Source organism: Phyllopteryx taeniolatus, chromosome 11, assembly GCF_024500385.1.
Source record: "Phyllopteryx taeniolatus isolate TA_2022b chromosome 11, UOR_Ptae_1.2, whole genome shotgun sequence".
Classification (NCBI taxonomy): domain Eukaryota; kingdom Metazoa; phylum Chordata; class Actinopteri; order Syngnathiformes; family Syngnathidae; genus Phyllopteryx; species Phyllopteryx taeniolatus.
Window position 1 is genome coordinate 17,498,475 of NC_084512.1, and position 144,179 is coordinate 17,642,653.

Consider the following 144,179-nt stretch of genomic DNA (forward strand, 5'->3'; position numbering starts at 1 on the left):
GCAGTGGTTAGCATTTTTTATGTTGCTTTAAATTGTCTGTAAAGTCAAGATTAATTGTCTGTAAAGTCAAGATTAAGAATGTTGAAAAAAAGGACAAAGTGCACAAAGTGCATCGCCAAAGTGAATTTCCTTGGCATTATGTTGTTGTTTTTTTGTTTAGTTTTTTTATACTTGTATGCCCGTTAATAAAGTTTAAATGTTTCTTCAAAAATGCCTGCACATTTGACGCAGTTCTTATGATGGCAAGTTTGAAATATTTTTTTAAATTTTAATGTTCATTCTTTTCCATGATTGTTTTAAAAAAATCTGAAGAAATCAGAGACCAATGTCCTGGAATGAGCTGTGTTCAACTTTGGAATGTAGAAAGTCTTCTTCCTACCTGTTATTTTTGGTTTTCCTAGTACAACCCCCCACACACAGACAAAATTGCATGTTACTTCTACGGAGAATGTTATGCTTCAAATCACTCGAGTGCTTTAATAAACAGCTGGATAAATTTATTATAGTGTACATCAAAGGTTATGAAATACAAACGAAGGAGCACAGGCTGCAAAGGAATGACACATTCCTCTCTTTGTCGTTTGTACAAACGGCGCATGTCACAAAAATATAAACAGAAACGTGAAGGAGGATGACACTGAATCATTTACAGTCACAACCTGTACAACAATTGGCAGAAGAGACAGAAAAAGCGCGAGAGAGGTGCGGGGCAATTAAAGCGCAAGAGTGGACCCTTTGGTTTATGTACTGTTGTGTTCAAGTGTAAAAATGATAATATAGTTTCTCTGTGTTAATTACTGAAGGATATACTGTACTTTTATTGATAAACATTCATTGAAGGTCGAAACTGAAAGTGCAAAAAGCAGAGTGAGGAGGGGGTTCGAAAGAAATACTCGAGACAGGATGCGATGAGAGCAACACATGCAGGTGGGTTTTTTCAGTCGGCTTTCCTCAGCAAGCTCTTCAAGCTTCTCTCCACGGCCTCGTCCAGCTCCTCCTCCAGCTCCTCCTTCTTGGACATGGCCAGCTTAGACTGGTAGTCACGTACTTTCTGGTCTATGTAAGGGGCACTTTGTGTTCCGTGCAGCATGAGCGTCCACTCCTTCAGGACGCCACGTTGAAGCTCCTCGCCCCGGAAGCCCACCTCCAGGACCCAGGTCCCGCGCGGGTCCTCGCCCCAGGTGTGCGTGGTCATGAAGGGCCACTTGTCGAAGCCCACCTTGGAGTCGTTGTCGCGGGGCCGTCGGCTCAGCAGGATGGACTTGGTGCCCATGGGCGAGGTCATGTTGACATTGAGGTCGCCGCGGCGGCTGGCGTTGACAGTGATCACCGCCTGTACGTGCTCCAGGTAGCGGACGAAGTTGTCCTTGCCCTGGCAGGCTTCGGTGGAAATGCCGAGCACCAATTTGTTGCCGGATTGGATTTTACTGGAGGAAAATGACAAATTGGACACATCAACACTGTGTCAAAAATGTATGATTTGTGATGGTTCAAAGCAAGTAAGGACAGAGGAGGCAGAGGAAAGGGTCACAGTCAAATGGTTCTGAATTGGAACCGTAATTTTCCCACTAAATGAAGTACGAGCCCTATAGTTCCTTCAGAATCATGTGTAGTTTAGCTGATGTCTACATGGCCAAATTACAACCCAATTCAAATGTATTGTTCAAATGTGACTACAGTGGTAACTTCATTTACGAAATTAATTCATATTGTGACCAAGCTGGTAACACAATTTAGTCGCATATCAAATAAATTTTCCCCGTTGAAATGAATTGAAATGCCAGTAATCTGTTCAGCCCCCCAAAAAACAGCAGCGTTCTCATTTTTATGACAGTTGGTTTAATACATTTGGTAAGCACTGTATCTTTTCAAAAGTTCATTTAATGAAAATATTATACTCATTTCATCCTTGAAAGAAAATTCTGAAATACAAATACAATATTTACCCACAGTACTTTCACCTGTGAATTTCATATGCTAGGCTGAATCATGACTTCACTGTGAACAAGGAGATTAGTGCCCCCCAATAATGGGTTTAATCAGAAAAGAGGGGAAAATCCAGGTTGTTTTTGTTGTTGTTGTTTTTGAAGACGTCGCTGCTGACGTCCATCTCCTGAGGAGCGAGAACACAGAAGGATTGCAGTGGAGGTTTATTAACATTGGAGGCTTAGGCCCGCAATGCAGACAGCTTCAAACAGGAGCGGTTCAAAGATGGCTGAGCTCACGAACCGACTGCATTAGCATACAGTCCTGGGACACTTCATTAGGGACCACTGTCTGCACATAGATGTACTATGAATTCTATTGGAAATGTACCAGCACAGGCTGCTGTATATGGTGCAATGTCTTGGTGAAGCAGCATGTGGTTCATTCAAGCTATGTTGCATGTTTGTGATCATGGGGTGTTTAAATACATCAGCTGCCATGTTAGACAGAAGACCTTGTACACTGTATTCTGTTTTTCTGCTTTATACCAATTCTCCTCTTAGAAAATTGGTGGCACTGCATGTCCATCCATCCACCCATTTTCTGAGCCGCTAATCCTCACAAGGGTCACGGGAGTGCTAGAGCCTATCCCAGCTATCATCGGGCAGGAGGCGAGGTACACCCTGAACTGGTTGCCAGCCAATCCTAGGGCACACATAAACAAACAAACATTCACACTCACATTCATACCTACGGCAATTTAAAGTCTTCAATTAACCTACTATGCATGTTTTTGGGATGTGGGAGGAAACCGGAGTGCCCGGAGAAAACCCACGCAGGCACGGGGAGAACATGCAAACTCCACACAGGCTGGGGATTGAACCCCGGTCCTCAGAACTGTGTGGCAGATGCTCTAACCAGTCACTACCGTGCCGCCCGGTTAGAAGATGGTGTTAGTAATTTTGTAGACCAGTGCGGAACTGAGAGTAGGTGGGCTGTGCCACTGTGGGAGTCTTTACAGTCCATTTCATTTACCACCAATCAAATTGGCTCCTCTCATTCCCTTTAAATGTGGCCCAATTGATATCTCTGTGCGGAAGAGGACGATGCAAAATCACAGCGAATTATGCGTGAGTGGATTATTGTCACTGCTCTGGCCATTGTGTGGCAACAAACAATGGGTGCATTCAAGAATTTAATCTGATGCCTTAACTCTACTTTTAGAGTGGGACTGAGTGAGAGTGGGAATCTGCCTGTGCCCCGACCAAATTCACCAAAATCACATTAGACCAACGGTCTACCTTGCACCAAGATTTAGACATGGTCAGACCAGGCATAAGTGTAGATGTACTTTCTGTCACCAAATTGTCATTCCACCAGGCACATCTCCAAGGAAACTCCTTCTGCAGCACGAAACACCCAGCTTAGCATGGACCGGTCTGACAAAATGGAAAACATGCGGAGTGAGCCTTGTGCTTGCATGAAAATTAGAATCCACCATCATTTGGGCACCGCTGCAGATGCGCTGTCTACGAAAATAAAGCCCTATATCTCAAGTAATGATAAACAATTGTATATTTATGATCATATGACGTAGTTCAATAGCATAGTAAAATAGTATATAGTAGAAAGTAAGTGGGAGAGCAGCTGCTGTGTTAGTCAGAAGACCTTATACACAGTACTACATTTCGTGTGCCTACTATAGGCAATTTCTTCTCTTCGAATGAGAACACCTCACCATTGGAGATTGAAAACAACAAAGTCGCGCAATGTGGCCCAGCATGCCAGCTCCTCTGATAATGAGAACTTCTCCTCCAGCTAAGTAAGTCACAGTCAGCCAGCGGCACTATCAGATCAGCGTTCAGAGCCATGGCATAGTGCACAGGGGCCCATGCTTTGTTGATGTTTATTGCTTTTCCCCACAGAGACGGTCTCATCAGAGGTGGCCTTATTGTAATTATTTCTCCAGCACAATAGCGGCGACAAAGTGGTGGTGGTGCTGTGTAGAACGGCGAGCTGACGAAGAATGTAACACGTGATGTAGCCACCATTTGCGAGGCGTAAAATTAGCTTGCAAAAGACTTAACATTATCATTAGCGTCTGTGCCTTATAAACACTGTTTCATTGGTTTTATGGCTTAACTTTATTTCCCTTTGCCACTTTTCTCTGATCATTATTCTGGAGCAATTTCATTAGTACATGGTTTAGAAATAAGCAGAGCACAGGCCAGATCCAGAGACCAAAAAGCCTTATGATATGGATAATTACTTGAAAAAACTAACAAAAGACAGAAAATACTTCGTATTTTGATCATATGGGTAGAAGCAAAATCATGCACTGTAAAAATGCATTATACATAGAAAGAAGGATTTTCCAGAATTTTGAGGTCAACTTTGGGGGTGCGTATTATACATGGGTGCACATTATACATGACAAATTACGGTAACCTACCATACATGTTTTTGGGATGTGGGAGGAAAGCCAATCACAGGGCACATATAAACAAACAACCATTCGCACTCACATTCACACCTACGAGCAATTCAGAGTCTTCAATTAACCTACCATGCATGTTTTTGGGATCTGTGAGAAAACCGGAGTACCCGGAGAAAACCCACTCAGGCACGGGGAGAACCTGCAAACTCCACACAGGCGAGGCCGGATTTGAACCCCGGTTCTCAGAACTGTGAGGCAGATGGCCTAACCAATCCGTCACCGTGCCACCTATTTTGATGAATATCTGACATATTTTTATAAATGTAGTTCAATGCAAATTCCACACAGGAAGGCCTGAGCTGACATCTGTATCCAGACTTCTTGACGTGAGGTAGATGTGCTATGCACTATTGGGGCCCACTACAGATGAGTACAATATGTTTTTTGTTGTTGTTGTTGTTTTTAATTAATAATTTTGGTGAAAAGATGTAGATATAACTTCTACAAAATAAATAATGGGCTATTATTTCTGTGACTACTCTGTCATTTCAACCTAGCGCAGTAATTCCCAAACAGTGTGCAGTGGGACATTATTGTGCCGTGAGACCTCTTCTGGTGTGCCGCGAGAAAATTATAAAATTTCCCTTAATTGGTCAAAATATTATTCATTGAAAACAAATAATGTATCTTTGTTCATCTATCTATGCCAGCGGCATGTAAAGACAGACAGAACAAATAAATGCTCTTCTATTAGATGGCAGAAAGTGTGTCATTGACTTGTGAATCCACATTTTGTGACATTTTTGTTTGTTGGTGTGCCGTGAGGTTTTCCAAATGTAAGATATGTCCCTTGGCTCAATAAGGTTGGGAATCACTGACCTAGAGGACAGGAGGAGCAGGTGCTTTTTTTCATTGGCTGATAGGACAGTTAGCCTTATGAACTCTGCCTGTAGAAACACACAGCCCAGATTTCTGTTGCTGTACACATTCACATCTAGTCTTCAATAACGCTAAAATTTGTGATTTTGAAATGTGGGCGAAAGCAAGAGTACTTGCAGAAAACGCACAAAAGCAGGGGGAGAACATGCAAACAAACAGCAAAGCCTGAACTGAGATTCAAAACCAGGTCTCGACTGTGAGACAGGTGTGTTGCAGTCTTAAAATTCATTCATTCATTCATCTTCCGTATCGCTTATCCTCACTAGGGTCAGCTGAGAGTGGCAATATACAACTCAAAATCCTCTTTTGGAAGATTATTTACTAATGCTATCTTCTAAATTGCTGCTTTTGTGAAGTGAGTTGAGTCACATGCCACCATACAGTGCTCGTATCTTAAGTAAAAAAAATCATCCGATCGACCGCTCGTATCTCGAACTTGTAGGTCAGGTCACTCCAAATCAAAGCACTCCTGTATTATTAAGTGTATTTTACCGTTTAACAATGGAAGGGGAATACTGATTTATTTCTCATTTAAGCATCTGTCATGAAATGATGAAAATAAATATATAGGCATGAAAATAAACTAACAAGAAAAATTCACATATGAGCATTTCTCAGGATAATATAATGAAGTCATGATACATCATGCCATAATATCCATAAATCCATTATAATTAAAAACCAAAATTAATAGAAAATAAATTAATTAAAGATTTAACAATAAATATATGTATTTATTATTTTATTTGTAATTATTTTCCATCCATCCATTTTCTGAGCCACTTCTCCTCACTAGGGTCACGGGCGTGCTGGAGCCTCTACCAGCTATCATCGGGCAGGAGGCGGGGTACACCCTGAACTGGTTGCCGGCCAATCGCAGAGCACATACAAACAAACAACCATTCACACTCACATTCACACCTACGGGAAATTTAGAGTTGTCAATTAACCTACTATGCATGTTTTTGGGATGTGGGAGGAAACCGGAGTGCCCGGAGAAAACCCACGCAGGCACGGGGAGAACATGCAAACTCCACACAGGCGGGGCCAGGGATTGAACCCCGCTCCTCAGAACTGTGAGGCTGATGCGCTAACCAGTCGGCCTTGTAATTATTTTATTAATTGTATTTTAAAGTTATGTTTAAAGATGGTATAGGTGTAGATTTTTTCACTTTGTCTGGGTGTAGTCATGACAGAAATACTGTAATTATTATGATAAAAAATATCATCATAAAAAAAAAAAAACTGTTTAAAGAGTATATGCATTTTAATATTATGATTATTCATAACGGTGGAACGGTGGACGGTAAATGTAATTTTTTATACATTGTTAGTGTGTAATTATGATGTGTAATAGGAATTTACCAGAGCAGGATGCACCGTGGCGGCACGGTGACCGACTGGTTAGAGCGTCAGGCTCACAGTTCTGAGGAACCGGGTTCAATCCCCGGCCCCGCCTGTGTGGAGTTTGCATGTTCTCCCCGTGCCTGCGTGGGTTTTCTCCGGGCACTCCGGTTTCCTCCCACATCCCAAAAACATGCATTAATTGGAGACTCTAAATTGGCCGTAAGTGTGAATGTGAGTGCGAATGCTTGTTTGTTTGTATGTGCCCTGCGATTGGCTGGCAACCAGTTCAGGGTGTACCCCGCCTCCTGCCCGATGACAGCTGGGATAGGCTCCAGCACGCCCGCGACCCTAGTGAGGAGAAGCGGCTCAGAAAATGGATGGATGGATGGATGGATTATTCATAACTCAGTCATGATGCACACAGAAAATGGCAAGTGGCAAGCTATATGTTTGGAGTTATGAAGTGGATATTCATGTTTTTATTTTAAATTAGGCCATTGTAATTACCCTTTAGTTAATTAGGCAAACATGTCTATTGTGCTTGTCATCACATTCATGTTGTCTTGCAACTCTGTAGTAGTTTTCTTTAATTAACTGCAGATCGTTCATTTGAGAGGAGGGCTCCATATATTGACATCTTTTAAGAAAGGGGACTCACTGGTTGTCCTGGAGAGATCCGGCCACGCAGTGGAAGCGTTCGGGTACTGTCTTCCACTCTTTGGCCATTTTCACCATGCCCCCGGCATCCAGCACGCCATAGCCAAACAGGTGGTTGAACTCCAGGCCCACGCCGTTCCTCCTCCACTGGTGGACCTCGTCGTGGAGCTGGTTCCGCTTAGAGGTCAGCACTGAAAGGTGCTGCATGTCTCTCCAGGTCAGGTCGGGGCTGGGGTTGGGGAGGGAACCAAAGAGGTAGAGGAAATGAATGAATGAATGAGTACTGCACACAACCACAATGTGTCCCACCAGGCATGTTGTTGGCAACCAATATTATAGGATTAAAGAAGGGTGCGTGGCCCTCCGCTAAAACTGTGTCGTGCATTCCAACATCAACTTCCGTTTCGCTTATCCTCACTAGGATCGCGGGTGTGCTGGAGCTTATCCCAGCTATCTTCGGGCGAAAGGCGGGGTACACCCTGAACTGGTCACCAGCCAATCGCAGGCATTCCAACATGTACTGGGAATTCGATGAAACCACAATCAGAATGTATAGCGGTAGTGGCTCTAATTTCTTTTATTTTTAAAGACTATTTTTACATTTACCTAATATACTGAAAATAAATACAAATATTTAACAATATTACTTTTATAATTCGCAGCACGGTGACCGTCTGTCTGGTTAGAGCGTCAGCCTAACAGCCTAACAGTTCTGAGGACCGAGGTTCAATGCCCGGCCCCGCCTGTGTGGAGTTTGCATGTTCTCCCCGTGCCTGCATGGGTTTTCTCCGGGCACTCTGCTTTCCTCCCACATCCCAAAAACATGCATGGTAGGTTAATTGAAGACTCTAAATTGCCCCTCGGTGTGAGTGTGTGTTTGAGTGTCAGTGTGAGTGTGAGTGTGAGTGTGAATGGTTGTTTGTTTATATGTGTCCTGTCATTGGCTGGCAACCAGTTCAGGGTCTACCCCGCCTCCTGCCCGATAATAGCTGGGATTGGCTCCAGCGCTCCCGTGACCCTTGTGAGGATAAGCGGCTCAGATAATGGATAGATGGACTTTTATAACACAATTTATTTTAAGTTAAATTGGAGTTTAAAACAAATTTTTTAAAATAACCCTCTTGGAGACACATCAGACTTGTGCATGATGTGAGACCATCTTAGTAAGACTCCATACTTTAATTCATCATTGTGCTTTGTTAGGTGCTGGTGTTTTGGTTAGCAATTGACTTAATAACATAGCTCAAATGTGCTCAGCAGTTTTGTGTGAATAGTAGCCTTTATAAACTGAGATAATTAGTTATTACCCATTTTTTTTTAATTTGTTTTATTCAAGGTAGGCATTGCTTTGGTTTAAGTAGATGACGCACCCAGCAACTAATTGCTTTGCTTTCCTACCGTCACATTATTCAAGTGTTCGGCCCGTAAAAACACTTTGACAGGGCGAGAGCAGCCACTCACCCCCGACAGCGACATCATCATCGTGTGTGCAGAGCAAACAGTGGTTTCTTTGCACAACTACGCTAAGCTGGTGTCTGTTAATGGCGGGCTAGATTCTTGTCAGCGCTTTCACGTGACAAAGTAAGCATCGGAGAGGAAGGAAAGGCTCTCCTCCGGAGGTTAAATTTGCAGCAAATCACCTTTTGCAGTTTGTACTTTTTAATTAGTTATGCTTCGTAACAACAGCACATACTGTAAGTCCCAGTTACTTTCATTTGTGCATGTGCAGAAATACATACTTTAAAATACACAAGCACTGCCGATCTTAACAGTATTTATGTGTATTTTTCAACATTTTATTGGTATCTATGAGTCCAAATCAATTATTTCTGACCTTAGCACTAGCACACACAGAAACACTCTCTGGCAGTGGTACAAGTGGTGTAAATAAATGGGAAATAAATACAGCAAAAGTCTCTTTGGAAAGTAAAGAACTGACTCATGTTTTTAAGGAGGTCACATCGAGGGAAATCTCGAATAAAGGACGCAGAGATTGGACGACTTTGCATCATGAAAGACTCAGGTTAGCTTTTAAATTAGATAAAGCAAGCAGATAAATTCAGTGACTGAAAAGATTATTGTGTGCAATAAATGTTTGTCCCTGATCCGCTTTAGTCAACTGGGAAGGACGTAAATAACGTGAACTAGTTCCATGGAAACTTATCTGAACCCAGTGGTCACAGTAAAAGGACAAAACTACATGACCACAGTTGACTAATAAGGAAATAAGATTATATGAGGACAGTTGACTAGACAAGGACAGAAGATTACTGTACATGGGTTCAACACCCACACTTTTCCTGTTTATTGGACAAAGGCCCTACTACAATTAGAAATAAACAGAACAACGAGGAATAAACCTTTCAAAAATAAAAAAGCTAAGGTATGCTTGGTCATACAAAAATACATTTGTGCTCAATGCACAGTATGTGCCTGTCCAACAATTATTTTGATGGCTCCTCTTGCCATTTATTGATGATTACTGCCACCAATAGAAATAAACAGAACTGCCAGACAAACTACCAGAACGTAGAAAAAAAAAACATAACAACGAAGAATAAACTTTAGAGTCGAAAAAAATCTTAGGGCTGCTCAGTCATACACAGGCACTAGAAATAATACACAAAAATAAAAAATAATCTGTGATGCACTCAGTTACCCAAAAGCACATGTGAATGCTCTATAATTACAGTATATGTACTGTCAGGTTATTACTGCCGTAGAAATAAACAGAATGATTTGAATTCATCCATAAAGTTGAAAAAAATAAACAGGCACAAGTACACACAATGTTTGGGTCATGATCACTCCTGTTGCCACTGATTCATGATTAGTGCCAACATGCACAATAGAAATTAACAGAATGAGTAGGAATAAACCATTGGGTCAGGGAGGGAAGGGCACGAGATATTCATGAATGTGCGTCATTTATACTGTCATATACTGTACTTCATGTATCACTCCTCTCGCCAGTTATTCAAGATAACAATAGAAAGAAACAGAACTAGTAGAAAAAATACACCACGTCTAATACTGTAAGACTTGCTCATGAGCAATGGTGTACTGTCATATAATCAGTGTGACCTCTCCTCTCGCCACCATGCACAATAGAAATAAACAGAAAGACTAGAAATAACCCACAGTCAGGAAATGGCAAAGTGGCTGTATGCCCTTTGACCTCAAGAACTGTAAGACGTAAGATACACAAGGGCATGTTGACTACATGAGGACAGTGAACAACATAAAGACAGAACATGAGAGGGGTTAAAAGATAGTCCATACTTTGCCTCGAGAGCCAGAGCGAACACTCCAGCGGCCTCTGGAGCTGCTGCTGATGTTCCTGAGTGGCGTAGTGTGCAGTTCCCATAGAGGTCGGTGGTGGCCTAAATTGGGAGCAAAAGAAACACTCATGCTTCATTTGTTACCTGCCTTTGTAGAAAAACTGAAGAAAATTATTTGGGGTTCTTTTGTGAGATATAAAAGGATCAACATGTAAGTTGTTTGCTGTTCCATTAACCTGCCAGTACACAAGTTACGTTAATATTCATTGACTCAACCTTTATTTGCGGCATTCGGTGCTTAATTAGACGCAATAACAGCCTGACTGCAATTAGAGCGAAAACCCGGGGGAAGACCTTGTCTCTGTCAACAGCCCGCGGTCATTTGCATAATCACAAATACAAACACTGCTGCCTTAGTACACGGGGAAAATAATTTGACATATGAGAAAAATGGAATATCAGTCAATACTCCTAACGCCATATATATATCCATCCATCCATCCATTTTCTGAGCCGCTTCTCCTCACTAGGGTCGCGGGCGTGCTGGAGCCTATCCCAGCTATCATCGGGCAGGAGGCGTGGTACACCCTGAACTGGTTGCCAGCCAATCGCAGGGCACATACAAACAAAGAACCATTCGCACTCACATTCACACCTACGGGCAATTTAGAGTTGTCAATTAACCTACCATGCATGCATTTTTGGGACGTGGGAGGAAACCGGAGTGCTCGGAGAAAGCCCACGCAGGCACGGGGACAACCTGTAAACTCCACACAGGCGGGGCAGGGGATTGAACCTCGATCCTCAGAACTGTGAGGTAGACGCTCCAACCAGTCGGACACGCCGCCCCATATATATATAATATACATTTTTGTACAGTAATACACTTAGGTTATTCAATGTTCAGACAAGCTGTCTACAAAAAATATATACATTTTTGTACAGTAATACAATTAGGTTATTCAATGTTCAGGCTAGCCTGCTTGCTTTTTAATGTAATATTAATCTACTCTGTGCCAAATAACCATTAAGACAGGTTCTGCTTGAATATTAATACTCATAAATATAGTACGAGCAGTTATTTAAATGGATTGTTGCTCACAATGATAGCATAAACAAAAACGAGTAGTCGCTAGTAGCTTACAGTGATGCAACAAATGACTCAAAACTTATGTTTTTTATATATTAAGAACAAGTACAAGCAATATTTGAAATATTTTTTTATGGAATTATCACTTTTGATTAATGTTGAGAAGTAGTCTTTCCCAAATTGTATTGAGAGGTGAGTGTAGCCAGCTAGCATGCTAACATTAGCAAATTAAAATTAAAACACTCACATGTATATAATTAAGCCTAGCGGTAAATAGGTAGCTTTTTATAAGCATAACTTTTTCATTTATGAGTAAAACATTTATTTTTATAATGCGTCATTATTTTAGATTCCATTTTAAAATCTATATCAAAATGGTAGCACAAAGGTTACCAACCCCAAAAAATTAACATGGTCACTGGCATCTTTTTGGCGTACTAGTTGGTACATACTTTAACGAGAAAATTATTCTTTGTATTGTTGTTTCTAAATCTTATAGGGTGAATCCCCAGCGATTCGCAATTCAACATTAGTATACTCACTGACACTACTCACAAATAAATATTCACTGTCGCATGTGGGCACAATATGTGTTCATGTTTGCGGTCACTGTATGTGTATACTTCATCATAAACACTCACAACGCCAGCCTCTGGGTTCCTCTTGCGTCCGTTGCTGAAGGTGGACGCCAGCGTGGAGGAGCAGCTCTCGTCGTAGAGGGCTGTGCGTCCGTCGTTGATGGCCGAGTTGATGGAAATGGTCCACATACTTGAGGCGTAACCATCGCAATTGCAGTCGTCATAGCTACCGCCGTCTCCCGATGCCCACACGTAGATGCTGCCTTTGCCTCCTCGCCCCTGGATCGACACCAGTGAATTGAGGAGTTCTGAGTTTGATTAGCGGGGCGTCTTGTGTGGAATGTAGAATGGGAATTATGTAGTGCCACTAATTACATATGCAAGAAGCTCATGCTGATTTATATGATAAATCTATGACACATTCTGCCTCATGGGTGACAACTATTTAAAATACTCTATGCATGTTTACATAATCTTAACATTGATTGTAATTTTGAACACCAATCCAATATCTCCACCCTCATCACAATACTCAACAAACCACTGGGAAATTTCTTTTTTTTTTATTTTTTTTTTTACACATTGTGTTCTTGCAGTGATTCTTTGAATTGAGGTGGCAGAGTGGCTGCTTGATTAGTCGCGTATAAACAATCAGAGTATGCATCAAGCTTGGTCCATACTGAGCTCCAGAGAGGCTGGGTCGTTTTAGAGCGGCCTACACCTGCCTGCGAATGGTCCGGGATGATTAATGAGTCTAGTAATAGGCAGTGGCACTGTTAGCATGGCAACAGTCTGTGCGCGTGTGTATCATGTTTTTCTCAGAGGGGGGTGGAGGTCTTTGCCTGGCTACAGTCACGTGGATGAGATCTGCCTCCTATTTACAGGGGGGAAAAAAGAACACCCTATCCCTTTTTAGGTAAGGAAGATTAAGCATAGGTTCAAATTAATTTATATGAATGTAATGTGTGATGGAAACAGGCCGACATAGACAAGCCCTTAGAGTTTTAACCTTTATGAAATATGCTTGAGCTAATCAACTCCAGACACTTTGGGAGGTTAAAACAAGTGGCACACTAGCCTCTTTCGCACAGTTTTTGAAAAACTGGCCCATCAAAGCCATACAAGGAGAGCCGGCATTTAACAGCCTCTGCCTTTCACACAGAATCCAATGCAACGGTATATATTATTGTTACCGCGCTTTCACACACGGAAATGTGTCAATCAATTCAAGAATCAAGGAGTCCTTTCCAACTGTCTCCAATTAGGAAATATTTGGTTGAGGGTACCTAAAGCATGTAAGTGAAACGTATGGAACGGGGGGAAAAAAAGTTTGGTAATCCACAGTATGTATTATATACGAGCGCAGCAATGGCTCAGTCTGTAAGCACTTTCTCACAGAAACTAGAAGAATGCACTACAGACCACGGAAGACCCAGAAAAACATCCAGTGCATATTAAAACAATATTCCTGGGAGTATTCCAGATGGAAGCATCAAAAAAGAGAGGAACTCAATTCACTCCTGTAATACAATTAAAAGATCCTTCCTCTGTGTAGGGAAGTAATATACGTATAAAACACTCTTACAGTTCAACAGAAGGGATGCCAGCTTACTTTGTTGACACCGTCAGCCATAGCCTGAAGGGTTAACTCTCTGGGTCCATCCACAGTCTTGCCGTCATCAGTGGGCCCCCAGCTGGCACTGTAGATGTCAATGACTTGAGGCATGTGGCTGATGGATGAGGCCTCAATTATGTCCGTCATGAATGGCTGGTCCAACATCCTGATACCTGGCAGGTGAACAAGAAATGAAACGTAGGCTGCAGGAGATCTGTGGTGCCAATGCACTTAATACTGCTTGGATGCTTGGCTAGATTTGTCTTTAGTATTGTTTAAATATGTCAAATAAGTAGAGGAGCCAATACCCATTTCCTACACTGATCATTCTGTTCAGGATCACAGCTGACTGAAGACTAACACACGTCTACAGGACTATACCCTGGACTGGCCACCAGTCAATCAAAGGGTGATCGTGAATAGGGCATTGAGTGAGAAATGATTCTCACACCAGCTGAATGAAAATCAGCTTCGTGGAAGATCACAATATCAATGGCGCCCAAATCCAAATGCCTAATCATTGGACTTTTCCCAAGCTAAAGGATTCAGGAACGTTCCCAAGCGGTGAAAGTTATGTTTCAAGAGTATACAAGCAGTATTTTTTAGGAGTAGCACACCAGTAACAAACCATTGCACCCCAACGCGTACAATGTATTTTTCTGTCTGAGATGGTACCGTGTCACCTAAAGACCATGTTTCACATATTTCATGACAAATAACTCATGAATATCCAAATCGCTTGTGTATCCCCTCACTTATGTCCTGTAGACTTTTATAATTTAGATAATTAATCCCACCACACTTCAGTTGTACAGTCGGTTTCACGACCCTTGTCCTGCATGCTTCTTTTCCTGTCCTTGTCCTGTTCTATCTTGTCCTGTCCTTCCCTCACAGGGTGTAGAACTGTAGCCCCATGTAACACTCATATTTAATGTTTCATTGTTGGAGATAATGTAATGACTTACTTCTCTCATTCTGTTTAAAATTAGTGCTTTGTTTTTTGTCTTTGTTTCTGTTCGACTGATCGACTCTGATTCTCAATAAAGTGCAATTATATTTCTAAGAAACCACAGCGGAAGCTTAAAAACTCCACTGTGACACAATAAAACTCTTGCGGCATAAAAGGGATACAGATCTTCCATTCTGCTTGACCTAACAGCCGAACAGGACAAAAGGAAAAAAAAAAAAGAAAAAAAAAGACCATGTTTCAAGAAAACCTGATTAGCAATTAAAACATGGAGCTTAGCTAACTGGATTCTTCATCCATCTGTTCCAAAAGTTCAGTATATCCTTGAATTTCTTTCATATTTTTCATGAGAAATAGATCGTTTTTCAGCATCAGTTACCCTTTCGTGCTATTGAACTGTCGCACTATCATACCATTATTGCAATTGCTGTTTGCTCACATCGCAGCCTGTTCGTTGTTATTCCTCTCACCGTCCACATCATGAATGACACATACCTGCCACCTTGGAGTTGTAAGCGACTCCCACGCCGCAGATGTTGTTATTGGCTGCTGCCGACACTTCACCGGCACACCGTGTGCCGTGACTGGTGACAGGAAGGACAAACACATTGAGTTAGGATAGAAGAAGACAGGTTTGCTAGTTTATAATCTATTTTAAATAAAGTGCATTCAACTGGATGTACATTGCAGTTCTAAGCATCCAATTACAATTTAGTGCCTATAATCGATATTTTGACTATTTACATGACCCATATCTGATATCCCTGTTTTGATATATACCTTCAACATAGACAACTGTAAATTAGCCTTTTTATTTGGCCTGGAATATCCCTCCTGGCACCGGTTTAAAGGGACACATTACAGAAAATATACTATTTAATCCATGTTTTCAAATTGTTAATCATTTGTCTACCTCGATGTGTCCACTGCAAGCATCAAATACACAGATTCAACTCTACAGTAATTGACAAGTGTAACTCTGCGACTTGGTGATGAAGTGCTGCTTCCATGAGTGAAAATACAATTGGTGCTTGACCTGCCTTTCTAGGGTCTCGCATGTGCATCGCAGTTCACACTCACTTGTTTCATGGTAACGTTATGATTACAAAAATCAGATGCTAGAAAAAGACTGTAAGCTGTAATTCTGAAACCTTGTGGTATTTATGACAAAAGCATGTCTCGCGATGATATTAAGGCTGAAGAACGGTTTTACACGGTGAAAAAAAATGTAGAACATGTAACCTGGGCATTACTTTGCTGGCCGTCATCTTCAATTATTTTCCTTATTTAATGGTCCATCCATCTCGAATGTAGCATATCTTCACCATATTTAATGGTCCTTGCGTTGGGTGTAATTTTGATTTAGCACAGGTGTGTATACTGTATATCTTTGATAAGCGTATTATTTTATAGTACTATCAGAATCAGAATCATCTTTATTTGCCAAGTATGTCCAAAAAACACACAAAGAATTTGTCTCCGGTAGTTGGAGCCGCTCTAGTACGACAACAGACAGTTAATTGACAGAGAACACTTTTGAGACATAAAGACATTGACAAAAAACAGTCACTGATCAATAAAGGGTTCCTAGTTATCTGGTAATGCCGGTACATTTATTTATTTTATTTTTTTTTGACAATTGTGCAAAAAGATGCAGAGTCCTCTAGCACTTAGAGCAGTTCGAATGACTTATATTGCAATAGTCCGGTGCAATGACCATTGTGCAAGGGGCACCGAGACTTCAAGCGAGTAGTGCGATAATCTGGGACAATGTTGATTGTGCAAATGTTGCAGATACTCCTCAACCAGTGTGCAAATGGAGCAGATGCTACTCTGGCATGAGTGGCCAGTATTGGTCAACAACAGATATGTAATAAACAATTTTCACACTCACAGTGTATATCTGATCAGTTGTTTTGGAAGATATCCGAGTTATATTGGATTGGTATCGACATGAAAAGATGCTTGATTCCTATATGAGGTTATCCAATTCCATGAGTTCGCTTTACGCTGGCATGATGAAAATGCAAATTCTGCCACATGGGTACAAAAACAATCGAATTGTCAATTTAACCTTGTAGGCATAATTGTTTTAAAATTGTGTTGCTACTCTTTGCTGTTGCAAAACTGTAATTTCCCCAATGTGGGACTAAAGTAGCACCTTTCCTGAAAGGCACTGCAGATGTGCAATTAAATATTTAAATCTGAGAACATGCGACTGGTTTCGTTCAATGTCTTTTTTTTTCCGCTTAAGCAGCCTGACATCCATTACTCTTGTCTCGCTCCATATCGGTGTGCACTGTCTGATGCGTCTCTCTCGCCTGCGTCCCTCAAGTTCCCACAGGGACCTTGCAAGAGATGACCCCGTTTCTCCCAGCATGCTTTGCCACCGACAGGAAGCTATTTATAACAGCTGCCTGATTAGCCTCCCAGTCTCAGAGCTGCTGCACTGACAAAACCGGCACACACGTTTCTACATCCCTGAATATATTTCTTTGTATTCTTGCTGTTGTCACGCGTCATAGTGGATCACTGGGACACGGCAAGCAGGATAAAGCACTACAAGGTCGCCTGTGAGCGAACATGCCTCCTTTATCAGCCTTAACTCGGGACCAAAAACAAGTATTGTGCTTTCTAGTGTGTTGTGTTCAGACAATAGCTCTGTTTATACTGCACTATTATGTCCTAATGGAACAAGGTGGAGAGAAAATCAATAGAGAGCTGGTGGACTCTAGGGAAAGCATACAAAAACATATAGTGTGTGTGTGTGTGTGTGTGTGCGTGCACATGCATGCGTGCTTGCTTGTGTGTGTGCGTGTGTGTGTGTGTGTGTGTATAAACAGAGGGCGGTTGAGTGAGCTACCTGTTGAACCAGTCATCAGTGTAGCGTGGAAATGGATACGGGTCATTGCTGCTGAAGTCATAACTGGCATCTGCATTCTGAAAGGATGTGTTTACAAAGAGAACAATATGGTGAAAGAAAGCAAGGAGCATTTTTCTATATCTAATTGCAGCCTATGTGGCCACGATGGCTGTTATTTTGCTGGTTTGAAATATTTCAGCATCGTGGCAATCATTCATGAAAAACCATGATTCAACCACCATCATCCCAATCGTGACATTAAAGTCTTACAAACCACACATATAGACCAGGGATACATTTTTACTAGTTCGCTTTTGAAAATGAAGATATTTTTCATTGGCTTCATACTATCAAAACCAACACATTTCTGATACTGTAAATAGGTATCCTCTGGAAAAGAGGCGCCCCCCCCCCAAAAAAAAAACAAAAAAAACAAAACAATGATAACAACATAATAATGTGATAATAATTTATTCGGTGGAGTGGGGGGGCTTAACAAAAAATACTGCATGTACAATGAAAATGACACAAAAAAAGTTACCAAAGTAAAATACGTCTTGTAATGTACTACAGTACAATGATTTATTTATTTTTTGACAGCCCTATAGAGCAGGTGTGTCAAATTCATTTTTGTCATTGGCCACATCGTAGTTATGACTTCCCTCGGAGGGCCGCTACAACTGTGAACCCAGAGAAATGAAAGATTACCTCCTATACTGTAATTACATACAGTATACACAACACATTGATGAATAGCCAGTTTTGAAATTAGAAGCCTTTTAAAAACAACTTTTTCAACTATTACATTTCTTTTCAAAGGGTAATAAAAAAAAAGATTCTTGCAAATATCTCAATGGTATAACACCAGAACACAATGAGCAATTTTGAATTGCTTTCGCGGGCCACATAAAATGATGTGGCAGGCCGGATCTGGCCCCCGGGCCACCGGTTTGACACCTGTGCTATAGAGCCTTACATTTTCTTCAGTAAAAGCCATAGTACAGATTCTCATTTACTGTTGAGTGTCATGGAGGTACTGCATTACCAGTTATTTCAAAACCCCACTTTATAACTCCAAAACCAGCCCCCAATGTCTACACATATTCAAAATCAATAAGCCTTGAAGACTTATTGACGCCAGTGACGCCAATGCTCTAATCATAACAAACAAACAGGAAGTATGGGGGTTACACACATTCCGATCAATCGCAGATGCAGCCGAACCGTATGAGCCCAAACGTGACAGGAATAGAAAAGACCAAAGAGGAAGAAAATAGGACAAATGCTTTGGAACATTTCATGCTGTCATTCAGGGCTGTGCTGCCTGCTGAGAACTCCCGTTTAACATGTACATCATGTGTTCTCCAGTTCGGAGAAGCATTCATTATCCCCATAGTGGGAAAAGCATCAGATCAATTAACGACCATGTTGACGGGATTGTACCTCTGTCTTTATCTCAATGTAAGCTGTTATTATCTACCCCCATGCAACCTTTGTTATCTCAGCATGATATATGTACTGTTAGTGTCAGATCTGCCATCACTGAGAAACAACTCTGATTAATGAAAAAGGTGAAAGCGAGAACATGGAGGTCCCAAACACATTTTGTGCTCTTGTTAAACCTTGTTGACTTTATTCCACTGGAAATTCCTGCATCCCATCAGTAAGTGTCACTCACAAAGTCGTTTATTTTTAAACTCTACAGAACCTTTTATACAGTCCAGCTACATTGCTCCTTAGAGGCACCTCACAGATATATAAAGTGTATATTATGCCGTTGTTACTAACGATTTTCACATGACCTGTTTTTCCAGCCAGTTATAATATTTAGCCTCAGTGGGACATAATCGGTTCCAAAGTAGATGACGAATGAAGTAAAAATGTTTTCAATTTAGAGGGAAATGACGAGCAACAGGAGACGTATTGACGGAAGTTGTATTAATCACATCCGTCCACTGCACTAAAGCAAACTGAAATTGATTGAATTCTGGTGCTATTGCTCATAAATCAACATCTAATACAGAGAGAACATACGTACAGGTACATTTACCAGAACTGATAACAGATGATAATATTATTATAATGATATAATATAAGAAACTGATACTTATTAAAGCCGTTCACAACATGCTTTTAAATTCTGACTTACTGCTCTATGAAGAAGGAGAATTATTCAAAAGAAAAAAGTAAGTGATAGAACAGTAAAAAAAAAAAAAAAAAATGTGATTGGCCATATGTATTAATTTTATGAGAATAAAATTGTAAAGTAAAAAAAAAGTGAGAAGAATAGAATAAATAGAATAGAATAGAATAGAATAGAATAAAGTTGTAATGTTACCAGAATGGTCTATAAATCACTGAATGGTTTAGGTCCTGAATACATGAAAGAAATGCTAATGGATTATAAACCCAGTTGGGTTCTGAGATCGACAGACTCAGGTCAAATCATGGAGCACAGAGTCCAAAGCAAACATGTTGAAGCAGCATTTAGCTATTATGCTGCACACAAATGGAATAAGTTGACAACAGAAGTGACGTCAGCCCAAAGTGTGAATGTTTTTAAGTCCAGGTTAAAAACTCTTATTTTTTTCTCATGCTTTTAAATGATATTTAATTTTTTTTAAATAACATTTCTTGACCTGTATGTTGTTTAAATGGTTTTCTCTTTGTTTTAAATGTTTATAAGCTGTTTTCTTTATTATTATTTTAATCATGTAAAGCACATTGAGTTACCTTGTGTATGAAATGCGCTATATAAATAAATGCGCTTTGGACTCAAGGTGTAATGCTACAAGAATAAAGTTGCAACATTGTGAGAATAAAATACTAATGGTTATGAGAATAAAGTCTTGATGTAACATAGTCAAGAATAAAGTCATACTATTACGATGATAAAGTTATACAGTAATTATACAAAAATAAAGTTGTATTGTAGCAAGAATAACATTACATCATAAGAGGACAAAGAAGTTCAAGAAAAAAAATTGCAACAAGAATACATTTTGCTATTAAGTTATGATGATTATTATTATTATTATTATTATTATTACTATTAATTAATAATTTTTTAGCCGTTGTCGTGAAGCAATGATACTGAATAACTTGAAAATCTCAACATTTAGCTCGTCTATGCTTGTGACTATTGCTCATAAAATTATTACTATTTTGTAAGAATATGACTTTTTGTAACATTACCACTTTAATCTTGCAATATTATGATTATAACTCTTTTAAATTTCATTTATATGAACATATTTCTGTAACTTTATGCCTTTATTCTTGCAGTAGAATTAATTTTTATTTGGTTCTAATTCCTCTTCGTGTGTTTGTAAACCATGCACATACAGTACTATTTTGACAGCGTGTTTATGTTAGTTCGGCAGAGCTAAAGCAGCTGCAATGAGATATTGAACTTTACTGTCCCTCTTGTGTATCTTCTGAGTCAAGGCACCCTGAATGAAGCTGAAGCTGCTTCATTCAGGCTTCTTTAATCTTTTCAACCAGCAAAACAATCCGGAACATCGCAGGAATGTGATAGCACAGGGTGTCGCCATGGCAACATCAGCATCACCGGCAACAATGTATCCCGAATAAGAGACTTTGAATTTGTAATCACGCACCCCTGTGTCCTGTGCACTATCTCTGAAAACAAAGGGGGAAGATCTATACATCAGCACTGCGCGATGTATAACCCAATGGTTAAAAGTCATCGTAAATTATCTCAATGTCTCCATCCTACTAAAAGGAAAAATCTCATTTACTCCTCTAATACGAGAGCTTGTTTGTTTATGGTTCTTTTAAGCCCAATGAGTGAGATACCCTTTTTAAATGAATGTGCCATGAAATTGCACCATCTGAGTGTGCAGTGTGCTCACAATCAAAACATTACAGTAATTCACCGTATTAATGTCGCTCTGGAGACCTGATGCTAATACTGTATTTGGTTTTATACAATCACATAAGATAATCAAATGATGATATCTTGGGCTGTTAAATCCATCAGATATCACAGTAGCTAATGATATTGCGTCTGAGGCAGCATTGAAGAAACTAAAGCAGGATTACTCACAGAATACAATGACACACACTTACTTGAACGCACTCTGGCTCGAACAAATACGGTTGAAGGCGAAGCGCGCACCATCAAGGCTGCGGAGCGTGCTCCTGCATCACCCCTGCTAAGGCCCACTATTATTTTTGGGTCATGGCTGGTCTGTTCACAGACAAGAAACGAGAAGCGGTACAAAGGCAAATGCCGGACTAAGGCTCACGGGAGGAAGTAATACGAGCTGGATGAAGCGATCTGACTTTTATGGTCCGATGGGGACTCGTTGGTTGGCTTTTTATTACTGGGAGCAGGTTGGCATCTGTGCATTCGGCGGATTCCAGATAGCAGATGGCACATTCACGCTGATCAGTGTCGCTTTTATCAATTAAAAAAAAATGGTATTGCACCAATCATTTCGGTAGGAAAACTACAGTACTTCTCTTACCCTCTGAGGTACTTTTAAATTCCAATTTATCGAACAGCAAAAATTATTCTATGCAAGCTAGTGAGTACAACATTGCATTGCGGAATTGTTGTGCCGGTTACTTGGGCACAAAAAAAGCGGCTTGTAGTACCGTTTTTTCTATTCCAACTTAGGGCAGAAGTCTCCGTTGCCCCAAACAGCAGAGAAAGGACAGGGAGAAATGGAAGGAAGATAAAATAAGATATTCGGGCCAGGAGATGAAAAAAACAACAACAATGGTAGAACGAAATCAGAGTTATGAGACTATGGTTGAAAAATGACAAGCAAGAACTCATACATACAGTATATGACAAAATCATGATTTATGATGAAAAGGTAGTAATTTTACAGTAAAAATATTTTTGTAACTTTTGTTGTTTTGTTGTTGTAAGTTTACTGCTGTATTTACAGTATTTTCTTTTCAGTGTGGCCCTAATGTTTACACCCATTTTGGAAATGTTTCCATAAATATATTTACAGTAAATTACTGCTACCAAAAAAAAAAAAAAAGAAAAACTAGCAACCTTTTTTCTCCACAGCACCATCTGCTGGATCAGGTGGGCACTTGGCCCGAACACAAAATTGATGATGTAGTTTTAAGCTACAAATATCATGGTCAAATAATTCCGTATTTCCTTGTTATGTCATCTTCCCGCTTGTCCTTTAAGCTTTTATCAGTATGCTGGAGGTACAGCATCACATTATGCAGCTCCAACTACCCTGGCATTATCTGCGCTGGTCACAGATCGGCCTGCCACAGTGCGGCGTGCATTAACATTCAACAGCTCGGCCGTTCCCGTTACCACCTCCCACCCCGCTTCTGCGTCCTCCACCAAGCATGACAAGGAGACTCAGCAGCCATGACGGTGCCTTGGAAAGCACCTGGCATCGGCCAACTGACGCCACGCGCCCGCTTTGCTCAATAACAGGATGAGAAAGGGAACTTTTGCAATTCAATCATGAGGTACTCACATAATTAGATGCCAGGTCTGGATGCAGATAGTCGATGCCTGAAATGCAATTTTGACATTCATATTACGGACAGCTAATCATGTGACACGGTGCTTTAAGAGAATAATGTCATCTGTATTTTTCACCACAATTTGTATTTGAAATTATAGAAAGCTGTCTTAATTTTCACACACAGTCTATTGAGATCCAACACAAGGGGAGTAAAAATCCTGCCCTTACAAAGATAATATTGCTCTGTTTTGATTGACACTGGTAATCACAGATATATTCATCTAACAATGATACTCTTATTATGGCTTTTTATCTTGCATTGCAACATTGTTTATTAATTAGTTTATTTTTTCAGACTTAATAAACAGCTCAAATTAATTCAATAAAGACAGTGAGAGTTTACCTCGCCAAATTGTGAGACCACTTGTAGTGTGAATGCATTCGCAGACTGTCGTGGTTCGTCAAATATTGAGATAAAAATAGAGCGCCAACACTGTTAAGCCATTAATTACTGATTTAGAAAGAGCTTTCAATTTATAAACCATTTACAAGAATACCCTTGTTGTAATGTGGTGCCAATTTGATGTTTATGATATGGTTTTCAGTGGTGTAAAACTGTCCTCTAACATACCGGGAGGCATTATTTATAATATTATGTGTATTTTATTTGCTTGTCCTTATTAGGATCGCAGATGACTTTGGGCAAGAGGCGCCACAGTCACAGGGCACATAAAGGCAAACAACCATTCACTCTCACATTCACATCTATGGACAATTGAAGTCTTCAATTACCATAAAATGCATTTATGGGGGGTTTGGCAGGAAGCAGAGTACCCGAAGAATACCCAGGAATAGCACGAGTAGAACATGTAAACTCCACACAGGAAGGCTGGAGCCAAGACTGAAACCCCAAAACTCAGAACTGTGAGGCAGACCTAATAACCACTACCTCACCATGCTGCCTAAGTGTTGTTTTATTCAATTTCCATTTTACGGTGGCCGAAATGCACTGCAAACGGCCATATTTTCCATAGCGGGAATGACGCAAGACAAAAACCACACAAGCAAATAAAACAACTGCAAAAGAAAAATCCTGCAAGATAAAAATGCTGCAATCACAGAAAACAACTGCAAAAGAAAAATGCTTACAAACACAACAACAACAACTGCAAGCGAGAGGTTGCACCCCCCACTGGCCTGGCAGACTTCTATTGTTTAACATGAATGTGCAGCATTTCTCTCTCGCAGTTGTTTTGGGATTTGTGTTTGTGTGTTTGTGTGTGTGTTTGTGTGTGTGTGTGTGTGTGTGTGAGTGTGTCTGCAGCATTTTGCAGTTGTTTTCTGTCATTTCAGGGTTTTTATCTTGCAGCATTTTTCTTTTGCAGTTGTTTTCTGTGATTGCAGCATGTTTTTCTTGCTGCATTTTTCATTTGCAGCTGTTTTCTATAATTGCAGCATTGTTAAATTGCAGCATAAGCCCGTTTGCAACACATTTCCTCCTGTCAACCACCGTACATTTTAAAATTGTGTTAACATATATATAAATTACATTTTAACTTTATATTTGTGAATTTTGAGTTTTTTGGTTCAAAATTATTCAGAGAACTTTGGACACACGTTCTCATTTAATGATACTGTATATACAACAAATCGACTTTGTGTGTTAATGAAAATGTGGAAAGTAACACGGGCAGGCCCTCAAGTGTTGTGAAATAAAAATTGTTAATACCGTCATCCATGATCGCAATGGTGACTCCTTGGCCCGTGTAGCCCAGTTGCCAGGCTTCAGCCACATTAAGATCCAGCCCGGGGGTCCCGTCTGCCTGCCCTGTGTTGATCTAATCACGCAAAATATTAAACCATGACTCACAGCATGCAGGTGGGGGAGAGAAAAAAAAAACAGTAACACAGAGGATGTTTGTGTGTGGGTGTGTGTGGAAGGCTTTGGTGAAGGCATCGTCAGAGATAACAGTGTATCTCGCTAAAGACGGCCTGGGCTGTGTTCTTCCGATGAAGAGCGGCGGGCTTGCAGCAGCCGTAAATGTCACGCTTGCCACTCAGGCTTAAACGAGAGGGGCGCTGCGCATGCGGCGGTGTATTGGCATGGCTAATTAAAGCGTGACTGCACTGATTGTGGAAGACGTGGGGAATATGTATGCTTATGAAGGTTGGGTCAGGACGGTGACTCACCAGGTACCACTGTTTGGTGAACAGTGGATCGCTTATATTCACTTCCATGTCGTCTAAACTTCGGTAGCCACGTTTCTGACGATTAAACCCATCTTGGTCCAGAATGTTCTTCACCTAGGAAAGAATTCATAGCTTTGTTTCTACAACCCAATTCCAAAGAAGTTGGGACGTTGTGTTAAACATCAATAAAAACAGAATACAATGATTTGCAAATCATGTTCAACCTATATTTACTTGGATACACTACAAAGATAAGATATGTAATCTTCAAACTGACAAATTGATTGTTTTATAGCAAATAATCATGAACTTAGAATTTTATGGCTGCAACGCGTTCCAAAAAACCTGGGACAGGTGGCAAAAAAGACTGCGAAAGTTGCTTTTGTTTGCATCAGTGGGTATCCGGCAAAATTACGAGTTGCTTACGAGCCAATATTTGTACCACTCGCTAGCACCCTTAAAATGCCACAATTTTCAAATCAGCTCGGTGTCGTTACTTAAATTCCCAAGCGTTATGTATGTTGTGTTATTCAGGCTACAATAATACATTGAAACACAAAGCATTGTGGATATATTATGAGCAGGAAGTATGGCTCAAATGCCTCTCAGGCTAAATAATGTGTGCCACCGTGTTTAATAAACAGTTGACTTCCTGTGATTTTTCATGATTTTGAAGCCTCATTTTATATACTTGGCCATTTTTTGAATAATTCAAATTTGTCAGGGTTTTTAAGAACACTCCTCGCTTTGGTGTGTCAAATTTACAATACATGTTTATTTTAATTTTACTTTAAGTTCATAACTAGGATGGACGCTTGATTGGATGCACCTCCATTTTTTAACGCCCCTGAGATTAGCTCGGACGACTTGATTATATTCGGACAACATTTGATGGGAGGGTTTGGGACAATGCCTTGTAATCCAATTACATTTTAAAAGAAACAGATCTGTAACATGGAAAATTAAATACAATGAATACAATAAAAAAATAGCACAATATAACTGATACTTTACCTTTCAAGTGTATTTTGCCTTTTCTTTTGCTTTTTGTGTTGGGGATTGATCCTGCTGTAGCAGGTTAATAGAGGTGGTGAAAAAAAATGTAAAAGTGTGCTGATGATGTGTAGCACATCTGCCTCACAGTTCTGAGGACCGGGGTTCAAATCCCGGCCTCGCCTGTGTGGAGTTTGCATGTTCTCCCCGTGCCTGCGTGAGTTTTCTCCGCGTACTCTGGTTTTCTCCCACATCCCAAAAACATGCATGGTAGGTTAAGTGAAGACTCTAAATTGCCCGTAGGTGTGAATATGAGTGTGAATGGTTGTTTGTTTACATGTGCCCTGCGACTGGCTGGCAAGCAGTTCAGGGTGTACCGCGCCTCCTGCCCGCAGTTAGCTGGGATAGGCTCCAGCATACCCACGACCCTAGTGAGGATAAGCAGTATGGAAAATGGATGGAGGGATGGACGTGATGATGATCAGCTTGTTGACCGTGACTTGAACCAGAGAACAATGAGCCACATGCTGCATTACCAAATTTAAAGACCTAGACATTATCAGATCATGGAGCACCATGCGCTGGTCATTTTAACTAACATTATCAAAGTTAAGGAAAATATTATATATATATATATATATATATATATTTATTTATTTATATTATTATACAGTGTTAGAGTTCTTTTTAAACTTACATGATGTTAAAGAGGTCAGTGTTGGACAATTCAAAAATAATAGCTTTTTTTGAAATGGTTAAATTCTTTTTAGACTTCTATGATCATTAACAGTGTTAAAATGTTCCTTAAAGCTTTGCCTGTGCAGCTGAAGGTTTTACGATGGTTGACTCTAAAACAGATTATTTACATTTGAAAAAGACAAAAGATGCTTTTTTTGTGTGTGACTGTCTGTTCCTCAAGTCCACAAAACCCAAACACACATAATTCTTGTCAGCGGTTCAAAATGTCCGCCAGCACATACATTCGGGTGACTAAGTCCCCTCCGGTGTGACCGAGGTACAAAAACAAGCATTGTGGGTGTTTTTAACTGCCGCTGATAGATAAGGCAGTATAGAGCATCACTCAAGATGGCCTTTTAAAACCTATTCATCTTTTTACGGAATACTCTGGGCACTCGGGAAGGGCACAGCACGCACGGTCAATCAACGGAATCAGACGATCCGTCAAATGACAGCCCTCAAATTCCACATATTTGAAAGTATACACCGTCGATACATTTTTTTTAAATAGTATTTCATTTCACAATACCCGTTTAACAACAATTGCACATGTTGCTCAGACATAAAGGGAAGTTGGAAAAAAAATGCAATACAAGACTGAAAAAAAAACAACGCTGCATTTCATACTAAAACAATGAGAAATGGTCAAATTCAAACAGTTGGTATGCTCATATATTGTGAGCTTGGAACGCGTGTACAAAAGGTGCGAAGGCGGATTGTTCAGATTTTCCCATGTTGCCCTGTATTAAGGTACTAATGATTAATAATTCCAATGAGAATTGGTGCAATGCTAACATGCTAGCAGCTTGTATGCTAACAGAGGGTAAAGTAACGCCAGGGTTCCTGAATGAGCTGAACAGTTTGTCGCTGGAATGGTTTGTCCAGTGTAGAGGAGTTAGGAAAATGGTTACAAGGTTATAATTCATTTCAGAATTTTGTCATTTAAAATGTGGACTTTTGGAAAAGAAAAAAAGCGGAACTTGTTCCAAAGATGTCTTGAATGAGGTTAACATTTTACAGTTGGGATGGTTTCAATCTGTTGAATGAGTTGAGATATCATCTATGGAACGTTATTTGTAAGTTATTGTAGAAAGTCTGAATTCATTTCAATGTTTTTTTGTTTTTTTGTTCTTTTTGTGGAAATGTTGAGTTGTGGGAAACGTGGAAATTTTCTCTGTATAAAAAAAAATTGTCCCCAAGATGCCCTGCATAAACTGAACATTTAGAGGCACCAATGGTTTGAATCTGTGATAAATGTGGACAGTAGTCGGGAGAATAATAATACAGTACATGTAAAAAATTTGGTCTTTAACATTCACACAGTAACTATTATCTTCAACAGAAATAGCCTTCTGATTGCTTTTGTAGTTGTTCCAAGAGGGCAAGTACTGGACATTTTAGGAATCATACAGACTGGAAAGGAAAAGGAGTCATGAAAGAAGTGGGTCATTGTGCTCCACTAACAGATTCCTACCAAGACTCCTGGGAAAATAGAAAAATCAATGTAACCCTCCCCTTCAGTACATTTTGTGCTTCCAGGAATGCACACGATTGTATAAGCCGTTCTGACATTTTACAGATAATTAATATCTCCTCCGCTAATGGTTTGGTTACTGGTTTTGTTGTGCGTCGTCCCATTAATGCACTCTAACGGCGATTTAACATTAGTGCTATTCTAAAGGCCTAGTTTACTATTTCTTGCAGCAAGCTTATTTTAAAACAGATGCTACATGGTCGACGGCAGGAAGACACTCGACAGCATGATAAACAGGCGATATTAAATCAGTCATGCACGGGAGCCAATACCTGAGGCGGTGCATAGGATGGATATAAAATGTAATAACACAACCCTGTTAAAACGGCAGGATCATCTCATGCGTAAAAATTAGAACACTGTAAATGTTTATATTTTGAGATATCGATTTTTTTTTTTTTTTGCTAACCAGAGCTCACAACAGCCAACTACCCACTCTCATTCACTGACTACTATGTCACGCAACAAGCCTGACACCACCTATTAAAACCACACACCCTCAAAGTCACGGATATTATAGAGTAGAATGTGATGATGGCGACCACCAAGTGGACAGCAATAATACCTACACCTCACATGGACATTTTGTTGTTATCCCATTACTGAATTAATCGATGGGCTAATCGGTAGAATATTCTATTCTAAAAATATTCGATAACTGTAGCCCTAATGTAAATTATAATGCATTTACAAAACTCTAACATTGGCAACAAAAGTTTAAAAAATAAATACAAATATTTGACTCTTTGCCTTCCATTTTCTTTTTGTGTTTTTTGTAATGCTGTCAAAAAAAAGGATACCAGGAAAAGGTCAGAAGAAGCTAGACTGTGTCTTTGTGGATCAAGAGAAAACCTATGTCAGAGTACCCAGAGAGGAACTGTGGTACTGCATGCGGAAGTCTGGAGTGGCACAGAAGTATGTTAGAATAATACAGGACATGTACGAGGGCAGCAGAACAGTGGTGAGGTGTGCTGTAGGTGTGACAGATGAATTTAAGGTGGAGGTGGGACTGCATCAGGGATCAGCTCTGAGCCCCTTCCTGTTTGCAGTGGTGATGGATAGGCTGACAGATGAGGACGTGGACCATGATGTTTGCAGATGACACTGTGATCTGCAGTGAAAGCAGGGAGCAGGTGGAGGAACAGTTAGAAAGATGGAGGCATGCACTGGAAAGCAGAGGAATGAAGATGTGCCGAAGTAAGACAGGATATAGGTGCATGAAAGAGAGGGGTGGTAGGGGAAGAGGCTACAGGGAGAAAAGATAGCAAGGGTGGAGGACATTAAGTATTTGGGGTCAACCGCCCAGAGCAATGGTGAGTGTGGTCAGGAAGTGAAGAACTGAATCCAAGCAGGTTGGAATGGGTGGAGGAAGGTGTCAGGTGTGTTATGCGACAGAAGAGTCTCTGCTAGGATGAAGGGCAAAGTTTATAAAAGAGTGGTGAGAACAGCCATGATGTACGGATTAGAGACAGTGGCACTGAAGAGACAACAGGAAGCAGACCTGGAGGTGGCGGAAATGAAGATGTTGAGGTTCACTCTCGGAGTGACCAGGTTGGATAAAATTAGAAATGAGATCATCAGAGGGACAGCCAAGGTTCAATGTTTTGGAGACAAAGTTAGAGAGAGCAGACTTCGATGGTTTAGACACATCCAGAGGAGAGAGAGTCAGTATATTGGTAGAAGGGTCATGAGGATGGAGTTGCCAGGCAAGAGAGCTAGAGGAAGACCAAAGAGAAGCTTGATGGATGTCGTGAGGGAAGACATGAGGGCAGTTGGTGTTAGAGAGGAGGATGCAGGAGATAGGCTTACATGGAAAAGGATGACGCGCTGTGGCGACTCCTAACGGGACAAGCCGAAAGGAAAAGCTCACCTCCCTGGCACATGCAGTAATCCTTCCTCTGCACGTCATAATTTATCATTTTAAGAGGTTTGTTTGTAGTTTAAAATTAAGGCTGTATGTTGTGCATACTGTACATGCTGTACATTGTTTTTTTTTGTTCAACGAGAGCATGTGAGACAACTGTCATTTACTCCACATACCCAGTGTCACCGCTGCACCCACTGTTAACTAAGTACCACTTATCTCCTCATAAAGTTCCACAGGAAGACGTTTGAAAACATGAATTTAAAGGGGGGAAAAAAATACATAAATACGTTTCTAGAACTCTCTTCTTAAAAGGCACCTCATAAAAAGACAGTGGATGATTCAGCGTTTTTGAGTGACTAAGTGGCGTTTAACAGAGAAAAACAGTTCATATGAGTCAGACAGTAACTGATGTTTTGAGAATAAAAGGATCATAACATCAATAAACCAATCTCACTGACAACAAATATACGCATTTCCTACATAAAGCAGTGAAAACCAAATATTTTATTCCAATGTTTGTTTTTACAGTAGCAATTAGAGCAGTTATATCCTGCGAATCCATGCTCATGTGATTGATATCAGTTAATGTTACATTACTAATGAAATCCACTTGTGACATCATTGCTGTGCACTGGAAAATGCTCGCCTCGTTTCCTCCCTTCAACGTATTTTACATTATAACGCAGAGCTGGTTTTCCACGAAATAAATAAATAATAAAGAATTTAGGATTGCTTCAACAAGATTAATGTTTTTTTTCCATTTATGTTAAAAGTCCCATGTTTCGGCTATTTAGACCTCCATAGAGTGAGTCTCTAGCATGGAGTTAATATAAAAGTGTAAATTTCATTTAAAAAAAAAAAAAAAAAAACTCCTTGGTTTTGTCTTACAGGTGTCCAGAAAAGCCCACTCTGACAGCGACTTCTGTTTGACCCAGTTTGGTATCCACTTTGTCCATATTTGGCTAAGTTCCGCCCCCTTTCCTCTGATTGGGTGCCCCTGTGTAGAAAACCCACTTGCGAGACCACACGTGTTTGTTATGTTGGCAGCACTGGCTCGGAGCGGAGAGATAGGCAGAGATCTTCGCTAGTGACGTAGATAAGCTCGAGAAATTCGAATGACCTGATTTCAGACCTCTCGGCAGAAAAAAGTCTGGAGTTTAGGAATGAGTGGACAATTTTAATCCTCATAACTGTGAGGCTGACGCTCTAACCAGTCGTTCACCGTGCCGCCCTACTGTATATTCCAAATGACTAAATTCTGTAAAAAGAAAACACTTTAAATTGTGTAATCCTTACAGTTAGGATAAATCAATAAGTAACAATAAGTCCTCAAATTTTTAGCACGTACATAACTACAACTGTAATCTGTCACTGTACTGTCACTGTTGAATTGGGAAAACCGATTTCCTATTGGTGGGTTTTCCATTGGCAACACCAATTATTCGGTAGTAAAAATAGTTCCTGATCAGCCAAGCGAATTCAAGTGTGCCCAGCTGAAACAGAATGGCTAGAAATTACAAAAATAAATAAATGAGAAATAAACACACAAGCTAACATTGCATTATAACACTCCATAGTCTCCAACTTGGCTGCAGCAGCCCTCAGTTTCCTGTTGGATAAAATACATCTCCCTGACAACAGCTAGATGCAAAGAAGTAATGACAGGAGAGCCACTGTATGACAGTGTTGTGTCAATGTGGTCTCGTTGATCGATGTTATCATATTTCCATGTATTTTGTGCATTTTAGTTTAATGTTACGGTCGTAAAACATGTCTTATAGTTACCCTGTTGTCTTTCTGGAGCCGCTGTCTCCCATGAGCGCTGCGTTTGCTCCTCCTCTTGGAAGTATCCTGAGGATAGAAGTGGTAAAGCCCCTTTCCAAAGGCCACCTAAAAATAAAAATAACAAGGTGCACAAAGGAGACGTATAAGAATAGGTAGAAAACTAGCCCCAATCGGCATGCAATTGCCAGACGACAATTCACGGACAATGGAGGAAGGTTGAAGAAAGGGGACTGATTTCCAGGCTTCCGTGAAAGGGGCACGGGGGTCTATTTTAAGGCACGAGTGCTAGAATCAAACCTAATGCATGGTGAGAGGCAGTAAAATGAGATGCATGGCTTTTTTTCCTTGGGCACCGTGCCCGGATTAAAGACCCCCTTATGCTTGAAAACCGCCTGGGTTGGGGCAGGTCAATCCACAGTATAAACGCTCTCACATGAGCCTGCTTGATGGGATGTGAAAATAACATGGATGACTATTGTTGTCTTTCACTGCTCTCAACAATAAAAACAAGGATTCAATAGAAGCTGCACACAAGTCCATTTCCGGTGCCCTCATCTTGTTAATTAAGCAACATTTGAAGATAGTTCAAACAACGCAGCCTTTGTTTAATGATGCATATCCCATCAAGACAAATATAGCTGCCGATTACATAACCTGGGAGGGGAGGAGGGAGGTAGGATGGGAGGGGGGTTTTCTACTGTACAAGAACGGGAATTACCGATCACACAAATGCCGCACAGCAAATATTACAATAACGAAGTACAGTTTGACACATTCATTACTAAACAGAAGATCCTTCTTCAGAGTCAGAGCCGTGCTATACGGCTCATTGCCTCCAACAATCCCCCCACGTCCATTTTGACAGGCCCTCACACTGTCAAAGGCACAGATAGGGGGGGGGGTGATCATTTCTACTTCTCCATCATAGAGGCCTTGTTAGTGTTTCGTTCATGTACAGTACATGTTATCCAGTCATTTCACGCCATGTCTTCAGAGTGAGCAAAATGTCATACATAGTGATGGACGTGTGTGTGTGTGTGTGAGAGTGTGTGTGTGTGTGTGTGTGTGTGTGCGTGTTTGTGTGTGTGTGTGTGTGTCACGACTCCTAAAAATGTGTGTACGGAGAGGCGGGAGAATATTTTTAAGGTTGGGCAATACAAAAAAAAATGTTAATATTTTATGTTTTATCCATGTTGTTGTTGTTGTTATATGTTTAAAATATATTAAAATCCATAAAATGGTATTTTTAGCAATTTATCACAAAAAATAAATGAATTCTTCCATGTAATTTCAGTGTTTCTTTAAAATAAATTATTGTTTTGATTAGGCAGGTGCTAAATATAAAATTGAATACATTTTTGGTTTTAATCTGATATATATATATATATATACTGTAGTGAAATTCAAGTTTTTTTTATGAAAACTAGTATTTAATTATCAATTTATTAAATTTTTTTAATCGATTTACAGTCATTTTATGTGACTTACGATATTTTATTATCGATTAATTTAGATGCATTTTCATGTATCTATTTAAATTTATTTTTATGCATTGTATTATCTATTCATTTATTTAATTTGTTAGAATTATATTCATGTACTTTCATGTGTTTTATTTATTTATTTATTTTCAATATATGAGTGTATTTAGGTGTATTTTAATACATTATCTATTTATTAATTAGATTATTGTCTATTTATCTATAATCCGTGTATTATATGTTCAATATCTATTTACTTATTTGACTCATTGTATGTCTAAAAATGAAATGAAATATTTTGGGTCACATTGAGGTCATGCCCCTCCAGTCTGCCTTGTAGTGGGATGTGATGTCAGCGATTAAACAGAAGTCCGATTAAAACAAAAGAAAACAAACACTTGCGAAAATCTTGTTTTAAAATCCATGTTTATACTGAGGTTTTGTTTCTCCGAGCATCCTACCTTGCGAGCACTCTGGTACCCATGTTGCGCTGCAAGTTGATGCGCCTCCTCCTCCGGCGCCTCCTCGCGCAACTGGACCACAACATGCTCCGTGGAGTGCCTCTCCGCAGCCTGCGTCGCCGTCGCCAACAGCAGCAGCAGCGCGTTCAGCACCACCATAAATCCCACGCGTGTCCCTGCACGGCGGGGAGATCCGCGCATCGTGACCAGCTTGTGTCAATAACCTGCGTGCGTGTGTGTGTGCACGCGCCTTCTTGCCTGGGTTGCCCGTCGGCTTGTGTTTGGATGTTTGGAGGGAGGGATGCTAGTGGTGGGAGATGAGAGGAGGAGGAGGAGGAGGAGGGGAAGGAGGAGGAATCAGAGGTTTTGCGCGCGCATCTCCTCTGCAAGTTGATGTTTCCTCTCCTGCTGCGGGTCGAGTGGGGCGCTCGTGTGTGCTACGTGTGGCAAACGTGCATTCTCAGCTTTGTGTACCTCCTCCTCCTCCTCCTTCTCCTCACAACCCGTGACATTGGCCAATTGGGCCCATGCCTTGTGTGTCCTGTTGTTCTTTCACTTTCAGCACCTTGGAGAGATCCTGCTCTGCTTGCATGAAAACCAATAGTAAATAGCATTCTCTTTTATATGTTTTTATTATTTTTTTGTAATTGTATTGATGGAACATATTTAAAAACAAATCAACATTCTGGTCGATTCTGGTCTATCCATTCACTTATCTATACCAGGGGTGTGAAACACATTTTTGTCGATATACAGTTTCCCTCAAAGAGCCGTTATGACTGTGAAGCCAAATAAATCGCCTCATCGTGTTATTACATATTCACAACAAAATTATGGATAGCTAGTTTGGAAGTCAGAAGTCAAAGATAATAGTTTGTTCAACTATTGCTCAAGTTACTGTCAAAAGGGGTTTGGTAACAAAAAATAATTGCAATATCTCATCATAAGTATTTATTACATATGATGATTTGAAATTTTGGAACAGATTTTTAGCACGAATCACTGAAGTTGACACACATGATTTGCTTTCGCGGGACACATAAAATGATGCGGTGGGCCGGATTTGGCCCCCGGGCCTTGAGTTTGACACCTGTGATCTATACCTTGATCCCACATGAACCACACTACAGGTACACCCGCACAATGTAATGCAGTGCTTCTTCAACTGGCATCCGATTGCAATTGATTGTCATATCATTATTTTTAAAAAGAGCAAGAAAAATAGCACTGTATTGGAATATATAAATATTCTTATCCTAATTAATAATAATAATAATAATAATCATTATTATTATTCAAGTCATTTTCAACTTACTCTCACTCTGACTATTTCTCCCCTTTTTTTCACTTCCCTCAAGTGGTGGCATATCTGAAGCATACTTGGTTCGCAACACAAAGCAAAAAATCGACCAAACTACTGGTTAGTAACTAGAAAAACTTTGGTAAGTCAAAGTACCACGGGACCTACATATGGGGACCAAAGTGCCAAGAAAACAAACACTTACTCCTCCCTTCCTTAGCTTTGGGTCAAATAAAAGCTCCAATATAATTGTTGCAAGACCCATCGAAAATGTCTCTAAATATAATGACCAATTTGCTAACTTCAACACTGAGCGTGCTTTTGAAAAGTAGCTCCTCTCTGTAAATCTTAAATGGCAATATTTGCACATATTTTCTGCATGTTTCTACAATACAGTATAAACTATTTGTGCACATTGTGTATGTTCTGGTGCATCTTTTATTAGTCATAATTGACATTATCGCTTATCACGTGTCTGAATATGCTGACAAAGAGCAAAGACAGGAATACATACATTTTCTGATATCAGCTAAATATTTAGAATAATAATTATCTTTACCTGACAAGTCAAGTTAGATTGACATGACAAGTATGTTTAAAAAAAAAACGCTCACACAAGGAATTTGCCGTTGACATTGAAGCAGTGTTCCAAATTTTTTGCGTCCCTGACTGCAGTTCAACGCCACTTTGAGAAGCTTTATTGCCATCACACTGTTCCAACCCGTACTATAATTTATGCAATCCATGGTACGAAACCGGGTCTGCTCTTGACAAACCGCACAGTGGAAGGCCTGCTGATGAAAGCACCAAGCTCCTATAGGGCAGGCGTTCGGGGAAAGCCAGGGAAAGTCTAGCCGGAGGGTTTAACTACTCAGGTTGTTAAGCATAATCTTCCGCTTGTAGCCTTTGAACAACCTGAAGTCAGTGGGGGTAAAGCTTTAGCACTCTACAAAGATACCACTGAATTGAGCTTTTGTTGCTGCTGCATTCCAGCGCAGCCTTCCAGATAGACTTTCCTTTGTTTTGCGCAAATGCCTGCTCTAAAAGTTCTCTGTTTTCATCAGCGGAAGAAGAGATTCTGATTTTAAGAAACATGCCTTTAATAGTGTAAATTGTACTATGCGTTGGAGCAGTGTTACAGCCATAAAGCTGTAATGCTGCTCCTATGTCAATTGGCGAGCCATCGGCAAGGGAATGAAATGCTTCCAAAATTTGCCTCACGTCTGTCCGAATGATGGCTGAAACGAAATTGAAAAAAGGCGGCGTATCTTAACTTTTGGGACACCCTAATTTATGAGAAACTTAAAGAGATTTAAGCATGTTAGTTTTTTGGAAAGACACAAAACAATGTGACAGCGTGTGTGAATGCCTGTTTTTCTGTACGTTTCCTGCGATTGGTTGGCGATCAGTCGAGGGTGGACCCCACCTCTCACTGAAAGTCAGCAGGAATAGAACAGCTCAGCTAATGACGACAAGCACTATAGAAAATGCATTGATGGACATTTAGGCATAGGTTCCCTAGCCTAGCTCGTTGCATTGTCCTTCCTACTGAATTTCTCCACGCTGAGCTCTCCACAAGGTCCAAATTTCTCCTCGTTTTAATGTTTCACAGATTGTAAACATAAATTCCAAGCAGTCTGACCTTTTAGGTTGGAACGCTGGAAGAGTCCGAATTGGGTATAATTGGATGTGAGGAGCAGGTTGGTAAAAAAAAAAAAAAAAAAAAAAGAAGCCTCATTAAAATACTCGTCCTGCTGCTACATGACACTCTATGCTAGACATAAAGAGCAGATATAACAGACAAAGGAGTACATTCTTTGGAAATGGAGGGATTTCTGTGAGACGCATACTGTACTGTATACTGACCTCCACATGCCATTAGAATAACACAAATCGATCACGATAATGGCCGGTGTCACGTTACATAACATCCCAAAGGTGTATGAAACAGCTTGGGGAAAAACAATGTCTTTTCTCTAAGTGGAAGCTGTTTACTAATCACTGTTTGCAGCCTCTCTAGAGGTTTCCTCCCACGCGACTGCTACTCTGCAGAGATTATATGTTTTGCTCGGACAAACAAGCTAGCATCTCCATTATGCTTCACTTCTCACCAGAGGTGCTTTTTAAATAAATAAATAAATAAATAAATAAATAAAAGCTTCCAAATCATGCAGTCTATAAAGGAACACTGCAGAAGTGGAGGGATTCATCAGGAATAATTTTTGTGTTCTGAGAGGAGTGTATCTGCATGGCGCTTTATCTCATCATCTCCTCATCTCGAAGTCAATCTCAAAGATGACGACGTGTTGGCTACATGCAGGTTATTAAAAAAAAAAAAAAAAATGAAGGGTGTGAAGTCAGCATGACAAGGTGGGAAGGAATAAAGATTGCCACTGATGGGAACATTTATTTTCACAAGAAAGGTGAGGCATAACACGAAAGTCATATGATGCTTATATATATATATATTACAAGTAAAATAGTAAAAATTATTAATTAATTGTATTAATTTAGATTATTAATAATTATAATAATAATACAATATATAATATTTTAACAACCAGTTCAGGGTGTACCCCGCCTCCTGCCCGATGACAGCTGGGATAGGCTCCAGCATGCCCGCGACCCTAGTGAGGAGAAGCGGCTCAGAAAATGGATGGATGGATAATATTTTAATACTATTACACATTATTAAGACTAAAAACTAATTTCATAATTGGTTTTATTGCATTTTATTTTTAATAATGTAGATGCACTGCACTGTATGATACTATACTGCTATAAAAACAATATCAAATACAAAAAAAATAATAATTATATGTTAAATATTTTTAAAGATTTTAAAGCCATACTGAACCATTATCATAATTCTGACATTTTGTCTTGAATGAATTAGTTTTTTGGTTTTTCTTTCATTAACAGCATCACTATTTTAGGTAGTTTATTTATTTATTCATTTATTTTAAGTGGTGTGCCAGATTACTAGATTATATTTTATTTATTTATTTATAGCCATACTGAATCATAGCCATAATATAGAATTCCGTCAAGCTGAAGAAGGAGTCCTATCGGGCCTTTTTGGCCTGTGGGACTCCTGAGGCAGCTGATGGGTACCGGCTGGCCAAGCGGAATGCCGCTTGGGTGGTCACTGAAGCAAAAACTTGGGTATGGGAGTAGTTCGGTGAGGCCATGGAGAAAGACTTCCGGGTGGCTCGAGGAAATTCTGCTCCACCATCCGGCGTCTCAGGAGGGGGAAGCAGTGCACCATCAACACCGTGTATAGTGGGGATGGGGCGCTGCGGACCTCGACTCGGGACGTTGTGAGCCGGTGGGGAGAATACTTCGAAGACCTCCTCAATTCCACCGACATGCCTTCCCATGAGGGAACAGAGTCTGGGTTGTCTGAGGCGGGCTCTCCTATCTCTGGGGTTGAGGTGACCAAGGTGGTTAAAAAGCTTCTCGGTGGCAAGGCCTCGGGGGTGGATGACATTCGCCCAAAGTTCCTAAAGGCTCTGGATGTTGTGGGGCTGTCCTGGTTGATACACCTCTGCAACATCGCGTGGACATCGGGCACAGTGCCTCTGGATTGGCAGACTGGGGTGGTGGTCCCCCTTTTTAAGAAGGGGGACTGGAGGGTGTGTTCCAACTACAAGGGGATCACACTCCTCATCCTCCCTAGTAATTTCTATTCAGGGGTGCTGTAGAGGAGGGTCCGTCGGGAAGTCAAATCTCAGATTCAGGGGGAGCAGTGTGGTTTTCGTCCTGGCCGTGGAACAGTGGGCCAGCTCTACACCCTTGGCAGAGTCCTCGAGGGTGCATGGGAGTTCGCCCAACCAGTCCACATGTGTTTTGTGGACTTGGAGAAGGCATTCGACCGTGTCTCTCTGGGGGTCCTGTGGGTGGTGCTTCGGGAGTATGGGGTACCGAACCCCCTGATACGGGCTGTTCGGTCCCTGTCCGACCGGAGTCAGAGTTTGGTCCACATATCCAGCAGTAAGTCAGACTCGTTTCCGGTGAGGGTTGGACTCTGCCAAGGCTGCCCTTTGTCACCGTTTCTGTTCATAACTTTTATGGACAGAATTTCAAGGCGCAGCCGAGGTGTAGAGGGGGTCCGGTTTGGTGGTCTCAGTATTGCATCTCTGCTTTTTGAAGATAATGTGGTTCTGTTGGCTTCATCAAGCCATGACCTCCAACTCTCACCGGAGCAGTTCGCAGCTGAGTGTGAAGCGACTGGGATGAGAATCAGCACCTCCAAATCTGAGACCATGGTCCTCAGTCGGAAAAGGGTGGCGTGCCCTCTCCAGGTCGGGGATGAGATCCTGCCCCAAGTGGAGGAGTTTAAGTATCTTGGGGTCTTGTTCACGAGTGAGGGAAGAATGGAACGGGAGATCGACAGGCGGATCGGCGCAGCGTCTGCAGTGGTGCGGACTTTGTATGACTCCATTGTGGTAAAGAAGGAGCTAAGCCGAAAGGAGAAGCTCTCGATTTACCGGTCAATCTACGTTCCTACCCTCACCTATGGTCGCGAGCCATGGGTCGTGACCAAAAGAACAAGATCCCGGATACTAGCGCCCCAAATGAATTTCCTCCGCAACGTATCCGGGCTCTTCCTTAGAGATAGGATGAGAAGCTCGGTCATCCGGGAGGATCTCAGAGTAGAGCCGCTGCGCCTCTACATCGAGAGGAGCCAGATGAGGTGGCTGTGGCATCTGATTGGGATGCCTCCTGGACGCCTCCCTGGTGAGGAGGACCCCGGGGGCGACCCAGGACATGCTGGAGAGACTACGTCCTTCAGCTGACCTGGGAACGCCTCGGGATCCCCCCGGAAGAGCTGGATGAAGTGGCTGGGGAGAGGGAAGTCCGGGTATCCCTCCTAAAGCTACTGCCCCCGCGACCCGACCTTGGATAAGCGGTGAAAAATGGACGGATGGATGAATAATAATAAAGTAGTAGTATTTCTCCACATCAAAACAATTATCACAATTACCGTTTGGGGCACGGTAACATAATTAAAAAATCTCATGATAAACAAAACCCCTACACAACAGCACAACACAAAATGAACAGTTAAAATATACGGATGCATATCAGCAGTAAGTAGCACTTACAGTAGCACTGGTCGCTGGAACGCAAGGTTCTTTAATTTTCATGCAGGCCTCAAGCTGCAGGGAGTGCCTTTTGCTGCTTTTTACTTCTCTGGCTGTCAGTTTCAGTAAGAACATGCAGAGAAAAATGATGTAGCAACTTCATACAAACCGATACTAGACTGATAATGCAGTGACAGTTACTCATATCTTGCCTTCCACGGCTCAAAATCCATTTGTGTTATCAATTAACATTTTTGTAGCTAATCGAGCAAAGGGTCAAGCATTATTTCACGGTGGAACTGAACTATTGACATGGTGGACATGCAGAATGTTGAAAACAATTAGTTTTATTACTCAAAACAACAGTGTGATAGTTTCTCATCAGATAAAAACAGTGAAAAACAAATGTAGTATAGTTTACTGCACCATGTGAACGAGTACCAGAAGCAATCTGTGCTGTTTAGTGGCTGTAGTAAAGGTTATTTCTGCTTACTACATTCAAAATAACATTTGACTCCCTTCGTTGGGAAACAGAATACGTTAAACAGGATATATTATGGAAATGTCACCTTTTGTTTCATCTTAGGTGGTACATTCCATCATCATGATATCAATTTTGATCCTTGGGGTATTTTGACCGAATCATGTCACAGAAGTGAGACACCTGAATAATATTTTAAGTAGTAGAAAAATGACATAATGCTGTATGGCCATTTCGAATAAGCTCCATTTGCTACAGTGCCATTCTCTTGTAGGACATGAATGTCTTTCCGAGACATTATGGGTACAGTCCACACTTGCGTGACAAGATGGCCCAGTCAGGTTGATTCTCTTTCTCTCTGTGCTGAGCTTCTTCAGGTGTCTGCCTCTGTAAGATAAGATGGAAGATATCAAAAAATAATAATAAGCACAGAGAAGACTTCATCTTAGGGCTGGTGGCATCTAACTGTCACAATATACCTCGCCTTGGATCTTTCAAATTAGGGAGAGGGGCTGTTTCAAATGGTTGTGCAGCTCATGATTGATTGACTTCAGTATTGAAGGAAAATGTGTTCATTGTGCAAAAAAGAATAGATCTATTAATAGATCGATGTTTTACGTCATGCTCTAATATGGTGATAAACATGAGTACCCCCATTCTGGTGTAGTAAATTGCTTCCGTATGCGCGTGTAAGTGCTGTTTACCTTACTCCACGTGAGCCAGAGAATGTCTGCTCTCTCCCATGGTCACCAAACAGGTAAATCAGATTAGCACAGCCCACACACAGTTTTTGTTTCTCACGACTACACTTTCACAATGTGACATAGACTTCGTCGTATGTGCGTGTATAAATTTAATCTGGATCTGATTTTACTGTGCGCTTGGTATTCATTTAATATTGGGAAAATTCATTCACTGAAAGTGAAATGCCAAGTTTAATCAGATTTCAAATACATTTACTGTGTGTATGCAGGGTCAGGAGCTGGCATTTCAAATCACGTTGAATCTGGATCTGATCTACACTGCTCATTTGGTATCAATTCAAATAAAATGTGAAGAAACTCTTTAAACAGCTTTGATGTTGATATCAACCCCAACTAAATTGGATGTGTGTATATGGTAAAATCAAGTTTGACGTGTAAACAACATTTTCCATGTTCCAAGTGTGAAAAGCAGATCTGGTCCAGATTGTTCATTTGGAAGCAATTTTAAAATCTACTATGAAACATTTATAACGTTGAATGCTCTGTTAAATTAAAAATGAACATTAAATCTGAACTAAATTGTCTGCTAGACAGTTTTGTTTAGTTTTTTTTTTTTTTATTAAAACTACATCTCATCCAGATTGCACCATAGGCAGCAATTTAAATCCAACAAGTCTGATGGTTTCATGTAATCTGGTTCTGATCCATATTGCTCTTCTGCAATAGCAATTAAACATGAACATTTTCCTTTGACTCATCAGGTTTAATGCTCTGTCAAATATCATTTGATTTGAACTAAATTCTCCTTTAGCCATAATATTTAAACTAAAAGCAGGTTTGATCAGGATCAGATCCAGATTTCACTACAGACATTGGTTTTAACAGGAAAAACAGCATTAACATGCACATTCTGTTAAATCTCATTCTGGAGAAAATGTGCCATGTTTAGGTTTAGTATCAATGTGCGAGTGATTTAAATTTATCAAAAAATTTCCATCAACTTCTAGAGCTTTATGCTCTGTCAAATGAAAACAAATTATTTTCCATTAGCCAAATTCTGTAATTCAAACCAGGTTTAACGTAACCTGGATGTGATCCAAATTGCTGATTCAAATCAAAATGGAAAGAAAGCCTTGTTACTCGGTTTAGTGAGGCATAGAAGGAACAATATTCTCTTGTTGCATCTGGAATCATGATTATGAGAGCAATGAGGGTGACCTAAAACTGTGCAACTGCCAAAAATCTATTTGTATTGATAAGGTTTTTTTTGACAAAAACAGAATGAGTATCAGTGTCACAACTAATCCAAATAAAGCAAAAAATGCTGAAGCCCAGCATCAATACAGGGTAAAACAAAAACACAATGTCTTAAGCATCTGCGTTACAACAACTCGCTCACCTGCGCAAAGAACCGCAGAGGTTACCAGCGTGATTGGTTGCTGCCACCTGCTTTGCCTACCCCACATGCAAAACCACTTTAATTGGAAGAGAAAAACAAATGCGCACGACTCCGATTACGCATAATCAGGATGATTAACTCTCTCTGTGCGTTGCTTCTTTTTAAGGTGAGCATTCTGTGCGGCCTAATGGAGGCGTCACATAGCGGACGATTAAAGGACATGCGAATTTGACAGAGCTGAAGCACACCCAATGCACCATACTCTTTGGTACACGTGAAATAATTAACATTAAAGCACCATGCTATCCTAATTTGATTGCAGTCGGTGTATTACCTGAAAATTGCTCGTGTGCTAAATGTGTTTTGACCATGATTGTACGGTGGGAACATATCACAGCGAGTGGCGACCGTTTGAGTCACGATTTTTCAGAACGGTAATCATCCGCATCAGCAGGCGCTTTCAAAAAGTTATTCATTCACAGCTTTCGCTGTGTTTGATGTCTTAACAGTGGTGGTCTAATAGACGCAAGGCGCAATCACACGCGTCCAAAACACACTTGAAAGTTGGAAAATGAGCTGATAAAAATTAACCAGCAGAGCTAATCTACCCAATTTTGTGTTCAGGAACCCATTCAATTGTAGACATTGTTACCCACCTGGTATAAATATTACTTTATTTTCACAATTTTAAATTTTATTCTGATAATATTTTGTTTTTATCATGAAATATTACTTTTTTGTTACAATGAATAGAATTGTATTCTTGTACCTTGTGAAGTTTTTTTCTGACAAAAAGGAAACTATTCTCGTAAATGATGATTTTAATGACGTATTATTTTGAAAAAAAACGTTATTTTGGTACAATCACTTCTTTTTTATCGTAACAATGCAAACTCATTCAGGTAATTTACGATTTTTAACCCTGTAAAATTTTAAGTTTTTCTTGAAATAAATGTCTTACTTTTTGGTTTGCTTCATTAAATCTCTAGCATTGCAATATTTTGAATTTTGAATATGACTATTCTTGTAATATTGTAATATAAAATTGTAACCTTGTAACATTTTTTGCAGTTTTTCCACATAAAAAGAGGGTTTTACTCTCATAAAATGACACGTTTTCTCATAGAAATATGACTTAATTCATGTCATTTTGCTTGCAGCATTTGCTTACGCATGATATTATAATTTTATTTAATATCTTTATAATTCATAAAACTCCAACTTTCCCATGGAATTGAAAAAAAAATCTTACTTCATTCTCATAGTAGGCCAAAATCCATCACCTCCAAAACACACTTGATAATCATTTGGATTGGTCCGTTTAAGGGGGACATTCATTTTGCAAATCAAGCCTCTTACGAGCCAAACTCATCCCCCAACTCAGCTCAGGGTGGGGGCAATTAGCAGGCTGTGAATTGGATGTCGAGGACCTTTGACACACAACGGGAAGTAGACAGCATGAAAATGAGCTCTTTGCTCCGCTCCGTGTCTTCGGTCGGGTTGGTTGACCTTGGCTGGATGTGATGACGAACGGACAATGTGGACGGAGGCAAAGAGAGCGCAAGCAGCAGCCTTACACGTCCCCTCCCGTATTCTTTCCATTAGGACATTACTGCTAATGGTAATGCTACCCCGGACGTTACCAAGCCACTCTCCAGTGCTGGCTCGTACTCTGAAGAGCACAGTCCATTAAGAAGGCAAACAATGACCATTTTTCATAGGGCATTCAGGGCAACGGGTAATTAGTAATATGCTGTGTGTATTTATGTCCCAAAATATTAAATTTAAGAAGATGCTGTGCAGAACTTTCAAAATTCAGACTTTATTTTAGTACAACTGCAAGACTCCTAGGGCCGTGTTCTCCCATCTGTGCGTAAGTATTGTTTTTCACGAGCCTGGCTTGCGCACCTTTCACTCACGTGCATTCTCCCGTCCGGACTTCTGACACAGCCACCGTTTTACTGTCATAATATTTTTTTCTCATAAAAACATGATTTTATTCTTTTCATGTTGCAATTTTATTTTAGAAGTTTTGTTTTCATTAATGTGTGTTTTTATTCTCATAAATTACGATTTTGTTATTGTAAATTTAAAGTATATTCGTGGATCATTTTGAGTTTTTTCCCTGGTAAATATCTTTATTCTCATAAATTATATTACATTTTTTTCACAAATATACAACTTCATTCTTGCAGTACCACAAATGTCTTCTGTCATATAAAGACACTATCAATTCATTCTTAACATTTTATGAGTAAATTGTCATGAGGTTCTTCTTCATGACCACAGATAAAAAGGGGGGGAAAACGTTTTTTAAAGAAATAATGACAATTATACATACTGTTTATATAGCACAATGTATTTCCATCAGCGCCTTAGCACAGCTGTGAGTAAGGGGGTCATCTGATCCAACCTGGTGGTATTATGAATAGGTCACAGTCTCTGTATGGCTTAAGAGCTACTGTATAGCACATGAGTGCTAAGCCTGCATTCTATTCAATTAGAGCTCCTGGCTAAAATAGGAAACTTCATTTGCATCTGCTTCCATTATTTCACAAGCCTATATCGCTGCATTAGAACCAGTCACCCGAACAGCGAAAAACAGTCGATACTCGCATGCATGCGCCATTACTGAGCAATCCCTGTATTGTGAAAACAGGCTGCGACAACGTGTGTAAATAAGCGCTGCATGGGCTATTCCAGAGGGGTCAATAAAAAAGGAGCTGGAAAGCATTACGAGGCCCTCATTGAGGATCTCATTGCTCTTTCGGCCCTGGCGGTTTGCGAGGATATCCCGGTCAATCAATACGAGCACCATAAATCTTAACAAAGCTCATTTGTCTATAAAACGGGCCAAAGATGAAGCAAAGCACCAAAGCACTGGGATACCTGAGCAGATTTTACACGGTCTGGTGCAGCTATATATGTGGTCACACGATAAAATCCAAACGCCTCTGATATATGAATGTGTATTACTTTCTTTTAACCAACATAAACACTTGGGGTTACACCAAATGTTGTCTTTTTAGTTTAATTACTGCAAGGCAAGGCAGGGAGAGAGGTGAACCACGTGAGGCTTCAGTGGGGCTTAGGCTTAGGGTTAGCGATGCCCAGTGCACTTTCTGGGGTTTCTTAAAAGCATTCACTTGGACTTTTCACTGTCTTGGGAGCCATGTTGAGGCCTAATATACAGAAGGAACATTTTTTGAATTGAATTGAATGTTGTTGATTCCATATGAGAGAGAGCACGCTCTCTTGTGCTCTCTCCATGTGGATGTCAGGAATCATAGTTCATGAACCCAAACAATATTTGCACGGAAAACTTGTTTGTACGGTGATTTCTTAGTGAACCAAGATTCCACTTAGAGGTTCCACCTTAGTTGCTTGTTTTTTTTTTTACAACAGTGGAGCTGTGGAGAGCCTGAAGCTCCTAAGTTGGAGCACTCCTAAGTCGAGGTACCACTATTTTTATCTTATCACATATTATGTAGCAGCCTGGTCTGTTAAATTTACAACAATTCAAAGTAATTGGCAGAATATCTCACAAATATTGACTCAAAAATCACAATAGTAAAAAAAAAAAATAATGTTGCACAATACCTCAGTTCAGTTCTTGCAAATAATACTAAATGATGGAAGTCTTGACTTAATGACTGACAACAATCTTCGTTGAAATTCAGGACGAGATTTGTAGTATTCAGGATATGTTTACGCAACTACAACCTAATTGAAAGTTGTTTTCTTTGTATTCCCAAAACCTTTGGGTAAAGACAATACACTGTCAAAATGTTTATCCATTCACAATGACCTGTAAAAAAAAAACAATTGAAAGTAGAGATGTGTGCATGCCAGAACAATAGGTGGCATTGTTTAAATGGCCTTACTCTTCAAACTACTGTAAATTGTCAGATATAATAGGCTTTTTTTTACCCCCCTCAAAAAAAAAAAAAAAAAATAACGATAGTGCATATTATACATAGGTAAAAGTAAATGTTGTCACATTGTATACCGGTCCCTGGTGGTTGTGAAAAAGGTGAACTTTCATTCCAATACGATATGTATGTCTATATATATATATATATATATATACGCACCAAGAGTGCATTCGGAAATTGAATATGACGACATAACTCTACTCTTAGAGTGCACATGTTCCACACATTCCAACGTTTTTAGTTTCCGAATGGTCCAGAGTGGAGCAGAGTAGCACAAATAATACTTCATGTTTTGAGCAATGGATTCCAGCAAATCACTGGTGCGTCTTATATATAGATAAGTAGAATGGAATTCCAAATGTTTTTATTTTGGAGTTGGGTATTACGCTCGAGAGCGTACACAGTAGAAAATACAGGATATATGAGTTTAAAGTTTGATTCAGGTCTTCTTCTCACTTTTTTTATGTTTAGTCCTCTTGCACAACTTCCTGCCAATCAGGTTCACCAGTCTTCTCCATTCAAATCTGTCCATTTCCATTTGTTGTGCTTGGTCAAGGGTCACATTTTGGGTCTTGAGGTCCGCTTCTATGATGTCAAGCCAGCGTGTATGCGGGGCACCTACAGTATATGTCGTCTCCATCCGGCTTGCTGATAACCATTTGAGTCTTTTCAAGATCACTTTGCCATATGTTTGAATTTTAAGAGAAGGACACAGTGATGACTACTCCATTTTGTTTCTGAACCTAATGGCCTTACTTAGCCCGACTGCTTTTGTAATGGTTAATTGGTTGTCATGACAAACACTTATGGGTCTATTCAGAGGCTGTCGCTAACCCTCTCTCAGTAAAAATAAAACATCAGAAGACAGGACGTAGGTGGGTTTGTGATGGACGCTTGCCTATTGCAGGAGGAAGGAAGCGATAACTTGTTACCAACTGTCAGCATGTGAGTATTTTATCAATTCAGGACAGAATGTAACATCTTTATTATGATATAGCACTTTCTCTGTTCAGGTTCCTATTTTCCTCTATTAACACAAAGAGTAGCTTGCTATCATTTTACTAATTATCATTTGACTACAGCACGGGGTATAAAGTCCTTATTGGTGTACCCTAGTGCTTTCTCTACGAAGGTTGCAGCCGTGATATTTGTTAGCATGTTAGCATTTTGTCAATTCTCATTAGAAATACTACTTGACAACAGAGCAACGGGTAATTAGTACAGTCTTGCCTTAGCATTTTCTCTACGCTGCTAACGTGTTATATTTTAGCATGTTAGCTTTTTGATGTTAGCATTTTATAACTCTCAGTAGAAATAGAACCTGACTATAGAGCAAGCTTTAACGTCCTTATTAATCTACCTATGCACTTTCACCACTCAAGTTGCTCTATTGCACTGAGAGCTTCTCTTGTAGCACACCAACGGTTAACATGTTAATTATTCTGTCTTCTATATGTTAGCAAATTAACTGTTAGCATGTTAGCATTTTATCAATTCTAATTTGAAATAATAAGTGACAACAGATCGAGATGTAAAGCCTTTATTAATCTACCATAGAACTATTGTTCTTGGGTACTAGATGTCAGCATACCAACTGATAGCATGTTAGCATTTTATCAATTCTAATTCATATAGTACAGTATATGAAAAGTCCTTATGAATTTTAGCATTACAGAGACATCCTATTTCACTTATACATTCATTGATATTTTTTTATCCCTATACATTTTGAATGACAGGCTATACACAAGGAGATACTTGAAACCAAACCAATAGATTTTTATTTTCAGCTCATTATGGCACAACATTTTTTTTAGCAGGTCTCTTTGGTATTTGTGTTCAATGTCAAAGCAAGAATGCTACAGATTTTTAAAGAGTATTCAACCCAACCGTGAAAAAAAGCAAGTTTCTGCTTCCAGTTTGAAAAAAAAATTTTTTTTTAATGGTGTCCTACAAAATCCTGGATATTTTTATGTTAAAACAAAACCTTCAGGTGAACACGAGATGAAAAGGACTGCAGTATGTGAGCAGTCGACCATTTGAAAGACCATCGTATTTGTCTCCAGACATGAGATAACTCAGTGAAATAGTAGCAATAATAAGAATGTTTTCACAGTTGGAAAAACACCTCTGATATCCTCGGAAACGATGCATAACTGTGTCTGCACACAAGGGCACAGAGTGAAAGCCTTCAACAACATCTTCAAAGTGCTAAAATGAGGGATTCTATTTTATCCGAGAGTCACAAAATTCTACATCAGGGCTCATTTGAACACAATCAATCAATCACAGAGTGCAAAAGCCTCGAAGGGGTGGAGAGTTGGGTTTTTTCTTCTCACCTTTTATTGTTAGCTTTCACGTTGCATTTGTCAATTTCAGCGTTGGTTGGCTTCAAAGTCGCAAAAGCTTTCAATAATTAGCATAAAGTGCAGCTTCGGGATTAACTTTATTCATCTTTTTTCTTCTCTGAAGCATATCTGTGTGTGTGTGTGTGTGTGTGTGTGTGTGTGTGTGTGTGTGTGTGTGTGTGTGTGTGTGTGTGTGTGTGTGTGTGAGAGTCACGTAATTGCAAAGGCTAGCAATATACCACCCATTTTCTCGGTGACACAAAGAACTATTGATTTTATTCCACGTGTTTGCTCACCCCCTTCACGCCCTTCTCCTCCCTCCATTAAAAACTGTATCCAATACTTTATGCTGTGTTTTGGGATTGAAAGAGAAAAACAAAACTCACCTTACCCCATCCTTTCATCTCTTCCTTATTCCTTGCTTTGCTCATCGCCGTTACTGATACATATATATTTTTTTTTTGAATCCTTGAAAAATTGATGACAATGGATGTTGTGAAACTTATTGTAATCAGCAGAATTATGCCTGCAGTTTAAAAGTGTCGTAAACAAACAGCACAACATCTTGAGAAATCAGGTGCGGCATTTACTTTTTAAATTCTAATTCCGGTGACTTACATGGTCGTCGTCACCATAGGACTCATGTGGTGCATAAGTAATGTACTGTCTAAGGAAGTGGCTAAACCTGCAATCTATTCAATTAGGTCACTTAATGCTATACAAAGAAATAGGTCAAAATGATTATGCTGATCTAGTCTTTGTAGCTGTATCACAAAAAAATATATATTTTTGAAAACATTTTAAAAATCTTGAAATGTCTCTGTTTTAATGATTTTGACTTGGGTAGAGAACAAAAAAATATAGTAGTATGCATGTACAAAATACAGATCAAATATTTTATTTATTTATTCATTTAAACCTGTCCTGTTCAGCTGCATGGCATTACAGAATGGTGGATCTGTATGCCTTTGTGCTGGAACAGTTTTGCTGTGCAACAGTGGAGTTTGAAATACTCCCTCTGCTTATTTTTAATTTTTTTTTAATTAATCTGACGTTTATTGAAAATGCAGCCGGACAGAAGGGTTTTAGGAGACAGACAGAGGGACAGAGTGGACAAATGGGTGAAAAGGGGTGAAAACCACAAGAGAACAATCGTGAGAGAGTCTAGATATTCGAACACAAGTAACATTACAACAGTCATTTGTAGATGGTGGGGGTGGGGGGGACATGCAATATCTAACCAAGAGAACCAGATAAGAGAGGACAGAAAGGGGCAGGATAGGATGTGAGAAAATGAGCAAGGCAGTGCTACTGTCGAGTGGTACGGTGGGATTATTTTTTTAGTGTCTAAACACCTGTAAGAACCTGAGTTGATATGTTAGTATAACCCGTGTTGTTGTTAGTGATCCCAGAACAAGTAATTAAAGCCTATAGTGTTTCTATCAAACTTATTAGTGAAAGAACACCATATCACATTCATATTAGTCAACTGGTGTATGGAGTTGTTGAGGCAGCACATCGAGGAAGGGTGGGAGGATTGTGTTAAGGATAAAAAGTGAGGAATCCGTTTGGGTAGAGGCCAGAGGGTTTAATTTGTTCCTGTGGACAGCAGCTACTGTAGTAGAGGGTCAGTCACTATTTAGGAAAATCCATTATTTAGTTTCAACTTTCGTTGTTTCATGCGTCCAAATTGAATAGTCCTTTTTCTTTAAATCCCTGTTATTGTGCTTACTATTTTTTTTTTGTAATTTACCATTACTATTCTGAGCATCATTGTTGCTGTTTTCCCAATTTCAGTCGTCCCATTCCATCTTGCAAATCAGTCATGCATCAGCCACTGAAGGATGTTTCCCTGTCTAAAATGTCACCATCAGATGTTCCAAGGCGATTGATGATTTCACAGCTCCAAGGGGTGTCGAGGGTCTTCTTGTCTGCAGGGCCGTGGGTGTGACACAGGGATGGAAAAACTTGTTGAAAAAAAACAGCAGCGTCGCGCATGTCTGCTTTTGGCAGACCCCCAAAAAAAATCTTATTCCGTCACCATGGCAACCCCTTAAAGCAATAACTGTGTGTCTATGTGCACACTGCTATTTGTTTTTAATCACTTGGCTGCTTTTCCCAATACTGATGTATTTGGGGGGGAGTGGGTTAAATGTCAACATGTTGAGCAAGTTTGTATTGATTGGAACTAATGCGTGACTGCGCTAATTCCCACAAGTGATAAATTAAATAAATGAATTAAAAGTTTGTGTTGTCTCATCAAATCAATAGATAAAATAGCAGATCTGAAGCTAAATCAATGTGTCTTTCTTGCTTTCAGTTATGAAAGGACATTTGTTTTCGAGCCTACATGAGCATCTGTGTGGATGATGCAATGTGGAAAGTATGCATGATGATGATGAAAGCAATCAAAGCGGATCATCCATCCAACCTTAATAGCTCCAATATGTCTCAACGATCATACTGTACTCGATACCGTGTGTGAGAGATATGGAATACAGTAATTTGGTTTCATTAAGATGTTCCCATAATCCATATCAGCAATCAGATGCTTGTGGTCACGTTTAGTCTAAGCATTGTTGACCTTGTTTATACTGCATTGTGTATGCTCTGCAAAGCCTCTCCTCTTTCTATACTAATGAAAAAAGACAACTCTTGACATTTCCAGTTTTTATTCACGTAATATAGAACATTGCCACAGCAGACACAGTAGGCAGATGTGTAACATTTAATGACCACTTATATTTAAAAAAAAGAAATATTCTCCATTTTGATTGACACTGTTAAAGGTGTTAATTTACCAATATCCTTATTATTGTGCTTCTTTACAGAGTCAAACTGCACTGTATCATACTGAGAGCTGTTTGGATAAAATTATAAATCACATGACTCGGTTTACAATGGATCTCATGTGATCATGCAGGTGCACCCCGTGGTGTGCAAAAAGGGGTTGGGGGTGGGAGATGGCATCCAAACGGGTTTGGGTGGGCATCCAAAACCGCCGGCGCGTATTTTGCTCCAGAAAAATGTAATTGAAGCAAGTTAATTCAGCATCTGCATCCCGCCCACCCGTTGACGAGGGGGTTTTAAAGGGGCAACATCAAAGCCTATTGTGCACCTTTGCACACATGGGTGTACAAAGACAGCATCTTTGCAACCAGTCTTGAGGAAAACATCAAATTCCAAAATATATAGCTCAGATGGATTGAACAAAACAGTCTGATGAATTTTTGACACTGAAAGATCATGTTGTACAGTGGGAATGGCAGGGTACATTCGTCAAGAGTCACAATCTGTTGAAATAAGACGAGTTGTGATTGGGATTGATGTGGAAAAGGAGGGTGTATTTCACAAAGTGACTGCGATAAATTATAAGCCGCAGGGTTGTTAAGCAGGGTACACACATACTGATTTTTCACATCTTATTTGATTCTGACCCCACACATACAGTACTTTTGAACTTAAGTACATTTAAGAGTATTTTAAGGAGTGGAATTTGCTTCTAATGTTTCCAGTCTTTGTTTATACAAGTATATATCCTTCTACTACAGTGTAAGTACTCTTGCCACCTCTGCTTTTAATAGCCCCCACACCACTGGATAATCACTCAGGAAAAGAGTTCAGAAACATCAGAGAATTGGACCTTTGCAAAACCTTGATTGGAAGATAGGAATAACTACAAAATTCGACCCGATTGTCAATATAAGTGAACCCCGCTTTAGGCAGTCGCAAAGCCAAGATGATGCGAGCTTTAGTTGGAGCAACAACCCTGTATTTTATTTTATGCAGTTATCTTAAAACAAGCAAACAGGAAGCATCTGTCCATCTTAAGCGCAGAAGAAATCCATGTTCTGCAATGACAAACAAGTAAAATGTAGACCAACTGGAACAACATAGAAATACAGTGTCTCTATGTTAACTTTACCCACTGTTGTTGGAATCTGGACCGTGTCCTCTCTAAACGTGTGTGTCTCCTTCACCACAGGAGCGGGAAAGTATCCGATGATGCCCATCTGGTCCACGTAGCGGTCACTGTACACCTATCAGTAAACAGACAGCACAGCCTCACTAAAACCTTTGACCTTAAAATCTCAGTGTCATTTCATCCACAGTGGGGTTTGTTTTGGACATACACTGCCAGACCAAAAGACTCCACCGCCCTCCTCTGGCACCAGTTTAGAATACACGTAAACCTTCTGACCCATCTTGATGTTGATGAATCTGCAGTCTGGAGCTATGAAGTCGTCCAAGGCTGTGGCCATGGACAGAACGTCTAAAAAGAAAAATGACAAAGAGAAGAAGCTGTGATTTAACAATTGGGGGAGTAGTATTGGATTAAACACATGTACTTACACGAGCACTCTGCATCACCACAAATCTTGTTGTCTGCTAGCTTTTCCATGAGGATGGCCTCTGAGGTGTGGTGCAGCATTCCCACACAGAGCACAAGCACAAGCGGATGTCGCATTTTGAAAAACAGTGTTGTACGTGTGCACGAATTCATGGATATTTGAAGGAATCTGAGATAAAATTTCTTGAAGAACGGGGGTGGGGAAATGGGCTATGGCCCGACATCACAGGCAGCCTGACCAATCAGGGTTGACTTTCAGTAATGTCTCACTCTGGAAACAGTTACACCCTGAGTGGGAGTTGGTTGTTTACACTGTTCATAACAAAGGGAAACTGGTGGACTAGATCTTAAAAATGGGCAAAAGTGCACCTATTATACATAAATGTAAATACTGTACAGTATATTCAGAAATTAGGCAAAAGGCAGGATACACCCTGGACGGTGAAATGGTGACAGACTGGTTAGCACATCCGCCTCACAGTTCTGAGGTTCCTGGTTTGAATCTCGGCTTGGGCCTTCCTGTGTGGAGCTTGCATGTTCTCCTCATATATGTGTGAGTTTTTGTCAGATAGTGTGCCTTTCTCCCACATAAAACATGCATGTTAAACTCTAAATCAGGGGTCACCAACCTTTTTGAAACTGAGGGCTACTTCTTGGGAACTGAATAATGTGAAGGGGTAGGAGTTTGATACTTCTGATATAATCACAATTTATTTTAATTATGTTATTATTGATAATTAATGGGCAGCACGGTGGCCGACTGGTTAGAGCGTCAGCCTCACAATTCTGAGGACCCGGGTTCAATACCCGGCCCCGCCTGTGTGGAGTTTGCATGTTCCTGCGTGGGTTTTCCCCGGGCACTCCGGTTTCCTCCCACATCCCAAAAACATGCATTAATTGGAGACTCTAAATTGCCCGTAGGTGTGACTGTGAGTGTGAATGGTTGTTAATTTGTATGTGCCCTGCGATTGGCTGGCAACCAGTTCAGGGTGTACCCCGCCTCCTTTCCGATGACAGCTGGGATAGCACGCCCGCGACCCTAGTGAGAAGCGGTGAGAAGCGGCTCAGAAAATGGATGGATGGATGATAATGATATTCATCTCTGTCAAGACACTGATCATGTAAATGACTTCTCACAATAATTAGCAACAATGATTTCACAAGGTAGGAAATAAGATAAATATCAATATGCAACACTTAATTTCTGTCAATCACTGCAAGCATTTACATTTTCAAATTAATTTCTGTCAATCACTGCAAGCATTTACATTTTCAAATTCTACAATATTTCTAGGCAATCACAATATGCCATCACTGGTAAGCTATTTTTAGAACAGGCCTGCAGGCTACTTATGTGGTCACCATGTTGGTAAAGCCTGCTCCAAATTGTCAGGCATGAATGTGACTTTGAATGGTTGCTTCTGTATGTACCTTGAGATTGGCTGGCGACAAGTCCAAGGTGTACCGCGCCTTTTGCCCAGATTCAGTTGGGATAGGCTCAAGCTGAACCACCAGCCCTTAATGAGAATAATCGGTTAAAAAAATAAATAAATAAATAAATAAATAAATGGTTGGATGTTCCACTGCAGCAGTATGGCCCATATACAGCTCTAAAGGGCAAACCAAAGCTCAAAACAAACCACAAAGGCTCATAATGTATTAACATTTGTTGCATCTTGATATTTTTTATATAAACTTACTATGGCCCTCAGAGGTCATTACTATTTATTATTTTTTCTTTTGTAATTTATTTATCGTTTGTTCTTATTCTTGAAACACAAACTTGGAGTTGCACCCCAATTTCATTCACCAAATGATAACAATAAAGGCTTTCTATTCTATTCCATTTTGATTATGTTATGATGTGTATAGAATTTTTTTAAATCAACGAATAAACTCTTAAATTGAAATAAATAATTATTTAACAGCCTAAAAAGTTGGAGCTAAAATGTTAAATTATTTGAAATTATTTTACCCAACCTCACCTAATACTGAAAATCTTCCTCCAAAACACTAGATGACGCCATTGTTGTAAATATAAACGTCACGCTGATAAAACATTGCAATACATTACTATTGTTATTATTTTTATTTTATATTGTTTTACATTATTCTAGATCATAAAGAAAGCAATTGATGTTAAGAACTATACTGACCCATTGGTTGGATAATCCATTCAACTGGTTGGAAAAAGATGTCATTAAAAAAAAATAAAGTAATATGGCCCATATGCCGATTGCAATACTGAATAAAACTACAAAAATAATACACATTTGTTGTACATGTTTTTTAAAACATGTGTCGGCATTTTCGGGCATTATTAGCCTATTTGCCCCAATCACAAAGAAACGTACATAATAGTTCCATTTCAAGGTTTTTTGTTGTTGTTTTTTTTTTTTTTAAATACAAGTGCAGTGGTTTAGTTGCACTTAACTCTCCTCACCTGAGTGTTTGATTTCATCGTTAAATGCAAACTTTCGTCAGTGTTGGTGTCAAACGTTGACTTCCTCGTCCGCTGACGCAAAGCTCTGCAAAGTGGCGTATGCTGTAAAGTGTACGCACGCGGTTAGACACCGGGGTAGCTCACACGGGCGGTGCTTTAAAAACTATGTACGATTTGGGAGTCTGCCGCCTTCTCGCGCTGCCCCGTTACACAAAAAACACTCTTTCCTTGACGTTTCACAGTGTGACGTGTAGCCTCGGATAACTCCAAACCACCGTCTCACCACCGCGGTTGTTGTTGGTGTTGTTGAGGACTTCCGAAGTCCCACTTATTCGGGGTAGGGCGGGGGGCGTCTTAAGATACCATTTGACCGAAAACAATCCCCCAATTTCGAGTTGGAAAAGTCCCATTCGAGCCAGACAACTTCCAGTGTGCTCTCCCCCCGGTGTGTCTGAGAGCCCTCCCGGTCCGCAGTCTCCTTGCCAAGCAGCTTATGGATGCGAGGTTCTCCGAGTTGTTTTCTTCACATAATGGACGCGACTGCGGCGGCTCTCGGACTGAAGTGAACACGGGGAACGGTTGCGGGCTGACTCCCGCCACCAAAAGGGCTTCTGGCAAGAAGAAGAGACCGAATGCGCGACACGTTCGCAGCTTCAAACCGAGCTACAACACCTCGTATCTACCCCCAGAGGTACGCATGTCTCGGGAGGAACGCCGGCTCACAACGCCGATGTTGTGTTAGCCCAACTTTAGCATGCCATTGGTAGCATTAGCTGTGTGTGTAAATAGTATAACATGGGGGCGGCTAAGTGTTCTCAGTCGTGCTAATATTTGTTGTCCTCGAGCTACGGTAAAGCGTTATCATGAGTATGCAAATGTAGAAAGTCGGTCGTAGTAAGTGCTTGACTAGGTAAACATGAATGCAATTTGACACGCATTTGCTTATGACACATTTAGTGGCGCAATGTTCAGCTCAGTATTTCACTTGCCACAGTGCTCGTTTAGTCAAATGGCTTTCCTTTGTGACCTTTTTTTTTTTTTTTTTAAATCAATTGCCTTTTGGTTCTGATTGTCTATGTCTGACGCGTTGTTTCTCATCTTCTAGGTAGAAGAAGGGAATATAGAGTACAAGGTAAGGACTTTCACGCAAAGCAATAATAGGATATATGCCAACAAAGTCCGTTAGTTAACTGGGTGGTATGAGACACATAAACTAACCATGATACTAAACAACTTACTTTGCAAAACAAAAAAATCACAAAAGTGACCCTGTCAATGCGGTTTATTTAATCAATATGCCTAGGTAAGGTGTTTTTATTTGGTATCTTACTAATATTTTCGAAATACCTGTATATCAAAATAGATTTTCAAATTTTAAAAAGTTTTATATCAAAATAGATGATATCATTGGATAGAGGATTGATACATGAGGAAAATGAGCCCTCGTTTGTAAGAATCGGATAAGGATTAAGGATTTTATGCTACTTTCTGTCGCAAAGCAGCCCACATTTTCTTGGCCAGTCATCATTCATGTCAAACATTAGGAAAAGTGTGACCGAAACTTTGACTCTTCTGTAGAAAACTTCCTGTATGTGAGTCTTATTAGTTGAAAATGAGACAGGCCATTTTCAGATTTTTCAATGGCGTCCACTCGAGCCATCTCATTTTCTGGGTCAAACTGAGAGAAAGCGCATCATCAGATTTACTTCAAACTTCACCTACTTTTATAGCATTGCATGGTATGTTACGTGTGCATTTATATGATTACTTATGGTCTATTGAGCTTTACAGCGACAATAAATTAATTGAATGTATTGAATTGTGTTTGCTTTTATCCAACATTTTAAGTCCACGACAGATAGAGCCTACACTAGTTGTTCTTTTTAGTTTTAAAATTGTTTCCATAGGATGTATGGTTTGAGTTCTTTGGGTACTCCGTCTTCATCCCACATCCCCCAAAAAAACATGCATGTTAGATTCATTGAACACACTAAATTGTCCATAGATGAGAATGACTATAGGTGCCCTGTGATTGAGTGGCAACCAGTCTAGGGTGCACCCTTACTCACCCAGAAGTCAGCTGAGATAGACTCCAGTTACTTACAACCCTAATGAGGACAAGTGCTATACTGTAGCTGGATGAAGTAATGGATATTGATGACTCCCAGTCATCATAAAACAATTGTAAGCTCTGTAGACAACATAAGTAAAATTTTAACATGACATAAAAGTTAATCACTGTTGACATTCAAACAAACTATTTAAAGCGTGATGGTTTTGTGCAACTTTAGAGGCATATTTGCACACCTATTTTGGTTGAGTTTTGTCTGCGAAGCTCTGTTATTCTACTTAATACAACACTGGCATTGTAATAGTGTAGATTGTAGAACATTCTCCCATAACAACTTTAGTCAAATGCCCATCCTCTATATACCCTCAGTGTAGGTCCCCTCAGTTACGAGTCTGCTCTTAAGGGAGGTTTACAGTAGAGTCTACACTTAAGAAAGTACTTCTAAAAATTCAGGTTCTGACCTGAAAGCAGCCCTTAGATTGCTCAGAATACACACTTTAATATTGACATACCAGGTCAGATGCCATACTTGCACTTGAGACACAACATCCCATTTTAGTTCAGCCTGCCATGAAAGTGAGCCTCACAATAAGGTCAGCGTGAAGAACATTTGTACGGTCAACAATTTGCCAAGTCTGTTCCAGTCATCTCATGTCGAAATCTGACACCGACGCGGATTAGCAACACCAGCGTTAGTATCGGGCTATCGTTTGTTGATTTCTGTGATATTTTCTCCTGCCGTTTAGCTGAAGCTCGTGGACCCTACACAAAGCCGTTTCGAGCACCTGGTGACGCAAATGAAATGGCGGCTCCAGGAGGGTCGCGGTGAAGCCGTCTATCAGATTGGGGTGGAGGATAACGGCATGTTGGTGGGACTGTCTGAGAAGGACATGAAGGCGTCCCTCACCACCCTCCATGATATGGCTGAGAAGTGAGTTTTGAAGTTAACCCAACCACTAATCCAAATAAAATTTTGCTAATGGCCCCAATGTGGTCAGGGGCGGCCCTGCTGAGCTGCACCAGTTTTGTAAAGAGGAATGGTCCACAATTCATCCTGATCGTTGTGCGTGTCTTATCTGCAACTGTAGGATCAACCAGTTATTAAATTCAAGGGTTCACTTACTTTTTCCTCCCTGTCCTGTGAATGTGTTTTATTATTTTAAATAACAGTATGATAACATAATTGTGAGGTATTGGTTTAAGTATACCCTGTTTATTCTTATGATTTAGATGATGATCAGAGTATTATCATTTTATGACCAATTTATGAAGCAATTTAAGAAATTCCAAAGGGTTCACATACTTTTTCCTCCCACTATACCTGTTACATATTTAACAGCCAAAATATTTTTTGTCTGACAGAGTTGGGGCTGACATCACTGTCCTTCGACACGCAGAGGTGGACTACGACGCTGATCAGCCTCTTACCATCGCCGAAGTCTTAATTCGTAAGGTGCCGGATGACCAGCAGGTGAGCAGGCTGCCATGAAGGATTTGCATCCATTTTAATTTTTCCTTTTTTTTTTTTTTTTTTTTTCTTTTTTCTTTTTTTGTTATAGTTCTTTGCTTTTTCCTGCAGTTCCTGGACCTGCGAGTAGCCGTACTTGGTAATGTAGACTCGGGCAAGTCGACGCTGCTGGGTGTTTTGACGCAAGGCGAGCTGGATAATGGACGAGGAAGAGCAAGACTGAACCTCTTCAGGCACCTCCATGAAATACAGACAGGGCGTACGTCTAGCATCAGCTTTGAGATCCTTGGTTTCAACAGTAAAGGAGAGGTGAGTAAAAAAAGTCCAGACAAGAAGTAACGAACAACAAAGACTGTTCATTTTCACAATATTCCAATTTGTCTTTTCCAAGGTTGTGAACTACAGCGAGTCTCGAACAGCAGAGGATATTTGCGAGAGTGCCTCTAAAATGATCACATTCATTGATCTGGCGGGCCACCACAAATACTTGAAGACTACCATCTTTGGCCTCACCAGCTACTGCCCTGATTTCGCCATGCTCGTCGTCGGTGCAAATACCGGGATAGGTGAGTGGGCATTTGTTGATTTGATGCGTTTCTCAAACCAAGCAGTTTAGTCCATCGTGTTGGCTGGGTATTCCTGGTGGGCGTAAATATGTACAGTATCCTTATTCCCATTAAATAGCTATTGTCAGAAGTGGGACTTTAACCCACACCTCCAGGGGAGAGTGCAACGCAAACTCATCGCCTTAGACCACTCGGCCATCTTGACATGAGTCATAGGCATCTACTCACAGTGTTTTCTGTCTGCTGTCCGTCTAAAATCTCCATTCTTTATTGGGAGCTAATGTTGTACAGTTAGTTGTATAGCCCAAGTCCATTTTTTATCCTGGTCTCAACTTGTGGAGCTAACCAGCTGTGGCTTAAGAGCGCTGCAAACATAAGGTCTGATCTTATGTAACAAACCAGACAGTTTCTAGCTAAAATTATCATCATGGAGTAGCTGCATTTGATGCTCCTCTGATCTAGGCGCACTAAGCTGTCAGCCTTGGCTCAGCAAAACTCTCCTAATTAAAACCTAAAACCATTTGAAGTAATTGATATATGTTGGATTTGTTTGATGTGGATGTTCTTATGTATGTATTGGTGTCAAAAATAGACTGCGCTGTTTGAAATAGGTTCAACAATGTTGATCACCCCCTTCCTCCCCCTTCACTTCTCCAATTGACTTAAGCGTTTTCGCTCGTCATTTGAACTTGAGATATAACATTACTTGCACGCCTGCCACCTTTTATGACATAAGCAGGATTTAATGGCATTTTAAGTCAGCATTTAATGGCATGTTAAGTTGGGAGTTATCTGTTTGATAACACATTACGTTCAGGCAAAGTTGCTTCTCAGACCCAAATGTTTTCTCACATTGAAGTCGACAAGCTGGAATTAAGAAGAATGGGAACTAAGTGGGAGTAGTTTGGCTAGATTGTTCAGTTTTTCCACTGTTCACTTGCTATCCAAATACGAGGAAAAATAGAGTTTCTGAAACATCTAATAGTTGAAAACTATGAAATTGGGTGATTCAGATGCTTCCTCTTCCAGTTTGAATTTTTGTTGTCCAGATTGACATAAAAATAGTGCCATAAAGTAGTATCAAATCCACGCCTCCGGGAGACCCTGGGATTGTATACCACTCGGCCATCCTGACACGCACTTCTGGACTTACACAGAGATACACAGAACATAGTCGGTGGGGGAGTAACTTGGGTGTTGGGTTGCTTTCTTGATCAGTTGTCGAGTGCTTTGAACTGCTGCAGCTAATGAATTTCCTTTGGCACCCCTGATCACCGTACACTAGTGTGCCACGGTACCCTGGTTGCAAATGCCTGATCTGGAGTGCTAACTTGTGTTAACAGGAAACATGAGCAGTTAAATGCTCGCTCTGTAGTAATTTCATTATTTCATTTCTTTACGTCTCCAAAGTGTTCTGTAAATTGACTGTCTGTTGTACTAGAGCGGCTCCAACTACCGGAGACAAATTCCTTGTGTGTTTTGGACATACTTGGCAAATAAAGATGATTCTGATTCTGATTCAGAGAGTTATCGAAGGCAGTTTGTTTTAAGAGCGTAACACTTCATGTAGTTACACAATAAGTGCTTGAGTCGTTTCAAAATATTTATATTGTCAGAAGTGGGATTCGAACCCACGCCTCCAGGGGAGACTGCGACCTGAACACAGCGCCTTAGACCGCTCGGCCATCCTGACATGTACAGCTCCTACTCCACATAGTTTCATTGGGACTTCTTGCGATTTCTTCATTGAGCGCTCAGCTGCTGCAGCTCGTGAATTTCCTACAGCACCCTTGATGATCTCTCAGCACAATACGCCATGGTACCCTGATTAGGAAGCCCTCATCTGGATTGATAACTTCTGTTAACAAGAAAAACGTGGCTTTGAATACTCACTATGTTGACAAAGATAATCAGTGGTTTGTTTACCATAGTAAGCACAAAACACAGTTTGCATTTACACTGGGTGCTTTAAGTTTTAAAAAGTTAGTGTCAGAAGTGGGATTCGAACCCACGCCTCCAGGGGAGACTGCGACCTGAACGCAGCGCCTTAGACCGCTCGGCCATCCTGACGTTGCCGCACATTGGTATGCGTCACAAGGCTTAAGCACGTCAGCAGTGCTCTGGTTTATTTTTATTTGCAATGAAAAGGAGCAGATCTTAAAAGTTAACTTCCTGTCGGGGAATCGAATCCCGGTCTTCTGCGTGACAGGGGGAGATACTGTCCACTTTACTAATGATGAAATTAGTAAGTCCAATTGCAGCATTACTTTCTGTCAATTGACGTAACAGGAGAAAGGTCCCCAGTTTGAAACGAGGCATTTTGTTTTTTTAATCTGCCACGAAAAAGAGCCACAAAAAAGATGACACTCAAAAGAGTCATCTCCCCGTCGGGGAATCGAACCCCGGTCTTCCGCGTGACAGGCGGAGATACTGTCCACTATACTAACGAGGACTTATCTGAAGTTTGCGGTCTGTTGCAGCTTATGCCTCAGCAACAGTTTCTGTAGTGATGTTCCGCAACGCGGCTCCAGAAGATAAGTTTTTTCTATTCGAGTGCATATTGCATCAGACGCCCTCTGCACTTGCACGCCCTACAGTGACATGGCACTCCGAGGTGCCGCCCCCTCGGCACATACACAATGAATGGGAAAGTCGATGCCAAGTGGAGTGTGAAGTCACGTCTGAGACCAATATGTTCTCCTCTGATGTTGGCACGGTGGAATTTTGAAGAATGTAAACCACACACCTTAAACAATGACCTCTCCTTCTTTTTAGTTGGCACGACGCGGGAGCACCTTGGCCTGGCCATGGCCCTGAAGGTGCCCATCTTCATTGTCATCAGCAAATTGGACCTGTGTACGCGGGCCACTGTGGAGCGAACGGTGCGGCAGCTGGAGCGAGTCCTCAAACAGCCGGGCTGCAACAAGGTGCCCATGCTCGTGGCCAACACGGACGATGCCGTCGCCGCGGCACAGCAGTTTGCCCAGTCGCCCAAGTGTGTACCAACCTCTGAAGTAGAACACAAGTAAAAAATGAAATGCAATAATATGTACAGTGGACCCCTGCATATTCGTGGTTCAGCACCCGCGGATTCACCTATTCTCGGATTTTTGTTTGACATTTTTTAAATCTTTTTTCAATTATTTTTAAAAAATATTTTTCTTTCCTTTTTTAATGTTATCTTTTTTTGGGATGGGGGGGTATATCCCCACAGCTGCCAAATGTTACGGAACGTCCGTCAGAGGCACTCAAAATACCAATCACAGAAGATCCAAATCAAAGTCCTTTGGTCACAAAAAGGTGGTCAATACCAGACAAAACAAAACAAAAAAAACAGGAAGTAGCTACCAACCAACGTAAAACCAGTAACAGCGTTAAACATGGCTTACCAGATGCAAAACTTGTTCATCCACATGACAACTGACTGATCATCCTGATATTGAAACATTCACTTGGCAAAGGTACTTGGACACCATCATAGTTTTGACCATGTGACTCCCTCGGCAGTATTACACCCGTCTTCACCGTGTCCAGTGTGTCCGGAGAGAACCTGGACCTGCTCAAGGTCTTCTTCAACATCATCCCCCCACTCAGCAACAGCAAGGAGCAGGAGGAGCTCATGCAGCAGCTCACTGAGTTTCAGGTAAAGCCAGCTGCACACCGAGTGATGGAACACCACTGAACAATTAACTCGCGTCAGCCAGTGTGCAGGGTTCTACAACTAGTTTTCATTAGTTGCCGACTGCCTGCAACTAGTTTGTCTTCGCGTTTAAGTATTAAACCTCAAGTAAATGGCCCCCACTGATTTAAAAGCTTTTCCGTGAAGTATTTGCATGTATTTTATTGGTCTTTAACAGTTTATTTTTCTTGACAAACGACGCCACGTCACCTTGAAAAATGCTTGCTTATTTTATAGTACATTTCTGAAAAGCCCAAAACATAAGGTTTAACGTTTTTTAAGATATTTGCGAAATCAGACATACTTAGTTACAAAAGAAACAATATTCACCTGTTTGAAAATACACAATCTTCCAAAAATCCATGGATTTTGGGCACGACTTCCAACTGTCCAGTACAGTGCTGCCCGATCGATGCAGCGTAATACCACAATTGCAGTTACAAATAACCCAACTGGTGGAACAATGGTCAATTGTTTTTGTGATGTCAAAGCTTTTAGAGGTGTAGGTGGCCGAAATTAGGCAGGAATGGCCGCCTCCCAATTTTTCCCTTGGCTTTATTAAGTCACGGAATACGATTATCCACCGGCAGACTAATAATAGTGACAGTGGCCTGGGAAATCTTCTTTTCCTTCGACAATCGCGCCATGTTGTTTGTGGTTCAATAAAATATTGTAGATGGCGCCTCAAAATGTTTTTTCCTAATAAGAATGCTGGGTTTTCCTGATAAAGATTATTCTTATTCTGATAAGAACGCCGGGGCCGCATTTTTTGGTTTCAGCGAGTTTGGGATTGCCCGTACATGTGCAAGGGTCAGTCACAAACTGTAATTTGCTCGCGATTGTCCACTTCCGTCTAGTTTGGTGTGGCTAACTTAAAACAGGATGAGCGTGCCAGTTAAGATGTGACTGATTGACGAATAACATTCTTCTTAAGGTGGATGAGATCTACACGGTGCCCGAAGTGGGGACTGTGGTGGGCGGTACTTTGTCCAGGTTAGTTTGTCAGCAACAAGCACTCAACATATACCATCGATATTTTTTGACTGAGAGTTTGGTGTTGTTTTTGTTTGTAGTGGTATTTGTCGTGAGGGAGACGATCTGGTGGTCGGACCCACAGACTCTGGCCAGTTCCACAAGTTGACCGTTGGGAGCATCCAGAGGAACCGTTCCGCTTGCAGGGTGCTCCGGGCCGGACAGGCTGCCACGCTGGCGCTCGGCAACTTTGACCGCACGTTGCTGCGAAAGGTCCGCCTCGGCAACTTCTCTATGCGAGAATATTTCCATTTCGTGTTAACCAATGCAGTGCATCTGATTGTGTTTTCCTTCCACAGGGAATGGTGATGGTGAGTCCAGAGATGGACCCGACCATCTGCTGGATATTTGAGGCCGAGATTGTGCTGCTCTTCCACTCCAAGACCTTCCACAAGGGCTTCCAGGTGACCGTCCACATAGGCAACGTGAGACAGACCGCCACTGTGGAAGCCGTCTATGGCAAAGTGAGTGTCTGGAGGCTGCTTGAATTTGCTGAAAATGCTTGAATTTGAAGTCTTCAATTTGAGAGATTTTTTTATTTCGGTGGGCATAAAGTGGTGCTTGAAATTACTATTTGTGAGATGTGCAAAACTCGGAATTTCCAAGGTTATAAACTTTCAATTAGAAAATGTATTTGTTATTGTTTTTTAATAAAACAACAAAAATAAAGAACCTTGTTAGAGTAGCAGAAGAAGAACCAGAAGAAGGGGGAGAAGGAGAATGTCATAGTAAATATTTTAAAGAAATTCTTCATGTAATTTTCATGGCAAATGTCCAATGTTGAATGTTTACAAAAATTCCCCAGCCATTGAAAACTTCTGGAATTTTCGAAGATTTGATGGCATTTTCTGAGAAATGACCAGAAATATGTTGGACAGTTTCCAAATATTTACTGCATAAAAATAATGGAAATTATTATCATTATTATTATTATTAGTAGTAGTAGTAGTAGTAGTAGTAGTAGTAGTTATTATTTGCAGAAAAAAAAACTGGACATTTAGATTTGAAAAAAAAAAGATTATGGAAAAAATAGAGGATAAATGGTACGGGAATAGAATTACTGAATGAAAAAAAAATACCAATTTCTTTTAAAAACTCTCATCATTGGTTCTATTCATCTCATTTATGATCTGGTTTCTGCCACCCCAAAAAAGCACCTCTAAGAAGCAGTGCATTAAATATTTTCTTCTCAACCACTTCCATTAAATGAATGAGAAGAATAAAATAATTTTGTGTGTTTGTACTCAGTCATAACCATTGTAAAGCTTAAAATTTGATCTCGGAAGTGACAGAAAAGTGTTCATTCATGCCTTGTTTTGAACCACCATACTGTGTATGACAGGAGGAGTTAAGGACGGGGGAGAAGGCGTGCGTCCAGTTCAAATTCCTCAAGCATCCCGAGTACTTGAAGCTGGGGGCCAAGGTTCTCTTCAGGGAAGGCGTCACTAAGGGCATCGGCCACGTCACCAAGCTGCATCCCATCGTGCAGTACCACCACGCCCCAGAGAGCGACGAGGACGAAGACGACGACTAGAAAGTGAGCGCGCTCCCGTCCCTGAAAAACACAACTGCTGTCTTTTTTTAACAGACAAGCTTCCTCCAAAGGCCAGTTTGCACTCTTTGCCTCACCCATATGATGTAAATAAGTTGGCAGTTATAGATCGCCTTGCCTTTATACCTTTAAGATACTCGTTAAGCCAATACAATGTAGCCTCACACACACATTCACACAATAAAAGACTTGCACTGTCATGAAATGAAAGTCAACAACTCATTCATACTTACAGCTGAATGATTAATTTGATAATTATAATAATAATCTAAAATATAAATAAATATTACAAAACTGATTTAATTCATGTGAAAGAGTATTGCCATATGTCGTAAAAACTATGAAAGAAGTCACTGATGGTGTAGTGGTACACTCGTCTGACTTTGGTCGTGGGTTCAGTTCCCACTCAGTGACTATGTGAATGTGAGTGCGAATGGTTGTCCCTGTCTATATGTTCCCTGCGACTGACTGGCGACCAGTTCAGGGTGTAGTCCTCCTTTCGCCTGTAATCAGGTGGGATAGGCTCCGGCGCCCCGTGACCCTAACCAGGATAAGCGGTGTTGAAAATGGATGGATGGATGGATGGAAAATATGAGAGAAGAAAAGTGGAAAAACTCAGCATCTAAAATATTACACTAGTAAAAATTATAATTATTTTCAGCTACATTCACAAAGTAAAATTTAAAAAAAACACACACACATAAGAGAACCCACCTTAAGGTATTAAGGTATATAAGGTAGAATTGTTTTTGTATATTTTGGGGGGGAGCATCACGATTAGATATTTTTTCCCAAATTGTTCTTGCCATATTTTGGTTGGGGAACATTGTACATTTTCCCCCAATTTGTATGAGCACATTGTTGGAGAAAAAACATAACAACTAGACATTTTTTCCACATTTTTCTCAAATATTTGGGGTGAAAAAATCATCACAATTACATATTTTTCCCAAAATTGAAATCATCACAATAACATATTTTCCCCAAATAATTGCTGCAATATTGAGGGTGGGGAGAATCATCACAATTAGATATTTTATTTAATATTTGGGGCGGAAAAAATCATCATCCATCCGTCCATCCATTTTCTGTGCCGCTTCTCCTAACTAGGGTCGCGGGCGTGCTGGAGCCTATCCCAGCTGTCATCGGGCAGGAGGCGGGGTACACCCTGAACTGGTTGCCAGCCAATCGCAGGGCACATAGAAACAAACAACCATTCGCACTCACAGTCATGCCTACGGGCAATTTAGAGTCTCCAATTAATGCATGTTTTTTGGGATGTGGGAGGAAACCGGAGTGCCCGGAGAAAACCCACGCAGGCACGGGGAGAACATGCAAACTCCACACAGGCGGGGCCGGGGATTGAACCTGGGTCCTCAGAACTGTGAGGCTGACGCTCTAACCAGTCGGTCACCGTGCCACCAAAAAAAATCATCAGTTAAATATTTTTCCTTAAAGTCATTCAGCTCTATTATTCACACTTTTTTCACTTTTATGCTGATATTTGCGTCTATGAGTGTTTTTGTGTGACAAAATCCCAAGTTTAACTCTCCTTTAAACTCATCCAGTGACTGAGCTTTAAACTCCCACCTGCAGGAGTAATGTGGAGGCGTTTACACCGCAGTGCACACCGAGCACACATTTTGGGGAGGGGGAGAAGCTGCGCTCACTTGCACTGACACACACACACAACCTTCCTACAGATGGTCTTGACACAGCTGATGCAACTGTGAAGCGTTCTTAAATACACACAGCAGCTCGTCTTTGTCCAAACAGCAGCATGATTTGACTGAAGACTGTAAAGGGGGATATAGGCGCAACATTCCACGCCTCAGAATGGTAATAATGGCACTGTCGATCTGTTGGACATCATCCACAAACCAGGAAGAAGTAGCCAACATGCCCCACAATTCTTATATTTGTCACATTTATTGCCAGTTCAGCCTCAGCTAAGGTTCTCGAGTGAGTGTGTTTTATTAGACAGCATTGATACAAAAAAGAAAGGGCAACCCAAGACTTGCTGCACAACGTGCAAATTTGAAATTAAAAACCATTATGTTTCAAAGGTATTTGCCGCAAGTTCTTGAAGTTACTAAAGTTGCACGCACACACAGTGCCTCATAGAAGTGCCTTCCAACACAACACAGGTCATTCAAGTAGTTGGAAAAAAAAAAAAAAACTCTTGGTGCTAAAATACAAACATTTGTACCAAATCGTTTGACTCTTAAGTACTACTCCAAATCAAGACTACTGTGGGGCTTACAATAACTATCTTATTACTGTCTTATATTACTGCCGCACTGTCACATCAACTTTATAGTGACACACCCCACTCTATCATTGTGTTGTGTTGTTTTTTCAAGAGCATGTTTCAACCTTTGTATTATATATCTGGTTATACATTTGTGTTTTTGCGCATCTCAGGTGTATTTTTTGTAGTTTTTACATTTTACAATCAAACCCTTGTTGAAGCTTTATGACTTGTTTATCCGATTTTTAATGGAAATGTGTATAATCACGTGTGAACTATGTACAGATCCAATTGGTGTATTAAATAAAGCTTTTATCACATTAAAATGTGATTTCTCTTTGTAGTTTAAAAAGTGTCTATTGTTAAGACTTGGAATTGGTGTGATTGAAAATTGACATAATAAAAAGCAGCATTTTTAGCCCTTTTTTTTTCCAAATAGGCAACCCAAATTTCAGGCAACCCTGTCCTACATGATGAAAGACCATGCAACAAACAACACTAAAGTAAACAACGGGAGCCACCATGCCTTTTAGTCATTTGCAAGGTCAATGCAGAAGGTAACGCCTTAATATAATACACCCGTTCATACATTTTCTATAGAGTTTGTCCTCCTTAGGGTGGCTGACAATAATACGTGCTGGCCTAAATACACACAGATATAGGTTTTATCTTTATAAATTACATAGCTTGTTAGTAGCATCTGCTGGTGTGTTACGGTACAACAATAAATACCATGGCGTCCACCTTATTCCTGAGCTTTTGCCTAAGAAAAATATCCATCCATCCATTTTTCTGAGCCGCTTCTCATCACTATGGTCGCGGGCGTGGTGGAGCCTATCCCAGCTATCATCGAGCAGGAGGCGGGATACACCCTGAACTGGTTGCGAGCCAATCGCAGGGCACATACAAACAACCATTCACACCCATATTCACACCTACGGACAATTGTTGTCAATTAACCTACCATGTTTTTGGAATGTGGGAGGAAACCGAAGTGCCCGGAGAAAACCCACGCAGGCACGGGGAGAACATGCAAACTCCACACAGGCGGGGTCCGGGATTGAACCCCGGTCCTCAGAACTGTGAGGCAGACACTCTAACCAGTCGTCCACTGTGCCGCCTCATATGAAGCAGTATTGTCTAAATTGTGCACATTTGTCATTTGGTCAACATGGTATAGTGTAGCTTTCCACACGCTGTATACATAATGCAACAAACACATTTTTTATTCTTTATTTACATTTCATCATGTTTTGTTATGTTTATTATTTGTGTAAAGAAAAAATATGTGGTTAATGCCAAAATATATGGTTTTATTCCACATTTTAGAGGAAACATCCAAGAGTCCTGCTGATACATTCATTCAAAATTAAGAAACGTAATCAAATCTACACAAATTATTTAATTTACTTTGAGAAAATAATTTAAATAGTTCCACTGCTATAACATTTTCAAAAGGCTAACTTGTAATTGTAACCCATTACATTTCTAAAGTAATCTTCCCGAATCTCAGCAGTGATCATACCTGACCCAAAAAAATATTTAAACCTGTGAAAGGTTATTCCCAGTTGCCTTTCATAATTGGACGGCGTTATGCGCAACCGTACGCGGCAAAATGTGCTGGCACCCTTGTTCTTGCCATCCATATTCATGGTTGACTGACGACTGACGCGCTAAGCTTTGCGCCGCTGTAGACACACAACTCATAAGGGGCAAGTTGTATCCTGAACCTATGTTCATATATATGGTACATCTTATTTCTGGGACACAGGGTTGGGAAACCTCCCACCAGGGCCTAACTTTATGATAAAAATCAAATGCCACAGTCAAACAATATATTTTATTTATTACAAGCATGTGTGGGTTACATTTTGGGGACTTTTTATAAAGTTCCTCTGAGGTTTTATTAAGGTCTGCACAAACAGTGCAAAGGCGTACTTAATTTATTTTTTCTTTGCTATGTATATAAAAAAACAATGTGTAAAATAAAATAAGTATAAAATCATTTAGAACAGGTTCAGTTGGGGTCCAATATTGCTTTTTATTCTTTAAGAACAAATCACATTGACAAACAATTAAGTTATTCATAATACATCCATTTTCTGTAACCCAGTCCTCATTAGAGTTGCGAGTGAGCTGGAGCCTATCGCAGCTGACTTTGAATAGGTGAGCTGCTCGCCAGCCAATGACAGGCCACAAATAAACAACCATTCACACCTATGAGCACTTTAAGAATCTTCAATTATAGTTATTACAGAGTACCTTAACTTGAGTTTAATTTATTCCGTGACAAAACTTGATTAAATCTACAAGCATTATCATCACATCAATTAAAATTAACAGAAATGGCATTAATCCATTACAGCCAATAAAGAAAAATAGTACTTACTGTATTGTATAAAAAAAAAAGAGAGAATGTTAAATGTTCTTTTAGAAACTAATGACTGTACATAGTGTAGTATTCATGTTGAAAGTGTGCTTTCAAGGGGCGTGGCCTAGTGACTGACGTCAGGAGCTGGGCTGACCAGAACTGGCAATTGTTCTCATTTAGTATTTCTGTAATTGACTGTTTTTTCCTTCCGATAAACGGCTGAAAGCGCATCGGTGACTGTGGCTGTCCTTGCCCACATGTGAGGCCATAACAACAGTACTTGAATTGCTCCATTTCGAGTGGCGTATCTGAAGTTCTCCCGTAACTTAAATTCTGGCTTGCAACAGCAAGTTAAAAAAAATAAAAATAAATACAAAAAAATAAGTCATAATAATCAATAAAGGAACGGCTCGAAACTCCAAAAACTCTCAAGGCATTACTGTATTCATGAAATTTAAGAAGGCACATGCAAAGATTAATGACATGCAAAGATTAATATCTTTGGAAAAAAGAATCCAGAGTACGCGCACTTCCTCCTCCTCCTTGCGTGCGATGTCTTTTGGGATGGGGTCCTCCTGACACTCTGCTTTTAGTTTTGACCTGAGAGGATAGCGCTGGTCCTGCAGGAGGTTCCCTTCTGACGAAGGAGGACGAATAAGAAGGGGAAAAGGATTTGTGCAGGTCCAAGGCAAAATGATGGTCGTTGTGTTCGGGCATCTCCCAGGCCGGCACGTTCTGGCCGCAGCGGTGACACTTGAGCACGTCTTCCGCGTTGTCCACACTGGAGGTGGGCAGCGAGGTGGGTAAACCATCAGCGCGCTTTTCATCATCGTGGCTTGGATTCAAACCTGTTTCTGCGTTTTTCTTGTGGAAGAACGAGGCGATGCTTGCGCGAGGGTCTACCAAAGCGCCTTTGGAAGGACTCGGAGAAGAGACGGAACATGATGGAGTCGACTGGGATTGTGTTTGCTGCCTGTGAAAGAAGGACTGAATGGTGGCGGGCGTTTTGCGTGCGGCGTGGCTGGCGGAGAGAAAGCTTTGAGTAGAAGGCACATCTGCGCTCAGGTTGTGTTCGGGCATCTCCCAGGCCGGCACGTTCTGGCCGCAGCGGTGACACTTGAGCTTGTCTTCCGCGTTGTCCACACTGGAGGTGGGCAGCGAGGTGGGTAAACCATCAGCTCGCTTTTCATCATCGTGGCTTGGATTCAAACCTGTTTCTGCGTTTTTCTTGTGGAAGAACGAGACGATGCTTGCACGAGGGTCTACCAAAGCACCTTTAGGAGGACTCGGAGAAGAGACGGAACACGATGGAGTCGACTGGGATTGTGTTTGCTGCCTGTGAAAGAAGGACTGAATGGTGGCGGGCGTTTTGAGTGCGGCGTGACTGGCGGAGAGAAAGCTTTGAGTGGAAGGCACGTCTGCGCTCAGGAAGCCTGCGATGCCCCCCGCTGAGGCTGAAGGGGCGTCAAAGAATTTGCTGGCAGAGAGGTGCAGCAACGTGAGCGGTGGAGTCCTGCGTGACAGGCAAAAATTGTCAACATTTACTGCCAAGCCTAAAAGAACACTTGAACTTTATTTTGTGTTAATCAGAGGCCAAATTTGAAATGATTTATCATGGTCTGTTTTTTTACATTATAAAATCCCGGCCTTTAAACAGGGGTGTGTATAATTTTTATATCCATTGTAGCTGTAAAGTCAACATTTTTACAAGCACAGTATAAACAGGACGAGTAGTCACTATTTGCCTCAGAGAACTTCCTGCGTCATGAAGTGCTTTAATGCAGACTCTTTTTATTTGAGTGATTTCTCTGCGTTTTACCATTTCGAACAGGAATAAATAGATTAATAATAATGATAACAAGTTCATCTTTTTATAACTAAATTTGAAAAAAATATTCATAAACTACATTATAAATTAGAACATAATTTTGCTGTATTGTATTAGTAATAATAATAAAAATAAGTATAACACCTAAAGTAATTACTAACTGGATAAATAGAATGCAGTACTTCTAACTAAATCCAAGTAATTACGAATTTTGAAAAAAATATCCTGTACTTTCCATATAAACCCATCTACAAGCATTTGAATGACTAGGAAAAAAATTACAAAGTATAGAAAAAATTGGCTTCAAAATCATGAAAAATCAAGCATTTATCTCAGCTCTCAAACGCTGTGGGCGTGTCTGCTCAATGCACTGAAACCACACCCCTCTCAACAGTTAACTGTCAATCAAACACCACTACTATGACCTGGAAAAATGGATGCTACTTTGTTGAGCATCTTCATGTTTGAGCTGCGAAAACATATCCACTTAAAGCCTCTGGTGACTGGAATATATATATATATATATATACACACACACACACACAACGAGGCGCTCTAACAGTCAAGGGTTTATCCCAAATCTCTAACAATTACCTACCAGAATGTATGGTGAGGAAAAAGCTAAAGCAGTAGACCTGAAGGTAGGCTCACTATCTGGCAAGCAGGAGGTCATGCTTGCAGAACTAAATGGTCTTTATAAAGTGTTAATGACCATAGAAATAACCAACTGAACGGTAAAATCAGTAATATTGAGACTTCACACGTGCGTGTGTGGTCACATTGAACCTACCACGCCACCTGCTGGTTTCCCGTCACGTTGAGGCTCTTGATAATGGCGAAGCTGTCGGCCGACAACTTGGAGGCGTCGTAGCGCACGAGAGCGCAACAGCGGGAGAAACTGCTCGGCCGCTTGTCACCCAGTTGTCGGACGCCGACCGTTAACTGCTTTGCCACTCGACCGTTCTGGAAGAAAAAAATATTCTATTGCTAACGTCGCGAGGGCAAGTTACAGGAAATGTTACAGTAATATACCTTTTTTTTCTCAAGGGAAAAAAAATGCATGTATCATTAGGTGACTAGCGTTATATATCTTCCTTAAAGTGTTATAATACCGCAAACTAGATGCTATTTGTTTGACCATCTATTCCCGTTATATGTTAGCATTAAGCAAGCGTAAAACTAGAAACGCAATACTTGAGGCAAAGTTATGTGGTCATTTTAAATACACGTCATTTTCTTTATTTTATGATTAGTTCAACCGTAAACTTACTGGGAGTACTATTAACAGCTTGATGCCTTTTTTTTTTTTTTTTGCTCACTGTGCTCAATTGCAGCTTGTTGTGAAGTGAGTTGAGTTTTAGCTAAAAAAAAAAAAAAAAAGTCAGAATGGCAGCTCATTTCTAAAATTAAATAAGTAAAATAACAATTTTAAAAACATGTCTCACTCGTATCTCAAGGCACCACTGTATATATAAAATATATATTTTGTAATATTTTTAATTTAAATCATCAGTACTCATTTGTGGACAAAATATATATGATTAATACACGTGGAAAAAAGGTACCCCCCTAATAACTGCTTGGTACTCTACTAGCCACAAAATGAGGAAGTAGGGTCGTTCCAAAGCCTTTTTCTTTACCACTTCTCTGTCCTTGGTCAGCCTCTCCTCCAGCTCCAAAGCCAGCTGATGAAGCCAGTACTTGACCTTTGCAGAAGAATTTAACATAAACAGAAATAAACAGCCACAACATTAGGTACACTTGCATCATAAGAAAAAGATCCAGCTGTATTAAATAGAAGAATACACCACAGTAGCACCGATAATGTTAGATGCGTGTGAGTACCTGCTCTTTTGTAGCCAGTGATGTTTTCCCAGGGAAGTTCTTACTGCAGCCAATTGATTTTGGCAACTGCCTGGGTTTCACTGCTTCCAAGTCAATGCCCCGACACAAATCATACAGCCACTGACTGAAAAACACAGACTTGATCCAATAAAATAAAGATGGGCTCAGAGAAGGTTGTGGTTTATCAGCCTTACCCGGTCTTCTCTCCAAAGTGGTGCCCCAGTTGAGCCTGAGAGAAGCGAGTCAGCTCCCCCATGTGCTCCACATGAAGCGCTTCAGTGACCGAGACCCCCAGTTTTCCTCCCAGGTTGCGTCTGTGCAAATGAAAGTGAGCTGGATTGATAAGTGAAAGGGTCTTATTTGGCGGTGCCTTCACTGAAACGCTCACATCTTGCTAATGGGCAGCGTGTTGAAAAGTTCAGTCACAGAGTCCAGCGGCAAAACGGTCTGTCGATTTGGTTTGTTCAAACCGCACGCCAGTTTAGCCAGCACCTGGAAGAAACGCACAGGAATTTCATAGGACTTTCAATACAAATACTGCACTACTATACTGAACAAAAATATAAACACAACACTTTTATTTTTGCTCCCATTTTTCATGAGATGGTCTCAAAGATCAAATTTTTTTTCTACATACACAAAAGGCCATTTCCCTCAAATATTGTTCACAAATCTGTCTAAATCTGTGTTAGTGAGCATTTCTCCTTTGTCGAGACAATCCATCCCATCTCACAGGTGTGGTATATCAAGATGCTGATGAGACAGCATGATTATTGCACAGGTGTGCAATAAAAAGCCACTCTGAAATGTGCAGTTTTGCTTTATTTTGGGGGTCTGGGGGTCAGAAACCAGTCAGTATCTGGTGTGACCACCATTTGCAGTGCAACACATCTCCTTCGCAGAGAGTTGATCAGGTTGTTGATTGTGGCCTGTGGAATGTTGGTCCAATCCTCTTCAATGGCTGTGCGAAGTTGCTGGATATTGGCAAGAACTGGAACACGCTGTCGTATACGCTGATCCAGAGCATCCCAAACATGCTCAATGGGTGACATGTCCGGGCAGAATGCTGGCCATGCAAGAACTGGGATGTGTTCAGTTTCCAGGAATTGTGTACAGATCCTTGCAACATGGGCCGTGCATTATCATGCTGCAACATGAGGTGATGGTCGTGGATGAATGGCACAACAATGGCCCTCAGGATCTCGTCATGGTATCTCTGTGCATTCAAAATGCCATCAATAAAATGCACCTGTGTTTGTGGCCCATAACATACGCCTGCCCATACCATAATCCCACCGCCACCATGGGCCACTCGATCCACAACGTTGACATCAGCAAACCGCTCACCCACACGTCGCCACACATGCTGGATGTGGAGGTCCTGGGCTGTTGTTGTTACACGTGGTCTGCAGTTGTGAGGCCGGTTGGATGTACTGCCAAATTGTCTGAAACGCCTTTGGAGACGGCTTATGGTAGAGAAATGAACATTCAATTCATGGGCAACAGCTCTGGTGGACATTCCTGCAGTCAGCATGCCAATTGCACGCTCCCTTAGAACTTGCGACATCTGTGGCATTGTTTATTGTTACGAAATTTAAAATTCAAGTTTGTTTTTTTTATACGGTTCGATTTTTTTTCTCTCCAGACTGTGAGAGCATTTGTTTTTAAGAAATACAGTGAGCATTTGTCCTACTTTGTTGTGTGAGATCCCAGCTGAACACTGGAAGCTTGTGTGCTGCTCCACGGCCGCCCTCATTTCCTCCACAATGAGGGCCCCCACGGTGAGCTGAAGCGCGGCAGAATTGTCCATCGGCATGGACGCCAGCCACTGCTGGACACCTGTGGACCTCATCTTCTCTGTGGGACATACAGTACACTGAACTTTTAACATGTATGGATTTTGTCCATCCGACCATTGTGGGTGAGCTGGAGCCTATCCCAGATGACTTGGGTCAAGAGGCCTTGACTATGAAGCAGTGTAACCCAGGGGTAGACCCTGGATTGGTCACCAGCCAATCGCAAGGCACATTCACTGATTTAATGGCGAGCAATCAACCGATTTTTGTTATGCAACAGAGACAAGGTCAGAAGCTAAAGATGCTATTCTACATATTACTAGCCAGTCATATCAACAAAGCTATATTATTTCAATGTCAAAGTATAATACAGTACAGGGAGTTGAATTTGTTCCATGACCTCGCTCATAACTCAAAATTCTTGTATTTTATATCATCTTGCTCCATTGAAATGAACGCAAATGCAACTATTCCGTTCCAGCCCCACATTGTGCTTCTTCTAAAGTTTGTGCCTTGGGAAAGTTTTGCATCGTGTTATCAATAAGCTAGCAAACTTTCTTCAGGTAAAGTTATGTTGTGTTGTGATTTGGAAAATGTATGTTTCATATATATCAAATATTAGTTTTATATAACCTTTACATGTTTTATTGTTCCATAGCTCTTAGTGTGTCCTTGATTGTTTTGACTACTGTACTCTTCCTTTTCTAATACTCAGCATGCAACCATTCCTTTAAAGATAAGTTTGAGTGCAGCTGGACAAAGTTAATTGTGTGAGAATGTTGTAGGAATGGGAGGCCTGTATTTCTTTTTTTTCTTTTCTTCTGTCTTTCTCGCCTTTGTATAACAAAGCTGATTTTTTTGCTTGCGCTTCAGTAAGGGGTAACAACTCGTGACAACTTCTACCTTTTCCTCTCTTTGCTAAGATTTATTTCTGTCTTGTAATAAAACTCACAAAGACAAGATTGTTTCCTTGTTTCCTCTTATTCTGTCAGAAAAAGACTTGCTAAAACAGTTGTTTTAATTACATAATGCGTAATTCTCTTTGTTTGATGTTTAGTTTGACAATAAATGTCCACCAGGAGTGGCAATAAACAGCTTGAAGCTTCTTTTTAAGGAATTGTTCACTATCTACCAAACTGCTACTTGTTTCCACCATCTAGCCGTCATATCTCAAATGTTTGCTTACAAGTCAAAGCAAAAAAATCTTCCAAGCAATCATAAGTTGGGTCATTCATAAGTCAAGGTACTATGCTTCCTCATACCGGAGACATCATGCCCTAATTATTTGTATATATATATATATATATTTACACTAAACCATTAACTGCTGAAGCCCTATGAACTCTGTTGGTAAACAAAAACAGCAGCACCAAAGCACATCAAAAGCATTTCTGTTTCTCTGCACTTCTCCATAATAGATATTTTGTCTTTAAACTCCACTTGACATAAATTCTAATATACAGAAAGGAAATAAGATTATTCAAAAAATGCGTTCATGTCCCATGTCTTGAAGACGATTGTGTGTATTGTAGGAATTAGGCAAAGTTTTGGCAGTATAAAAATTTCATAGCGTTCTGGCTTTACAGTGATAATACTATTCATAAATGTTTATTACTGTGGTCGCAGTGCATGTTTCTATTACTTTGGTTAAATCTATAAGGGAGACAAGGTATGGCCACACCTACCTTTGTCCAGAATGGGATCCTCAGCAGCTTCTTCCTCTCCTTCAGATGAATTGTGAGGGTAACCTTGGATGCAGGTGGTTCTCAGCAGGTGAGGCTGTATTTGTTTGTCCGCCATGTCCTTCAGTCGCTGCTGAACAGCTGCGGTCAAGTCCATGTAAGCCTCGTCAATGCTGGCCCGCTCGACCACCGCAAAGCGAGACATCACTTGGATTACCTCCACGCTGGCCTCCCTGTAACTGAACACAATGGTTGATTTAAATTGTGCTTCATTGATATCATTATTACAACGACGTGGGCATTGCTCACGGGCTCAGGTCCGCCTTGCCGTGAGATTCGCGCACTCGTGCCACCTGGAGATCTGGGCACAGCTTCTTGGCGTCGTCCACCCACATGTTCTTTGTGACGCCGTGGGCCCTGGCCTCGTAGCTCACAGCTATGATCCTAACAGAGGATAGAAGGTGCGCAGAAGACAGCAGTTTACGATAATAACACATTTATTATTGCTTTTGGAACTCAGTCATCCATTTCCCACATCGCTTGTCCTCATTAGAGGAGGAGGAAAATCAGAAAAATTACACTGCTGCAGTTTTTAAATTATTACCGGCGTGCCAATGTTTGAATAGCATACAATCTATTAATCAATTTTTTCATACTTTCAAACTTTGGCCGAGAGGCTGAGTGCATCTTGGACTCGTCAGCCAGCCAATCGGTGGGCACATATAGACAACGGTTGATAATCACATTCACATCTAAGGACAAATTAGTCTTCAATGAACCTAACATGCATGTTTTGTTAAATGTGGGAGGAAGCCGCAGTATCTGGAGAACATTCAAATGGAGCTGAGATACATAAAACTGCTCGGATTTACCAAACTATTTCAACTCATTACCCAAATTACAAGTTTGGTTCCTCCTATACTTACTAAAAAATACATCCTGTATTGCCTTAATGCTGACATATAAACTGAATAACTGATTGTTTAGGGTCTTTTATTACGGCTTCTGTGAGGTTTTATTTGTTTTACAATAAAAAGTTGGGCGTGTCCCTCACAGGCAGTAGGTTCCCCACCCTTTCTGTAAAAAAACAAAAATAAAAAATTGTCACTAATAGCAGAGGAAGCCGAAATTAAATCGAAAGCCTGTAATTTTTCAAGGGTTATCCACATGGATTTCATTTAATTAATCGATTAAAAAGTGAATAATTCTATTTAATAGCTGCTTGTAGTATTGGTTGTAATTCTGAACAGTTTAACTATAAATTTAAGCATTTTAGGCAACTCTGTGCACCATTCGAGCATTGTCCCGACGACAATGGATTATTTTTTTAAAAAAAGTATCTGTTAGAAACTCACCCGCCCCCTTTCCAGGTCTTGTACTGGGCCACTACACAGGGAGTTTTCTTCAGGGCAGGATTCAGCCTTTGCTCTACTTGCACGTAGAAACAGTCCATGTCCACCAACGCCACAACTCTTTCCTTCCCGTACTCCATTAGTGGAACAACGGAGCTTTTCTGTACCGATATATCAAAAAGGTTTTTCTCTCACATTGTTTCGTCAATGAATGTTTGCTAGCTTTTGCTTTCCCGCAATTGCGTTTGTTACATAACTACGTCATCAAAGGTGGACGGAAACCTGTTATTGTTTTTTTTAATGACGCAATTGTATCAACCAATCAGCGCGAAGAATTGTATCGCCCCCCCCCCTCCACTCCCACCCCACCCCTTCACACGCACACACACGCGCACACAAACTGTTATACTATTAGCACTAATAATAGTACTATACTATTAAAAACATACATAAAATAAAAAAGACAAACATACATATATACATAACAACAAATCATTAGAATAGTAAGCATAGAACGTTTGTCACTAAAGTGTTCTATTTTTGTGGGGAGGTGTTGTTTTAGTTTTACCTTTTTTTTTTTTTTTTTTTTTACAACATAAGTGTACTGGCACTTGTAACACAATAAACGACAGGTATATAGATTAAATATAAGTATATACTTTACAATCTATTGCCAATTAACTGATTTGGCGGCTGTTTGGTGGCTGTTGGGAAGCCGTGATGTTTATTTTGAAGAACCGGGGGAAAAAAGCTGTTCCTCTTCACGTCAGTCACAACCCCGTGAGCGGTGCGGTCATTACAAGGGTTGTGGGGAATTATTAACACATGAATTCCATGTATTTATTGTTTTAAATAAGCATTTCTCCTTATTATCACATTAATGAAGTTGAAGAATAGCAGATCAGTGCTGGTCTCCACCGGTCTCGACGTTAAATCCCGAATCCGTCAGGTCCGAGACCGAAACAAGGCCAAGACTCGTGTGTTACAACACGAGAAAATGTATTTAAAATGTTGAAGCAGAAAATATTCGTGATTGTGAAAAATAAAATGTATTGTATTGGAGCGTATTATATTTACTCAGGCAAATGATGGCCAGCCCGGGTCCTCAGGCAGGATGTGATAGGTCGGGTTTCATGTGAGCGCAGTCTCCTTCAGCTCGTCCTCCAACCAGCCAAGCCTGCCTCGCCCGTGCGGTCTGAGGAAATCTGTCTTAAAGTCACTTGAGCTCACCTCCACATACTTCTCCGACCGGTAAGAAACGCATTTGAATGCGTGTAACTAGAAACGTCTCCATCGTTGTTTAACGCGCAGAAAGAAGCGCTCTCACCTGCTTTTGGGCACTCGCCGGTAACTCTGATAGCTTTAGCAGAGTTCGCTAAGCTAGGCAGGGGCACGCCGTGTCTGCCTCATGTAAGGTTAAACCCTTTTTACTCTTTTAATAGAAAACTTTATTTTATGTATATTACGGTGTTGCAATGACAGCCCGTGCGTTTTACACTTTGGGTAAGGTTAATAATACATTTACCGTACTTTGGCCTTTGCCGAGTGACAGTCCTCAGCAGCGCACATCATTTTGACGGAGGGCCAACATGTGCCCTCAATCCCGCCTAACCGTTAAACCAACTCACGGTAAGAACCTGCAGGCCCGGGGTGCCAAAATGGTAATTCGTCCCACATTAACCATGCTCACGGGCCATCAGGCCACTAGTAGTGGTTGGTAACGTCACAGTTACGCGCTCAGTAACCACGACGAATCACATCTGAAATCGTGCTGGGCGAATGTTTGCAAGCTTTCAAAACGTGTGCATTCAGTTTGTGAACATTAACTTGACTCGACATTTGAAGAGAAATCTCATCTATCCTCGTGTTCTGGGAGCTGGTGAAACGCAGGTTGCTTTTGCTAGTTTGCAGCTAGGAAGGTCAGTGATTACATTTTCGATTGCTTTCTATGTACACCCTCACGTAGTGGCCCATTGCATTTCCCTTCCATTTTTGTATAGTGCTTGTTCTCATTGGGGTCTTGGCGAGCTAGACGCTTATCCCAGCTAACCTTGGGGGCGAGAGGTGGCATACTCCCTTGGACTGATCGCTGGGCACGTATAAGCAAAGCAACCATATGGACAATTTAGAGTTGTCAATGGACCTACAATGCATGTTTTGGAATGTGGCAGTAAGAGAAAAGAAAACCTATGCAAGTACAGGGAGAACATGCAAATTCCACACGGGAGGGGCTAAGTTCGAACCCATGACCTGTCCTGTGAGGCATGATGTCCTAACCCCTGGAGCCCTGTGCTGCCCACCCCTTCCATATTACAGTGGTGCCTAGACTGATGAGTTTAATCCGTTTGGTGACCACATAATTTAAAACACTCACCTTTCCCCGTTTAGAGGTCCCGTATTTTGCCAAACCAACATTTTAGTGGTTGGGATGTAATATTGTCTCTATGGCAGTGATTCCCAACCAGTGTGCTGTGGCACACTAGTGTGCTATGAGCGATCTTCAGGTGTGCTGTGAGAAATTATACTTAACTGCTCAAAACATTATTCATTTACAAGAAATAATGTATCTTTGTGCCTCTATTTATGCCAGTGAGGCATAGTGACGGACAGAACAAAGATGCTCTTCTATTTGATGGCAGGAAGTACATACAGTAATTACTGTGTATCTACTTTTTGTGATGTTTTTGTTTGTTGGTGTGCTGTGAGATTGTAAAAATACTTGTAAAATATATGCCTTGGCTTCATAAAGGTTGGAAATCACTGCTCAATGGTGACTCAGTAAGCATGTGAAATATGAATTTAAATCATCCACGCATTGCTGAGTCACAGACGTTTTTCTGCCGAGAGGCCTGAAATCAGCTCATTTGAATTTCTAGAGCTTATCGACGTAACTAGCGAAGATCTCAGCCTTCCCTCTGCACCCGAGCCAGCGCTGTCAACATAACAAACACGTGTGCTCACAAGTTGGTCTTCTACACGGAGGCACCCAATCAGAGAAAAGTGGGCGGTCATAGCCAAATCTGGACAAAGCGGATACAAAACTGGGTCAAGCAGAAGTAGTGGTCAGAGGGGCTTTTTCTGCACAATCGTATGACAAAGACAAGGTGTTTTCTTTAATGAATTTGACACTTTTATACCAAGTCTATATTAGTGTCACTCTAGTAAGGTCTAAATAGCCAACATATTTAAAGCCAAAATTTAAAATTAATGCACCCATCCACCCATTCCAGCCACCCTAAAACACCAAAACATTTCTGTTTCTAAAAATAAATATAGTATGCTACAGTATTTGACTTAATATTAAAAAATGCACAAATAGAATGTAAAACTGTTAAACTGTTTGTTTGTCATGTTTTCATGCTTCAATGTCCATTGACGTTCTGCTGGTCTATGAGCTTTGGCCACCAGGGGACGGTTAATGCTTAGATAATAAATGCACGAATATGTCCTCTTCTAAGCTCAGTAAGCTGCAGTAATCGTTGTTTTTTGCAGATGATAAGAAATGCATGCCTGTGAGTATTTTTATATTGTCTGTCTGTGTTACTGCGCCGTTAGTGTTCAAAATCAGTGGGAGGAAAAAGTCTGTGAAACCCGGAATTTATTAAATTTCTGCATAATTGATCAAATGTAGTCTGATCTTCATCTAAATCACAAAAATAAACAGTCTGCTTAAACTAATATCACGCAAAAAAAAAAAAAAAATCCAGATTTTTTTTCGAACATAGCATGTAAACATTCAGAGAGAAAAAAATGAACTCAAATTTTATAACTGGTTGACCCACCTGTGGCATCAATAACCTCAACCAAAAGTTTCCCGTAGTTGCAAATCAGACGTGCACAACGATCAGGGTTAATTTTGGACCATTCCTCTTTTAAAAACCGTTTCAGTTCAGCAAGATTCCTGGAATGTCTGGTGGGGAAAGCTGTATTGAGGTCATCAGGACTTTGACATTCTGCTGCTTCTGTGTTTTGCATCATCCTCTTTTGAGCTTCAACTGTTGGACAGATGGCCTCAAGTTCATCTGCAAAATATCCTGATAAACCTTTGAATTAATTTTTATGTTGATGATAGCAAGCCGTTCACAAGCCCTGCGGTAGCAAAGCACGCCCATACCACGATCCTTCCTTTAACATGCTTCACAGTTGGGATAATGTTTTGATGTAGGTCTGCTGTTCCTTTTTTTCCCCTCTCAAACAAGTCAACTTTGGTTTCATCTGTCCAGAGAATATTTTGCCATTAGTGTTGTGGGACATCAAAGTGCTCTTTAGTAAACTTCAAATGTTCAGCAATGTTTTTGTTTTTTTTGTATACTGATGAACATCAAGACTTTGAGATACTTTTGTAACCTTTTCCAGCTGTAGACAAGTGCACGATTCTTAATCGTAAGTGTTCTGAGAGGACTTTTGAGCAAGACCTGGTACACTTCAAGCAATGCTACTTGAAAGGAGACAATTCTAACTTGCTGTGTGTTTTTTAGTGGCCAGAGCAGCTTTAAGCCACACCTCCAATCTTGGTTCATTAACTGGACTCCAGATTGGATCACCCCTGACTCCGAGTAGCTTTTAGAGAATCTGCATCCTAGAAGTTCACTTACTTTTCCCTTCCAGTCCTGTGAATTTTATTTTTAATAAGCAATATGAAACCATATAATTGTTCGTATGGTATTAGTTTAAGCCGACTCCGAACTCCCCCTGCCCCCCCCCCCTTTTTTTAATTCTTTTTTAAAAATTTTATTTATTTATTTATTAAGAGAATATTTCGCCATTTACTGCTTGCGAAGTCCGCTGCAATCTGGTAGCGTTTGTAACTCAAATCTTTGCTCGCAACTCATGACAAAAACATTGGCTGAGTGTCTTCTCCCATTTTAAAACTTGTAAGTAGGGTCGCTCCCAAGTCAAGGCACTACTGTACCAACATTTTTAAATTTATTATTTTTTTACCCAAAATAAGTTTTTCCCAAAACCTGTTCAGTTTGAGATGAAGCATCTTGATGCTGCACCTATTATGTCCTATCAATACATGGATGTGTCCAGAAATCTTTTCAACTGGCTCTAGACCAGGGGTGTCAAACTCATTTTTGTCACGGGCCACATTGGAGTTATGACTTCCCTCGGAGGGCCGCTACGACTGTGAACCCATATAAATGAAAGATTACCTCATATACTGCAATTACATACAGTATATGGGACACATTGATGAATTACCAGTTTTGAAATCAGAAGCCACCAGTTTGACAACTGTGCTCTAGACCCTTTCAAGTGTTGGCAGGCTGGATTTAGGCGGCAGGCGTCCTCTTGTCAGCACCTGTACTTTAAACACTTGAATTGTGCAATATAACGCCATCTGTTAAATGATTATACATGCATCTTTTAATACTAATCCATACTTGCCTACAAATGATCATTTTCACCTTTTAATACATTCACAGGAAGTTTAAAATTCAACTTAATTGATGCATGACTCCCTTTGTGGAAAGAAGTATTGGGCCACACTGAAAAAACAGGAATACTACAGTAATTAAATTGTAACCAGAAGTCTTAATGCACCGTAGTTTATCAGTGACCGACAGTAACTCAGTCGTAAAGTCATGATTACAGTGAATATTTTAAGGGGGGGGTGAAGCAAAGGTAGGTACGTCTGTAACTGAGCAGGCCTTGTTTAAGAAAATATATATATAACTGAACCATTTAGCCATGAAATTTGTATTTATTTGTTTCTTTTTTTGGTAACATACTGTTCTCCTATGTTTTATTTTTTTATCATAAAAATGGCCTAAAACTCGTATGTTACCATACTTTGGATGTTTTGCACACCTGAAATATATTTTCTTTCCATTATTAATAGAAAATATTCCCCCCCACCCTTTCTGTAGAAACTATGGCCGTGCCTCCTTCATATGTTGATCTGGGCAAGTCTGCCAAGGACATCTTCAACAAGGGCTACGGTAGGAATTCATGTTGTTGAAACGTTAAATTAATCTACTATACCCAGCCTACTCTGGCAGGATTGGATTAAAACAACTCTTTGTTTAGGATTTGGCCTGGTGAAGCTCGATGTCAAGACAAAGTCAACCAGTGGAGTGGTAATTATAGTATTTATGTACGCTTGGACTGGATACACACTATTGAAACTGCTTGGAGTCAAATGGTTAAATCTGTGAAAAATGCATTTTTAATTTGTTTATTATTACTCTGGTTTTGTTAATGTAATACCCATCCAGAAAGTTGGTGCACACTGTAACTACGTAAACCAGGATCTCTTACGCTAGTTAAAAAAAAAAAACACAAAACTGAACAGTATGTTTGAAGTAACAATTCTACCTGTAATATGTGTATAAGTAGAAGTTAACCTCTGTGTAATAAAACCAAAACCACTTACTCGCTGATATTTGAGTAATTGTATGGCTCACTGTGCCTATGTTACAATAAGTTCCGGTTGGAGGGTTGGCACATTCCTCCTGTTTGCCTTTACTGGTACCCATCTGTGGTAGCATCACAAAAAAAAGCCAAAAAGAAAGCATACACTTGTGGAATTAATAATTTGAGATACTCACTGAGCTGTAGTCATGAGTAGGGATGGGTAGTTTGGGTACCTTTCCCATTTGAACTAGTACGGTACCAATTTGCAGTACCTGAGAATCGATACCGGTACTCAACTGCACCAATTTCGGTACTTTTGTGTGTTTATATGGTAATAATTTGTTCAACAATAAAATCTAAAGAAATTTCAATTTAAAATGTATTTTTCAATATATACACTTTGACAAATATAACAAAACAACATCCTAAGCATAAAACAATTGTGCAAAAGAGGGTGGGGTAAAAAAAATAAAATCAATACAGTAAACAAACAAACAATAATAAAGTATAAATTATCCAAACAATGAATAAAGCATTACAAAATACTCTTTGCCTGGATGACACGACGTCCATGATTTCCAAAAACAATTTGAAATGTGGACATGTCAGACCACAGCATACTTTTCCACTTTGTTAGTCCATCTCAGATGAGCTCAGGCTGGAAGTACTCACTTGTGTTTGTAGATGTAGTGATGCACAGCGTTAACTGGCAATGGTTTTCTGAAGTGTTCTTGAGCCCACGTGCAGGCAATATCGTTTACACAGTGATGCCAGTTTTTAATGCAGTCCCTGCTGCCAGAGGGATCGAAGGTCACTGACATTCGTCGTTGGCTTTCGGACTTGCTGCTGACGTGCAGAGATTTCTTCAGATTCTCTGAATCGTTTGATGATGATATGAACCATAGATCATGAAATTCCCAAATTCCTTGCAATGGTACGTTGAGAGAGGTTCTTAAACTGTTTGACTATTTGGTCAGACAGTTGTTGACAAAATGGTCAACCTTCCCCATCCTTGCTTGTGAACAACTGAGCCTTTCGGGAATGCTCCTTTTATATCCAATCATGACTCACCTGTTTTCAATTGACATGTTCACCTGTGGAATGCTCCAAACAGGTTTTTTTTTTTGGTTTTTTTTAGCATTATCAACGTTCCCAGTCTTTTGTTGCCCCTATTCTAGCTTTTTTGGAATGTGTTGCAGACATCAAATTCAAAATGAGAATATTTGCAGAAAAACACTTTGTAGTGTATTCAATTGAATCTAGGTTAAGAAGCATTTGCAAATCATATTTTCTGTTTTTATTTTCATTGTACACACTGTCCCAACTTCATTGGAATTGGGCTTTGTATCTTATTAAAATTTTTTGGGGGTTTACAGGAATTCAAAACATCTGGATCCTCCAATACCGACACCAGCAAAGTCATCGGCAGCCTTGAAACCAAATACAAGAGGGCAGAGTATGGCCTGACCTTCACTGAGAAGTGGAACACAGACAACACCCTGGGAACAGAAATCACCATTGAAGATCAGGTTAGGGCAACTATCACTATTTAATATTACACAGTTTATAATGACAGTAAACCACATTGAACACAATACCGAATAATTGCATTGGCTTTTTTCTTTTCTTCACAGATTGCTAAGGGACTGAAGTTGACTTTTGACACCACCTTCTCACCAAACACTGGGTATGATAATTATTTGACTTGAGACTTGATTTCATTGAATGCTTTACAATACTTCAAGATGATCTACTTTGCCTGCTGCCTTAGCAATATGATCTGCACACTGCCCTGTCACGATTTGTTGTCAGTTATCCGACGACCTCCAGTCCGAATGTGGAACACGTCTGTCACTGACAGCGAAACACATTTGTGACTCCCCTCTCAAGCTTTCACACCTTTTTAAAAATCAAGTTAAATAGAAGCACACTCAGTTCCACCTCAGAGGCATATTGCTTTCTGTCAGGTATTTATGCCCCCCATTTCTGTGTCAAGGGTGAAGTCACGTACAGGAGTCAGGGTGTCATGTTAAGAATAGGAAATAAACATCGGCATGGGTTTTGATAAGGCATTTTAACCAAACTTAAAGGAGATGTTATGCATTTTTCCCCCCTACAGTTTCAAACGGTTCCCTGGGGCCTCATGTACAAAGACTTGCGTGGATTTCCTACTGAAACATCGCGTACGCTCAAATCTAGAAAACGTCGCAACCAAAAAAAAATCCAGATATATGAATCTGTGCGTACGCATGAATCCAAGCACATTTTCTTCGTACAACCCAACCAATGTAGAATTGTGCGCACGTTTGAGTAGCTGACCCCTCCTTGTCCACGCCCACATTTAAATATGCAAATCATATTTAAAAGAGCCCTGCACCTGAGATCCCAATCTCTGCATGATCAGGAAAAAAAGGAAAATGACCAAGGTAATGAAGAAAAAAAAAAATTCTGAATGTGAATTTGCTCAATGAAGTGGAGGTGCACAAGAAAATCCTCTTTTGGCACACTGTCCTCTGGCGTTAACAACAAGTGAAAGAGGAGTGAATGGGACAGCGTGTGTGCGGCTGTCGATGCCGTGGAGTCAGAACAGCGCACACACGCTGAAGTAAAATAGAAGTGGGCAGACATTAAGGTGGATGTGAAGCTGAGGACAGCTGCCCACCGCAAAAGTGTGGCCAAAACAGGCGGAAGAACCGGTGCGGAGGGCCTCAGCCCGTTTGAGCATGTACATTGGTTGCACATGATTTAAAATGTGTTAAAATGACAACCCTCCTAAAAAAAAATTTTTAATCATGTGCAACCGATGTACATGTTAAGTAAATTCTAAGGAGTCTTTTTATCAGTGCAGTCGCAGCCATGCGCTACATGTTCAGGGGATTCGTCCACCGTTCCTGGGGTCTCCTCCGGCATCCCCAGCGTCTCAGACGCTCCAACAACTGGCTGATGCTGCACCCATCCAGACTGATACAAAGAGTCCTTTTTGAATTTACTTAATTTGAACATATACATTGGTTGCACGTGATTGAAATGTGTTAAAATGACATTTACCCCGCTTCTCCTAAAATGCCATTTTAACACATTTTAATCATGTGCAACCAATGTACATGTTCAAATTAAGTAAATTCAAAGGACTCTTTCTTTTCCCTGCATGTGCTGGAGTCACAAGAAGCGATTGTGAGGGCAATAAGCGTCATAACCTTGATCAATTAATAGGTTTCCTCACAAATATCAGTGATTCATTAAATACACTGTTTAACAAATGAATTCTTAGTCCTTGCCTCTATTACATTGTGGAAATCAAATGTTGCTTGGCATTAATTGTGCATCAGTGCTAATTGTTAATGTCTCTGATGTGCAGATTTATTATAACAGTTTCCCAGCATCACCTCTAAGTGTCGCCAAAGTACCAACACCAGCAGAAACGTGCGTACCCCAGCCATGAAGTTGGCGTGAGGGACCACACATTTCCACGGTCAATTCACTCTCGATATATCTGAACTTTGCCGTGGAAAAACAACTTGCGCCACGTTTTTCTGCGTACGCACCTTTTGTACATGAGGCCCCAGGTGTTTTGTTTTTAAGGGCACGCTATGGAGTCATCTCAAGTCTTACTTTCAATGTTCCTAGCTCCTCGCTCCTCACAACATTGAAAGCGACCCAGAAGTTGTTCTCACACTGCCATATTAAGGAGCATCTCAATTGGCGCATCGAGGTGCAAGGCTCGAGAGTCTGATTCAACTGTTTGCATATTTTTTATTTTTTTATATTTTTTTCAATATTAGTTTTTTTTTTTTTTTTTTTTTTTTTTTTTTTTTTTTTTAAGGGTTGGGAACAACCCCTATTTTTTTGTGGAAATATATACAAGATTAAAAAAAAAATACTTTATTTTTCTCTATTAGCGGTCGGGCCCTGTCCCTATCCATTGTATTAAAATTTATTTAAGTTTTCACTGTGGCTTCTTAGCCAACAGTTGAGCTGATATTGTTTTATTGTGATGTAAAATAAATGTCAATGTTGTCTTACTCGTATTTTTGTCATGTGTGTACCTCGACAGCAAGAAGAGCGGCAAGGTCAAGACCGCCTACAAGCGTGAGTACGTGAACTTGGGCTGCGACGTGGACTTCGACTTCGCTGGCCCCACCATTCACGGGGCAGCCGTCGTCGGCTATGAGGGCTGGCTAGCTGGCTACCAGATGACCTTCGACACCGCCAAGTCCAGAATGACCCAGAACAACTTCGCCATCGGCTACAAGACGGGAGACTTCCAGCTGCACACAAATGTGTAAGTAACACTTACAGTCTTTAAGATAAATTTAATTACATTTTACTTCTGTAGCGCCCGTTCACAACAGAAGTTATCTCAAGGCACTTGACATATGGAGCAGGTTGAGAACAATGCTTGTCACACATTGAGACCCACTGAATCCTGCATGAGCTAGCACTAAGTGACAGAGACAAGGAAAAACTCTCTTTAAAGGAAGAAACCTCCAACAGACCTCAGACTTGGTGTGGGGCGGCCATCTGCCTTGACCGGGTGGGTTGAGATACTGTACATTGATAGAGGAGAGGGACAGTAAGGAGAGAGAGATAGGATAGAGGAGTGTTCCTCAAATTTTATCACCAAGTTGCAATATATATATTTTTTTAATGCTTGGCTCCCAAAGTACCACCATAATGACCAAAACTAAGTTAAAATAGCGTTGTGGGCCCAAGTGTTTATCAAAAACAGGGATGAGATTTCCTTCCTCATAGTTATATTTAGTATTCTTGTAAGCCTTTGTAATATTATGCACAGTTTGAGTACTAACACAGTTTAAATATAGAAAGAAAAAAAAGAATAACGGAAATAATGATTAAATTAAAATGTATTACTCGTGAAATAAAAATGGTACCTAAATGTTTGAAAAAATATGAAATGCATGTATTGTACATAAGTTAAATACAACAGAACTGTACATAACAAATGTACTGTACTGGATTAAAAGAAAAGTATGAAAATTTTTAATTCAATGATTCTTTCGTATACCACTAGAGGAGACCCACGTACCACTAGTGGTACGCTTACCGCCAGAGGTGGGTAGAGTAGCCAGATGTTGTACTCAAGTAAGAGTACTGTTGCTTTACAATAAGCAAAAAGTAGTCTTCCAAATAATTATTTGATTAAGAAATTACTGTGTAACTGTAAGTAACTACAGATTTATTTTTTTTAAACCAGAGCAGAAACATAAAATAAAAATAACTAAATAAAATATAAATGTGCAAATTCAGATATTGCTGAATATCACTATCTAAAACATAATAAATAAAATCTTTATAAAATAAAATATTTGTAAAATAACAAATTAAGGTAAATTCAGCTCCAAGAAATGGTCTTGTATTCTTTCTACTTGTTAAACAGCACAATACTGCAGGCTCACCAGGCAGATTACAAAAACAGGAACAAAGCTGCAGGGGGTATAAAAAGTATACACGCCCCTGTTCACCCCTGTTGTAAAATAATTTTGACCAAGATAAATAATTTTCAAACTTTTTCCACCGTTAGTGTGATCTAGAATTTTTACAATTCAACTGATTTATTTTTGTATTTTTTTGGAAGGGGAGGTGAAAATAAAGGTGGAAATAAACTACTGAAATAAATTTGAATGTGATTGACTTGGACTTGTTTAAATGTTAAAATGACGGAATGAAAGTAAGTTGTGTGTGTTAGAGAGAGAGAAACATACATCTGCAACTTACTGTAAGGTTTTCTCAAGTTAGAAGTGGGCTGAAATATCCACATTTGAGCAGTGACAAAATTACACTGCTTGTTAAAGATGTTTTTCGTAGTCTTTAATGTAAACACGAGTCGCGTGCGGCTGACACGACAAACTTTGATTGGCCTGCGAAGCCCAGTAGAAGACCTTGCGTGCAGACATGTGACTTTCTTTTGCTTTTGATTGGTGAACGTGAGTAAAACATCACTGTGGTAATCACGGTAGATTGGAGCAACGGTGCCCAACGTGGAAGTTGAAAACGAAAGTCTAAAAATAAATCGCACACACACTTATTGATGAATGAAAGTAGCGAGTGGCATGTAGATTATTGTAACAGAGTAAATGTACCGTTTCTTCTTAGTATAAATACTTAAGTAAAAAGTATGCTTCACTAATAGTACTCTGAGAAGAACAATTTATCCAAAATGTTACTTGAGTAAATGTAACAGTACTGTAATTTCTCGTGTAGAATGGACATTTTCTTTACCCCCAAAAATTGTATGTACTTCAGTTGTGCACAGACTGAAAATAACTTGCGTGTTGTTTGACTGAGACACCGCAAAATAGTCCCACACCGACGGCGTGTTTTTTCACTGACAAAATTGGGTGGAAAACGTTATTGGCCATCAGATGGTTACAGTACTATGCCACAAGACACATGACAAGGCTAAAAATAAACTAGCTTTTGGATTTATACACTACTGCGACGCAGAGTAAATGTCTTTTGCTGAGCGATCAATGATGTCGTTGATCAGCTCGGTGTATTATGACAAAGCCGTTTGGCCGATCAGCATTAAATGCTAATTATCAGGCGATACCGATCAGATCGGTGTAAAATCTAATGTACAGTTGTGCTCAAGTTTACATACCCTGGCAGAATTTGTGAACATTTTTTATTTTATTTTTTTATTTTATTTTATTTTTTTTTCATACGATTTAATGATTGAACAACAACCATCATTAATTTCTTTATGGTTATGTTTTGTTAGATAATGCTTCTCCGAATAGAGGAATTTCAGCAGGGATCAGGAAGCAGTGTGTACAGTATTAAATGAATAATATTATGGTACCATGTTAATTTGAAGATCTTAATTGTTAAGTCTCACCAATTCTTGTGCTCTTTTAAAGCAACGACGGAGCAGAGTTTGGCGGCTCCATCTACCAGAAGGTGAGCGACAAGCTGGAGACTGCCGTCAACCTGGCGTGGACTGCAGGCAGCAACAGCACACGCTTTGGCATCGCTGCCAAATACCAGCTGGACAGGGATGCCTCCGTCAGCGTAAGTACAGCACCGGTGGTGAAACAAAAATAAAGTTGAAAAAGTACTGAAATACTTCCTTTTCTCTCTCTCTCTCTCTCTTTGTATTTTTATTTATTTAATTTTTTTTATTTTTATTTTTTTTAACCAGGCTAAAGTGAACAACAACAGCCTTGTTGGTGTTGGCTACACCCAAACCCTTAGACCAGGTGAGCTGCCTGCACCCAACACTGCTCCTTTTAGCACACATTTTGCAAATTGCAGCCTACATTTACGCCTAGACTCTCTGTGAAAGTCCAACCTGTTTTACAGCATTCGTACACATTCAGCAGACATTCCATGTCATAAAATGAAGAATGGGGTAGAAGTCAAAAGGAAATGTTACATCTTCCGAGGTAGCATCAGAACTGTAACAGATGGGGCGAACCCTGTGTAGGTTATTATTGTACAATGGTAGTGACAGTGCTGTTTAATTTATCACCAGACAGTCAAGCCTCCCGGAAGTCGTTCAGTGTTTTTTACGTTTGGACTGCACAATATTTTGTTTGAGCATTGTCATTGTGATGTATCTGTGCGCAAGTGTCACATCGCAGGGTCTGCTGCAATGTTGTTTCTGTAATAAACAACGAATCAAATGTAATATTAAAAGTGACCAGGAGAGAGACCTGTTGGGACATGTCAATAGAAAGAATGTACGCCTGGTGCATTTCCTATTTCGCTTTTCAAAATGTAACTACTGTAGGCAGGCACGTGGCAGCTGTGTGAGTGCGCAAGGTATGTTTAGGGAACCTGCGTATATGGGAGTGTATTCTTTTGTAATACAGTACATAATTGTAAAAATTGATTAGTAGGGAAATTATTTGTATCAGAATGCTTTAGTTAAAATACTGTATGATCACACTGATAATATGGAATTTATTTTTTTGTAATGTTAGAGTAGATAAATTTTAATATAGTCAGCCAAAGCTGAGAGGAATGCAAAGTTATCAATGTCCTTTCCTGTCATTCTGTGTTGCGTGTTTTTGTTTGCACATTAAGGACAAAAGTCCCGTTTTTGTTTTAATTCCACAAAAAAACACCACTCATGCAAGTTTTTTTAAGTTGTAGGGTGAAAGCTGCAGCTGGCAATTAGTGTGGACTGAATGGGGGAACTGAATTATGAACTGATCTTTGTACTAGTTTGTGTAGAAAATGAACTTTCCGAGCACGGATCCTGTATTATTTCACATCGCAATATATATCTGTTTTAAAAAATATATCATCATAATTTTCAATATCGTGCAGCCTTATTGTACGTCACACCAGATGCTGGCAGTGATCGCTTCACACATCAAATTATGTAAATGTTAGGTTCTGTATACAAGGCAAGTGGAAGTATTCCGGATCGTCTGTTACAGCTGTGATACTGTCATTTTGGTTATAGTTCTCAGTTTCCAATGGTCACGACGTACAGTAAATTGTCTCCAGCTTACCAACGGTGTGCAATGAAGTAGTTTGCTCAGCGGCGTATGAAGGTGTCATCACGGGGCACCAAGAGGAACACTCGGATACTGCAGTACATACTGTTTTTCATTTATTTTATAGTAATGGCACAGAAGTATTTTTCATACAAATATTTATTATTATTCCGACTTTACTACTGCATTAACGTAGGTTAGGGCTAGAGTACGGCACGTTCTGACTTGAAGACAAATCTGGGTTGCACCGCTGCCACCGTTGGAACAAAACTCCATTGTAAACTGAAGACACCCCTCTATTTGTAAATTTGTCTACCCTCATTTTCATATTTTAATTAATACTGCGGGCGGGGGGCCGCCCAGTCCAACTATACTTCATGTAAAGTTTAATACCAGAGTTCGCGCTGCCCGTTCGCCACCTCACCAATGGCTAATTAAAACAGGATGTGGCGAAGCGAATATTGCCCACGTTCGCCACGCTGGTGAATCAATATCGCCTGCGTCAAAACCACTTCTTGATAAAAGTTAAAGTGAGCGTGCTCATCCTGCTGTGTGTGAACGGTGTGAGTGGTTTAGGTTTTTTCCCTTGCTTCATAAAATGCTTCAATCCGCCGTCCAGCTGCTGCTGGCTATAAGCAGTCAGACTCACGGGGTGCAGGGAGCAGCGCATCAGGGAAGACGAGACCAATGCCCCTTGGCGCCCAATTGAAGCATGCACATTTATTACAGCGACGTACGTACGTGTCGATGGTCAATGTGTCCTGCAATTCTCATTAGTTCTCGCAGCTAGCTAGATGCCTTCTTCATCAGTGCATGAGCCGCTAATCCCACTTTGGTTGTCATGCCGAGCAGTGGCAGCACTGGCTCGAAGCAGGCCCGTAGCTAGTCATTTGGGGGCCCAAGGCAAACCTAGTCATGCCTCCCTTGTGTAATTTAAACTACTTTGTCCTGCATTTGAAATCTGTGACCAATAGCGTTGTCTCCTGTCATTCCCAGGTGTGAAGCTCACCCTGGCCGGCCTGGTCGATGGCAAGAACATTAACGCCGGAGGCCACAAGCTGGGTCTGGGCTTGGAACTGGAGGCCTAAGCTTCTCATCCCACACCATGCAACTCCGGAATATCAGAGGAAATTTGGCCTTACGCATTTCCCAACCAGCAAAAGGGGGGGACATCTTGGAAGAGATCGAGTTCACAAAGGCTACGACAACAAACTCTTAACTTGTTGAGTGAGCACCACCGTCATAGTGGTGCTTTTCCTTTTTTTGCTTTCTAGTTGCAAGAGTCAGGTGGCATATTATTTATATAACTAACATCATGGTTCCTATCCAGCACTGCCATAAACCCAATACAGTCCCAGTTGTGCGTGCATCACTGTGCCTGTGTGGCTTTATTGTGATATTACAAGAAACTCCTTATTTGTGTGGTGAGTGCTGTCGTCCCAGCTGCGATTTCTTTTTAAAACGCCACTGTCTGATATTCCTCAGTTTTAAAGTACACTAGGCTTTCTTCCGTTGCTATTTAAATAAAGCTGCAAGCCTCCTTCACACGCACAAAGGCGTCCTGTCGGCCTTCAGAAACCAGTCAACTCGGCCGACCACACAAACAAAAACACAGGGAGGAAAGCGATGCCAAACTTATTAAATGTAAAGTAGGAGTTAACTGGGTCTCCTTTCACTACAAGAAGGACATGGAGGTCCTTTTGTCTGTTACCTTTTCAATAAAATCTCCAACCTTCAACTGGCTTAAGGAGTGTTGCAGAAAAACACAAAAGACTTTTGTCATTGTGGATAGTTTTACTTACTGTAATTTTGTTAAGTGAGCTTAACTTTTTTTCACTTAAATCACTGCTAGCAATTTTAAACATTGTATTTTATAAAGTTTTCATGGTGGTGATGAATTTACTAGACCAGGGTGTTGTGGGAAATTATCCCATTTCACTTGTCTGCATATTATCAACTATTACAGAAATATATTCGCTTATCCACCTATGCCAGCTGCAAATAATAATGATAGGCAGAACATTTTCAGTCCAAAGGGGCACTTTTGTCCTCTGAAAAATTTTGTTTTGGGGGGTGGGGGGGGGGGGTGGTTAACTGTTCTGCCGCCTCTGATTATATCTGACGTAAATGGTTATAGTGTGATGGTCTTGGGCTGCCTTGTACCTTCAGGACCTGGACAACTTGCTGTGATTGATTGAACCTTGAATTCTGCTCTTTAACAGAATTTCCTGAAGGAGAATGTTAAGCCATGAGTTTGTAACCTCAAGATGAAGCGGACTTGGGTTCTGCAGCAGGATGATAATCAAAACACACCAGCAAGTCAACTTCTAAATGGCTTAAAAAACAAAATGGTTTTGGAGTGGCCTAGTCGAAGTCCATACATGAATCCGATTGAAACGGACAACTGACCCCACCCAAAAACATCTGCAATTGCCTATATTTATACTTTCAACTCTAAATATACCACAAACCATGATCCCCAAATGGTTAATTTCTGATTCATACATTACCCTTAAAATAAAATGATTTGATTTTGATAACATGCACCTTAAGTTCTCATTTAAAAGCACATAGCATGATGACTCTCTGTAACAACCCAGACTAAACTTAGCTCCTCCCTGATGTAAAAACCTCATTTCACTTGAGATGCATCTCTTCAACATAGTTCCTTGGACTAAACTATTGAGACAGGTTTTTGATGCCATCAAATGTGAATAGGTTTGTTTTTCAGCAAATAACAGGAGCCACATTGCCCCCAAAATTTCAATACTTAACTGTGAATGTGCAGGGATTACTGTCATACAATGTAATAGTTAAAAAATACCATAAAATATGCCTTTAGACATGCAGATGTTAAATCTTTAACACCTTTTAGCGTTTAATGGCAATAGTCAGCCCGTCCCCCACAGTGAGCATGCTCAGATCGATCCTCTGGTCCTTGTGGAGCTTCTTGTTGAGAGCATCCAGAGTCCTGGAGGTGACGTCATCAGGGGCAGGATCCACAACCCTTCCGCTCCACAGCACCTTCACACATCAGCACACACACACACAGTGAATATCTGCTACATGTCCAGTAACATTGTGTACAAGTTGTGGGCCTACATTGTCGATGGCAATGATGCCCCCTTTTCGAATGAGCTCAAGGGATTTTTCGTAGTATCCGTCGTAGTTGGATTTGTCGGCGTCGATGAACACAAAGTCAAAGGTCCCTGTTTCACCAGCTGCTATCAGTTCATCTACAGGAAATGGGGATAAATGTCAACAATTCCAGTGGAAGTCTATCTTCATCATAAATCACTTACCAAGTGTTGTCATTGCCATCTGTAGTCGTACGTCAATCTTATTAACTTCGGCCTGTTGAAGAATATGTTGAATATAAAGTACTGTAGTGTAAGACTTTTACTATTTGGGAATTACAACCATTTTCTACTCCAGAGTGCCTACATTTTAGGGGCTAGTACAGTGGTGCCTTGAGATACGAGTGACCTAAGAGCTTTTTTCTGGCTGATTTTGCGCTTTGAGTAGGAGGCAAAATTTTGAGATATAAGCACTGTATGGTGGCAATGAGCTCAACTCCATAAGCAGCAGTTTGGTTGATGGTAAACGTTTGAACACAAACGGCTTACTGGCATCTATTCTTGATCCTCTGTGCATAACGACTAATATTACTGCAGTTTATTGTTTCCTACCTTGTTAAATCCTTGTGTATAATTGTTGTGAGAGATTGATCTCTCTTATTATGATTATGATCAGTGTCTTCACATAGATGAATATAACTAATTAGGTAGTTTGAGCAAATGCGTTATTTCAGAAGTGTGTATCAAACTCGTAGCCCTTTGCATTAATCAGAACCCAGATGCAGCTCTCAGTTTCAGAAGGTTTGGTGATCCCTGCTGTAAATAAACATGCCAGATGACTTTACCTCTTTAAAAAAGGGCTTGGCGATATCTACATAGACCTCATTTATTTCACACGCTACCACGTGTCCATTCTCTGGCATGGCCAAAGCCATACTGAGTGCGTTGTACCCCGTGTACATCCCTGTAGGGTACAAAAAAAAGATAAGATACAAACAAATTAGATGCATTCCAAATAAGTTGAATAAAATGTATACTTTACTGTAGTGTCGCTGGGGGTATGAGCTCACCAATTTCAATAGCCTTGGTTGCGTTGATCAGTTTCATGAGATTGGCCATAAACTGGGCTTGTTCGCTGGAAACCATCATGATGCTCCACGGGTCATCGAGAGTTCTCTGAAACCAAAAATGGGCCTCAAAAGTCAAACAAAACCATCATCACTGGATTTTGTGACACTTCAGGTCAGTGAGCATCTATCGTTTTAAGTCCAAAAGTAGCTTTTTTTTTTTTTTTATGCCGCCATAGAAGGGCAAATGTGATATTCATTCATTCATTCATCTTCCGTTCTGCTTATCCTCACTAGGGTCACGGGCGAGCTGGAGCCTATCCCAATCCCAGCAATCTTCGGGCGAGAGGCAGGGTACACCCTGAACCGGTTGCCAGTAGGGCACATATAAACAAACAAAGACCATTTGCGCACACATTCACACCTAAGGGCAATTTAGAGTCCTCAATCAACCTACCATGCATGTTTTTGGGATGTGGGAGGAAACCGGAGTGCCTGGAGAAAACCCACGCAGGCACGGGGAGAACATGCAAACTCCACACAGGCGGGGCCGGGATTCGAACCCCGGACCTCAGAACTGTGAGGCAGATGTGCTAACCAGTCATCTGCCTGTGATAATCATAGAACATAAAATTGAATTTACCGCGACACAAAAATACTACATTTTTGAAATACACAAACATAGGTGACAGTTTTTCTCTAAAAACAACGACCTTTTCCCTCTCCATTATGTACAGTATTAGTTTATTAGTTACTTTTACTCCAATTAGACAGTGGTTTACTTGTACACTTGAATGGCATTTTGGAATGTTAAAATGGTATTTAAAACATTGCCTTTACATTTACTGAAAGTTTTATGAGAGTGGCAGGACATTTTGATTGATCAAATTGATTTTGACAATTCTACTGGGAATTACACTGGGCATTTTGTACATAGTACAGTACCTCCATTTTAGGGTCTCAAAAGACTAATGTTAAGAATGTTCTTTGTCTTTACAGCATATAGGCTATCCTACAGTATAACAGGGCATGAAAGTAATGAACTAATATGTACTGTACCTCTATTTTAGGGCTCAAATGTATTTGGACAAAGTGCTTGGATGAGCATCCTTTGTAGTCAATGACTCCCTGAAGTCTGGAATGAGCAGTTTTACTTTATTTTAGTTTTATTATTCAGTTAACTTTTCTTTACACTTCTATGACAGTTAATAATGCTAAAAATGTGACATATCATTGCCTGTAGCGATACTAAAGGTTTTATGGTGGGATAGTTTGAGTCTACAACAACTTTATTCACTTTACAGTATTCCGCTATGAGAATTACAACCATTTTGTGCACAATACTTCCATTTTAGGGCCTAAAAATAAAAAGTGAGTAGTTTTACTTCATTTTAGTTTGATTATACTGAGGTTAACTTCTCTCTTAACTTGCATGACCATTAATGTTTAAAAAAAAAAAAAAAAAAAGTTAAACATCCTTTTGCAATGGGATGTTTGGCACTATACTTTCATCTAGTGGCCAGTAGGTTACCTGCTCAAAACCAGAAATATTGCAGGATATTTTAGTTGTCAAAATGGATGGTTGTTTATTTGAATATTTACCATTCTGAGTTTAGTCAGGACGGGATGCTCCCTCAGCGAGTTGTTGACAACATACTGCAGCACCGGGTCAGCCTTTCCTCTGCTGTGACTCTTTCCAACTAACACAGAGCTTCCCATGCCTTCAATACAACAACAGTCACTTCAAACCACAGTTCAGTTTATACATACACACACACACAAACCCACTTAATCTCATACCTGTGAGTAGCACAGAGAGTCCGAGGCAGAATAGAAACTGGATGTCTACCGCCATGTTCTCTCACCAAAGGACAAATTCAACTTTTTGTTTGACTCCAATGTTCACTGTTAGACATGTGTTTGTTTGACCTTTGGCAGTGACGTTCAGTGTGTTGATTTTTCAGTCCTATGGCATCACTGTTATAGTTCAATATCTAAGGGAGTTATTTTATTGTGGTGCATTATATCCAGTCATTTATAGGCCAAGGAACCATATTGGGTGTCAAACTTATGTTGAAAATTGACTGCGCATGCATCAATTTGAGGATTCATGTGCACCCACTTTATAGGTTTCCCTTTTAACACAGCTTCAAAGAAGGTACAATATAATGAGCAGTGTTTTGTACAAGAAGATTGTTTCGGATGAGCCACGTTTCCGCTGCAGCTTCCAACCTGCACACAAGCGAAGGGGAAGCGTGAATTCTGGGATGGGAGGTTTCTCTAAGGACACGGTGCTTCCTCGTTAGAAATGCACAAACAAGAACACATCAGTGAAATGAGACATGACGTGAATTGTCTGGGCAAAAAAAAAAAAAAAAAAAAGTTTGGGCTCTGACAAGAAGGAAAGGAATAGAATTTCTCACAGCTCCGTTAAAGGTCCCCTCAGTGATAATGGGAAGCTGTGTTTTATCGCCATCTTTGCCCCCCCCCCCCTCCCCCTTTGCCGCTTCGGGGCTCTGCTTCCATGACGCTAATTGTTTCTGCTACTTGTGCCAAGTACCGACTCTTCCCCGGCACGTTCTCGCAGACGAGCCCCGGTCCCTCGGCTGCCTTTTGTGTCGGTTTAAGCCATGAAAAAGAGAACGAGTTACGCCGCCGCCGCCATCTCCACGCCAGCGTTCCTCCTCGCGGCCGCGACTGTCAAGAGTGCCATGGCGTCGCACATCCTCGCTCGCTCTCAGAGGTAGCTAAATCAACACAAGAAAACTAAACTGACACCTGCTGCTGCTGCTAACATGAAACAAAATAATTCAAGAGGTCTCTGTTTTGACGAAGGGTATTGGGAGCACACATTATATTTTAAAACACTTGAGTTTTTTAGTCGACCCAGCAAAGAAGAAAGTCATTCATTTATATATGCTGGTTCCAAGCATTTTCCCCCCCTATCCCAATTACAGCGAACCATTCGCGGGGATAAGGGATAAGCCGTGCCGTGAAAATCCACGAGTACTTGACGCCCCCCAAAAAAGGTTTTCTAATTGCCTTTAGATGCCACAAAATGGTGGAAAAGTTCAACGTAAACGTCACCATACTGCCTTGACACCAAATATGTCACCAGATAGCGCACACAAAAAACAGCGAATAGGTGAGTCTTTCAACAATTAACGGAGGGTAGGTTCCACAAAAAAAAAAAAAAAAAACAGGGCTAATTTGCAAATACTGAACCGCGAGGGGTTACTGTATTGCAATAATCCTTATGTGTAAATACGCCCCAAAACAAATTTGACACGTACCTTGGTTTGAATGTCATGGTTCAGTAAAGAAAAAAGGAACAAAATAGCTTGCCTTTTCTTTTTAGGAAGGTGCAACATTCATAGTTTGTCTTCATTTGAGGAAATGAACAATGCAGACACGTGCAGCAGTAACATTTAACATATCTACGACTCTTCAAAATATCTCTTAAATGAGATATTTTGAAGAGTCGTAGATATGTTCCACAGACAAAAACGCAAAGTGGTGAATTTGGGAATAGTGAAATGAGAGTATCTGGGGGGTATTTCTGTAAAGGTAACTTTGCTAAAGCAAGTCTTATTGAGGCATATCAGTCTCTGAAAATAGGGAAACTATTGACGCTAACTTTAACAAATAACTCAGTCGAGATGTGTTGAAGCGTTGAAGATATGTTCCACAGACAAAAACTCAAACAGGTGAATGTGTTAATCGTGAAATCACTGAAATACGAGTATGTGGGGGGATTACTGTAAAGGTAATCTTTTTGGGCCAAGTAGAAAATCTGAAAATAGGGAAACTGCTGATGTTAACTTTATCTAATAACTGTTAATTGTGTTTTGGTGTCACAAAATACTTAATACTTAATCACTTGTTTTCTGCCTTGATGCAAAACATTAATCAGCTTCTAACATGACTGGTGAGGTGCATCTTTCGTTAATACTATACCATGTTATTGTCGCAATCACGGGCCAATGATTGTGAGCTCAACTTCAGTACTTCAGATCACTTAACAGCTCCATGGAAATTGCAGGGTGTAAAGTTATGTTGATGTAAAAGACTCATGTGCTATATATCCTATCTAACTTTCCAGTTGACAGTACCAGAGCGGCATTCAGTGTACACATTTAAGGCCCCTATTGCGCATAGAGTGCACTCCCTAGTTTGCCTTGATATTTTTGTAGCATCATCATTTTACCAGTAAGTGGCACTGTTGTTTAGCTAATCCCGACGTTTAGAGCCAGGCTGGAGTCTCCCTCTGTGGGAGGTAATATCACTTTCCTCTTGTTGAATTGACCTGTGACACCGACAGAGAGCACAAAGCAAGGCTCGTACTGACATGCCGGTAATGCCAAGCTGCTGTTGCATCATCAGCGTGTTTAGCACAAAAAGGGAGGAGGTGGATGTCTTATGACGCTCCCTAATAGCAGTAGTCACTTTGGGTGTGAGCAGACAGATAAGCAGCCATGAATATTTAGTGACACTAAGCACAACGGAGAGACTGACAGACGTCTGGTGGCGTTCAATTGACACGTTCGGCATGCGTGTCTTCTGTTTTTGACAACGTGACAAGTCAGCTCTGACGCGGGCATCAGCCCGCGTGATAACGAACGTTTTGACACCGGTTTCACTCAATCTGGGCCATGATGGTGCCCTGCACCAAGCTTTCCTCAGCTCAGGCGTGTGCACAAACAGCGTCGGTATATGTAGGCCACGTGGAAACTTACATCACAATGAGCTTGTAAGGAAATATTCCCAACACCTGCTGCTTCTCAGTCATGTAAATCTAGCTTTATTGAAGCTGTATTAGATATGAATATTGAGGATAAGCCACTCAACCCCTGACGATCCTCTCTTTTGTGCGTTCAGGCCCCACAGAACAAAACAGGAGATCTTTCCCAGCAAAAAAAATAAAAAATGCTAACAAACAAACAGAAATGAATGGCAGGTGTGGTTGTTTGACTTACAAATTACCCACAGAATCTATTCTATTAACCCAGAGTGTAAATAAATGCAGAATTGAATTTCCATAGATACGCACGGTAAGTTGACAGTACTCAAGAGAGATCAAATAGGCCTTGTGAAGCTCAGAGAAAACGCTTGCGTGTGTGAAAGGTGTTGACACTTTGAGCAAGCCAAGAGAAAATGGAAAACGTCACATCCGTGGAAACAATTACCGGGAAAACCTCTGCTCTTTATTTTGCGTCAGAAGGAAACATCTTATTGTCAATGTACCATATATTCAAATTGCAACAGCTAGGTTCAGGATCCACTGAACTTACTCACTTTAATTACAGGTGGTCCTCGGTTTACCATTCCTACAGTGGCTACGTAACCCAGATTTATACACAAGGTGAAACCTACACTAACGCAGTAGTAGTCATAATTACAGTAAATATTTGAATGAAAAACACTTTCAGGCTGTACATATAAAACAATCAAATGAAAAAGTACAGTTGTAACGAGTGCATCCTCTTGTGCTACGTGACAACACAATCTTACATCACCTAGTCTTTATTGTAATATAGTTTGCTGTCCTCGAAACTAGGGCTGCAACAATTCATTGAATAATTTGATTTAAAAAAAAAAAAAAAAAGGTTGACGCAAAATCTCTGCCGCGTCGCACGCAACACTACATGAAGTTGGTGTGATGGCAGCGAGCCAGAGGAAGGACAGACAATTTTCAAAATTTGGTAGCGTTTTACACTTAAGTAAGATAAAGTACAATTTGTTCCACAACAGCATGTCTATGATCGCCAGCACAAAGCAACGTATCGATGTTAGCGAATTTAGTATAGCCTAGCATCGCTAGTTAGAATGTATATTTATGACCCCGCAAGTGTTCAAAGATAAACCGCTGGTCCACTTTCAATCCTTTTACTGAATGAACGGTAAGAAATCAAACATGTAATGAGCACATTCATACATGAGCCACTGACGGCTGTAACTAATGCCAAGTCACTCGACACATAGACAACAAACAGCAAGCCGACTGTACACTCTCATTCGCCATTGCGTCACATGTGTAACGTGCGAGTAAAATCCACAAAGAAGAAAAATTTCACTGTGCAGTGCTGTTCGACGTCTTAAAATCTTCAGTCATGTAAAGGGTGTCCTCGGTTTACGGCGAGTACTTTGCACAGAGGTGTAAGAATGCGTTGTAATGTGGCACAAGAAGGCACTCGTTACCGCTGCACTTACTGTTTTTCCATTTGATTGTTTTTATTTTTATGGCCTACGATACTTTTTCAAACAAACATTGACTTTACTACAATGTTCGAGACAGCCGTGTACAATTTCGGGTTAGCATGCCGACATAGGTATTGGACGGCGTCCTAAACGTTGGACCCCGAGATGCGGTTTTAGCATTAGCCTTTCTACTGCTACTAGCCATGTAAATAGCAGGACATCCTAGCAACAGGATAGCACATAACTCCTAAATGAATTTAACAATGAAGAAAATCACAGTTAATTTCTGTTTGCATAATCACATGTGTGGTTGTGGGAACAATTAGTTCTCCTTGGAACTTAGAAGTAACAAACGACCACTTATATAAAACAGGCTTCAAATAAAACACCCCTGCCACAATATCGTGAAGTAAGGTACACAGTCTGTTTCATTGACTAGCCTGTATTTCTACAAAGCCAGACTCAAAATTTGCCTCACTTCTTGTTCAGAGTCACAAAATGTACCCCCCTGCTATTAGTCTCCCTCTCATCTGACTGCTGTGTCCCACTGTGACCGCACTTGAGGCGCTAATGATAATGTTATAACCCAGACCAATTACCATGGCAATCAGACTCACTTAATTGAGTTGATTATGAGCGCTCCCTCTGAGATGACCCCTCTGGACTCAAGAGAAAGGGAATACAAAGAGACAGAGGGCGTGGACGCAGCGATGGAGTGTTTCTTCAGGCGTTGTGTGTCATTGCGCGGCAGACACATGGGATATGATTGTTGGTGTTTGTGTGTGTGTGTTGTAGGGGGTGTTGGGAGATGGCGTGTAAGGAAGAGAGCAGGCCTTCAGGGACGTGTGAAGGAGGAGAGGGGTAGAACGGTGGCGAGAGAAAGGGGGGTGGGGGTTACGTCTCAAACTTGAGGATCGGAATCACAACCCGGTCTGTGTAATTGACCCGGACGCACACAACATCTGAAGTTAATCCAATCGCAGGGGGGCGGGGGGAGCACGACACTCCCATCCACACAAGACACACAAACATAAGGTCAAGAGCAGCTTGTATTAGCGCAATGATGTCAGGGACAAGTGGTGTGGATAATTGACTTTCACCACGCTTAAAAGGCACACACAGAGAGATGGAAATATGAAGGAAAGCAGCAGGTCCACTCTGCCGGATGACAAATGAAGACTAAGTGACTCAGCAGCAGACTGACATTGAGACTGTAGACTCGCACAATATTAACATTACTTTGCACTATATGTCACCACACTGTGGAGGTCAGCTTACTACAACACAATGTGTGACTCAAATATAGTTTGTGCGGGAGCTGTTATTTAGTTACAATTTTAGCCAGAAACGAACACTGAGAATGTCAATATACTCCCCCGTAAGTGTTTTTAGCTGTTATTAAATGAGGATTAAATATAAGATTATGATTTTAATTTTAGGAAGAAAATGTAAAAGTGATGTCGACAATTAAAAATGTTGTCTTTTGTTTTTATTGTTGATCTGCAGTTCATCCTAATGAACAATGGAATTCAGCATTATCGATGCAGTGTCATTTTGTTAAATGTTCTACACTTTAGTGTGTTTTGCATTGTATGCATTCACCTGCAACAGTGTTCTTTTCTGTGTGTAGCACAAGCTTTCCAGTGTTTTAGTTGCCTGTTTGGGCAACATGAGAGGTTAAAAATATACCATACTCCATAATAAACATGAATACATCAGACAGTCTCAATCAAAACAGAATTTTTTTTTGCTAATATTTGATAAGCGTATATTTACATACATATATTTACATACTCCAAACATATGCCTCCGTCTAAAAACCCAAAGTAGTAGAACTACGGGCTTCAGTGCTTGTTTGTATTCCAATAGCGAGGGAGGGACAACCATGGGAATGCTTCCTGAGAGTGTTTCCGTTTCATTTACAGTAAAAGAGGAGGACATGCTGATAAAGAACTCGGACCGGAGTTTGCGAACATCTGGGGGTTGAATGCAAATATGCTTTTGAGAGCCAAGTGCACAGTATACTTTTCATAGGGCCGTCGTGATTGAATGCAACGTTCTAAAAGGACTATTTACTCTCTTCATTTCCCCTTGCGTACAACAGATGCGAGGAGCGTACCAAAACAGGGCCTTCTCTAATGTTGCATGAAGACCGTGATGAATTCATATTGATGGGAAATGCGGCTTCGCAAGCCTGGCAGCCATGATTTTTTCATAAACCGCCGGGAACAAGAAGTCAGTCAGCTGACAGGTGCTAACGGCGCCAATTGTGGCGTGGATAGGAGATGGGGCGTGGAGAACGCGGCGAGAGAGAGCGAAAGCAAAGGCAAGCGCTGTCTCCACTTTTCTGACGACTTCTTGCGCTGCTTTGTGTGTATCCCACTCCCTTCTGTAGCTGGAGAGGATTTTATGGTGGAGCCTGTGTAAACACCAGAATGCATGTCAAATATGATGAGTCTTGATGCCTGTAAAAAATACCCAAGCACTGCTTCTCAGCGACAGTCTCCAACAAGACGCCTCCTCCCCCTGGAGCTACGTCTGCATCCCGCTGCCATCTTTCCACGCTTGTCGTGCCACAAGTCCCCCTCTGGAAGGCATTGATTATTTTCAGGGAGAAAGAGACTTGTGATTTCTTTTGTGTTTCTTGAAGAATGGGAGGGAATATTTTTTGTGAGTGCGGTGTAGCCACATGAAAAATAGGAGCTCATTGGGGAAGAAATAAAGATGATGGATTTTCCCGGTGACGCCTGTGCTTCTGTGTGCTTGCCGGTGCTCTGCAGAAATTCTTTCACCCCATTTGGCGAGTTACACCCTGTAGAACATTAGCATTAGCTGTCGCTAGCATGTCACTGTGCAAGTGTGTAAGGATGTCTCCACACTTGCCAGGTTCGGTTCAAATGAACTCCACTGCGATTGCTCTGCGATTTGGGTTCTTTAGGTCACGTGTGAATGCTCTCATCTGGTGCGCACCGAACAAACATCTTCAGGCAGTCTCTGTTCGCTTATTCGTGAACTCTGGTGCGGTTTGGTTCAAGTGCGTAAATTGCTTGAATCTCAGACAAGGATCTGGGTTAAAATGACAGCAAAAAGCATAGTTCAATCACAAATATTTAACGTGTCAGAACTGTTGTCTCCATCTAAGTGTGAGTGTATGTTGGGGCTTTTCAAAATACATTTTAGAATCTTGAGTAGAAATGGCACAGTATAAAAATAATTAATATGCCACATTTTCTCAAATAGTGGCCAACCATCAAATCACGCTGTAATCCAATGAAGACAAATGCCTTCCACAAATCTCCTTTGTCCAGTCTAAGATTTTTATTTTTATTTTTTTTTGTGTAGAAACTATAATTATCGAAGTTCATAGATGGTATCATTCACGCACAAAGATTGAAAAGCTAACTGGTGAGCCCATTTGAACTGCTGGTATCCAACACAATAGTACCAAATAACAAACAAAACTCATGAATTTAAGTTTGGAGACTTATTGCATGTTGTAAAGGAGTTACAGTAGTGCAGTATTAAACATGAGCTTGTGTTATGCGGAGACATCTTTTCGCTGTTTAGCATTGCAGACACGTTTTCACTCCACTATTCCGTTTTCCAGTTTGCCTCAGTTCTTTCTGTTTTGGATAAACAAATGCCCCCTGTCGCTGTTTGTGGAAATATAGTATGCAACCCAGCAGACATGGCGCATGTTTGTTTGTAATATTAACTTAACATGGTTTAATCAGGTTTTGACTCTATGCTGTTTGTACCGTGTGACTTTTAATGCTATGATAACTCTGATCTGGACCCTAGGAGCGGACTTTGAGTTTGAACACAGCCTAAGTGGATGAGGCAAAAACACGTGCAGAATTGAGGAAGCGAGGCTGCGGGCAGTGCAAGGCTCCAGGGAATCACTTGAGATTGCAGGCAGAGGGACTGATAAGGCAACGGGCCATTCTTCAGGCCAAATGAAGGCAGTAAAGTCGACTGCAGGAACCCAGGCATCGCCCCGGGATAGCAGCTGGCCTCTCAGTGGAGACCTGTGACTAACGTATGCGAGCAGGCGCAAACACGAAGGCAAATAACAGGAGAATGGGAAAAGATGCAGAAATCAATGGACGGAGAGGAGCTCAGGAGAGTAGGTGGCTACAAGTGTAATGGACCTCCAGAAGCATAGGTTTAATTTCCTCTGAACTACCCCCTGCGATTGAGGCTCCTGTTGCGGGGTACGTGGCCCATCCTGCTCAGAAAGCATCCATCAGGCAGATATTATTGTGATCCCGAGGTGATACATTAGCGGGGGTGCCAGGGGGACAATGTGTGCCCGTGATGGATTCTGCCAGAGCGCCCTGCTGTTGTCACACGGCGGCGATGTTACTCAAATCTGCGTGTTATGTCTCCTTTTGAATTTATTCCATAGCAATGTGCTGTGTATTTTCCTCTTAATCACACCACCCAAAGGATGGAGACATATTTCTACCAGAGAGAGTACTACCACGTTGCATGCTTATGAAAGCAATACATTACTTAAACACTTAGGCCAGCCGAAAAGGAAAGATGAAACTACTTTAAAGTGTTGCCCACGTGTTTATAAGACCATATTAGTGTCTCACTAGTGCTTTGTAGAGCTTGTACCATCAATTTGCTGAAAGACTCCATCTTAGCTTATATAAATCCCACCTCAGGGCTAATATGAATCAGATTTATTTGCTCCACTCATGTTTATTATTGTGTTTTATAGTTTATATTCGGTGTTAAACGCCATCAGTTGGACTATAGAGCACGTCTGTCTCATCCTTCCAAAGGATGAAAATGGTTTATGGAGCCGTGAGTGCCAATAAACAGCCAGCGACCATCTTGTAGATGCACATCTTTAATGCTTTATGTGCGATGAACTTGGCCGTTTAGCGCAGGTTCAAGGCCACACGGTGATTTGACTTGAGCAACAAAGGCAGCGGACACAGCAGAGGACTTCCGGTATGGACGCAGTTAAGCTTGTAACAACCCTAAAAGGACTTCTTAGACCAGCGGAATAAGACAGGTCATCAGTCTGTCATCTGTTCAGCCATCTTGGACCCATAAAAATAGGTGTGGCCCGCTGGTGAGTGATCCGTCTCCGACAAGATGAGAAGTAGGCAGTCCGCCAAGGACAGTAGGATAGATTGACGACACACTGTTCAAAACGATCTCTCACGGATCCGAAAGGAAGTAATCAAAGTAGGCCATGAGAACTCTTTATGTACTGGGAACACGTTTGACCTCCAGGTTCACTGGTGATTCTCCTGCTCCAATGAATATACCAGATCCTTCCTTGTATTCTACATTATAATAAAAATAACATTTGTAAAATCCCCTTTGGCTGGTGTGCCTGGAATCCTAAATTATAACGGGCTTCGTCTTTTTCGCGCTTGATGAATCACTCGAGGACTTTCCCAGTGTATAGTTTGACCATTAGACAGCAATATTCATTTATTACGCTTGTATCGCTGATTTGGCCTTTCTTTGCCAAATCACTATTGCAGTTGTCATGATAATTTCTTTTAATTTCAGTTGAAGCATTATCTGCCCTTTATTCTCATTTGTTGTATTTTTTATTGTTGAACCATCATACTCGCGGTCTAAACAGTGCCTACAGAAAAACAGATTTTTACTCATTACTCTTACACAATGGGAATGAAAAAAAGAAAAAATTTGTACTTTTTTTATTTAAATATTTTTTTCAATGCCATTTTTGTGGTATTTAGCAAAAACTACAAAAGTGATTCAGTGTAAGTATTGCCAAGGATAAACTCATAAAATGTTGCTGCAAATCTGGATGAGAACGCAGATCCTTTTTGACCACAATAGAGGGGTTATTTTTTGATCTGCATTTTTTCTGAAAATATTGAATGAATCTTACTGACAACCTTTAGGTACCGTACTGTTTGGTACACTAATTAGCCTTTTGCCTAAGGCAACATTTGCTTGATAGACTATAAGGACAAGCAATGGCCACTTACCAGAGGTATTTTAAGTTTTCACATATTTTAACGAACTGGCAGAATTTCTCTCTGAACATCCTGAACTCCTTATTTAATGCTTGTGTTTGTTGAACAGAATAATGTTACCTGGAAAATGTTGATTCCTGTAGCTAACATAATGCCTCAATTGCTTCTGGCTGGATTCAATTCATCAACCATCAGTTGCACACATTCAACAGTCCTCAACTATTTACCGAACAGAGTATCATGACCACTCTGAGTGTTTACAGCAGACATGATCAGTCGATTTCAGCCGAACTATAAAGCCAAACAATGTGGCTTCTACAAACGGCCATAACTATACATATATCAATTCTACATCATTAACTTATGGACTATTAAGCAGTCCTTAGTGCTAATCCAACACAGGATCAATCTTTTAGTTGATCTACTTTCGACTAGCTTCTTGTAAAAGTCTCACCCACAGCCTTAGATAGAATGCAACCGGAATGTCAGCATTCATTTTTATTTTTTTTTAAAACAGATGTTTGGCTTGAAGGACCATTGAGAACGATGTCATCCATCACAATCTGCAGACCTAGATTTCACAAAGTTCACGCGGCAGCTGCAAAGGAAATGAGCGAGTGTGTGGATTTCCTCGTGTTCCTCTTTGATAGATGTTTCGCTGGGAGACAGACAGCCATGTGCCAAGACGATGGCATCAAAAAAGCAGATGATTGACAGCGACTGACAGCAATCTTCCTCCTAAACACACTGCAGGTCCCTGTGCTTGCTCTCTCTCTCTCTCTCTCTCTCTCTCTCTCTCTCTCTCTCTCTTTCTGACTCTGTCGTTTGAGAAGACTGCGAGATAAAGACAGGGATGTCATAAAACAGTTTCTGTCATTGTGTTTTGTTTTGGTCAGGGCACCTTTGTAAAGTTTTGAAAGACATTCAGAGGGCTTTAGTGTAGGGATGGGCATTTAATGAAATGGCCTCAATCGATCAGCAGGAAAATACATCATAAATTTCTTTTTGTATCAATATCTGATTGTGGAAAAATAGTACCTGTTATATTTCAACGAATCATTAACTACCTTGTTAAAATAAATAAAAGCAGCACTAAAAGCACAACCTCTTCACATTCAAATGTGCAAGTTAAGGCTTAACAATGCTAGCCTACTGATTGATTTGAAGGGATTTAGGTATTGTTAACAGCCTGACATTTGTGAGCCTCAATCATTCATTCACTCATTCATCTACCGTTCCGCTTATCCTCACTAGGGTCGCGGGTGTGCTGGAGCCTATCCCAGCTATGTTCGGGCGAGAGGCGGGGTGTACACCCTGAACTGGTCGCCAGCCAATCGCAGTGCACATATAAACAAACAACCATTCGTGCGCACATTCACACCTGAGGGCAATTTAGAGTCTTCAAAGACTCAATCATATTTAAGTCATTATAAGTTCCACATAAAAACACCTGGTGCAATGGTATCAAGTTGGTAGGGAAGATGCACTGATGCCATAGCATTGCCAGCCTGAGGGTACAGTATATTACTCTCACTTTCCACCAGTCTGTCGACTTCAACCACGGGTAGTGGTACCGGACCTTAACGTTATATACTGCCACTTTCTATGTTATGTATAATTTCTGCTTATATAACAGCAGAACATACACCAATTTTATTTTGATAAAATATAAGTTAAATTCTTGAAATTGCAGCCACTCTAATAGATCTCAATTTACCATGCACCATAAGTGAGTTGGCTTTTTCACTTTTGATCGACAGAAGTCCTGCTGATTTTAAGCATAAATTCAAAACATACATACGTTTATAATTGTCATGATCCGTGTTTTTGTTTTGATTAGATTTAGTTTATACTTTGTCATGTTTTTCCCTGTCCCTTGTCAGTGTTCATGTCATCTTGCTCGTTAGGTTTTGTCTCCACATTTTCTCGTCAGCCCTGTCTCTTCAGCTCCCTTCAGCTACTCGTGTCTTGTCCAGGTGTGACTCGTTGTCTCGTCAGTTTGCTTGTATGCTTTCTTTCAGTCTGTTAGTGTATTGTTGTCATATGTTGTGTTTCTTGTAGTGGCGAGGTTTGGGGTTTTTTCCCCTTGTGTTTCCTTGTTACTTGTTACTTTGAATTTAGATTTTTGGGCTTTGTTATTTTAGTGTTTGCCTTTTTGAATTTTTTGAAAATATATATATATTTTTTGGAGTGAATCCTAAACTCCTGCCTGCTTCTCTGCTTCCCTGCTTCCCTGCTCTTGGGTCCACCTTTTTCCCCAACACCACAAAAACCCTCAATTGTCACAATGATATACGAATATGTATCCGCGTGAATCTACAGCTGTGTCAGAAATCTACCCAAGACAGCTGCTGCTTCATTTTGAGACTTCTGATTGGGTCAATAGTGCTTCACAGCCGCTGAATGTGTGTTTTAATATGGACAGAGATTTTTTTTTTTTTTAAGAGCTGGTAAGACATACCACGTGATGACTCATGAATCATCTTTTCATCGTGGCTGTTCCTAATTTCCTAATTTCCAAGTGCATTTACAGCTAAATATCGACAGTAGTCATCACAGTTGTGTTCTACGATTTAGTCTCAGCTAATGGCAAATGAGAAACAATCATGTCAGCATTATTTCAATCCGAGAGAACAAAACATTTCTGACATTCATTTTCCTGAGGCAAAATATGAAGAATGTCTGTGCAAACACCTGGATTTCTCAGGCTGTCCCTCGGTTTCATCAGTCGAAGGAGGTGGCATTTCATTCATTCTCTATGTTCAACCTGCGGTGCCATTATCTGCTGACACACTTATCCTCCACTAAATGATTTCTCTTCATCTTCTGGCAAGTCACCTAATCAAAGTTGAAAGAGGCAAGCTCTGTGCCACCGAGAGAGCCGTCGGCATTCAACTGCATTCACTGTCATTATGGAGATGAATGGCGGCAGCTGAGAACTTGCTTGTTCCTTTACATCATGACAGAACGTCTCTCGACGCGGCTTATGATCTTTGTGCAGCCACCAAGGCCGTGTCGCGTTACCCACCTTATATGTCACATTCGGGTTCAATCCGCATTATGTCGTCCTGTCTCGCCCTCTCATTGAGATCATTAGTATATGTTGAAAGGAGCAGAGACAGAGAGGATATATAAACTCTCTCTTGGTTTTGAGCCAGCGGTCCTCATGTAATGACAGAACATCAGATCCAAACAGTCTAACTACGAAGGCTTTTGTCAAGTTCTTTTTTTGGGCAGTGGAGGTGAAGGAGGAAGGATGACATGTCCTCCTACTCTGGAAATAGAGCAAGGATGTTGGCACAGGCTATTTTGTTATGTCAGCACAGCATAACGTGCAAAGCTTATAATGTAAGTGACTCATTCAAGTTATTCACCGTGACACTGACAAAACAATCTGTTCCGGCAAGTTGATCGACTCATGATTTAGCATTTTGTAACACATTTTCCAATAGGAAATAATGGAAGTGTTGTCAGGTATACCATCAAACTGTCACCATCATAAAACCTTTAACTGTACAAGCAGTGTTTTAAGTAAAAAAAAACCAAAAACATTCCACCTTAATAATAAATGTAACCAATGACTTTAGTACAACATAAAATTGATCAAAAACTCAGTAAGCAATAGTCAGTGTATCTCACTTTTTAACATTCCTAATTTTCACACAAGTGAAAAAACGTATCTACTGGTAATATCCATCCATCCATCCATCTTCTGAGCCGCTTCTCCTCACTAGGGTCGCGGGCGTGCTGGAGCCTATCCCAGCTGTCATCGGGCAGGAGGCGGGATACACCCTGAACTGGTTGCCAGCCAATTGCAGGGCACATAGGAACAAACAACCATTCGCACTCACAGTCATGCCTACGGGCAATTTAGAGTCTCCAATTCATGCATGTTTTTGGGATGTGGGAGGAAACCGGAGTGCCCGGAGAAAACCCACACAGGCACGGGGAGAACATGCAAACTCCACACAGGCGGGGCCGGGGATTGAACCCGGGTCCTCAGAACTGTGAGGCTGACGCTCTAACCAGTCGGCCACCGTGCCGCTCTACTGGTAATAGTGAATACGAATCCCCTTCACATATTATTCTAGCACGTTTCTTATTTTAACAACTGTAAAACAAGTATCACAAAAAGCCATAGAAAAAGCTAAACACCCACATCCTTTTGTGTTTTCTTAGCTCAATTTGCTCACGTTGCGCACAATATGCTAACATCTTGTGTGATGTCATGCACGATGGCAGTTTGCATTCCAAAGTTTGTTGAAACGTACTTCAATTGAGTTTCATTTTCCTGAAAATGACCTGAAGACATTATAGTATTTGAGGGGTTGCACTCTATGGGATTCTTTTGACTTAGTTTAACTCCAAATGTTGGGAGGGAATTTTGATGCAATCTGGTTGTGTATCTTTAGTAATGCACAGACAATTTTCTTAACCTTTAATGATTTCTAGTACCTTTGGCCTTGATGGGAGGTCTACACTGTACAAAGAACCATCCTAGACGACCACAGGTTGTATTGGATGGAGGCAATATGGAAATATACTTTATTTCATATTTGAAGGGACCTATTAGCAGTTGAGTTATCCGCCATCATGCCATTGTGAGGAGTGCATGACATCTCCATCTCAACGCAAATCCTCAGCCGTCTGTTGAGCGTGTTTGCAGAGGTTTTATATCTGTTTACTCAGAATCTAATTACCTCTTTTAGGCATGGAGCTGTTAGAAAAAGTGACTTTATGGATCAAGACTGTTGGCAAAAAAATCTAAGCTCCTCTGGCTTAATTTGTCAATTATTAAAACATAATTACATTTTCTTTAAAGCCATTAGCTGCAGGGTTTTAAGAATCATTTTGCGTCAGGCCAATAAGTTTCCTCTGTGCTTTTCACAAAGAAAAATGTAAATGTCTGGGTTATTTCCCCCAGTAAGTCTTACAAAGTGTGGAGATGATTCATGGCAGATGAAAGCATTCTTCATAATTAGATTAGCCTGATGGACTAGAATTCATTAATTATGAAGACACATACACACGGTCCTTAATACAGTTCCTTTTGTATCCCCTCCTCGCCGACCTCGTCGGCACATTGCCCATTCATCTGTAGTCAGCTGCTCGGCTGAGTTACTAAGTTGTGGTCACACATTGTTCCAACAAATAATGCGAAAGCACGGAAAGGCCAGCCTCGAAGTGATGGCCACAATATGCATTTGCCTTTAAAACTTAAGCGGCGAGTTTAATTTATCGAGTGTGTCACATGGCGGCAATGAGTAATTATTCTCGGGGCTTAATGAATTCCATGGCTGTAGGGGCGCCTGTCAAGGAGGAGGACACCCTTGCTGACCATTTTAGATGCTCCCAGACAGGACTCATGCTTCCTGCATCTACAGTATGGAGTCTTACTTGAAACATGCAAAGGTTTCACACACATATTGCAGTATACCATACTTTGCCCACGAAAATTCGCATTTGAGTCAACTTCCTTTATTGACTATAGGACAAATTAAGTGTCAATTAATGGACTGTTATAGTTAATACCATGGGAAAACCTCTCTCTAAATGTTCTTGACTCCAGTTTGCCAGTTTTTTATTGAGAAGAATAATGCTTCCTGGTGGAAGTCTGCTTAGCTTAGCTTCTATAGCTGTCATATTCTTTTTTTAAACATCAGGGGCCTCATGTACAAAAGGTGCGTATGCACAAAAACGTGGCGTCCGTTCTTTTTCACGGCAAAGGTCAAATGTATCAAGAGTGACATGACCGTGGAAATGTGCGGTGCCTCACGCCAACTGCATGGCTGGCGTACGCACGTTTCTGCAGCTTTTGGTGCTTTGGCGACACTTAGAGGTGATGCTGGGAAACTGTTCTCAGGAATCTGCACACCAGAGACACATGAATAATTAGCACTGATGAACAATTCATGCCCGGCAACATTTGATTTCAACAATGCAATTGAGGCAAGGACTCAGAATTAATTTGTTAACCAGTGTATTTATTTAATGAAGCACTGATATTTGTGAGGACACCTATTAATTGATCAAGGCGATGCTGCCTATTGCCCTCACAATCGCTTCGTGACTCCAGCATATGCACTGAAAAAAAGTCATTCATTTGAACATGTACATCGGTTGGACATGATTAAAATGTGTTTACATTGACATAATTAACCCTTTTCTCCTAAAAAAGAAAACATGATTTTTTTTGTCAGTCTGCGTGTCCTCTCCTGTGTATTAAAATAATAAATTGAGTAATCCAAAAGGAGTCAAAAGTTTTTGATATCTTCTTTGATATGCTGATGTACTATTTGAATTCAAAAGATTTATTAAAAATACCACACACATTTACACATGAGCCTTTATCTCACAGGGCTGAGTGTAGGTTACTGTATGATCAAATTTTTTAAGAGTTCTAAAAATACATGGTATTAACCTTGGGGGGGGGGGGGGGGGGGGGGGGATCATAGTCAGCCACATGTCCTCCCATCACCCCTGACAGAGCAGCGTCACCCATGATCGCAGCGATTCTCTCCTCGAACGGGGTGAGGCCCTCCGCACCGGTTCTTCCGCCTTTTTTTGGCCACACTGTGGCGGTGGGCAGCTGTCCTCCGCTTCACATCCACCTTAATGTCTGACCACTTATTTTTTTAGTTCAGTCTGCGTGCGCTGTTCCAACCTCACAGCATTGACAGCCGCACACGCGCTGTCCCACTCGCTCCTCTTTCGCGTGTTGTTAACGCCGTAGGACAGCGTGCCAAAGAGGATTTTCTTGCGTGCCTCCGCTTCATTGAGCAACTTCACATTCAGAAAAATCATTTTTCTTCATTACCTTGCTCATTTTCCTTTTTTTCTGATCATGCAGAGATCGGCATCTCAGGTGCAGGGTTCATTTAAATATGATTTGCATATTCAAATGTGGGCATGGACAGGTATGACTCCAACATGTGCGCTCATTTCCACGTTGATTGGAGTGTACGAAGGAAATGTGTTTGGATTCATGAGTACGCAGAGTTTCATACATCTGAATATTTTTGTGCGTACGACGTTTTCTATCTTTGAGTGTACGCCATGTTTTAGGAGGAAATCCATGCAAGTCTTTGTACATGAGGCCCCAGGTTATTTGAAAATGAGTCAACAACGAAATGGAAAATTCAAATCAGTCCTGGCAACAGATGTTACATTGTAATGTGAACTATTTGGAGTAAATTATGTTTTTCTGTAACAAGGATTGAAGGAGCGTGTTTCCTCTTTAAATGTAGCTAACGCGAGCTGCAAAGGAGTTACCTTTATCTTCGCCGGACTTCGTCGATCTTCATCGGAGGAAGCTTGCCTGGTTATCCAAAAAGGGAGTTCACTATCTGATAATTCCGGATCACATTTATTCAAATCCTGGTCGGCAGACGATCAGCCAGCAAGCGGCCGAGAGCATCTCGCCATATGTATGGGCTGGCATTTTGCGCGATAGGTTTGGAACAAAGTGATCGGCTCGGAGCGTCATCCTTTATTCCCCGCATGATCTAAGGCGTCATTCCTGTCAGTCGCAGGAATATTTTTCTTGCCTTGGCGCATTAAATTTCTAGTACCGAAAGCGTTTTTATTTTTTTATTAAAGATTTTTTTCATTTTGTCTTCTCTCTTTTCTGCCATTATGTTTGTCTCTTCTCATTGTTTCTTGTACCCCACCGGCCCACCCCCTCCTCCTTCCTCTGAGGGAGGGAGAATCACCTCAAGGCATTGTTGCCCTCTACAGGGTGTTATTCAGATGCATGACGATCACACATAAACTGCACAAGACCCTCCCCCACCCATCCCTGTTAAAAAAAACATTGACGTCTTTAGACGGCATTGGCAGAGAATAGATGGGTTCTTAATGATGTCTTTGGACAGCATTGGCAGGGAATGAGTTAATCACACGACAAACATAAATCCATCAATTTTCTGTCCCACTTATAATGTTTAGGTTCACAGGGCGCTGGAACCTATCACAGCTGCCTTTGGGCGAAAGGCAGAATACATTATCAAGTGGTTGCTAGTCAATCACAGGACACATAGAGACAGACAACAATTCACACTCACATTCACGCTGTCATTGAGTGGGAATTGAACCCACAAGGATGGAATTCAGGTGAGTGAACGCAACATTGGCAGTGACCGAAACAATAAACAACATTGTCGTGTTTTCTTGATAAAGAATGAGACAAATTTGTTGTTCATGTTTTGCATTTTAACATAACTGATCTCAAAATGGGTGAAACCATCAATAATTATTTGACTGTTGAAGCCAGCGGACTAGTTTGTTATAAACAGTGCTAAACATACTCATGCTCAAATGAGGCCACCAGCCTAATCAAATACATTAGACATTATTTTAGGCGTACGTCATTGATCACAGAGGAAATTCTGGTGGCCCGCAACGGCGAACAAGCAAGGAAACAAACACATTCAGAAAAATCATTATCAGCAAGCATTACAGTATGTACAATCATATGTATGGGTTAATTAAAAAAAGCAAGTGCTGGAAACACAGATGTATTACACCATTATAATCCATTTGTGGTGGACTTGCATATCGTTTGTTGTCACTTTATTCAATTTGTGCCGCGATTTGTTTGTGTCCAGCAGCAGAATGCGTCCCAACTGACTTTCTCCTTGCATTGTTTCCACATTACACACTATTAACCGTATTACTAATGTGTGACAAGTTTGAGTATTTTTGTCAGTTTAGAAACCAGTCAACAGTTTTAAAACATAAATAAGTCCTTCTGTTTTGCATGGTTTTGTTCCATATTGCGGTCTGAGTTACAGTATACGCACTGTATATAGTTTTTTTCCGCAACTCCATTGACATCTCTTCAAAGGGTTGAATATCTTGCCGTCTGGCCATTCATTTATAGTTTTACAGCTGTCATGAGTTTACACAGTTAAATGCATATTATAGGGGATATATATCTGGAAAAAGTGTGAAGCCGTGTCCACAGAGTTCAAGCAGAGTGTAGCTTTTATTCCGAAGCATTCACACACTCCCCTTGAGCACGGTTTCCAGACAAATAAGAGGCCTCGCGCTTCATCTAAACAGCACTGACAGTAACTGGGCCCTTTTTTTTTTTTTTTTTTTTTCCTCTCTTCTCTTCTTAAATCCATGAGAAATTTCCCATTATCTATTGATTCAGTCTTACGCTGCGTCTCGGTGACTTACGCCTCCCTCTAATTCCCATTACTGGGAACACTGTATCCTTATCAAGGGAAACAATAAGCCACTTGTCGGCACAGTAAGAAATTATGAGGAAGCATCTGCCTCATTCAGAGGAACCCATGACTCTATGGTTAAGATGGTCCCTCGCGATGGCTTCCCCCCCTTTGATAGTCCTCCCTGTGACCTCTAGCAGAGTGGTGGTGGCGTTGCTGTGAAGGAAAAGTAAATCTGATCACCTAGGAATACATTTAGATATAGAATTTTGCTCCCTCAGTGGGCGTGTCGTTGCATTTTTCATACCTCAGTTTTATTGATGGAGTGGTACATCTAATTAGGCCCGCTTTGATTCAAACAAATTTTATAATTATGAGTCAATTGTATTTGGAGTAATTTATCAAACAGTCATATAAACCTTTGTATTTTTTTAACTGTAATAGTAACATTTTAACATTCTTAATTGTCATACAAGTACAAGCAGAAGTTAACTCATTAATACATTAGAAACTACTCTAGAAACACTCTAAACACTCTCTTAACATTAATGACTGAGGGAGTTGGTAAAAATTGTCAGTCATTTTTTAAAGTACAAAATCAACTTAACCACTAATGTAAAACATACAACTCACACAAAACAATCCACTTTTTCATCACAAATGAGAAACAATCATCAGACACAGTGCTCCTTGCACAGATGGACTCAGTGTAAATGCACTAAACCAGTACCAGAAGATCCAAATTAAAGACCATTGCTCACCAGAAGATCCAAATTAAAGACCATTGCTCACAAACCGCTGGTCAATACCTGCACTATCAAACAACCAATTACAGGAAGTACCGTAGGTCATGATTCATGACACTGAAACTCTTTCTAAACTGGTCCTTTTTTTTCCTCTCTGGAAGTGTCGTGAAAAGCTAAAGGAAAAAAAACAAAAACGTTAACAGAGAATCCTTCGTGGAAGGCTGAAACGACATTTCGTGGTGCGCCGAGGGCTTGGGTAATATGCTTTGACCGTTCCGAAACTTGTATGAGTTTTAAAGCATATTTTTCTTTATAATTTGGTCCAAATTTTAGAAGCTTTAGGGTGATGCACAGGTGGGAAATGAGGGAGGGGTAGTTTGGCACAGGTGGGAGGTATGGCATCTCATCTTCCAGACCCAAAGAGGAGCTGTGCTACCAAGCCATAAAGCTGTCACAGGGATGGCTCTCTATCAAGGATGACATCAACTTTTTTTTTTTTTCTATTTTACCAAGCACCCCTGTGATGCGTTGCCTGGCTTGGCTGTTATCACCTCCCTCCCTGCTATGTCTCCCTGCTCTTTAAGACAAAGGGTAATAAAGCCATAAATTGTGTGCTCTGCAGAAGGTATGGACGTTCTGTCTGGGCGATGCTGTAAGAAGTCCCATAAAGCACCTTCAAAGTCATAGCTAAAGATTTACACTTATTTAACATCCTCCTCTTTCCCTAAATCACAGTGATGAGAATTAAGTGATGGGCTATAGGTTCTTTGTCCTTAGTCTATTGATTTTTTTTTTTTTTTTTTTTTTTTTTGCCAGCTGAAAAGGATCCTAGACATAATTATTGAGCCCAGCTTTTTGATGCAGGTTTACAGGCCAGGTGAGGTGCCCTCAGTTTGAATAGTTAAAACGAAATACAACAGCTCTCAAATTTGCCTCATTTATGTTTGGTGGCTGGGTGAGTGTAACCAATGCTATGAACATACTGTACCTTTGTTGTTGTGGAAAAACACTAGCGCAGCATAGAAGTGACACTCCCCCCTTCAATCCCACCACCACCCAAAAAAACAAAAGAAAAGAAAACCCCACATGGTTAAGATTTTAGATGACCTAATGTATTGTAAGTCTTGTGTTTATCTCCACGCTATCTCTGAAAGCTGCTTCCTCATCGCAGACATTTGATCAGACAGCCAGCCAAAGCAACACATCATCCAGGTTTTTACATTCTTCTTAAACATTCCCATACGATGGAGTTGCAGGAAAACACATTTGTTTGCCATTTACAGTGGTAAACACTTTTGGGATACTACCAATAAGGGCCTCACATGACCTGACTCAATAACCATGTGTCAACACGATGGTTACGGTTGGGTGAGGTTTAAGCCTTTTTCCACTCAAGAGATTTCACTGTAGATCCAATATTTGTCCGCCATCGCCTTTTACATAGAGCCCAGGCAGGATATTGCCACAACAATGTGCGCTTTCACACAGCAATACAGCATCCCACAATTAGATAGATACCTGACAAAGTCAATATTGACCTGGAAGAGGTGGGAGTCAGTCACATACATGTGTAAGTTGCAAGTGATTCTAAAGTCTTAACCTTAACGTTTTGAGCAAGTCCCAAGTTACTGTTAGGCAAAAGAATCAAGCAAAAAAAAAAAACTACAAAATTTAAAATCGAGTCAGGTCATTAGTTGGTTTAAGCATGTCCTAAGTCAAATCATATGATCTTGCTCAGTCAGAACATATATTGGAGTGATAATGTTTTTTTCACTGATCACAACACAAAAAAAGTGTTGAATGTTGCCAATGTCTCATCCAATAATAATCCTTAAATCCAAATGTGATCTTCTTTCCATGATACTAATATCTCTATCATAATGGGGTGGCCTCAGCACTCGCCTCATAGAATAAAGGGTGTCCAGGGTTGCCAGGTTTGTGCTGTGCACGACACAAAAAATGATATGTTTTCTTTCAAAAACAAATGGCACATTGTATTGAAAATTCTGATTTTCAAATGTAAACAATATGACTTGTCAAGTCATAGAGTTAGAGTTCAGTCTAATCTCATTTATAGCGAGTCAGTCAGGTTGTCTTTCATAAATTATAGCCAAGCAAGTCGCAAATGCTCCAATTGGTGACTCGAGTCTAGCCATGTGACTGAAGTGCCCCACTGATAGCGCCTGTTGTGACGAAGAAATAATTCCAGAATACATTTATTTATGTTCAAATAAAAATTGACAACAAAATTTCCAGATTTTTGCTACCCAAATTACAACACACCATTTTTTAAGATTACAGTACAAGTCATCTGTTCGGATAATAATCAGAAAGAGTCGCCTTTTCTGTCCAGAAATGAGTCGACAAATCTGTGGAAATTATTACACATTTAGGAGTGGATATTGACTTTTTTTTTTGCGCCTCATTTAATACACCTCTATATGGGCACCATTAGATTTACCAAGCACATGTGTGAGCACCCTGTATAAGTCAATAAAAGCTGTTCAGCGTATGTAAAGATTGCGAACACCAGATTACTTAAAGTGAAGTGTCACTCGGCATCAGAAATACAGTAGCCTCCACGCAGTTTCTTGGTGAAGCTCTTCTACAGAAAGCCATGCTGTAAAATACCTTGACTATGATATACTGTAAATGATGCTGTTCCCTCAATCTATGTTTGCTCACGTATTGCGTTGTGTTTTTTTGTTTAAGTCAAGATCACGATGGATCTCTGTAGCCTCAAGCACATTTGTCAGTATCATTCTTGTGCCTCTCCAAGAACATCAAGCGTTGGAATTGGTAAGCATTAACATTATGATCCCACCCCCACATTGTTTAACTTGGCTTAATAGTCAAGTGTTCTGTTTTCCCATGTTTTGTAAGTTACTGCCATGACAAACTTAAAAGCATCTGAAAACCACTTTGTTAATTTATGGTCAATACATCGTAATGAATCAGAGGGACCTGCATGAAGTTAGATTTATTATTTGTCGAACCGCACCAGGATATATGGCCCAACGGAAACTGCTGAGAGGATTCGGTGGGCGCTATAACAGCATTCATCATTCTAGAATGAAGCCATTTTTATTGCATTGCCACCATTAGTGCTTGTACTTTTCTGGCCAAAAGAGGCCCAAACCATCTTCTGACTGTCAGCCTAGTGATCAGGGTTTTTGTTGGAGGGATAAAGTATGTTTCTATCACATTTATTCTACTTGATTTTTAAATTAATTGCACTTTTTCAATGTTGCAGATTATTGGATTAGATAATGGTGGAAAAATGTGTCCCGTGACACTGGGTGATTTAAAAAAAAAATGTTAACATACCGTAGCAATTAACACATTCACTGCCATTGACGGCTTTAGAAGTCAAATATCCATGTTAACTGGGACGGCTGGCAGTGACTGAGTTAATGGTAAATTAATTTCTTCCAGATTATTGCATCGTAAAACCGTACAAGCTTGTTTTAAGCAACATTGGAACGTCCGTAACAGTCACTCAAGAGTTAAGTGGACTGCGTGACATCACATATGATGGTGGTTTTGTTTGGCTTTTGAGGCGTATTTCGCAAAACTTCAACTTGAGTGATGTTTGCCATCCCACTGCAATGGGAAAGACAGATTGTTTTTAGGTCATGTCTTTTCATAGAAGCACCCTGAGTCTAATCCAGAACATCGAAACAAAGCCAACAACACACCCTACCCATCCTGTGATCCTGTAGAGTGCTGCCCAGCATGATCAATAGATGCCATAACTGTCACTTAATTGGAAAACACCATACAAGATGCTGTTTTAGATTGCTTTAATGTAGTGTCTGTTCCTGAGTGAGCCAGAATAGCTGCAAGATGTACTGTATTACATCCACAATTCGTTCAGGAGGGTTTTTAAATCCACCCAAGAAACCCATGTGATGAGAGTATTTTTCAGGAGGGTTTTTAAATCCACCCAAGAAACCCATGTGATGAGAGTATTTACATCCCACTGAGATCTAAAGATCATTTACCCGACCCATATGCTGTTGCCTAAATGGTTAGTGATATTTGTGCGATTGCGTCCAACAATTAATGAGGGAGAAACAGGGCTGACGTTAACCTCCGGGTATTCCTTCAATGCCACTGCCCCCTTTCTCTGAACCGTGACTCGCCGTCTCACTGCCCTTTTTCCGTCTTCCCCGGTTGAACTCTCGCCCTGTCCCCTCATCCCCCAACTCCAGCCCACTCCTCGGGGTCCAGTGGAAGTGATTTATCTCAGCGTGAAAAGACTTGTGATGACGCCGAGCCGGGGAGGGGGGGGGCCTCGGGGCCTTTGGCATTGAATGCTTCGGTGGCGTTTGCATGAAGTTCATGGCCCTGCAGCCACGATAAATGTCAAGTGCCACAAACGTCCTGTAAATAAGACAGAGCACTGCCAAAGCCGCAGTCTGCTTATTGACTGGCCACGCAGAAGGTTTGTGTGTGGGTTTTGCGTGTGTAAACCCTACCTTATCGTACACTTTGAATAAAAGGCAACAACTCTTGGATTTCATAGACACTGGCTGTACACTGAGCGGTTATGAGCTTTCCTATGCAGCAGTCTATTTAGTGGCATATAAAAATGAGAAAATGTTGAAGGTGAAAAAAGGTATATGTATGTCAGTGCGACGACTTTGTGTTCTGCATCTTATTAAAGGTCAGATGACAAAGATGTTATGGGGTCAGTTAAAATTCATATTTGCGTTATGTTATGTAATACATGCACATAACGTCCAGCAAGTTTTCAACTATAGTTTAGCTAAAAATCAGGTTTTTATGACTCATATTGAACCCTCCCCGAACATACCTGAAGCTCAAGACACCGGGGTGTGGTTACTCTATCCACTGCAAGGGCTACCAGAAGTGACGTTGCAATTGACACACGCAGCGCGCTACACTCTATACGCAATGGCGAGCAACGTGTTGGAATATGAGGATTTCGACGTAGAGGAGCACCCAACTGAACTTGGCATCGTCAAACCGATCAGGAGGTCGGAACCTGACAGTGACGACAACGAGCAGCCAAGTAGCAGCTGTACAACAGAAAAAGAGAGTGGCCACTGGGTCGATGTGACGGTATGTCAAAAGCATGTCTTTTTATACAGTCATGGCTTGAAATAATGGCACCCCATGGGTGCCAATATTTTTTAGCACGACTATACGTATTATATATTCATATATGTTTCAGTAACACGCCACAAGCTTTTCCATAGTATGCACTATTCCTATAGATTGCGTGCCATTCGCTCTAATAGCTTTATAACACGCTGCACAGAAAGTCTTTGCCGTGTCTGTTGGCTTTTCATATAGGCAAAAGTACAGACGACACTACTGAATAGTACTGCGTGGGTCTTTTTTTTCCTACTCCCCAGTGCATAGTAACCATAATAGAGTCGTAGGTATATACAAGGATATCCTCACTTCTTGTCTGCGCCGCGGCACAGTGGCGGCTGCGAGATTTAGTTCTCTTGCTGGTGGTTGAGGTCTCGATGGCCATAGGAAAAATAGTTGGCGCAGCTGATTTCCGCCTCTACCTCTGTATCCAATGCTTTCTGCTAAGTCTTTCTCAAAACACGCCAGTTCGAAGTGATCAGCACAGAGTTTGGAATGCTAGCTATGCACCCATAGCTGACCGCGTTTCTTCCCCTGTCAATTGACTTTCCCTATCCACTGGTCACGTATTACTTTTTCACTTGGAAAGCCAAAAAAAAAAACTCTTGCCACTGCCTAAACCATTTCTACAACCAAATGCCACACAATACACCATCGTGACATCGCTAAATCATGCGCCAACAAATATACAAGGACGGAACAACAGCATGGAACAATACCACACAATGGCGAATGAACAGGCTGTTTGGCTCGTGTGATGTCACAGTGCCGGATAGAGCCGAAGACCGGAAGGCGCTAGATGCAAAAACCAGAAGGCGCATTCTGCATCATATTTATCGATTTAACTGCTGTATATCTGCTATATAATCAATTTGAAATGGCAGAAGTGGTTTATAAAGGGGTTCTAGAGTTAAGTAAAACTTTAACATCTTTTTCCCCTGACCTTTTTAAAGGCTTAAAAGTTCTCAACACTTGTTTTTTTACTTTCAAGAAATACAGTGGAGCACAATCTGTTTTTGATTTAATCATAACTGTTCAAACTTCGATCTGGTTGAAACCAAATTTCCCACTGAGCTCAATATTATTTGGCATAATTTGTCACCATTGTAAACCATTTATTCACAGTACAGGCGATGTATTAGTTACAATTTCAGCATTTCTAAATAACATACAAGCAATAATAGAAGTATACGGTGTACTAATGTTAAAAAGAATAAAAACACATCTTTAAACGGGCTTAACATGATGACAAATGAGGAGAGGTAATAAATCTGCTACCAATTGACCTAACACATTTTTAGCATAAATCATCAGACAAATAAAAAATAACAAACATATAACACATTACGCTTTGATTTAAAAAAAAAAAAAAAAAAAAAAAAGCTAGTATGAGAAGCTAAAGAAGCAATTTATTAACATTTGTTGGTCTATAGTGCCTAAAAGTCCTATCAATACAACAGGAAATGTATCAGAAACAGGAAATAGGAAGAAATTCAACATTTAAGGCGTATTTTTCTCAAAAAATTTGTTTGAACTTCATTTTACTGTACAACCTTTAAGGTGTTTGAGAATTGAGGTGGACTGTGTCATGAGATGGACCAAAAGCGTCCTGTACCATACTTTCAAGCCTTGAGAACTACCTTAGCTTATCAGCTAGTGAATTACAGTAATGTACAAAAAGGGGTAGAACCAGTCAAAGGATGGTTACTGAGTGCTGAAATTGTCAAACCAGTCTAAATTGCATAAGTTGGAAATCCACAACTACCTGTAAGATGATGTGTTAGGTCTACTTCCATATCTCATGTTCCAGTTCACTTCTACCAGCCTTATGTCTTTCCATTTATAATATCTATTGTAGAGTTCAGTACTGTTTCGTTATTCCGCTCTACAATCTAGGCAAAGGAATTTGCGCATTTGTCTGGTCTTCAGCCAGGCCAAAAATCAAATGGCAAAGACAGAGATTACACTTACCCTACTTTAAAAAGATGACAAGGTGCCTTTATTTCATTCTTAGAAGTCATTTTGGGACTGTGGCACAAACTTAAAAGCATTATTTTATTTGATCAGTTTCTTCTACTTCAGGAATTTTCCCACCGGTTAAAAAAAGAAAAAAGAAAAACGAGAAGCAGAGAAGGAACAGGGCTTGGCGCTATTAAGAGTTATCTGGGGAAGTACAGTCCTGCATATATCACCGCCTGCCGGTGTCGTCCCCCACTTGATAAACTGCATTTCCTGTCAGAGGAGGACACTGAAGGTTACCGCCGCATATGAAAAAGTGCACAACAACCACCCGGCCAGCTTGGTGACTCTTTCTACCTGCTGAAGCGCCACAAATCATTGGGATAATTCATAATGAGCACACATTTATCAGCCCCCCCCATCCCCGCAAGACGAATCCTGCCGTGATAGCTAAATGCCGACGTAACGACAGCTTTCGACATTTGCAAGGTCTCCCAACGCCGGGACGCGTAGTCATGCTGTTACACGCAGTGACGACACACGGCGGTATGCAAACATTTGCGTACATGCACTCAGCTGATTAAACTGGCGCATAAATTATTGTCCTTGTCACTTTTTTGATATAAAGGCACTGCATTGTACCTCCCTCCATTGCTCACAAACATCATTCGAAGGGAGCGTGGCCTGCTGTATATCCGAGCCTCAACAGGGACCATAAGCTGCATTTGTTCAGCAGCTCCAGACACACTGAAGCAATTTATGAGCCTCTGGCTGCAGGCTGATTAGAGCAGTGCTTGTAAAATGTATTTTGGCATATATGCAGGGTTTTACTGGAGCTCCCCCTGTCACACATACATCATTGAAAGAGCAAGATGAAACAAGAGCAGCCAGGGGAGTGGTGTTGGTGTCTAGAGAGGGCATTGTTTCCTTCTCGGGGGCCTCCATTTTGGAAATGGTTAACCTCAAACTGTCAACACTTTCTTGGGAGGAACAATGGATGAAATTTGATAATTGTGGATCATCTACAGTTGGACGCCCAAAAAGACGTCAGCTCAATAACCATTCTTTTTCTTTGGCTTTTTTGTGCATTTTTTTTGTGCTACCATCACACAAAGGTACCAGTGATGGCAAAGAGGAAAAGTGTGATGATAACCAATTATACTTACTGTAAGACGTAAGCAAAGGTTTGGTTGTTCAATCTGATATGAGCAATGTAATTAATTAAAAAGCATAACTGCTAATTACAGACAGGAAAACACCAGCTGCTTGGCAATAAATGACATATTTCTCCTGTCTATTACTTTCCATAATGTCTCTGTCGGGTATTTTCAAAGGGTGAATAGTTTTACTTAGTTTTATTATTAGCTGGTTTCCTATATATTTAACAGTTTCGAATAATGTGCAGAGATGGGAAAAGTACTCACGCGTACGCCTTCATTTAATAATCTTAAATGTACATGAGTAAAAAAGCAAACATTTCGTTTTACTGTCAACTATATACAATACCCATTTTGATAACTTGGAAGAGCAATTTTTTCTTTTTTTTTGGAAACCATGAGCTAGCTAGCGTTAGCTCCGGCTTTTATGCTATCGAAACAACTTCTTCCCATCCATCCATCCATCCATTTTCTGAGCCGCTTCTCCTCACTAGGGTCGCGGGCGTGCTGGAGCCTATCCCAGCTGTCATCGGGCAGGAGGCGGGGTACACCCTGAACTGGTTGCCAGCCAATCGCAGGGCACATAGAAACTAACAACCATTCGCACTCACAGTCATGCCTACGGGCAATTTAGAGTCTCCAATTAATGCATGTTTTTGGGATGTGGGAGGAAACCGGAGTGCCCGGAGAAAACCCACGCAGGCACGGGGAGAACATGCAAACTCCACACAGGCGGGGACGGGGATTGAACCCCGCACCTCAGAACTGTGAGGCTGACGCTCTAACCAGTCGGCCACCGTGCCGCCACAACTTCTTCCCAATAGAAATAATATAATAATATTTGCTAATGTTGTGAAGTGACTAAAGAAAAAACCCCCGCCAAATTAGATAATGATATTAACTGAGAATATATACCTTACCTGGATATGCCTTTTCAGATTACATGGAGAATTTCTGCATGCTAGAAACTTGTGGTTTTTAGGCTGGCACAAGACAGAAGTCATTCAATTCAATCAATAATTTTTGGAGCAGATAATGTCAAACAAGCCTATCTTCTTACAAGTGAGGAGTAGAAAGTAACAACATCTGTTTTCAAATGCATTGAGTAAAGGTAAAAAGTCATCAGAAAAGTAAAGTACAGAGACCTGATAAATACTTAAGAAGAGAAATTAAGTATTTGTGCTACCTTACTTCCTACCACTGATAATGTAAATAAAACATGGCCTGTACAGTTAATGAGTTTTATAATAGGGAAAGTTTGAAACTAGAAGGAATTACTTCACTTTAAATTATTCTATTGAGTGACTTTGAAGTCAACCAGCGTCATGGAGCAGATTGCGTTCTTTGGAGTTTCCACTGCACGCCTGTCCTTGTCCTTCATTCAAATTTAGATTCCTGGCTTTCGACAATATAAACATGTCTAAAAACTAAATCTTCCTCAAACCGTTTTTAACGTTTTGGTCTTGAACCATCCATGTGCTCTTGCAACCTGCCACCCAACATTCAACATGATTTGCTGCAGCTTCATCATCTCACCAGAACAATTGCGCATTAACAAGTGCTGAAAAGCCTTGCTGATACCATGTGAGATCTTTATTGCATTAGTATTATGAGACAACAGACACTCTCATTGTTCCACCTTGTGGACCTTATGCTTGGCCACACTCCACAGTCACATGGACACGGATGGGGTCATTTTCTCCTTTGCTTGGAGGCCTACTGTATGTAAGTGAATAAATATGTGCTTTGTTGCACTTTGTCAGAGATGAATTCCCATGTACAAAACTGCACTTTTTTTTCCCAGCTAACATTGAGCCACTGTCCGGAACATGATTTATTTTTCTATGTAATACTCTAATTCATGTGTTCAGTGATAGCCACATTCTATTTAGGTGAGGTAATTGGACACGTTGGCCGGCTAAAATGGCAAACTGTAACTCAAACTAAAACTGCGCTATAATAAATTATATTATAGTTACAACTGTGTTTTTCCTGCCTACAAGCCAACATTTCAGCTTTTTTTTTTTTTTTTTTTTACGGCTCTCCCCAAATGTTGTGCCTGACCTGTTGTGTAATGAAGACAGTCTGAATAAAATTTAAGTGTAAGTCATCACATACTGTAGAATCCCTCACTGTTAGAAATAGTTCCGCTGGGGCTAACTTGTAAATGTTACTGAGTTTGTCTGAAATTGCCTTTTTATCTTATTTTCATGGCAAGGATCACCATTAAATGACTGTCAATGTCTAATAACATCTTACTTAAAATAGAATAATAATTTACTCTAATTTTGTAGAAAGACATTCGGCCTGCCAGCCCTGACATATAGATGTAAGAAGCCCTAATACTTTCAGAAAACACGAAAAGGGTTTTCACAATTGCCCTCCAAAAAGACTCTGTATGTAATGTATTTATTGTGTTAACTAGATTTAATCTTCAAAGTCACAAACTATCTGCTACCCACATGGATTTTAGACATTTTGCTTGACTACTAGTACCCAAGTAGCTGAATTATCTGCACCTTAATATTATGGCAATTGGCCACACGTGATCATTTTTGTGTGTTCACATTTGCGCTTTCATTAGACTAGATTGTAAATCGTTACAACTTGTTTGTTGCCGTTTGTTGTGCAAGCACCTACAGTACCATAAATTGCAGTCCACAAAATTAAAGCGATATCAGAACTTTATATATATTACGCATACAAAAAACTACCATCGATTCATTTACTACAAGTTAATTTACAGTGGCTTGATTGCCTTTTTCAATGTTCAATGCTTTGTATGTTTAAAAATGTGAACACATTAATTACATACATGGATCATATACATGGCTGTTTAATAAACGGAGCTCATTGAAAAGTTCATGAGGCGTAAACACAATTTTTGTGAGTTAAAGAGAAGCTAAGAATAGATGAATGTGACGCTCCTGGGATTGGGAAAACCCGCAAATGAGCTACATCATTGTTTAAGTCGCAGGGGTTAATGCAAAGGGGAAGTCACGGCTTACAGTCTGAACTTTACAGTTCTTAAATACAGCTAAAAATGGAGAAGTTTTTTTTTTTTTTACTGATTTAAATTGTCATTACAAGAAGCTATCAAGCTAACTAGCATCCAACAAACTATTTAGACAATGTTTCTCTTAAGCAGCTACCTAGCATAAAACACTTAATGCAACAAATAAATAACCCTCTTTTGGTTACATTAATAATGGACATTTAAATTTAACATTTGTTAAGTATGGTATCTTATGCCATTCCAATTTTGACAATTGAGTGTTCATTAGCAGTATTGGCAAGCGAGTCCCCCATAGGAAACAAACAATTACTCTGACCACGGTATCCCTGTGCATTAGTGATATTTATGAGCTTTGTGTAAATGTAAATTAAAGTGAATAGGAAACAAAGTCCTCTCTTGGGTGTCTTTCATGTCATACCAGTCAGTAATTCATCGATACAGAAAACCTTACAGTTTGCATGAAAATGCCATTGCGTGGCGAAAAACATGCGTGATGGAACACGACAATCTTGTATGCAGAGAAGCAGCGAGCTCCCTGCGTGAATCAATAAAGTGCATGGGATTTTGGATTTATGGTGACATCCTATCAATCAATTAGGAGTTGACTGTTCCAGGCGGCACAGCGAATGGATGGATGGATGTTCATGGCACTCAGATATGCCAATAGGTATTATAAGTAAATCAGAGGTTAGACAAAATTACCGTACATCAGATTTCACACTGAAAGCAACTGTCACTTTACACCAAATGACAAATTTAAACCAATGATTCCCACATTTTTTAAGCCACGCTTCCCTTATACCCAACTTTCTTGACGCAATTGTGTGATTTATAGCTAATAATTAGACCAGAAGTTCTGTACATGTATAACTATTTGTTGAAAAACGCACCTATTTGCGCCTACTCATGTATTTTTGTTCTCTTTCTACAGCGCCCTGAGATGCCCCACTCCTTCTAAGGCGCCATGTTAACATAGGAGTAGCTAGCGTTGACCAGCAGCTGATACCGGCCTGCCTTGCAGTGAACAGCAGCATTAAAGAAGATTCGAGTACAGGACTGACAATCAGGCAAGGCTTTTTGTGGGGTTGATGCTGAAGAAAGCATAGTAGTAAACATCTCAAGATGATGCGGAGACAGGTCCGGGTCGCTATTGAGCGTGGTGGAAGTTAACATCTGATTAACTGGTAACAGTTCGCTGCTCAATGTAAGGTACAGTTTCTGACAATACAGTGCAAGGAGTGTCAGAAAGGTTCCAGGACTGGAACCTCACAAACGATATAGGCTATTTAATTTAACATTTTTGGGTTTGGGTTACCTAACCCCCACAAATAGTGAGGATTCACTGGACTCATATTTGTTTTTATTTTGTGAAAAGAAAACAATGTAAACGTGTAATTATTATACCATATACAGTCTACACTTTAAATCTCACCATGCACCGTTTCTGTGCTGTGGACATGATAGACATCGGTGATGGAGAGTTGCTTGATTTTTCCTCCAATCGTCTTACAATGGTCGCCTTGTGTAAGAAGAAAGATTGAGCCAACGCACGATGTGCATGATATGCCTAACCCCAGTCATGTGATGTGATTTAGGTTTTAGAGTTTTAGTCACGGGCTCATCTCGCAGCACTCTCTCTCCAAAAGGGCCTCGAATGAGGGACGGCATGAAATAAAACTCCTCCTGTGACTTCTCAGGGGGAATGGAGTCATTTAGTAGATTTCTGTCCGTGTGCCTATCACTCAAACTGAGCCGCCTTCGCCGCACCGCACAGCTGATAATCATACATATTCCGTGCACCAGAGCGCTATAAATCTCTGTCCCGGTTTCATCCCGCCGTCGTTCATCAATCACACCGGGAGCAGGATGAAACACTGCCGCCTCAGAAATATATCATATTAGTTCCCGAGATGTTTACCAAGATAATGCGAGACAACAAGAGAAGGTGAAATATGGCGCCGCCGCATTCCTTAAATTAAAAACCACTCCTCCTTCCCCTTCAGATCACCCCGCATGCTGGGGGAGGCTCGTGTCTACAAGGCGTCCTAAACACCGCAGTCTGTGCCCTTCTGTCACCTTGACACATATGAACATTGTAAAGATGCCTGGACAAAGAAGCAAAGATCAGGTTTATTTAATTACTTCTGCCAAGGAGTTTGTTTTATTGCTGTTAGCGCGAGCAAAAAAAAAAAAAAAAATATATCGAACTGATTTCCATATGGAGGGGTGGGCTATGGACTGAAGACACACCGATTTGTTTAATCATATTTCGAACACAGCATTTCTGTCACTCAGCAAATAATGCACAAATCTTGAAAACTGCGGTGTACAAAGGGGCTGGCTGGCTTTCCGAATTAGGATTGTTTGGATTTGGAGAAAAGACTTTGTGTTTGGTACCATCGTTGCAATCTGTCATCACTATTTGAATAGGTTTCAATCTGCTCTACAGCCTTCTCAATTTGCTTCCTATCATCTTAATTACTCACCAGATGACACTAGCCTCTTTTACCCCAAGATTTATCAGATCTGTACCAGATCATCCGTAAAAATATTCCTCCGATGACTGACAAATATGTTCGTGACAATGTCTGTGTAAGCGTTTGACACGTATAAAATACATGTCAGACGGCTCACATCCCTGTCCCGGAATTCTGAAATTCCCACAGGAATATGACTCCTGTATTCTCAAAACTGCCTCTGATACAAGGTGGCGAATTGGCGAGCTGGCTTGTCCCACCCCATTCTGTGTTGTTGCCATTGACCCAGAACAATGACACAGGAGAAATAGATGCAAAAGTGTCGGCTTTTACAGGCAGTTACAATCTACAATTTCACTAAACTTTGAATAAATGTCATATTTGTCATTTGATAAGCCAGTCTGTCAAAGTTATTCTTGTAAGAGCAACTGCAAATCCATCCACACTATTCATAATGCATGCGTAATCCAAACAGGGTCGTTGTTTAACAACAGTGTAACAACAAAGTCGTTCTCCCTACCAGCATTAGAACACAACGGGACAATGATCAAGGCTTTGTGTACAATCCGCTATCATGCAGTACATCATGGTAAGCAGGAGTCGATGTTCTCTATCAATGTGAAATATAACAATGAGATCATATTTTAATGGACTACATTTACCATTTGGACATCCTCATTATCCTGGGAGCAATTTCTCTCCATATATTTGTGTCCATTCTGAACGCCTCCTCCCCTTTTGCCGTGCGGTCTACCCTCAGCTTCATTTGTCAAAGGCTTCAGTGAACATTACACGGTCTCTTTCCTAACATTAACAACAGTTAAACTTTTGAATACTCATCGCGGTACGCTGATGACGTGTGTGTGATTCTGAAAATCATTAAGAGCAATTACCTCTGTTCTACTGGCACATTTGAGATTTGATTCAAATTCAAGATAAACCACATTAACCGTGTCATTATAGAATGATCCATGCTTTGTTTCTTGTATTGGGTTGTTTGCATTGGTTTTCTGTTTTAACGCTTACTCTGTGAAGTAAATTACAGCTGGTACACCTGAGGTCCTTCCTTCTCCGCTCTATCCCCTTGTACATTAGGAATTTAATTTGGAGAGATGAATGCATCCTATTTCAGTTCGCAGTGATCTGGACGACTGCTGCGCAGCAAAACAGCATCGCCTCCTGATTATTGAATTTTTATGGCCGGGTAATTAATTGCAGATTCCCTGTTTTGTTCTATTTCTTTCACTCTGACATTTTAATTTCGACAAAAAGCCGCGGTCTCCACGCGGCCCTTCTCTAGAGATCGTAATGGCCTATAAAACATGGTGACTTATAGATATGGCGGAGACTTCACTTGGCCAATGATTGTTTGAAACCTTGCTGATCACACAGAATTTAGTCCCCTTTTCTGCCTCCTCCCGCCCGCCATCTCATCCCTGCCTTCCCTCCCCAACCTACTGAATTCATTTCTTGTCAATTAAATTGCAGCTACAGTGTCCCTTCTGAAGACTAGGAATACATCAATGTGTCATCCACCAGGAATTCATTATTGGATGCGGCCCGGCAACTTTTCAAACGTGACGTTGGGGCCATTATTTCTTAAAGACGATTGTCATTACTTGACCAGGCAGGCGAACGTCCTTGGCTTGCATTGCAAGCACTGCATTTAAGGGCGAGGGGGAATCAATCGTAGCGGAGGGTGACAGACGCCATATCTCAAGGCAGACAGCTTTGAATGCTTATATCAAATCAGAATCCTTTGCTGGCATGGGGGACATTAGTAACCCTGCTGTCAGAAACACAGGTAAGCCACAGCTAGCTTTCCAGGAAGAGAGAGAGAGAGCAGGATAGGAGCGGCAGTTTGTTTTGCAGGTTTGTTCAAATGCCCTTTGTTAGCGCAGAAGAATTCTCAAACATACTATCCATGTACTGTCAACACTGCATATCTGAAGCAACAATTCAAACATGTTCAAGGGGCCCTCGCTCTTTAGTGTATGTATACAGTATACAGGGTGTCCTCCGTTTTCGACGGCATTTCATTCCTACAGCGGTGACGTAACGCACCGTAGTCTTATCGCTAACCTACACTAACACACCAGTAAATCCATAATTATAAGAAATATTGTTTCTAGTACGCTGTTAACTGATGTTTCGTTCTTGTGCTGTGTAACAGCATTCTTATGCCGATGCGCTAAGTAGGGGTTGCATGGCTAACGATTTTTGTAGCCGACGCTAATGTGTTGAAAGTCCAGTTGACGTCGATTAGTTGATTGAGATTTTTTTCAGTACAGTTACACAGCGGTCCCCAACCTTTTTTGTGCTATGTATCATTTTCACACAGGTATATTTTGACGAATCGGCATAGAAACAATTAAAAACAAATGATAAACTCACCGTTACACTGAATGTAGTTGTTGTAATTAATGGGAGAGAAATAACCCAGGGCATTATTATCTAAAGAGCCAGCTGTACTGCTAAAAGTGTTACGACACTGACGTCACTGTCAAAATCGACACGTGTCGTGATGTTGTAGCATGTTGTATGGTGAATAAAGTTCTAGCTAGCACAGTTGTTGTCTGTGCATTATCAGACATAATATTCTGGCAACTAAGATGGAGATTCACTTCGCCCCGTCCTTATTCCTCCCCCAGTCCTTCGCTCCGGCTGGTATGAATCTTTTTAACACTTGCGGTGATCAGAATGGCTGAAGTTAGCAACGCAAGCTAACCACTATGCTCATCCACAACCAGTGCATTTTATTGTACTCTTGGACCTACGCAGACATATGACGCCTTGTTAGCTCGACATTTTGCTTTGACACAGACCGTTATAGTCTGGTGGATTATCTTTCGCCGGCGGAAAGGTGATATGAAAAGTCCTTTGTAAATTGGCTGATTGGAAGACGAGACGCCAAAAAACAAAACGCATGACTTGTAATTGGTCAATTTCAAGTTCTAAATGTCAATGCAGTGTAGTACAGTCGACTCGTCGATTAGTCTGTTCAACACCTAGTACAAACTATTTCATTATGCCCTCTTTGTTTTGATAACCCAAGTGTTTACACCCTTAAATAGTGAACATTTCAAGTTGTTGATTGACAATAAAAGTAGTTTGGACAATGCACGGAGGTCAAAATCGGGGGAGTAAATAAAAGGAGACAGTATAGTGTTCTGTTTACAGTATACAAGGGCGGTCAGAAAGGTTCGAGGACAGGTCACAAAAGTTATATTTCAAATCCAAACGAGAAGTTTTCCCCTTCGAAATAATCCCCCTAAAGTCTAACGCACTTTATCGGCCTCCTCTTTGCCCCACTTTCATGCACTTCTGGAAGGATTTCTTTCTTTTCGTCCTCTGCAGCGCCATCATCGCGGCCATTTTGATGTCCTCAACATCTTCAAAAGAAAAAAAAAATGTCCCCTTGGTGAGAACCCCACCCCACTCAATCGAGAGGCGGGGTCGGGCCCAGGAGTCTACCTGTCCCACGCAGAGGGATCCAGGGTGGTCCACCGGCCCCACCGAGGCGAGACGGTGTTCCCTGCTTGGTGGAAAGGACGGCGGATAGGGGCACCCGACAATGGAACGATAAGGTGGGCAACCCGGAGAGTAGCCAGGGGCATGAGAGGTGAGCCCCCACGCCAAGCAGCCATCCAGCCAGAGGGGCCCGACCCCAGGAGCACCGCCATGAGCCTAGTGAGAACCCACCTCCCCCCTGTTACTATGACTGCCAGGTCCCTGACAGGCAGAGTAAACGTGCTAGTTGATCATCTGCCCTGCACTGAAGGGTTTGAAATATATCTTGTATGATGTCAGTCGCGGAACCTTTCTGACATGCCTCATTTTTTATTAGTTATGTGAAGTTGTCAATCCACTGCTGAGAGTTAGTATTAGTGAAGTTCTCAGCTGCTTATCTGTACACACAGACTATTTATTGACACATCTTGTCACGTACGTGGTTAGGGCGAAGGCGAGGTATGCAAGGCAAGAACATGGTGGACCCAATTGCAGGGAAGCAGGGAGGCAAGGCAGGAGTGCGGGAATCTCAAAATAATAATATTTAATCACAATGATTAAAACAACTGGTGACTAAACAACTGGCGACTAAACAACTGGCGACTATGACATGGCAAGACGTGTGACAACGACAATGAACCGACAAGAACTGAAAGAAACCAGGGAACTAAATACAAACAAATTCACGAGACAACGAGGAACACCCGGACAAGACACGAGTGGCTGGAGAGAGCTGATTGGTCGACACAAAGTAGACGAGAACAGGTGGACACAACAACCTGATGAGCACACGACAAACATGGAACACAGGAAAACATGGAACAAAACTAAACTCAACCCAAACCAAAACACAGACCATGACACATCTATAGTTTTTTTTTGCTCCATACATGCTGCGGACTATTCTTGCATTCTATGCATCCTGTATATATAGCATTATTCATGTACCGTTTCTACACACATTTGCCTGATGGTTGCTGAATTTACATATGTGTTTTGACATTTTTTTCTTAAATTATCATTTTTGTGTGCTGCAGCCATTTACTTTGCTGCTTCACAAAATTGAATTTCCCCATGTTGGTTCAAATAAAGGCTTATTTTATCATTTTTTTTCATTGTTACATTGGGTATGCTTAGTGTGCAAGATCACAAGTTGTTCTTATCAAGAATGATTTTTCTTCAGTAAATCCATCCATCCATCCATTTTCTGAGCTGCTTATCCTCACAATAATCGCTGCATCATGATTATCGTTGGCAAAATATTGCAGTATTGTGCTGTGATTTACGCAGCAATTGCTACCCATTTACATTGTACTTAAGCAGTGGCCAAACACGACTTTTCAAAGTAATGAAACGTGAACAATCCATAATTGAAATTCAACACCAGCAGTGTATTAGCATGAAACAACTTTGCAAGATCCAGAGTTGACATCAAGGATATGAAATTGTAGTGCTCAGCTGGAAACGTAATCATTCTTGTCCTTCCTTTAATATAAGGCCACAGGATATTTATTTAGGAGTGTTTGTCATTCGTCTTTTGTCTATCTGCTATCCCCTCACCATGGTGCCCTTTTCTGCTGTGTCAGCACAAGTCGGCGCAACCCATCACTCCCGAAGTGGACCCCCCTCCTACCCCTTGTGCATTTCTCGCGGCGCAATCTCGGCGCCTCCGTAATGGTCGCTGCAGTTACCATATTTCAGCCCTAATTGGGTTGGCGCTACAGAGCCAATTTAGCGGGGTAGTTTGGAAGAGAGTTCCTCTGCGACGTTGTTAGGGATTGGGATGTCTCGTGTGCTGCCAGGTGTGTGGACTGTAATTGCCACTGAATGAAAAGCGCTCCTCGGAAGCGGCCGCAATTTTGTTGTGGCAGTGTTTTATTCTCAACCGTGCTCGATAAATCCATTCAGACAAAATGAGATTAGGTGGCTTGTCTTGTTTCGGTTGGTTTCCGGTGAGTTCTGCTGCCCCGAGAGAGCACAGTGTGATGCAAACTTATCAAAATGACACATTGCGTTATATTTTCCGCCTTCATCTTTTTTTTTTTCCTTTTCTTGAAAATGTCCCGCACATGAAGAATCTTCCCGGCCGTCTGACCTTGCTTGCCGCTCCTCATTCCACGATCTATGGCAGCCATTTTCTCTCCAGCCCTTACAATGACGCAAAGAGATGTTAATGTCAGCCGGTGTCGCCTTAACACTCAATAAAGGATGCCGATTGGGCCCCTCCACTCTGCCAGTCGATTGTCCATCTAATGAGGAGAGGCCCGACCATAACTCTCCAAGATTCACTAGTGTTTGCCTTTCACCAGAGGCCCTAGCACAGTAATAATTCCAAGCGGATAAATGTTTTCCCGATAACAAGCTGAAATAACCTGTCGGGCTGAAGTTGATGTGGACAAGAAGAATCGCACAATTAGCGATCAGCGGGAATTTATCTTAGTAGGAGGAGATACAGAGGTTTTTCTGGCAAATATCAAGGCTACCCTGCTCGGATGCACTCAGTCTTCTGTATTTCCTCGTCCGCCGTGTCATCAGTCACAGGCTTTACCTTTGTACTCTCCCTCTGTGATTTTACCTCTAAATGCCCCCCCTCACACAAGCATTTAGCTTGTTAATGTAATTGAAGTCACTCCGAGGAGAGGTGTTATGGATGATGCTCTTGAAATGAGACAATGCACCCTAATCTCCTTTTATCTCCAGGCGACCTTAAAAAAGGGGCGGCTCGCACCCACTGTGTTCCATTTAGATCTGTTGCAAAGATAATAACACGCAGGATTCCGAATTAAAGACATCCGTTACTTCAAATTACGTTTGTGGTTCAGTCTGAATGTATCGCTCATCCTGACAAAGCATGCCTTTCATTGTAGCTCATTCAAAATTTGGATTAACCGTGCTAATTGGCACTTTTCCTGCGATAATATTCGAATAAAGGCTTTATTTAAGTATCCTAAATAAGACAGAGATTACATAGTGTCACACCATTATGCCTTTTACACCTTATAATGTTACAAGGCACTCTAAAGTTGATTAATAACAACCACTTTCGTCATAAATAGCTAGGACTACTGTGGCTGTTGTAATTAACCTTTAAGTGTGATGGACTTTATTGTATATTGCCCATTCCTATTACTGACCCACATATATCATCGCAGAGTGTTCCTTGCATCTGAGGCCTCCCTGGAGCCTCGGCATACTCTATGTGTCGGATGACATCATATCCCTGTTGGAATGTGAATTATCCTGTTTTCTCCCCGATCTCGCGCGTGCATTTTTCTCTGCTGTTCTTGCACAAATGTATCATTTAAACCATTAGCAGTGGCTAGCTTTTTCATTAGAATAAACTATATCATCTCTTCCCCAGAGGCACCCACAAGCTGGCGAACTGTGAGAATACATTTTACCGAGAGGTGAATATTGAAAGCAGCAACATGCCTAGGTAAAGTATTACTTAATTTATACAGCTAATGTATAGCATTGATCCTCTGCAGGGAAAATAAAGGACAACATATTTTCAGAGCCCACATCATTAAGGTTTAATAATTTAGACACAGTTAGTGTGATAATAAATATGCTCTGGAAACTTACGGGAGGGTTTTGTGATGAATGCAATTAGAAAATGTTGTAGTGTAATATGTATGAGGTGTAGATATTAATTGGACTTGGAGGTATGGCCTGCAGTGTTTCACGGAAGGGATAAAAACAACTACCGCCAAGTATCCATTTTTTTCCAAAAGCCCTCCACAGAATACGAATATCTACAGACTGATTTTCCTTATTGGTATCCACATAATTAACACCATTTTGATGCCATACTGAGAGGTGTATGCAATATTTTTTCTTAGTTTTAGTTTGGAATGCGAATATGAATATTTACTACACATATAAAAGTTTTGTAGCTTAGAGCAAAAGATTAACATCCACTGTCTTGTAATTTGAAAAAAAAGAAGAAATGTCTTCAACTATAGGGCCTACTCTAATAGACGCCGCTCCACTCTAACGTTTTGACAAAAACAGACCCCTATTTCCCCATCAGGAAAACAAAAACTGGTAGTCACTGTAATGACTTCAGTTCATAGATTATATTCTTCACAAATATGTTAACTGCTAACTTCCCATTTGCGTTCAGTTACTAACCAAAACAGCAGTACCGAAGCACAAAAACTGTAGTTATAGGTCATGATCACAATTTTACACCTGATTTTTTTCCCTTTTTTTTTTTCTTTCCCCCCCCCCACTGGTGTTTGACGACCAAGGTACTAGTTTGTTCAACTATTGTTCAAGGTACTGTAAATAGGGGTTTGGTAACAAAAGAAAATGCTTGCAATAGCTCAACATTATTATTTATAACGACGATTTGAAATTTTGGCACAGATTTCAACAAGACTCATGGAAGTTGATACAAATTATTTTGCTTTCATGGGCCACATAAAAGCAGGACGGCTGTGGCCCCCAGGCCTTGAGTTTGACGCCAGTGCCCTAAACAGTAGTTATTAGTAACAATAAACATTTTAACCCTGATTTTGTCATTGGTCTAGAATGACTTAAGTTCATACATGCTTGTCTTCACACGCGTTAACTGTTAACTCCCCATTTGAATTCCATGGCTATCCTAAACAGCAGCAGTGAAGCACATGAATGGTAGTTTTAGATCCTGAAGCCTGATTTTGTCATTGATGCATTTAGCTTGTTTCGTACAAACAAATATGAAGTCTATAAATCAGCATATAAAAATAATTGAAGGTTCTGAAAATAGAATACTTGTCCTACTCAAAGGTCTGCAGAGTCAGTCAGGCATCAGGTCTGTTTCATTCATTCAGCGACCTTGCTCTTCTGGGAAGAAATGATGGAGTGCTTTCACCGTGCATGTTTTTACACTCCGCCATGAAATGAATAAACGCCGCCCTTGAAAAATGAAAATCAAAGGTAGTGAAAAAGCTCCAAGGGATTAGAGCTGGGCAGTCTGATATCAAGCCCAGTTGACTCTTTATGATGTCATTTTCTTTTTTATGGACGAATCAGAGGGTGAAGAGCTCAAGGCAGATATGGAATCCAAGTTTGGGTGTAATCTCCCCCCTTTTTTATACCACAGTGCATAAATCTGCTCCATTGATCTTTGAGAATAACGTGTCTATTGACAAGAGCCAGTCTCTTGGTTTGAAACGTGATAACAGCGCGGGGTTGTCGCACTAAATAGTTATGGATGTCATTCCTGGCTGGGTGTGAGCCTCCACTCTGTAACAGGCTCTAGCGTCAAGTAACACTTCTATGTGTGAGTGAATGCACAAATGTGTGCGAGGCCCCGCTGAGTGCGCTTATGCAGGCCGTTAATCATGGTGTTGGCCAGCTGCCTGTAGCCACTGGGCAGGTGGGCCTGTCAGGTTGGCAGCCTCAATCATGCAACCCTGAAACCGGAACCCCCCTCCATGTCCCCGATGCCTCTCATCCGCCCGTGTCAACTGGTGCTTACCCAGTGCTATTTTGACTGAAAGCTAAGATCACATTCAATAGCGACGAGCTTGCCAGAGCGTGGTGGTAAAATCCCAATAAACAGATTCATTGAAATGAAGACATGTTTATGGCAGGGAGATTAGACGGATTCATTTGCAATCCCTTGGAAGTGGATATCTTTCCTCTGTAGTCACGACAAGCAACTATAAAAAGGAAATTCCAGATTTTTTTGTGGCATTTATATGCACCTTTAATGTTTAATATACTAGTCATGACGTTTCACTTAGTCATTGTCGGAAATGAGAAGATGAGCATTCACACAGACGGTTTCGAATATTGGTCTGTAACTGCAGCAGTCCAGACTTTGGGATGGGCATAATAGTCGATCAATTGTTTGTGTAGAATCGATTGATGATCAACCGCGTCTTGGATGAATTGTGGCAAAATTGGGTGCCACTGTTGGTTTAGTCTCAGCTAGTTTGCTCTGTTAAAGAACGACATGCTTCCGCACAATTCCCCAGGACAGCATTATTCTGATCAAGACAAAGGCGTCAACATGGAAGTTCAGAACATTCAGAAAGAAATTCTCCCATCCCATTAAAAAATGTATTAATCGATTGGTAATTACCCAGTGACTGGCTAGCAACCAGTTCAGGGTCT

General features: G+C 40.7%; 6 protein-coding genes and 3 non-coding genes across 13 annotated transcripts; 2 read left to right on the forward strand and 7 right to left on the reverse strand.

The window, feature by feature from the left end:
• Positions 1–451: 451 nt before the first annotated feature.
• On the reverse strand, positions 452–34,638 carry pcsk2 (proprotein convertase subtilisin/kexin type 2). The gene is made up of 12 exons (XM_061790485.1): positions 34,224–34,638; positions 32,282–32,386; positions 25,365–25,478; positions 24,904–25,012; positions 23,184–23,221; positions 17,701–17,777; positions 15,333–15,421; positions 13,868–14,043; positions 12,319–12,534; positions 10,589–10,689; positions 7,308–7,535; positions 452–1,427 (listed from the first exon to the last, which is right to left on the reverse strand). The coding sequence occupies exons 1-12, from the start codon at positions 34,422–34,424 to the stop codon at positions 938–940; spliced, it is 1,944 nt and encodes a 647-aa protein (XP_061646469.1). The 5' UTR covers positions 34,425–34,638; the 3' UTR covers positions 452–937.
• Positions 34,639–52,132: 17,494 nt separating this feature from the next.
• On the reverse strand, positions 52,133–56,531 carry LOC133485633 (otoraplin-like). 4 transcript variants are annotated; one of them, XM_061789645.1, is made up of 6 exons: positions 56,272–56,531; positions 55,260–55,345; positions 53,831–53,890; positions 53,611–53,750; positions 53,403–53,517; positions 52,133–53,328 (listed from the first exon to the last, which is right to left on the reverse strand). In XM_061789645.1, the coding sequence occupies exons 3-6, from the start codon at positions 53,877–53,879 to the stop codon at positions 53,267–53,269; spliced, it is 366 nt and encodes a 121-aa protein (XP_061645629.1). In that variant the 5' UTR covers positions 53,880–53,890; positions 55,260–55,345; positions 56,272–56,531; the 3' UTR covers positions 52,133–53,266. The 4 variants fall into 4 exon arrangements, with proteins under 4 accessions (XP_061645629.1, XP_061645627.1, XP_061645626.1 ...); XM_061789643.1 differs by having other exon boundaries at positions 53,407–53,517; positions 53,831–54,867; XM_061789642.1 differs by having other exon boundaries at positions 53,831–54,867.
• Positions 56,532–56,550: 19 nt separating this feature from the next.
• Positions 56,551–69,651, forward strand: gtpbp2a (GTP binding protein 2a). Of its 2 annotated transcripts, XM_061789641.1 has the most exons (13): positions 56,551–56,962; positions 57,377–57,403; positions 59,089–59,273; positions 59,705–59,813; positions 59,922–60,119; positions 60,202–60,376; positions 63,152–63,371; positions 63,884–64,019; positions 64,990–65,048; positions 65,129–65,300; positions 65,387–65,551; positions 66,430–66,624; positions 69,330–69,651. In XM_061789641.1, exons 1-12 carry the CDS (start codon positions 56,765–56,767, stop codon positions 66,619–66,621), a joined length of 1,836 nt encoding a protein of 611 aa, XP_061645625.1. In that variant the 5' UTR covers positions 56,551–56,764; the 3' UTR covers positions 66,622–66,624; positions 69,330–69,651. The 2 variants fall into 2 exon arrangements, with proteins under 2 accessions (XP_061645625.1, XP_061645624.1); XM_061789640.1 differs by lacking the exon at positions 69,330–69,651 and having other exon boundaries at positions 56,553–56,962; positions 66,430–69,216.
• trnal-cag (transfer RNA leucine (anticodon CAG)) lies at positions 61,987–62,069 on the reverse strand. Its single transcript has one exon. It is a non-coding gene; the product is annotated as a tRNA-Leu (tRNA).
• trnal-cag (transfer RNA leucine (anticodon CAG)) lies at positions 62,364–62,446 on the reverse strand. The gene has a single exon. It is a non-coding gene; the product is annotated as a tRNA-Leu (tRNA).
• trnad-guc (transfer RNA aspartic acid (anticodon GUC)) lies at positions 62,757–62,828 on the reverse strand. The gene has a single exon. It is a non-coding gene; the product is annotated as a tRNA-Asp (tRNA).
• Positions 69,652–70,911: 1,260 nt separating the features above from the next.
• polh (polymerase (DNA directed), eta) lies at positions 70,912–80,034 on the reverse strand. The gene is made up of 10 exons (XM_061789639.1): positions 79,768–80,034; positions 78,722–78,856; positions 78,416–78,651; positions 76,628–76,791; positions 75,323–75,426; positions 75,129–75,248; positions 74,935–75,058; positions 74,730–74,795; positions 73,880–74,052; positions 70,912–72,774 (listed from the first exon to the last, which is right to left on the reverse strand). The coding sequence occupies exons 1-10, from the start codon at positions 79,902–79,904 to the stop codon at positions 71,754–71,756; spliced, it is 2,280 nt and encodes a 759-aa protein (XP_061645623.1). The 5' UTR covers positions 79,905–80,034; the 3' UTR covers positions 70,912–71,753.
• An 822-nt stretch (positions 80,035–80,856) lies between these two features.
• Positions 80,857–95,961, forward strand: LOC133485724 (voltage-dependent anion-selective channel protein 2). The gene is made up of 9 exons (XM_061789926.1): positions 80,857–81,015; positions 85,638–85,709; positions 85,798–85,847; positions 87,501–87,653; positions 87,759–87,811; positions 90,179–90,406; positions 93,006–93,156; positions 93,287–93,344; positions 95,589–95,961. The coding sequence occupies exons 2-9, from the start codon at positions 85,643–85,645 to the stop codon at positions 95,678–95,680; spliced, it is 852 nt and encodes a 283-aa protein (XP_061645910.1). The 5' UTR covers positions 80,857–81,015; positions 85,638–85,642; the 3' UTR covers positions 95,681–95,961.
• A 1,468-nt stretch (positions 95,962–97,429) lies between these two features.
• Positions 97,430–100,677, reverse strand: comtd1 (catechol-O-methyltransferase domain containing 1). Its single transcript, XM_061789927.1, has 7 exons — positions 100,537–100,677; positions 100,339–100,457; positions 98,740–98,845; positions 98,515–98,633; positions 97,895–97,946; positions 97,695–97,828; positions 97,430–97,616 (listed from the first exon to the last, which is right to left on the reverse strand). Exons 1-7 carry the CDS (start codon positions 100,589–100,591, stop codon positions 97,464–97,466), a joined length of 738 nt encoding a protein of 245 aa, XP_061645911.1. The 5' UTR covers positions 100,592–100,677; the 3' UTR covers positions 97,430–97,463.
• Positions 100,678–144,179: the final 43,502 nt, after the last annotated feature.

Excerpts from the sequence above, each read along its gene's own strand:
- pcsk2 (XM_061790485.1), bottom strand. The coding sequence starts at position 34,424 with ATGCGCGGATCTCCCCGCCGTGCAGGGACACGCGTGGGATTTATGGTG. Across the intron at positions 23,222-24,903 it reads CATTGCGATCATGGATGACG|GCATCGACTATCTGCATCCA; the intron begins GTATTAACAATT and ends ATTGCATTTCAG. Across the intron at positions 12,535-13,867 it reads TGGCTGACGGTGTCAACAAA|GGGCGAGGAGGCAAAGGCAG; the intron begins GTAAGCTGGCAT and ends GTGTCGATCCAG.
- LOC133485633 (XM_061789642.1), bottom strand. The coding sequence starts at position 53,981 with ATGAATTCGTGCACACGTACAACACTGTTTTTCAAAATGCGACATCCG. Across the intron at positions 53,751-53,830 it reads TGGTGATGCAGAGTGCTCGT|ACGTTCTGTCCATGGCCACA; the intron begins GTAAGTACATGT and ends TTTTCTTTTTAG. Across the intron at positions 53,329-53,402 it reads CCAGATTCCAACAACAGTGG|AACATGGATTTCTTCTGCGC; the intron begins GTAAAGTTAACA and ends TTGTCATTGCAG.
- gtpbp2a (XM_061789641.1), top strand. The coding sequence starts at position 56,765 with ATGGATGCGAGGTTCTCCGAGTTGTTTTCTTCACATAATGGACGCGAC. Across the intron at positions 65,301-65,386 it reads ACCGCACGTTGCTGCGAAAG|GGAATGGTGATGGTGAGTCC; the intron begins GTCCGCCTCGGC and ends TTCCTTCCACAG. Across the intron at positions 65,552-66,429 it reads TGGAAGCCGTCTATGGCAAA|GAGGAGTTAAGGACGGGGGA; the intron begins GTGAGTGTCTGG and ends TGTGTATGACAG.
- polh (XM_061789639.1), bottom strand. The coding sequence starts at position 79,904 with ATGGAGTACGGGAAGGAAAGAGTTGTGGCGTTGGTGGACATGGACTGT. Across the intron at positions 75,427-76,627 it reads CTGGGATCTCACACAACAAA|GTGCTGGCTAAACTGGCGTG; the intron begins GTAGGACAAATG and ends CGTTTCTTCCAG. Across the intron at positions 75,249-75,322 it reads ACGCTGCCCATTAGCAAGAT|ACGCAACCTGGGAGGAAAAC; the intron begins GTGAGCGTTTCA and ends TCATTTGCACAG.
- LOC133485724 (XM_061789926.1), top strand. The coding sequence starts at position 85,643 with ATGGCCGTGCCTCCTTCATATGTTGATCTGGGCAAGTCTGCCAAGGAC. Across the intron at positions 90,407-93,005 it reads TTCCAGCTGCACACAAATGT|CAACGACGGAGCAGAGTTTG; the intron begins GTAAGTAACACT and ends GCTCTTTTAAAG. Across the intron at positions 93,345-95,588 it reads CACCCAAACCCTTAGACCAG|GTGTGAAGCTCACCCTGGCC; the intron begins GTGAGCTGCCTG and ends TGTCATTCCCAG.
- comtd1 (XM_061789927.1), bottom strand. The coding sequence starts at position 100,591 with ATGGCGGTAGACATCCAGTTTCTATTCTGCCTCGGACTCTCTGTGCTA. Across the intron at positions 100,458-100,536 it reads ACTCTCTGTGCTACTCACAG|GCATGGGAAGCTCTGTGTTA; the intron begins GTATGAGATTAA and ends GTTGTATTGAAG. Across the intron at positions 98,846-100,338 it reads TCCTGACTAAACTCAGAATG|AGAACTCTCGATGACCCGTG; the intron begins GTAAATATTCAA and ends TTTTGGTTTCAG.